This window comes from Oreochromis aureus, linkage group 2 (genome assembly GCF_013358895.1).
Source record: "Oreochromis aureus strain Israel breed Guangdong linkage group 2, ZZ_aureus, whole genome shotgun sequence".
Lineage (NCBI taxonomy): Eukaryota > Metazoa > Chordata > Actinopteri > Cichliformes > Cichlidae > Oreochromis > Oreochromis aureus.
Window position 1 is genome coordinate 7,220,048 of NC_052943.1, and position 144,179 is coordinate 7,364,226.

Here is a 144,179-nt window from a genome sequence, read left to right on the forward strand (position 1 = left end):
AGTCACTGGTGTTTACTGACGATGTGACTGCTGATAGAAGCAGGATGAACTGTTAGGTGTACAGAGTTATACTCTCTGCTCAGAATCAGCCAAATGGTGCAAAGCTAAATGAACAGCACTTTACAGTACAAATGAATAATGACTCAAAAGTCAGTGACGAATTTCTCAAGTCAAAGAAATGAAATATTCTTTGATATCCAAGTCAGTCACCTTATCTCAGCCCAATAAAGATTCATTTCAGAGACTGAAGGTAAAACTAATTACAGTGGCCCACAAACAAGGAGCAAGTGAAAGTAGCTGCAGTAAAGGCCTAACAGAGCATCTCGGTGGAGGACATTCTGTGACATCCACAGGTTCTGGCGATCAGGTAGTCATTGACTGCAAACAATTTTTCATCCAAACATTCCTTATACTTAAAATGATGCTAGTTTTTCCATTTAATTTTTAGGCTCTGAAAATGGGGGACTATGGATAAAAATGCTACAGTTCCTAAGCACTTAATAAGAAACTACTTTCAGCTGCTCCGTTATTCACATGGAGTCACCACAGTGGGATTTGGCAGATTTTTACACCGGATGCCCTTCATGACGCAACCTCCAAGTGATTTGTGTCTCCTCCCAGGATCAAAGCAGGGATCTTTTGTTTGTTAGATAAACGTGTAAACCAATACACCATACTATTGTTAAACCCTTTAATTTAAAGCTAAATCTGCACTTCAACCACATAATGACTGTTTGATTCAAACTGCTCTGAAATAATTCAGAAAAACAGGAGAAATGCAGAGATGCGAAATGAAGAGGAAATACAGTCACAACCTAACCTTCTCTCCCTGAGATAGGTACGTGTTTTTGCAGAACATTATGATGTTGCAGTAAAGCTGAATATTGACCTTTTGGATCGAAAATGTCATCAATTCATCATCTATTTCTATTACCGCTGCACATAATTTGTGAAATTATAAATTCCAGAGTTAGTGCCAAAAGCATGTTTTGTGAGGTCCCAGTGATCTTTGACCACCAGAATCTACTCAGTTCATCCTTGAGTCCAAGTTGGTATCTTTCCCAGATATAACGAAATTCCCCCAAGGTATTCCTGAGATATTCCCTTCACAAGGATAGGACAAGGGGGATATATGTATAGATAGGAAGCCTGAAAACAATATGCCCCTGGCTATGGCCTTCAGTGGCATATCAACTGACTGCTTTTAAATCCAGGGTCTGCAGCATCGACCATAAACAAGCGTGAAGGCATTCTAATGAGACTGGATCATGTCGTAAAGTATGACTTCATCCTGAGCTTATTTCAGGAGGATGGAGTCAATCTCCAAGAAAAACAGGATTGGACTGTCTGTCTGATTCCCTGACAAGTTCACTCAACCCCAAGACAAATTTAACAGCTCTCCCTCTCTCTGGTTTCATATCATTCAGAACGGAAGAAAGACAGCGCAATCAAGGCAAGAACGCAGACACTCCTGAGGCACTTTTCCAAAGCAGAGTCTAATTTCTGCATTGTTCTGCGCCCCACTTCCCCGGATATACATACAGACAATCGCTCTGATTCGCTCACCCTGCAAAGGGTCACTGCTACCGAAGGGGTAGAATTTTCAAATCCAAGTGTAATGTCGGGGGCGGTTTTCTTGGGCAAGACAAATACTGCCTTTCTGATAAATACAGCTTCTCGAGTGTGCATGATGACTGAAATCAGGCGTGGAGAAGAGCACCAGGTTGCGCTCTGAGGCTGAACTGAGTTCATGGCGCCGTCACCACAGAGAAATTATTTAACATCACTTTTAATTAAGTCAGCTAACACAGCAGCTCATTACAATGGAAGGTTGACTAACTCAGTGTATTTGGAGCTCAGTTCAGTTCAGTGGCGCTGATGCCTGTGCCTCCATCCGTTCAAGCTCACCCACACACGCAGCGGTGTCACTGCGGGCCTACCAACAGTACAACAGACATGACAGCAGTAATATGGGAACTGACAGCAGAATAAGAATAGCACTGGTCTTTGCAATGCATTAGTCTAAATGACCCCTTAAGAGATAGCAAGTTAAAGGCTGTATAGGCAGCTTGCTCATGCAGTACTTTTCTGAAGGTTAAACTTTCCCTTCATTGAATTAATTCATTCTTCATGCACCAGCTTGGTGAGCAGTTTAGCTAAATGTTTTTGAGGGCATATCATAGAGGTGGGACTCCTCATCCTGGCAACCCAGTAAAATAGAAAAAGGAGGCGTGTAAGAATGTGGAATGTAGGGTCTATTGTAAGATAAATGTTTTTTCCCCTAAATCTAACCCAAGAATGACTGAAAACAAAAGTAAAAAAGCTACTAAAACTAACGGTGCATCTAAAATAATCTGAAAAAACACTAATGATCCCACACAGCATATGAATAGAAAACCAAGCAATGAGCGAGCAAGTGTGTGAGTAACAATGGTGTCACACAGGATCAAACTCCTACAGCTGTTCTCTTTTTACCTTCTTTTTTTATTTGTTTTTTGTAAATTACTCATAATTTGTAGAGAAGAGATAAGACCAATCTAGCCATTAAAGACTTTGACTAGAAAGCCATGGGGGGGGCATCATTAGGAGTTGCTATTCTCCCTTGTTGGGCGACCAGCAGGAACAAACAGTCGGAGCGGACGGTAGATGTCACGGACGGCAGCAGTGGTCTCAACATGGGTTCATATCTAACGTACAACACAAGGACATTGGCAGTGCTAGCTTACGGCAAGAGGATTCCTGTGACCGAGGTTGGAGGCCAGAGATCGAACAGGCCTGTTTGGGAATTTGTAACCCCCAACTGACCTAACGCTCTCCAGGAGTTCGGAAGCAACGCACAGAGACAAGCTGGTGCCGCTCGCCCACAACAAACAGAGAAAATGACTAAGTGTGTTTCTGCCGCTCAGCTATACAGAGTGTTTTATGCATTTTAAGAGGCTATAATGGCTTTGCTTTTTTGTTTGTTTGCTTTATCTTTCATTTGACTGCCATTTTTTAGCTATTTAGCCACCCAGTTTTTATAATCACTGGCAATTTCATTAGTTACAACTTGCTGGTACTAGGTTGCCTTGAGAACCACTTTAATTCTTCGTCACAGATTTTGGTCCATATTGACATGATGGCATCCCATTTGTGGCTGATTCGATGGCTGCACATCATTGATGTGAATTTGCCGTTCCAACACTTCCCAAAGGTGCTCTATTGGATTGAAATCTGGTAACTGACAAATCTAACTAAGTGCGGTGAACTCATTGTCATGTTCAGGAAAATAATTTGAGAAGATTTTCCCTTTGTGTCACAGCACACTATCTTCTTCTGATGGCATGAAGGCTCTGGTGTTTAAATGATTCTCAGTTGACAATAAAGGTCCTGGAGTGTGTCAAGGGAATTCCCCCGACACCACCACCAGCCTGAACCCTTGATATATGACAGGATGGCTCGATCCTTTCATGTTGTTTACACCAAACTCTACGTAACCTACCATCCAAATGTTGCAGACTCATCAGACCAGATGACATTTGCCCAATTTTTGTGAGTCCGAGCAAATTGTAGCCTTGATTTCCTGTTCTTAGATAATAGGAGTGGCACCCAGTGTGGTCTTCTGCTGTTGTAGCAGCCTGGTGATTCTCCTCTGACCTCTGGCATCACCAAGACATCTTTTGCCCAGAGAACTGCCTCTCACAGGATTTTTTTCTGTTTGTTAGACCTTTCTCGTTTCTAGGAAAATAATCAGAATACATTCAAAGTCATTTACATCACCTTTCTTTCAGCAAGTCATCTTGACCATGTTTTTTTACATGCCTAAATGCCTTGAGCTGCGATTGGCTGATCAGATATTTGCATTAACAAACAGCTGAACACATCTTACTAATCAAGTATGTATATTTGCACAGTTATAAACCTTGTGCAATTATTACATTTGACTTCACTGGAGTTTTTAATCAGTTTTAATGTGTATCCATATATTCTATGCTAATCCAATTCAGGGTCCCAGGGGGCTGCAGTATATCTAAGTTATTATGGGGTAAGAGGCTAAGCAGAGGACACCAGTCTGTCACAGGGCTAACAGTTTTAATGTTTTACTTTTAATCAGTGCTGCCTGATACAAATACATTTTTTAAATTCCATCCATCCATCCATCCATTCGCTTCCGCTTATCCTTTCCAGGGTTGCGGGGGGCGCTGGAGCCTATCCCAGCTGTCATAGGGCGAAAGGCGGGGTACACCCTGGACAGGTCGCCAGTCTGTCGCAGGGCCAACACACAGGGACAGACAACCATCACGCTCACATTCACTCACACATTCACACCTAGTGACAATTTCGATTATCCAATTAACCTATCCCCTCAAACTGCATGTCTTTGGATGGTGGGAGGAAGCCGGAGTACCCGGAGGGAACCCACGCAAACAGGGGAGAACATGCAAACTCCACACAGAAAGACCCCGGCCTGATGGTGGAATTGAACTCAGGACCTTCTTGCTGTGCGGCAACAGTGCTAACCACCGTGCCACCGTGCTTTTTAAATTCCTTTTTCAAATTTTACATGATTTTACATTTATTTATTTATTTATTTTGCACACATGGACACTTGAACAGGTGAATCTTAGATAAACCTCAAGTGGCCATTTGAGAAACAGCAGCTTTTGGCTCTTCCTCTGTGGCGCCTTTTTCAGCATCAACAGTTGCCACTTGGCTTCAAACTGGACAAAAAGAGTGGCTAGCCAACTTAATTTATAAAGCACTTAAAAAGCAGCAACCACTATCCAAAGTGCTGAACACAGGAATAAAATTACACTAGAGTAAAACAAAATAAACAAAATGAACAAAATCAACGCATCAGTGCAATACAAGACAATTTAATATGAGTTTTAAAAAAAAAAGTGAGTGAAACAAGGATAGTCAGAGAGACTAATCTGTGTTTGTAGGGATTTATCTTTATCTTTCACAACCTGTATCATGCTCAAGGCTGATATTTTCCTTCATTACAGTCAGGCTGTTGCAAATTTGTAACCAAAGACAAAAAGTCTGAACATCTTTAGGTCTTAATTTTGCTGTTTTGTTAATGTTGCGCTCTGTGAATCTGCAAGTTTCGTTAATGTAACAGTTTTAGTCTTGTCATTTTTACAGATTTGACTGATTATTGAATATCATCAACCTTAAAATAAAATGATGAACAATGTTAAAAATAGATTTAGTTGTATGCAAGCCTAACGGCACAGCGCTCATCCAATTTCTGCCATTGCTGCAATACCGGCCTCATCATCACATAATGCCTGTCCAGAGTTTGTGCCCGTTTCGCAGAGTTTTATGACACCCCTTTTTGGAAGCATTGGCATTTAGTTCATTAAATATTGAAATAAACATAATGTATTACCTCTCCACCTGAGGGCTGCATTAGCCACTTGCATTTGGATGCAGATGATTTTGGCCAACACAGCAAAATAGCTGCTTATATAGCTGGCAGAGAAAGCCCTGTTAGTGGTAAAGTACAGAATAAACAATTCCTCCAGTGTAAAGCGACATGTTTTTCACGGCAGACAAAGCTGGGAATTGATGGGGATTAATAAGGGAAAATAAGCTGCGTGCTTTGTTGCTAGTTGTTGTCGTTGCAGGTCTCACTTATGACAATTAACATGCGACACCAGCAACACGGAGTATCGCAGGGGAAGGAAACAGACCAATTAGTGATTTGTAATCTTGATACATACCGCTCTATCACTCGTGATTCTAGCTCCATTGAACTAATACCAGACTACTAAATTGGACTTCATGTATATCCCAGACTGAATGTCACAACTTTCACAGGTAACCATGGTGACAGAGGCAACCGCCTGATTGGTAACCCATCTCTTTTCCATTTTTTTTTTTTTTTTTTTTTTTTTAGAGAAAAGACATCACAATGCCACTCTCTCCATTATGTATAGTAATAACGACACTGCACGCTGGTCTTTTCATCTGCACTGGTATCATATTAGGAAGCCCTCGCCCCGGTCTACAAAGAAGACGTGGTTGTGCTGCGTAACCGTGGCCTTTGTTTCACCACCAGCCAACTCGCTGGACCCGAGCAAACATACATTTATGTGGTTGAACTAACTCTCGACCTAATTAGCCACAAATCACTGAGTGCATTTGAAAATCATCACCAACCTCACCTATAAAGAACACCAATAAAAATGAGCAGGTCTTCGATTAAAGCATTTAAAGCCCATATGTAGAGTGGAGAAGTGGAGTACATTAAGTGATTGTAGTGGATTTCTATTGACATAATGCTATGAGGAGAGAGAGAGAGAGGAAGGCCCGAACACCCACACGATGCTACAACATTGAACTATGTCCATGCTTTATTGTGTCGTGCTATACTCTTAAAAAAAAAAAACCTGTAAATTTGTTTGTTTTTCCATCCATTTAAACATTTCATAGGCCAAAAAAAACAAAAACATCATACCATCATTCCAAACTCTGCTTTTCTCTGCAAAATAACATTTCAAAGACCTATAAGATGGGTCTTTGAACAATTTCAGGACACCTTCTCACCACTGTCACATTGAAAAATACAAACCAAGATAAACACTATTAGTAAAATCAATAGGTCATGAGCATGCCTCCCAGCAAGATATGCCTAAATAGCCTTCTTCACACCTTCCTTTCAGAGCTCTCCAAAATCCTCTTAAATCTGTGTACAGTTTGTGTGAGACACTTACCAAACAAATAACGGTGCTGCTTCGCAGCCCGTTAGCATCAAGGCAGACATGTAAGGACACATTCCCTCAATCTCCAAATGCAGAGAATATGTCTGGCGATTTGATTAATGCTGCAGCTGGGAGCGAGATCTAATTGTAAAAGCAGGATAAACACTTACTCAGAGAAAGGAAACGGTGCAAATCAGACCACTCCCCAGAGTACTGAGGAAGGAAATTGGTTTAAGGATGAGACACAGGCTTGCGTACCAATGCAATTGCGTACCAAGCCTGTCACCCTCCTCTTACTCTCTCAATCTAACCCTCTCCAGTTCTACTGCAGCACCTCTGATTCAGATTTTCACTAAAAACTGGGGAAGTGGCACAGCACCCCCCCCCCTTATATTTGCAATGCTTGTCCAGCAAGCACAAAGTCAGATTCTTGGATCTGATTGTAACTGATGACTTGAGAAGATATAAATCACACTTGAATTGCAGCCCTGAGATGTCAGCCATTAAAATACAGTGCCGGCTAAAGTGGGTACCCAGAATATATATGAGATGATTGGTAGTCAGCAATGCTGTGTGACACCACTGGATTACCTTATGCAAAGGTGTTCAGTTGAATGTTTAATATGTGGCTGTGTTTAAAAAGCTGTCAGGATGTATTTCAAGTATCACTGAGGAAATCTTAACACCCAGAGTAAGGAATATATATATATATATATATATATCTATATATTAAAATTAGCCGTTCTACGAGTTTATAGAAATCGAGAGCTGAAGAGCTGATCGAACAAGTCCGGCACCAGACACTGGATTTAGGTATTTGCAAATAATCCACTGGCCTTGACTGGAGACAGCATCGCGCCATGAGGGAAAACCTGAGTGCCACAAATCACTGGAGCCCAAAGTCAATTAAAGAGCCAGCTAAAAAGCATTTTACATCTAATTACATCGCACAAATCGTCCCAGACAGCACACACATGTTCACCACCAGTCATTTATTTGCAATACACTGATGGCAGCACTGGCTGTACGGCTTACAGTATTAAGCTTTTTTTCCCCCCTCCTAAAACGTTCGTCGTGAAAGGAGTTTTTAACATAATTACCTATGTCTGTGCCACTGCTGATTCCATTACTTTTTACTGCCTTTTTTTTCTCGTGATTCCTTGAGAGCTGATTATAGAAATGACTTTAAATGAAAAGATAGTGCTTTTTTTTATGCTGGCACTATTTCACTGAATTGCATAGCACCATACTCTACAATAACTTTAGACACAGATTCACATCACAGGAGTAAATACCCTGGAATTGCACTCACATTAAAAAAAGATCTCAGATCTCAGAAGCTATGACATGAAAAGATGTGTTTATACTTCAAATTAGGATGATTATTTTAAAAGGGTAACAGGAATGGGTTTTGTAGGCTTTGTGAAGTCCTGTTTTTGAACTCTGATGTTATCGCTATGATCATGAGCATCTTTAAAGCCAAGAGCTTGTTCTTCTGCTGCCATATTAAGAGCGTCTTTGCTTTCTTTCCATCCAGCTTTGTCCACTCATTAGTAGGATTTCCCAGTATCAGCCACTTCTTCTATCTGCCGGTGGTACATGCCGTGCAGGGGCCCGTCCTTCCATGATGGTTCCTCCTCTTGCTTCTCTTCTTTCTCTGGTTCTGCTGCCTGAGACATTCACTGAGCACGCGGTCGATTGTGGCCATCTTCCTGATGTACTCGTGGATCTTTGATGTCTCATCCTGGACTGTGGTACTGACACTCCTTAGTCCTCGCCCTCTTTCCTTCTGCTTAGCATACAGTCTCAGGGTGCTGGACTTGGGGTGAAACCCTCCATGCATGGTGAGGATCTTCCTTGTCTTGATGTCACAGTTTTCCATCTTCTCCTTTGGCCAGCTTATTATCCCAGCTGTGTATGTGATCACAGGAAGGGCGTAGGTGTTAATTGCCCTGATCTAGTAATTCCCATTCAGCTGACTCCTCAGACTTGCCTGACTCTCTGCAGGTATTTGGCGGTTGCAGCTTTCCTTATGGCCTCTTTGTGACTCCCATTTGCCTGAGGGATTCCCAGGTACTTGTAGCTGTCCTTAATGTCTGCAATGTTTCCTTCTGGATTTAGAACCTAGTGCTTTGGATCAGTGAGTCGATCTCTCCTTCACTCCTGGAATACAGCTTGATTGCATCCATTTAGAGGAGGTGACTGAGGTTTGCTTCATTCTGTAGACTGTATGTGTAGCCAGTCTTGTTAATGATCTAGCTGAGGGGGTTCGGGCCATTGCAGAAGAGCAGCATCTCCTTGGTAAATCCCACAGTTGATGGTAACTTGTGCAGCTGGCTTGAGGTTGGCCTCTAGTGTTGTTCTCTACATCCTGAGTTCCTGATTGAGGCTGTTAAGGTCCTGTTGATCTTGTACAGTTTTAGGCATTCCTGGCTGTAAACATGTTTATCTTTTCATTTAAACATTTGACTTCTAAAGGGCTTGAAAAGATGTAGGATCTGTATCATCCGAACTCTGATCATCATGTCTTTTGAAGAACTGAGGCACAGATTTAATCATTTTTTTAATTATCTGCTGTTGAAATCTATTTCAGGCTAGACATTCTATACTCCTCAAAACACTTGCTGAAGAATTGTTGACAAACGACACATTTTCAGAATCATTACAGAGCATAATGCATGGAAAGAAAGTTGGGGATTTTTCTTGAGGTGGTGTTTTTATGCAGTGAGTGTAACTCCTGCGGATTTCAATCATTACATGAAAATATACCAAGCAGAGGTCCTTAATGCACAGAGTGAAGGAACGCTGCTTCTCTGTGTTTGGCAGAAAGACTGAAAAATTTTTGCGAATAGGTTTGAGTGACTTGTGAAGCAAATTTATTCAGTAGAAATTCCACTGGACCCAGTGCTATTTCCACTTGGTTTGTATCCAACACAACAGAGTTATAATAAAAATGAACCTTTTTAACAGCCAAAAAAGTAATAGCATTGGTTTGTGTGACGTAACCCCACCCCCTCACTATTACTACCAATATTCCAAAGAGGAAAAACAAACAAATGAAAAAAGAAACCAAAATATATTAATTTTCTCTTTTACTCAAATTTTGTGCAGTCGATTCATTTCAGTGCCGTGTGCGAGCCTCTAGTGCATTCTGCAAGCATTTGTGCCTGTGCTAGTTTCTTTCCACTGCTGTCACTGTGAGTGTGTGTGTGTGTGTGTGTGTGTGTGTGTGTGTGTGTGTGTGTGTGTGTGTGTGTGTGTGTGTGTGTGTGTGTGTGTGGGGCAAAGCACAGCACAAAGCAAATTAGAAGACAGACAGAAGAGAGAATAGCTCGTTAGTCTAGAGTAAGTGCATCAAAAACTTTCCAACAAATGCTAATCCATCTAAAACCAAAGATGGACAGATACCAGCCAACCACAGACATCTGTAAGTCTGATAATAGAGATGCACTGACACACACACCTTCATACATCAAGTTACTTTTTGCACAACTCACTGTCATTGTTGCACTTTTCTATTGCATGGTCTTGTGGCTGTTTTTTTGTAATTTTTGCACACTTGCACTTTATGCAGTCCTATGTTGATCGTCTGTTATATGTAGCACCATGGTCGCCTTGCTTCACTGTACCATTGCACATAGTTAAAATGACAGTAAAGCCACTTGATTTGACTTGACAAGTCCTGGTTATAGTTCCCCATTGTGGACCTTGTACCTACGGCTTAATTTACGAGCTCTGGATACAATACCGGCTGTATTTACTTAAAATTTAAGATTTAAGAATTACAAGGTAGAGTAAATAATCTATCATATCAATCCAGTGGTTTGCTCCTCAGCTCCTTCTGTCTGCATCTCAAAGCCTTGGGCAGGAGACTGAACCCCGAGCTGCCCCAATGCATCCACTGGAGTGTGAATGTTAGACAGGGTGCTTAGGTACGGAAAAAAAAAAGCACTTGTATCAATGCGTGTGTGATTGGGAGAATGAGGCTGGCAGTAAAAAGGGCTTTGAGTGCTTAGTTAGAGTAGAAAAGCGCTATGTAAGTACCAGTCCATTTAATAAATCACTACGAATATCAGTGCTTAAAGGCACTTCCCAAAGCCTGCAGTATTTCACATTGTAGTCCAGTCTTTATCATTTTAAGCAATCCTGATGGGCTGAGATGTAGTGATGCCTGCCATGGTGATGGTGAACCCCTTCTTGTCTTTGGCTAAAACGGCTGCAGACTGTAAAAAAAAAAAAAGACTCAGCAATCACAATAAAACCTCTGACCGGCCAGCAGATGAATGCTGAGGAGACTGAAAGCCCCATGCGCCATCACTAATTACACTTCCACGAGGAAAAGAAAAATGAAATCCCCCATAGGACAATACTTATATTAAACATGACAAGTGGGTTACTGTGCTACTATAAACCTGACACGGCAGGCCAAAATACAATGCGGTAACTTACAATAGCTACAGTTTCTCCTGCTGGCCCTTGGGTGATTAATATTCTTTCAGATTCCCCTCTTTCCCAGCCTGTATGTGTGGTTTACGTGAACTTGCGGTGCCCTTTTTTTATGTCATCTTATTAATGCGAGAGCGTCAGTATTAATGACGCCCTTAGAAGGTTGAACTCGTGAGGTCAGGATCACTGATGGAAGACCTTGAAACTAGATTAAACACATCCCGTTTATTTCCAGAGTTTTGACTTTGCTCGGTTACCCCCACAGCTAAACAGAGAGACGTGTCACTGCTCTAACTGTTGAGAGGCGTGTTTGAATAAACAGACTGTGATCCCTCGTGGTTTTAGAGTGTACAACTGAAACCTTCACCTGTCAAATTATCCCACTACAAAGTAGCCTGGCACCAAATAAAAGAGCCTCTCTGTGTGTTTGCTGGCATTGGAGAGCATTCACAAGTTCAAAATGAATGACCGTCTCCCCGGGTGTCCCTGCTGGACTCAGTGGGCGACTGAATTCTGTGTAAGGCTATTGACATTTAGCCGGGTTAGCCGGGACTACCTTATTTGACGTGATTGCACTCTGGCATCTGGATGGTGGGGTTCACTGGCCCTTTCAGCCAGTCATATATTTAACATTTATACTCCAGATAACAGAGCCAAATCTGAGACATCCACTGACAGATTGACAGCCCAGCAGCCTGTGTTTATTGCCAGTTCTCTCCCACTTGGTTCAGGGCTAATATTTCAGAAGTCCCTCTGTTCCTCTGTTTATGTACTGCATCGCTCGACAGCAATAAGTTCAACCCACCCATTCCCCAACAATCTGCTCCCCCCCTCTTCCTTCACTCTGCCTCTCCACTCCCCCACAGCGCCTTTCCTCTGGTTTTAAAATAATGCGAATCTCTCGGAAAATGTACCCTATTGATTAAACTGTCATACCTGACCGCCGTGATTGATAAAAGTTCATTCAAACATATCATGCAATGACAGCAGCCTGAGTGATACAGCAAATGGGGGGGAAACTAGCGGCGGGAGGTTTTGACATGACGAGCTGCTCAGCGTTGTCACCTTTGCATCATATCTGCATTTAAATGCCTCATAAAAAAGAAACACCCTGTATTGTTTCACTTTACAAGGCCTCGGCAGATTTAGGTCTCCTCCCTCACGTCAGAGGAGAATCCGTCCTCCTATTAACTGTCAACGCTCAGTCTCTGGAAAGGGGGCGGCCATATTTAAAGAAATATATTTGCCTGGGATCCGCTGTGGTGGGTTAACAGCATGAAACCCTAGACAAGGCTTAGATGGATGACTGGCTGAGCTTAACCTCAAACCGAAAAGCTTAAGATTCTGCCTAAATTACTTTAAAGCTAATCATACTTTGTTCTGAATTTCCAGGGGGGTTAGGGGGGTTATGACCCCACCCCCCAATAATCAGACCCAGCCAATATAACCCCCCAAGAAAATTATGAATTATCTTGCATAAATAGGCTGTTGATTTTCTTTACTCATTTCAGTTATTACCAGCAAAATAGTTGCATGTTTGATCATCTGATTTATTTATTTATTTATTTATTTAGACAGAGTTCTTGACCCCACCCCACCCCCCACCCCAATGTTAAGCACAAAGTTGCACCCATGGTTCTGACCGATCATATTTAGTAGAATTTAGTAGAACATGTTAAGGAGACTGCTTCAGCTCACTAATCAAATCCAACACAAAGCAATATATTCCCTTGATACTTGAACTTTCCCCATATTACCAGTTTAAATCAGTTTTTATATAAATAAATACATTTACATAAATATGTAGCTGCACATACTTGTCATACAGAGCACGAGTTGCACACCTTTAATATCGGCACATCCTCTACAAAGAAAATAACTGTCAGTTACATAACATATAATATATGATGAGAGAGGCACCTAAACATCAACTTTATTTCATTTTTTAATCTTCTGTAATATTTTGCAATATATTGTATTATTTAATATTCTCATTAACTGCGACTACATTATTTCCTCTGAAATTAATAAATTATTCTGATTCTGACTCTGATTCATTTCAAACTGAGTTTCTGTTATTACTGCGGCCCGCTTGCAGTAACTTAGTGGCCCATCAAGAGGCTCCGGCACACACTTTGAAAATCACTGATCTAAGGTTTGAAACCATGTGTGAGAATAATTTTATAAGGTATTAAAGCTGAGTCTAGATGGAGACAGCCTCGACCTCCTAGTGCATGGAGTTTTTCATCTTTCCACCGGTTTGTTTCGCTGTTCTCTGTGACCTCCACACCTGTATCAGTGTCACACTGGCTCTTGGTCAGCTTACCCGCTGTACAGCTGATGATCCACTATCTTTTATTTAGATTGAGTAAGGATGAACACTGTGTATCTCTTGGTCTTGTTCAGTACACAAAAACACAGAAGACTGCTGATGTCACAGTTATCCAGAAGTTCCCTGCTGAAAAAGCTGGGTTTTCACACACACTGCTGTATTCAAAGCATGTTAATAGAAAGTTGACGGTAGGGAAGCAAAAGGGATGATGTTAGGGTTAGGAGAGGATTGCCGAGAAAGCCAGTTCGAGGAGTGGACTGAGGCTGGTGTGCATCAAGAGTCAGCACACACGGGTGTCTTCAGGAAGGGCGCTACGACTGTCGCATTCCTAATATCAAGCCACTCATCAACATCAGAAGCATCCTAGGTAGGCTACGGAGAAAAGGAAGGGGACTTTGTGCTTGGTTTGCTCAGCAGGTGTTGGTGGTGTTTGGTCCACTGTGTTTTATCAAGTCAAGAGTCACAGCAGCATCTACCAGGAGATTTTAGAGCACGTCATGCTTCCATCTGCTGACTGGCTTTATGGAGATGCTGATTTTCTTTCCTGGACTCAGAACCTGCTCACAAGGCCAAAAATACAATTAAATGGCTTGATAACCATATTATTATTGAACTTGATTGGCCAGCAAACTCGCTTGAATGGAACATCGTAGACAAGCTCAGAGAAACGCTTAACCCAAAACTGCAGACAAGCTGAAGGCCACTATAGGCCACAAAGCACCACTGTATTTTATGGTAAAGCACTTATATGTGTGTGTATGGAAAAATGCATACAGAAAGTCATGTTTAACCTCCTGAAGAAGAGGAATTTTCCTCCACTTAATGTATTTAATTACTTTGAACATTCAGGTTTTCAGTGAAGACATAAGAACAACTGTATCAGTTTCAGGTCCTGCATCCTGCTTTGCTTTGTGGAGAAACACAGGTTGAAATACCACCCTAACGCAGTGCGATGCTCTGCCGGCCCATAAGGCTACATCAGCACAGGACTGATGTGAGGTTTATTATTACCAATAACTGATGTTTACGGTTTCAAACTTTACTGCTTCTTCCTACAGCCTGGCTAATTCAGGCTGCCCTGGATCTGTTAACATTAAGGGAGCAGATTTATTCCTCATAGTTCTTCATAATAGTGCGGGCTTATTTTAATATAAAGAGGAAGATTTATACTTTAAGTACTTCTTACAATGAATTTAGGGTGCGGGCCCAAACACCAATGAGAAATGTAACGCTCTGTGAAAACCAAGGCTGCCAAGACAGTTTTCCTCCTACTCATTATTATGTGCAAGGCACGGCATACTTTATGACATGGAAGTTCCCCTGAAGATGCCAGTGAGTCGGATAGATACAGATTTATTCATTTATTTTCAGATACTTTAGTAAAAGTAGCAACACAACAGTGTGATAAAGTTCTGCACTGAAAGTCTTGCAAATCAAAATTCTACCCAAAGGTACCCTTTGACTACCAAAAAGGATTCAAGCCTTACAAAAAAAACAAAAATAATAAAATAATAATAATACCCAGCACTCATTCAGGTGGCATGGCTCATGTCTTCATGACTCATGTCGTCATGGCTCCCATTGTGGCCCACTTGAATGGACAGAAAGGTTCAACCTTGATGGTTTCAAGGCCAAAACTACAAAAACATAACCGTATAAAGAAAGGCAGAAAGTAGCACGTGCACAGTGAGCAGGATAATCCACACGGAACAGAACAGAAGCAGAATAAAACCGCGGGGTAAGAATAAATAAGTTTCACTCACCATTAGATAAAGTTGAAAGTGTTGAACCGTCTCTGGATAATATCCCTCCAGTCATTAGTGCACTTGGCAGGTAATGCTTCTCTCAAAGGTCAGATGGACTCCCAGCGAGGCTTCTAACTGGTCTTTCAGTGTGTAAAGCATGACTTGCTGCTAACACTCGAGTGCCATTTACCATTGTGAATCTCACTAGGTGTTGCCACACATTGGTTTGATAGTCCTCCCTCCCTGACTGCCACAGAGCAGCAGAAATGAGCAGGAGAAGAGAGAAGATGGTGGCTAACAAGCTGTACCCCACCAGTCAGCTGGCAAAGTCAGCTGGTGTTAGCGGGTTCATCGTTTGGGTTCTTGTATGAAAAGCAATCACTAACACGAAATTGGATTAAGTCTGTGGCTGCAGTAAAAGCCAGGCAAACTATCTCAAGGGAGGAAATTTAGCAGTTGGTGACACCCATGATTCCCAGGCTGGAGGCAAAGCATTTACATCCAAGTATTAAAATTAATTCTTGTATTTATAATTGTGAAACTTAGTCCAATTATATTTGGGCTACATTAAATGCAGATTTATCGTTATAGCTTCATAAGGGGGCTGCACTGGCCAGTGCATTCAAAACTATGCTTAACGCAGTTATCTACGGTGGCCCTGAGAGGCCAAACGGACTGCAACTTAAGAAAACACCAGCAATAAGAGAAACGCTACAAAAGCACACAAAACACAACAGAAATAGGAAAAAAAAAAACAAGACAGGAATAGGGAAAACGACAACGGAAATAGGAAAAAGGAAAACAGAAATAGGAAAAAACAGATTTCCGAAAGCACAAGGGAAGTGTTTCTGGGGAGACAAAAACCCGACGGACCAGTTGCAGGAACCAAAACATGGTAGGTGTGTTTTATCATGATTCATATAATACTGATGATGGATTTTTAGGCTAATAGTTAGGCTAACACACTTACCTCTCATCTTTTCTTTCCTCACAAAACCGATAGATCCTCCACTTCTTTTAAGTGTCTCCCAGCGCAATTCTTAGCATATTTTGGTTCCTGCTACTGGTCCGTGGATTATTATCTCCCCAGAAACACTTCCCTTGTGCTTTTGGAAATCTGTTTTTTTCCTATCCCTGTTTTCATTTTTCCTATTTCTGTTTTCTTTTTTCCTATTTCCGTTGTGTTTTGTATGCTCTTTTCTTTTTTCTTATTGCTGGTGTTTTCTTAAGTTGCAGTGCGTTTGGCCTCTCAGGGCCACCGTAGGTTATCCGATGGCAGCCATACACCTGGTCTGGGTTCACTATATAAGGTTGGCCACTGTCTTTGTTCACAATGACTCTGCTGAAACAACAACAGCATGGATACATTAGGCTGTGAGCATGCTGGTAATGCTGGGAATGAATCGGCGGTCTTCAGTTCCTGCCCTTTGAAGGAGACTGTGTAAAAGTCGTGCAGTTGCGAAAAGGTTAATGCAATATTTTCTTGTTAAACCACTGCTGACTTTCACAAGTTAGAGCATCCTGTCACTGTTCAACTTATGGAGGCGACTGTATTTCACTTTGACGCAGCTGCCCGCGGTGGGGTATTCGCAGCCATTATTGTGACACTTTGTAGATGTCTTCTTTTCACCAAGTGGGAGATATCACAGCTACCAAAAATGAACGATGGCTATCTTCAGTTGGAATAGCTTTGCTGGGACGCTTAATGGAACGGGGCTGTCATTACTCTCATTAATTCCACCTATGCTTCTCCCCGCTCTGAAGCCAATATGTCTGCTGTGACCAAAGCTCATTATATCCTTATTCCATATCTGCTGTTCTTTGTTGTACCTTTCAGAAAGTTCCAGGTACAAATGTGTGAAGCACTGACCCAGTTTGCTGGGTCCTCCTGCATCCTTCCAATTCACTGCCCTCTTGTGCTTTTTGTCCTGCAGCTGTATGTATAAAATGTTGTCTGCAGTGAGATGAAATACCGTAATTGTAAATTTAACACATCACAGGGTCACGAGGGATTGTATGACCTATAATCTTGCCCAGGGGGTCTTTTTTCCCAAAAGACCTTTAATCCCAACTCACGCGGAAAAATGTGTGTCAGTAGCAGTGTTGGGTAAGTTACTTTAAATTAGTAACTTAGTTACATTACTAGTTACTTCTCTAAAAAAGTAACTCAGTTACTTCAAGTTACTCGTTACTTTCAGAGTAACTACTTACTAGGGAAAGTAACTTTGGTTTTACTCAGAATTCTCTTGTTAATGTGTTGCTTCCGTAACTGGATACCCAGCCAGACTGCCAGTCTTCTAGCTTGCTTACTTGCCACAAGTGCACTGTGCCACCTACCAACAGAAAGAAAAAAAATAATGTGCATATTTCCACGAGAGAAATCACGCCTGGACCGTCGTTGACCGCCACCATGATTCTAGCCTGCTTTTTACATCCAACACAAAAACTGCAGTCGTGGTGCTTTTGATTGTACTCAGAACTTGGAAATTCTGCCTTCTGAATAGGAAGATGTAGGTAACACCAGACTGCAGATGAGCTGCATCCAGGGCTGGACTGGGACAAAAAAATCGTCGCGGGCATTTTGACTAGAGACCGGCCCACCATTATAGGAAAAATCATAAAGCCTTTGAATGAAAATAAACACTGTTGTGACAGTGATGTACACTGTTCTGATGGTATATATGTATCAATCTATCAATCGTTTGTTGTAAGACTCAGATAATTATTTTTTAAAAAGCCAGACATTTTAAATGAGAATAAGAATGAAAAGTATTTCTTTGTGCCCCCTTTCCTGTTAATGCCCTACCTGGCCCCCTGACAACACTTTGCTAGATCCGCCCCTGCACAGTTACCAGCTGTCAGCTACGTAGAAAAGGATCCTGGTGTTATTGTCTCTCAGAAACAGTTCATAACTTCCTTCAACTCATTCATGTCACCTAAAAGGTAAACCTGTTTCTCCATCACCTGTTCAGCTCTGATGATTCAGTAAGGACATCTCCTGGTTTCATCTTCATGTTTCCCTCTCACCAGATAACCAAACCGACATCATGACCAGCAGCTTTACAGCTGTGGCTCCAGCAAACATCAGCTGATACTAGAAATTAATATTAAATAAATTCTAACAACAGCTGATCAAGCTTAAACGTGCTGCTGTTGTTTAACGCGACATCCGCTGGTTTCCTCTTTCTGGCGCAAAGTGGGCGATAAACAAACAAGAGAAAAAGCCGATCAGCTGATCATTGATCAGTTTCGTGATTGAAGTAGAAACAGGAGAGAATGAGAGAAGAAGAGGCAGCTGTGCAGCTTCAGCTTTGTGTCTTTTTCATTGTAGCTGAAGTCCGGGACAAACTGTGTTCCTTTTAACCTCAGTACGAAACGCGTAATATTTTCTCTGAATACCAGGCGATTCTGTTTTTTAGGGGCGCTTGGCAACTCTAATAATTAACCGTATGAACAAAATAAAGTTCAACATCAGTAACATAGCACCCACCCAGCTGTATAGAAACTCCGTCATGCTAGCTAGCACGCAGTACGAAAATGTCAGCATACCGAAAATAAACTCCACCTAAACTTGGTTTATATCTGACTCCGATAGACTGCAGGTCATAACTTCTTACCTGAAGTTCAGTTCACCTGACACGCGGACCGGCGGCCGCTTGGGTCTCTCTCTTGCCTCCCTTTTCCTTCATCCACCTGCTGGCTTCCACCACTTGCTAATGTTATTGAATCTGTGGAAGCTCGCGATATCCACCACCGCAGTAACGAGTAACGAGCCTATCTAAATCCCAGTAACGAGTAACGCGTTCCTGGTTTTGGCATAATAACTAGTTACCGTGCTCGTTACCACAATAATAACGTAGTTACTGTAACGCGTTACTTAATAACGCGTTAGTCCCAACACTGGTCAGTAGACACACAGCAGCGGCCCCATTTTAACGCTGACTCTGGCATTATGCTGACTTAGACACTTTTTATGTAGTTACATTTATAACTTTTTTAACTTAGATGTACACTCACTGCCCACTTCATTAGTTATACCTTGCTAGTTCCAGATTGGACCCCCGTTTGGTCTCAGAACTGCCTTAATTATTTATGGCATAGATTCAACAAGGTGCTGGAAACATTCCTCAGAGACTTTGGTCCATATTGACATGATAGCATTACACCGCTGCTGTAGATGTGATGTGAATCTCTGGTTCCACCATATCTAAAAGATCTCTATTGGTTTGAGATCTGTTATGTCCAAGAAACCAGTTTGAGATTATCTGAGTTTTGTTTTGTGACATTACCCCATATCACGCCACAAGTTGTTTAAATCACCTTTCTTCCCCATTCTGATGCTCAGTTTGAACTTCAGCAGGTCTTCTTGACCATATCTACACGCCTAAATGCACTGAGTTGCTGTCACTTGATTGGTTGATCAGACTGGGTTAACAAGCAGTTGAACAGGTGCGCCCAATCAATTGTGCAGTTTTATTTATTTTCCAGCTATGAGCATGCATCAACCTTGAAGTCTTTATTTTTAATGTTCCATGTTTGCCAGTGTTTTTTTTTTTTTTTTTAAAGTAAATATATTCAAATTCAAATCTTATACAACGAGCTGGAAAATATATATTCTTTCCTAATGCAGCTTTCAAAAACAGTATGATTACAGCCATCGGTGATATGGAAATCTTTTACTGCATCCATTTTTGTGTGGTTTTTTTCTAAGTGATTCTGGGAAACTTTATATTTTATTAAGTCGATTTAAATGAGGTACAGTAAGGAAAGAAAAAAAAAACCTGACCGACTCTCACAATCTTGCAAATCACCATACTTAAACTGACTTTCATATTTAAAAATACAAAAAAGGTGGTTTTGTCTTCTGAGTGTCCTTACATGACCCAGATATACTCTGATGTGTGATTACTGCAGCATTATATAAATTCTTGGCTGCTTCACATATTGCAGTCCAACTTCATTGGCTATTGTTTAATAAGCACCAGGCTAAAGAAAGTGTTTGATGTTAAAAGCTGCACTTTTAATAAACCACAGCAGCAGGACCCAATGTATGTTGCAAAATAATGAAGTCTATATGGGAGGTGTACAACATAATTATGCAGAGCAGCACATTAGGCGGCATGCTAAAACTTGTTTTGAGAGCAAACATTACTCTTCAGGGCTTTTTTCCCCCACATACTATAATGTGTTACTACAAAACAAATTGAAAGTGGTACAACAGGGAAAAAGCATGTAAGAAAAGCATGGTTCAAGTGAGGGGAGAAATAAAAATAAAATAAAGGAACGTGTTAATCAGAGTGTAGAATGAAGTCAGTTAAATTTCTGGGATATTGATCTGGTCAGGTAAGTATTAGAGGGGGCAATCAGTTTCAGCTGCTTTGGTGTTAATGAAATTAACAACAGGTCACAACCCCCAAAACAGGAATGGTTTCACAGGTGGAGACCCCTCACATTTTTCCCTCCTTCTTTTCTTTTTTTTCCCCACTAGTTTTGGTTAGGGTCAGTATCATTATTGGTGGCATGAGGCGAAACCTGGACCTTCGCCCCTAAAGAGGTTGCACAGGTAGTCCAGGATGGGACATCAATGTGTACCAGAAGGTTCACTGGGTCTCCCAGCAAAGTCTCAGACATGGAAGAGATTCTAGCAGACAGATTGTTAATCAAGGAGAGCTGGACAGGAATATAGAAGGTCCATAACTCACCAGCAGGACTGGTATCTGGTCTTTTGTGCACGGAGGAACAAGACGAGCACTTTGAGCTACAAAATGACCTCCAGCAAGACACTGGTGTGAAAGTTTCTGACCAAATAATCAGAGACTGGCTTCATGAGGGACAGTAATGGTCTGATGAGGCTAATACCATTTGAAGGATGCCCAGGCCAGGCAACAACACCCTGGTTTCCATTAGTTATCGAGGATGAAATCCTTGGACTCATTGTCAGACCCTGTGCTGGCGCAGTGGTTCCTGGGTTCCTCCTAGTGCACAACAAAGCCAAGCCTCACATGTTGAGTCAGCGGGCACGTCCTGGAGGATAAAGGACCCCATCCTCACCTGACTCAAATTCAGTAGAACACCTCTGGGATATGTTTCGGTCCACCAATGCTACCAAGTTAAAGTATCCAGGGGCTCTGGTCCAGATGTGGGAGACCAGGACACAGTTTGATACAGAGCGTGCATACCAGCATGTGGGGATCCTGCAAATTACTCTGCCATTTATAATTCTGCAATAGAAATTTCAGCAAAATGGACTGGCTTCATATTCTTTCACTTTGATTTTTGGGGTGTCTTTGAGTTCAGCCCCTCTGCAGGCTGGTAATCTTAATTTCCATCAAATGATGTAACATTTTGTTCCCAGAGCTTACCCAGTTGTACAGCTATTCAGCATGAATATTTCCCACTGAGATCTGATTTGTTTTCAAAGTGTTTATTTAATTTTTTGAGCAGTGTACATTACTTTAGTCAGCAGTGGTACAAAGACAAATTACAAAATAACAGATTGGATTCACTTTAAAGTTTATTAAGATATAAAGCAGACTCATTAAATTTACCAAGTGTCCACTAATAAGTCAGCTCTCAATAACAAAACAATCCACAGCAATGTAGTTTGATATCAACTCAAGACTCAAATACACCAAAAGGTTAACAGTAGGGAGAGGAAAAAAAAACAAACAAAAAAAAACTAAAAAACACTCAGAATCCTCGGTTCCCTAAAAAACATGCATGCCCATCTTGCTATGGTTTACAGATATCAAATGAGCAAAACAAATTCAGTTCCAAGATCAAAACAGCAAGATTTAAAAGCCTTGCTGCAAACCAATGCACCACCATACATGTCTGCAAACCACGCTGCTAACAACTTCTGCTTTCATTTTAACTCTGTAAAGTTTAACAAGCGGTTTGTGTGTTTTCTTAAAGACTGTGCATTATATATAAAATCTTAATTAGTTTAAAGGACAAGCAACACAATAAGAGTTAAGAGGCAGATAATCATTTCCATACCTTGCCAACCTCCAAGTTGTGAAGAGAAAAAACATATTGATCCCTCAATTTGGACACGTTGAGAATGTAGTGGTGTTTGGTCTCATTGATAGCTAATGAAAGCTTGTGGGCTTTGGACAGTACCAACAACCGTGTATTCATTCTTTAGCCCACTGGCTTCTCTTAGACACAGAGGAGTTACTGCTAATTAACAAAGTTTGACTCAACTGCTGGAGACCTGTGCCTTAAAGTGTAGGTTCACACAAGTACATCGGTTATGTAGCAAAACAGAAGGGTAAGAATAAACCATCACCTTTGGTTTCTGAAGACAATACAATAACAACAATAAAACTCATTCAAATACAATTTGAGATGGTTAAATTAAAAGGAAATATCATTTCACAATCAAGGGGTACAAATGGATCAAATCATACGGCGCTGACAAAGTTTAAAGTTGGTCTGATTTTTTTTTTTTTATAGTGTCATAACAAAATACATAATGGTATTTAAAAGAAAATGCAGGCACACATGGAAATATCTCAACTGAACCAAAACATGTTTAAATCCTACCAGTTAGACTTCCACATCCAAATTAACTACAGTTATGACTAAAGGTAAAATAAGGCAGTTGAAATTTTGCATAGCTGATATCTGCAGTACAGAACACATTTTGCCATAATCAAGCCTTACACCCTGGAGACCCCACAGTTTTGCTCTGAAACTGGTTAGGATACAAAATAACCACAAGCCCATATCTATTAAATTCACCTACTGAATAGCTTTGTCCAGTTGATTTCCCTTTCCGAAGAATAGACACTTGATTTAGACAAGAGTACATTTGAGTTGGTGGAATAGAAATGAGGCGGTGGAGGAATATATTGGGTCAAACAGACAAGCGGTCTATGGAAAGATAGAAGAAATATGCTAAAAGCTTCTCTCTTTGATAGAGTGACATGCTCAATCTATAGAAAAACTCATTGGTCAAAATCCTTTGTTCTTTTTAAACAATAAATGTGTGGGGTTGGAGGTGAGGGGTCTAGATGCTATCCATAGCTTTGAATTCACTCAAAGCCTGCACAGGGTTCACGTGCTTCCTCTGAGAAGATCTCTTGACTCTGTTGGTCTGGCCATCATCCTGCTTCTCTCTTTTCACCAGAGGCTTCTTCTCGGGAGCTTTCATCTTCCAGGAGACAGCGGGCATATTGAGTGCCTCCATGCCCTTGTTCTTCTGGTACTTGGTAGACGCGACGTAAGACGCCTTGACAGTGGACACCACGGCATTCATCAGGTTCTTTGCTGCTTGAATGAGTGACATGGCGCTGTCCAACTGATACGGTGGAGGAGATGTTGGGTGGAGAGGGGGCAGGAAAAGGACAAAAAAAAAAAAAGAAAAAAGAGAGAACAGGGTCAGCTTTGTAAAATTATAAAAGCAAAGACTGATTAAATCGTTTTTAAGCTCATGTCAAGTTAAAAGTGAACTAAATCCATCCCTATAGTTTTGTGGGGAAGTGTTCACACTGAAGAATTAACAACCAGTCCCTTGTCTGAAATACAAACATGTGTGACAAAATTTGGAATATGTAAAAAGGTCACACCAATTTAATCCCTACACTTAACAGCCCCGGAGACACCACTGACACTTGACACAAAGTAGTAGAAGGATATTCTCTTTTCTGCCCAATAGAAAGGAGGAAGTAATTCATTATTCCCTGCACAGATATTTAAATGAATTTAACTGGCAAGTAAGTGGTTAATTAGTGCTTAAAGGACCTGTAATTTCTTTTTTTTTTTTTTTATTACAAAGTGTTATCTGAGGCAGTAAAAAGGTTAGGAAACATCAGGGCAACATTAGTCCTTTCCAGCACAGAGAAAGCCACTAAATGCTGTTATGTGTTTATTCAATTTAAAATTTAAGCTGCAAATTATAGTTCAGAGAATAAATCATTAAGTAATCACAACCAGCAGCCAGTGTCATTAAGCCTCTATTTTTAATTTATTTGGGCAACAATAGATAATAAAACTTTGAAAAGTAGCTGTGGGATTCTATTGATTTAAGAACTGTTGTAGAAATTAAAGGCATTCCTCTGAGATTTCACTACACACAAGTGCAGTTCTGTTTACATTGATTATCCCATGAAGCTGACAACAAAGCAGCTCAAGTTTCCAGGAACCTGCACAGTTTGCACCACTATTCAGTCTCTTCATTCTTCTCAATTACTGCCACTTTGGCCACGTTTGAAGCTGCATCACTGTCACCAAGTCTTACCAGCCTGCAATCTCTCCCCCCCCAAAAAAAAATCCGATCTCAAACTTGAACTCAATTCAACAGTCGTTTCAGCCTGATCCGATGTGAGGTTGAAAGATAATGAAAACTGGAATATACAGCTAAAAGTGGTCGAGGATAAAATGAAAAGACTAAACTTACCCCAGAGACAACCAGCTCTCCTCCCAGGTTCTGAACCTCGGCCTTGACTTTACTGCAGATGTTAAGCTGGTGGCAATACAAAGCAATACGCTGCAGGTAGGCAAGCAGGTCCTGCTTACAGCTGGAGTCAGGACACTATGAGAGAGAGAGACACACACAGGTTACATGCAAGCATCCTTGTTATGCACAGCTTTCTATCTATAATATTACCTGTTTGCATGTAGCTGCTAATCCGTTTAGTTACTTGCTGGCACAGTTAAATTTACTATGGATGCAATTATGTTCAGCTTTATCAGGATAAGATAGTAGCAGTGTGACAGGTAAGGTAGACACCCACAAAATGAAAGCGCTCTGAGCAAAAATGAAAAACACGCCCACAACCTGGTAGATAACTCATCTTCACAAGGTTAAATATGATCAAGTCACACAGATTGCAAATTCTAGTAGGAGCCAAACACTGCTGTCAATCAATTAGTGTTGATATGAATGTTGTGTGAAGTCTTTTTGGGAAAGAAACATTTTTTATTTATTTTTTTACTGAAAAGTGTAAACCCAAGCACAGTTCATTGATTGTTTTCAAATCTGCCTTCAGTAATCTGAGTTCTTAGAGGAAAAGAGTTTGAAAACACCTTCATGCCAACAACTTAAGCAATGACCTTAGGCGTGAAAGTGCAAATAAACTTCTCAGGGTTGGAAAAGCACTCAAACAGGCTTCGGTAAATACAGTCTAATCAGAGAGTGAGCACGTAATGGTGCAGAGAAACCTTAAAATGCGCAGTTAAGCAATTTGGAGACCATAGGTTCATTTAAGTTTTAAAAAAGTCTCTTACTTTTGTTCCCAAGGCCTATCAAAAGCCAGCTAGAGGCACACAAAAAAGAATACACTGAAGCATTAAACTTATAAAAGCTATTTCAAAGTTTAGAGCCTCAAAAAATGTATTTTGTTTAGCACTGGCAACCTTTTGAATTATAGCATCGTAATTAGACTTGGGCTCTACCTGGTTTACTAAACAAGCCCCCTGCTACCAGAGTAATTAGGCCACAGTACTCTAAGCTGCTCATCAGGTGAAGGATCTAAGCAGTCTAATGGGGCTCCGATGCTTTACAACAGATCATTACAGTGACTTGAGTCACAGCTAGCATGTCAGCGACAATCAGACTGGCTATTCTATATGATCAAAGGCTAGCAATTGTCAACATCACCTACCAAACACAAAATATCTATGAAAATGTAAAATATTTGGGATGACCATGTCTGTGAAAAATGTCAGAGGGAGGAGTCTTTGGCAGCTGTTAATTTTTGAGCGCACAGAAAAGGTGAAATGGAGATAATTACAGCCAATCTTTTAATTGATAAAAACTCTCTGGGACAGAGCTTGTGAGATCAGTGCTAAAGAACACGAGTGTAAACAAGTGCTTGCATGTCTTGGGATAAACAAGAAACACTGTCTATAAGCATGCAAATGACACAGCGGGGCATAGGGGTATCTCCTACTTGGCTATAATGGCTTTTACTCCTCCTTAAGTGCGTCGACCCAACCAAAGGCGACAAAACCCCTGTTTTCATTTCTGTATTAAAGGAGGGAGGAAGAGGAAACATAAGTAGGATCCTGATTTTTGGACACTTCAAACAGACTAGGACTTATGATGCGTCTAATCCTGCTGAGCGCATCAGTATCCCTAGTGGGAGAACAGAGTGCACGGCTGAGTATAGTGCACTCACTCCCAGCCATACAGCCGTGCATGCATGAATTTAAACACCATCCAAGCCAGCACAACTGTACTCATTCATACGTGATGGGTCACCACAGCAGAATAGAGCGTACAACCAACGCATCCTTTAACTACTCAAGTAGACCTTATCTACATATAGAAGGACACAAACATCCTAAAGCATCTACAATTACAATTTATTGACAGTTCTTTAGATATTCCATGTACATTTTAACAAAAACATTCACGTTTTCTGTATTATCACTATCTACTATTGACTAATAGGACAGGCTAAGCAGAGAGGACTGAAATGTAAGTGTTGACATTCTATTAAAAAGGTATGGAAGAAGAGATGATGATCATTGTACAGGAGAGAACTAATACAAGGCTGAGACCACAGAAAATGGTAGAAAGAGGAAGGTTTTAAAAAAAGCAGCAGCAAAGGGGAAAAAAGAAAAATAAGTAGGAGAAAAGACAGGGATGAAGAGTGAGCCAGAGGGGGAACAGAGTGGAGTAAATAAGAAGTAGAAATCCAACTGGGGAAAAGGAAGGTAGACGAAAGGATTCAACTGTAGTTGGGAGGGGCATTTAAGTCAGAGAGAGAGAGAGAGAGAGAGAGAGAGAGAGAGAGAGAGAGAGAGAGAGAGAGAGAGAGAGAGAGATGCAAACGCAAAGACCTGGGATGAGGTTGAATGCAGCAGCCATGCTAATGAAGGCTTGGGGAAGTATTCAGATGGCTGGAAGCAGGGCACTGTGAAAGCATCACTTGTGCTCATACTCAGCTCAGCTGCTGGCTTCACTTAGCACTCAGGAAACTCTGCAACGCTGCTCTGACTGTGACATGTGAATACATAAGTTGCAAAAAGAAGAGACAAGAGCACCTTGAATTGTTTGGGTACTGCAAATGGAAATAGAAGTGATTAATGCAGGTGGTAAAACTAAGGTACCTCAATAAATACCTGCACTGTTAACGCTTCCCTAAAACCAGGTGGATCAAAGGGCAACATATCTCTGCTTTTAGACTTTATGCTTTAAATAATTAATACTTCAGGTGTAGTTTTACAACCTAAATGTTATTGCATCTGCAGGCTGTGCAAGCACTTTCCCTCGGTAGTCAAGTTAAAAATCTAGCCTGTTATTTAAACGGTTCACTCAACAAAATCTGCTCTTGCGTGAGTTTTTAACTATTAGAACACACCACTGCCTATTTTTGTCTCGTCTGTGTGCTGCTCTAAAATTGCATACAAGCCTTTTTATGTAACCTTTATGGCAAGGATCTTGCAAAACTTTATAAATATAAAAAAACTTAATGATTTTTATGTACCACTCTCTGGATGTAATGGATTAATGTTATTCTTAGGAGATTCAGTGATTTAGGTTAGTAAGACAATCTGATTTTGGGAATGAGTGTATATTATCTGGTGTTTGGGAGCAAACTTATAAGCTGTGGGTAGCCATTTGTCAAATTGAGCTGCGCAAAAGCCATCTTGTACATGATCATTTTGGAATTTGTATTTTAATTGATTAGTGAATAAACTGAAATTAAAAACAGTTGTTTAATAGGACAGTCAACTTTGCCTGGCCAGCTACTGTGGAGAGATGGCAAATCAAGAATAGGTGCACTAGAGACAATTCTGGTTATCTTTTCAGGACAAACCAGAAAGACAAATCTTTTCAAAAGCAGCCAGCAGTACAGCCAGAAATGTCAAAGATTCTAGTGTAGTTTTGCCTCCCCTTCACTTCTTTAAGTACCTTTTAAAGAAAGAAAGGTGAAACAATGGATGACATGGGGACAATGGGTACCAGATCAGTATTCTAATTTGCTAATTGAATCTCTTCAGTAACAATGCCTTACAAGACTTTTAGTGTACTACACATTTATGTGGGTCTGAAAAGAGTGGGTAGCTCTTTCTTTACTTTGCATCAAAGCTGTAGCTCTAGAGAAGCTCACATCACAATCCAAACAAAAGCAAAAAATGTATTTTTTTCCAATCCACTGCACACAAAAAACAGGAAATGTGGCAATAAGAATGACAGTGCAGGATGCTGAACAAAGCTCTCTCTGTGTGCTTTGTGTTGAGTAACAATCTATGATTTAAATAATGATCGGATGGTGAGGTCCCATCATCGGCGAGTGCTATTCAGTTCTATTATACAGAGCAGAGGCAGAGCCACTGAGCTGCCACCGCCCAGCGCTGACCTTTCCGGACGCATCACCCAGAGGAAATGCCAATTTCCAATATTTACTGACAGTGCGGCATTCTAATGTGTCTGCCAGGAACCTGTTGGGGTGAGCCATGCGACATGAGACCCAAGAAGCGTTTTCTGTTATGTTTGCTTTTCAGTCATGAGAAAATTTAGTCTCCACTGTCCTGAGGCAATTGAATGTTTTCTCTTACTGTATTTATTGGAGGGACCTGTTGCTCTAGCCTCTAAATTTGGACCGCTCCCTGAAGTCTTCCTTCCAGTTATCTTGTCTACTCAAAAAGACCCATTTATACATCCATTTAGATAAAATGACTTAGTTAGAAGTGCAGTGAGAAAGTTAAATTAGAAAAAAACTGTACCGATAAAGCATCTTTCAACCCTATAAAATCACACCTCACCATAAAACACCAATAGCCAATTTGTTCTCCAACAGTTGAAAGGCAGGCTTAAACACAAAAAACATTTATTCAGGTGAGTTTGACAGTCTACTGTTGTGGATGCATTTTAATAGCTTCAATGGGAAAAAAATAAATAAAACAATACAGAACCTTGCCTGCCGGTATGCTTCTCTATACAGAATTACTGCTCAGATATACTGGAGACAAAAGTTCAGTCTGCCCAGGCCAAATTCAGTTAGCTTCGTATGTGAAACAAGCTTTGCTGCAAACATGTCTATGCACTACCAGTGTTTACTTTAAATTAATTTCATATACAATTAGCAAACTTTTGCATACAAGTGTAAAACAAGTACTCTGGGTGGAGGAGAAAAAAAAAAAAAAAAAAAAAAAAAAGTACCAAGTCTCTGTCTGGTAGAAGTTTTTGGATAATTAACTATGCCTAACATAAAGGACCTTCAGGACAACCCGCCGCTGGGCACCTTTATCTGCGATTACACCTCAAAACTGCCACAGGGGTTGCAAGAAGAGATGAAAGAGAGAATGTGCTTTGGGGAATAAGAGATTCATGGCAAACTCCTGGAGATACAGGAAACAAAGCGCTGAAAAGACCATTCTGTTTTCTTTAGGCAAGAACTGAAGTACGAGATATGGCTAAGCACTGACAGGAAGTGATCGATTTCCAGCTATAGTCTGTGTAGACATTTCAAGATAACGCAACAACATAAACAACGCTTAGTATATGATATGGGGTTTAAAACTTACCAAAACAGCAGCAAAAAGTACAATAGTGAAAAATGGGATGGCTTCAAAAGCATATGAACTGAAAAACCTCAGCAGTAAGAAATTCAAAGCAGCTTTACTTGTGGATAAAAACTAGATGGATTAAAACTTCCCAGGACTCTAAAGTGCAACCATTTAGGTCTCACAACCATAAACTTGCCATGTGAGACAAAGATGAGATATGCATTTTCCCATTGGTATGCCTGACTTGTTGTGACACACTACACTACAGGTTTCACCAACCTTCTAAACAACACATTTGCATAATATTGCACCAATGACAAACAATGGGCTGTGAGGTCAGTTTCATGATCATTAATATCCAAACTGTCATGACCATTGATCAACAACCACTGATCAAAGTCCATTTGTCAGTGGTGCTAGTTTCAGTCATTATGTTTATAAGGTTGGGAAACGTGCCGTCAGCTGAGACTGAAGAAGTCACTTGGATGAGTGATGAAACGTTTCTCCCACTGAAAATGCTACATCCAGATGAACAGAATCAACTTTTTGGGATTTCCTTACCTGGATGATTGAGCACGCATCAAGATAAATGAACAATAAAAAAACAAATTAAAATAGTGGACTCCACCAGTATACTGGTAGTGTATTATCCTGCAGCCCTGCATCTTCTTTGTAAGACCTCTGATCAAGTGGATATTCCTTTGCTTTCTGTTCACAGAAATCTTTCCAGTAAAGGTTAATTGTAAAGCCCATTCTTTTTTACTTTACCAAGCTAGTGCTGATTCTATTACTATTGATGGCCAAGAATAAATCTGCCATGGGCAACCAATATCAATCACAGTTCATTTTAAACTATGTGATGATAGCGACATTTCTTAACTGCAGCTGCTAAAAAGAAGCTCCGTATTTGGTTTGGGCCGATTCAATCACACTGGCACTTGGGAATGTTAATGTGACATTGAAGCAGACAGGAGAACATCAAGCTGGGAGCACGCCAGGAAAAAACAAAAAACAAAAAAACTGTCGAGGTAACCACAGGGACCAATTAAAAGGTCCTCATCAATTTTTAATGTTCACGCTTCACCTGTCAGTCAGGCATTTTACTGTCGGACTTGTAAGCAAAACTGATGACTCTCTCTAGCCGTGCTAAGTTATGTTAAAACACTTACATTTAACTTTGACGCTCTAAAGCAAATAGTTTCTGGCTCTGAATTCACCATAGGTGTGAATTCAAGTGTGAACGGTTGACCGTTTTTTCCTGTGTCAGCAATGCAACCTGTCCTCGGTGTACCCCACCTCTTGCCCTATGGTAGCTGGGGAGCAACCCCAGGAACTCTGAATTGGACAAGTGCAACATATGGATGGATGAAAATAATAAAATGCAACTGAATGAGAGCTGATGGTCCTTGGTTAGAAAAAAAGAAATCCAAAAAAGAAATCTTCATTTGGTGGTTGAGTTGAGAATTTGTGGGCTCTCTGGCTGACTTTCCTTCTCCTCTGCAGTAGGTAATTTACAACCCTGCATATGTACAGTGTCTAGGACCGGAGCCTGGATCAGACTGACCAGCGACAGAGCCAGTGGATCACCATAAATCTTTACTGATTGAATGCAAATTGGAAAAGTACACTATGTATGTCAGTATACATCAGGAGAATAAAGCTTGCGCAACAAATGCATACAGCATGTGCATGCCCATTCTCCAAATATGTAAGCCTTATTTTATGTGCTCGTGTTTGCATGTGTACATGCAAGTGTTGGTAAGAAGGCAAGCAGCTGCAATTTATAGGCTACATAGTGGCTAACACATTTGCATTATAAATCTCAATTACATAGCATTATTTGCTTACTGGCCCCTCAGATGGAATTCTCATAAGGTGCCCTGCAGAGGAGGGTCATAAATTCTTAATAAACTGCAGTGCAGACCTTTGTACAGCAATGACCTAAATCCTGTAGCTCATCTCTGCACTACACTCATTTCTTTAAATTTTAATAAGGCTCCATTACACATATTTAACAGTTTTTCAAAAACCCCAAACTAGACCATGTCCACCTGCACATTTCTTTTGAACACAGCACTCATGTACCAAGCACATCATGACACAGTCTTACAAAGAAGAAATGTGGGGTGAGATGCTGTGCTATCAGTCTGGGACCATCTGCCAATGTGTTTTATATGAGGAGCAAACCCTCACAGGCCCTGCAGGCCAGAGGCACAGAGCACAAGTGATTAATATGCCTAGGTTAATGAGCAGTCCCAGCTTTGCCTTTGCTTCTCAGACTCTGTCAGTCTATGTGCATCCTGGTAGTGATTCACTTAACCACTGCTGATGGAGTATGCAGACCATCCTATAGCGCATTGCCTTTGCTGCAAGTGGGCCTGTGGCATCTCCTGCTTTGTTAAAGATATGGCCCTAAAAATAAACAGCCTGCGTAAATACATTTTTAAAAACTGCCACCTGGCAATTATGCTGCTAATTAAAAGGCGAAGCACTCTTAATAGATTCATCTCTCAGGAGAGACATACCTCTCTCAACGCAAATGCAATGCCCCCTTTTTCTACCTCTCTCATCTCCATCATTCCCCTCGTCTCTACCCCATGTCCATCCCTGGGAGCCTTGGCTGATGTGTTATGGGAGAGTGTCGCCTGATCTGCTAGTGTTTTGGTCTCTGCTGAGAGAGAAAGGCTAAGAGGGACAGCTGGATGGGTTCAGAGGCTGAAGGGGTCCTCACTCTTGGCAAAGACTTCTGTTTCAACAGCCAAAGCTCTTCATTTATTCATACTTTGAGTGCCTCCAACCCCCAAATCCTCTCATAGTGCGTACACATAACCAAAACACACATACACAGAAAAGATAAAGAAACAAGTACCTACAACGAGTTTAGTACATAAAGGCAAAATAGGTACCTGAATCTAACACATCCACACACAAACTGCCAAATGGAGAAACATGTCAGTCAACAGACATGCTTGTATGTAGGCATGCACACACAGATATGCACACTCACACCTGCACAGTTACCCATCTGTTTTCTTTGGGGGATAGCGCTGTTTTCATTAAAGTGAATAAGCATCTTCAAAAGCAGCACTGAGGCATATAAAAGTCACTTTCCAGAGCTTATTCCCTATTCAGATGATTCAAATGCAATCAGGTCAGTACAGGTAGCACTGTTACTTTTTGATAGACGTGGGGTTGTAATATTAAGGATCTGCGGCCACCTTAAATAAAATATCAGATGTGCAGGGTATTAGGAGGCCAGCAGCTCATTATGTCAGACTATGGGGGGGTGGAATCTGCTTAAAGCTTAATGCAGATGTTTCTGCTACAAGAAGAATAACCACGACCTCTCCCTGTGCAGGAAATATGGAAAGGGTACTTGAAAAACCTCTTCCCATTTGAATCAGAGGGGAAATAAAGGTTACAGGCATTGGCAGTTTGCCAGTAAAAGTACATGTATAGTAAGTAATTAGAAAAGGATAAATCCCAAATCAGCTTGTAAACTTATTGCCCTGGAGTATTTAATTTAAACTCTAAAAGAAACAAACAGGCTTCCAGCTTTTGCAGCATTTCACCTATATTATCAGCTGTAGAAGAACTGTTAAAGTTTTGATAAAACTTGTTGGCTTCGACATCTAAAATGAGTGTGTGCCTTTCTGAGTGACTGTGTTCTTGAATACAAGTTGACAAAACCCACAGCTGGTATACTCAAACCACAAAAAGCAAGTGATGTATTTAACGGAGAAAACCTCAAACTGACAACTGTGTCTTGTTAAAAACATCATAACTAAACTCTTCCATGATTTAACGCCAAAATGTATACATGTTGGAGAAAAAAAAAGTAAGCCCCAGCCTTAGAGACGGCACATGAATAAGTTGGGGGATAAATCATGTAACATGTCTCCCTGTGGAGCGCTACAGTGCAAGTATTTAAGTGAAATATGAGGCCATGGATAATTGAATGTGTTTCCTGATGTCAAGGACCATAGTCACTGGGGCAGGGAATAGATGTGAAGAAGTGATGGAAGTTGGAGGAGGGAGATGGAAGAATGAGGGTTTAACACTGAAAGAAATGGTAAATACTGGTAAGGATTGCATCACAGACACTAGTCACACAACACTAGTCTTTGCTGTTAATGTCTGGAAGGACCTCACAGCGCAAGCCTGTTTCTTTGATTTGCTTCTAAATAGACAAAAGAACAAATAAAAGAAAGAAGTATGGGGAAAAAAGTAATTCATGTAGTGGATATTTTCTGTTTTTGTCTGTTAAAAGTTTTGTCAAAGGAGAAAAAAGAAAAGCTTTGCAAATTCAGGTAATGAAAACCTTGACAGAACACCACCATGTAACTTGTGAAACATGAATTGTTATGTACTACTGTTATTTTTTTTTTTTTTTTTTTTAGACCTGATCACAGGGTGCCAAAGGAACTCATAGGGGAGGGGTTTGCATTGCCAAATGTTGTAATGCACGGAAAGATGTGGCGATATGAATGAATAGGACTTTAGAGAAGATAAACAAGAGTATTCCAATGCCAGCAGGCTGACTTTTACCATTTTCAATTAAGATTATGTGTGTGTGTGTTTGTTTGTCTTTAAATGACAAACAAAAATTGTAAACTTTTTCTGGTTCCTGAAATATTTCATGCCAGAAAAACTTGAAGACCCTCTAACAGAGATGAAAACAATGAGCTGGATAACTGAACCAAAGCAATAAATAATAGAAAAACTGATTGGAAATGTCTGAAGAACTCTCATTCCCTTCAAGGTTCCAGGGGCTAAAGGTCATAAGTGAAGCTGTAGCTACAGTGAGGACATGAGTTAGTAGATATTAATTAACTTTGAGGTAATCTGGTGACCATTATATTATTACTGATGCACTGACTTGTGATAGCATGTACCATTTTCACTTCTATCTCCAGCAATTAGTGTTAGATTTACAGTGAGGAAATAAAAGTTAAAGTAAATTAATCTAATTTGTAGCATTAGATAAACTAATCATAAAATGTTAATATTTTTCCATGTAGTCTGAAACATGTGCCACTGATCTGAGATTGGTCCCATTTTACATTATGTATGTGTTAAAATGTTCTGAAACAGAACAAAATCTTTTATGTTACTACCTTACGAAGCTAAATACATATTCAGATGTTAAGAATAAAGCTGTAGTCTACAGATTAATATTAACTTACATAGTCAGCGATGGTGCGGCCCAGCTTGTCCATTCTTGATCCTGCCTCAGCAATTTTCTTGGCAGCGCTAATGACATCAGACGTATTCTTCAGCGGCCCTTTTCCCCTGAGGAGAAGACGTGGAAAGATCAGTGACTGTTTTTGATCTATTGCAAGCTCATTCAATATGCAGGAGCAGCTGTTTGTTTTAGAGGCCTCTTTTTCGGTCAGAAGCAAGAATGTATCGTGAACCACAGGAACACCTCAGGGAAACGGCACCAAATTCAAAGTGCACGCTGGTGCACACATGTCCATACACATAAAACACACTCTGGCATCATGCTGTTCCGTCAGGGATGAGAATGTGTTATAGTCCTTTAAAGTCACAGAGGATTGAGAATAAACTTAAAAAGTCTATTCTCAAAGAACTGGACCATCACACTGCACCATCAAACTCTTGTAGCACCTACGTGTCTTCTTACAAGATTAAATGTTCACTCATTTTTCCTTTGTGTTCAGTCTAATAAAATGCATATTAGGTTGAAAAAAATATGCGTAAAATTTACTGAAAAACTGACAACACTTCGTTCTCCACAAACTGCTTGGAAATAAACTGTCTAGAAGCCATTATATAGCACCAGTACCACGTGCTTTCTACCACAACAGAAAATATAAGAAAAATCTACTTGGAAACTTTTAAGCAACTTTGAAGTGTTTATCACAGGGCTAAGACACAGGACAAAGGTTGATAGGACAGGGGCAAGAGACTTTTTGGATTAAGATTGTGCAATAGTGCAATAAGTTAAATATTTAGTTAGTAGTTAGTAGTAGGTAGTTCTGTGCTTCTGGTCACTGGGCTCCATACTTGGTACGGTAAGCTGCCACTGTTTGTCTCTAGTTGCTGGAAGACTTGCTCATCTTCACTTCTAGAGAATTGTAACAATTTTTATAAACAAATAATTGTGTTATGTTGTTAAATTAACAATCTCCATTTATGTTACACATGGACGCAACTGATTACATTTGCTGCAACACTCCCACATTATTGTTGTTTTATTACTTGCCATTGCAAGCCTTAACTTAATGATAACTTAGAGACAGCTAATGTGGCTATCGGACAAAGTACTTTAGACTACTCCCTTATTTCCCAAGGGATTGCCACACTGGATGGATCAGCATACTTGATTTGGCAGACTTCACGCCGGATGCCATTCCTGATGCAACCCTCCCATTTATCCAAGCCTGGCACCAGCACTAGAAGGACACTAGCCTGTGAGCCCCTGAGGTTGGGTTTGTTTATATCAGGTAATTCTTAACAGTTTAATGTTAACGTTAACATGACCACTGGCCAGGTTGATAACTTTTTAATATTTTAATATTGCTCAAATAGAAACTTTACTGACTTCTTCCAGGGTTTGTCTGCCCGTCTGCATGCAGCACTGCCGTGTAAAGTTGTCAACATACTACTGAATGAGTCCTAAATCCATTTTTTTTTTTAAACTATTAATTAGTATCCAAGTTTTTCTTTCGCACACCAACTTCTCTCTTTTTTTTCCCCATCCGGGTTGGAGACAAAGAAGACAGGAAGAGAAGGCAAGAGAATTGAAAGCAGCAAATTGGAATCCAATTCAATTTAAGGGCTTTGGTCATTGCCACAATATTACACATCCATCCCTGACCATTCCTGAGCCAAACAAAGCCCATCCCAGCACAGGTCAGTCCAGCCCTGACCTGACCCACTGTAAAGCTTATCAGCCATTTGCCACTTTTCCTGCCCCCCCAAGGGACTCTGGGACACAGTTGGCAAGAGGCACAAATTGGATTCAAAGCTGCTCTCTCCAGGCTAAAAAATGAGCCATCCAACCCAGAACAGATGGAATTTTGTGTTCTGTTCTCTTGCTTCCTTTTCCCTCCCCTCTCATCTCCAACCCTTCCCTTCTCATACTCTCCCTCTGCTGCTCTGATGTAAAGCAAGCCAGAGTCCTAGTGGAAAAGGCCACGCGTCAGTGCACATACTGGAAGCTCCCTGGGGACAAGTCAACCCCTGGAGATGGAGCTAACGGCGCTGTGACAGCGTTTGGAAAAAAAAAATTTGTAGGTTGGTAATATGATACAGAAGTTTGCCCCCCAAAAAACACATTAGAATACATAAGCACAGTAATAATTTTTGTACTGCAAATATATAACCATGACGTCCTCCTTAAAAAAAATTGTTTCAAGTAAAAGAATTAAAGGATCATTTTCCAAATCTGCCCACACAGCTGTCCACGTGTCAATGTGAAGCATCCCACATCAAAAGACTGTGACAGGTGGCTTTCAAATATGTTGCATGTTCTCAAGCTATACACATATGCCTTATTCATGAGAGCTGCCATACAGCCATAAGCGATGCAGAGTCAACAAGGATTTCAGTCACTCTCTGTCAGGAGGGAGGTCTGGATCAATTACCTCATACAGCATTAACCTTGGCAGTGCTTTGTGCCAGCTCAAGGTCGTGGGGGCAATAATTTGGACGCAGGCTGAATTAGCCAACTACTGACCTTCCATGTGCTACCACTGCATGTGAGAGTGAAGGCATAATGTGAAGATATTTATTCTGCCCGACAAATGTCCATGCGTGTTCCTTTAGTCGACCAGCTCTCTCACACACACACACACACACACACACACACACACACACACACACACACACACACACACACACACACACACACACACACACACACACACACACACACACACACACACACACACACACACACACACACACACACACACACACACACACACACACACACACACACACACACACACACAAATAAGAAAAGCCACAATGCTAAGTTATGGAATTAAATGAACAACTTCCACACAGTTACTGTGTGGACTGTTAAAACTATTTGCAAAGCATCATTTTCAATTTATTTTAAATGGCAGTAACATAGCAGAGAAGACATAATGTGCTAACTGGAAGAAGTATGACTTATGTGTATAAATTCAATTCAAATATTCAAAGGATAAATAAAGAAATTGCATATAAAGTCAGCAGCTCATCACATTCGTGAAGGTGCCTCATTTTCTATCTAATAGAGCACAGTATTTCTCTTCTTTTATTAGTCACATAAAAATAGTCCATGAGTTACCATTCACTGAAATTTAACTGGGTTAATAAATTTGCTTTGTGATTTCATTTTGCAAACTGTAAGAGAGGTGAAAGGCTACAAACATAGCAACTCATCAAATGTTCATTCACATTCATACTACCATTTCAGTATTAAAGTACTGACTGAAATTCTCAAATATTTATTAGTCATGCTTATTTTTATTATAGCTTTGTCAATTTTTGGCTGAAAACATAACTAAAATATTTTCGAATGATAAAATACATTTGTTAGATAAATAATGAAAGCTGAAGTAGGCATGTGGTTGTCCGAGTTCACTAAAAAGCACTGATTTTAGTCCAAGATGAGCAGTATCATCTGCATGTCATGTAAAAATTTTCTCTTAATCCTCTGCATGAATAAGAAGTACTGCAAGCAAACACGGCTGGTTCCTATTTAACCCTGGTCAGATTGCTGGCTGTGTCAGTAATTCAAATCCTCTACAGCTTTCCAGCAATTCACTTTTTTGGCCAAGGAGACGGGATCTTTGACCCATTCAGAAGATGAAGATAGAGAGGCGGCATTTCGTCATCATCACGGATGTGACTCAGAGTTAGACACACAACGTCCTCTGAGTAATTCACTTGAAAATTTAAAAAGGCACAGTCATACAAATATAGTCAGACGCAAATACAGGCAGCCAGTCAAAATGTCCACTTGTGCATGCCAACATCCAAATGCACTCACACTGTGTAAGCTAGAAGGTAATGTAGAGATGGTGATGTTGGTGAACCATAATCAGTAAGCTCTTTGGACAAGCCCCCAGTGTATTTGGCAAGGGTCACGATTCACACTTTTCTATCAACAGCAGGTGAGAGAAAAGGCCAGTATCACATCCTTTGTGAATTTTCAAGGTCCTGAACTTACTTGTATATCCAACAATGAAAGAACAATAAAGAAAGCAGTCACATGCAGCACTGAGAACTTCATCACTGAATTTGTTGTTTATGGTTTGATGCGTTTTGATGTGAAGTGGAAGCCAACAAATCTGTTAGCAAGTGGCAGAGACCTGGATGAACTGAAAAAGAGCCAAATTTCTAATGAGGCCTTTGGAGGGTACTGGCTGCTACGTCTGTACAAAGGTGTGTGTGTGTTGCTGCAGAGTCAGAGCCAAGAGTGGTGAGATCTCTTATGTCAACAGGTTCACTAAAACAGACTTGACAAAAATTTCAGGATAAGGCCATGTTTAACTACATTTGCTACTATCTGTCCACAAGACTATCTGGGCACTACACACTAAGGTCAATCTTTTCTGATTTTGCTGCTGATACAGAGTTTGCATCATAGAAGTTTAGCAAATTTAGGCACTATTTACCCTCTATGGCATAAAAACACATGGCCCAAATGTGCACAAAAAAGACCGTGTACAGGTAAAAGAGAAACACTAGGAATCTACTACTTACTTCCAGTTCACTTCCACTTCCAAGTAGTTTGCATGTTGACATAATGCTGATTTAGACAGTAATTACAAGTGGCTGAACAGCTTATAACATTATTAAGTCATGACATTTACCAGGTCTTTATTTTATTTTTCTTAGACCCATAGTTCAAATGTAGTCTCTTTTTTGGTGTAAAATGTCTCACCTGTCCCTGCTGAGCTCTTCACCTCTTGAACCATTTACCAAGAGTGAATACAGCCACTTTACAGCAGCTCTGTGGATGGAGAATTCCCACTTCCACAGAGCTCTGTGGATGGAGAGATCTGACACACTGCTTACTGTGCACAGATTAAAGCTTAATCATTCCTACCAACAGTGCTGCTCACACTGAGCATGAGAAGCTGGTGCACAGTAGGGCTGCATGCTCAAATCTCGCAGGAAAAAATGACAACAACGGAGAAAAAAAAAAAACGACACGTCAGGGCATGATCCGGGACGAAAGTAAAACAGGACCCTTCCTGCTCAAAAATTTGTGCGGAGCCATACCACCAAAGCATCAATAACACGTCAGGGATGACGAGAAAGTAACAGGAGAAAATTTGTGCCGGTCAACCACCCAAACATCAATAACGGGAACCTTATACAGCGCTTCCCTGTACACGTCGAACTCCCGCAGGCTCAAAGAAATTACGGAAGTTATTACTTATCACCTGACCAAAGATATATCAACACTGTGCAAAACGAGGGATTTAGGAAAATGATCAACACCCTAGACCAGGGGTCTGCAACCTTTTACACCCAAAGAGCCACTTGGACCCGGTTTCCACGCAAAAGAAAACTCTGGGAGCCGCAAATACTTTTTGACATCTAAAATGAAGATAACACTGTATATATTGTTTTTTACCTTTGTGCTTTGTGTGAACAACTGAGGTGTGCTGCTTATGAAATCCATGAAGTGCTACAGAGAAAATTACATTTTATTTATGTAATTAACACATTTTGAACTCTTAAAGAAATATAACAAAAGCAAAGACACCCAGCTGAACTAAAATGATCCAGCAAACAAAAACTGTTGTCAGCCGCCACCCTTATATCGCCTTTGGGCTGTTGGAGCCTTGACCTGACTCTTAAAAATAATTGGAAAAAAGCTCTATGCTGCTGAAAATGAAAAATAGATACTTGCAAAATTCTGCCTAAATATGTATTTTACCTGGTTAATGCGCGGCGGGCGTGGTTTGCAGCGCCGCTGCAGGGGAGGCGGACGCACCTGAGCGACACCCACAATCACGCCTTGCTGCCTTTACGTCTGCGCTATCTGTGCTGTTGTATTGTTGGTGGTGTATGTCGGGCTGTGAGCTGAAAAGCTACAGCCGGCTGTATGCGTACAGCAACTGTGTGTGAAAAGTGCTCAATAAAGAGATGCTCAAAAGCGTGTTCATGGAAACATCGTCGGGTCTGCCGTGATTTGTTTACAATGAGACTTCTGCTCCTGAACCTCTGTGCACAGAGTCCGCAAATCGAGGCTGTACGAAGTCAGTTTACGCAGGACTGTAAGCTGTCATCTGTCAGGCGTGAGCGGTGTTTGTCTTTAACATAGTTCACGGTGGAGAACAGCTGCTGACATAATGTGGATCCGAAGATCCATAGTTGGCCTACCTGGGGTTGAAAGTCTCGATAAATGCATGGTGTTTCATGGGTACACCGGCTTCCGCGAGTGTGACGCTTATTTTGAGCCATGAAAAAAATAATAGAATATAATTTTATTTTTATATTTCAATATCACAATAATCTTCCAATTTAGAACTACGAGTTAAAAAGAACTAACATAAATAAAATACACTTCAGCTAAATACTTCTAATTTATTTTCCCAAACTAGGCGGAGCATGCAGTATAAGGACTAAAGAGCTGCATGCGGCTCCGGGCCGCATGGGTTGCCGACCCTGCCCTAGACAAACGCTACACAGTGCCGTCCCGCAACTATTTTTCTATTGTTGCACTACCTGCTCTATACACGCAGTGTCGAGCAACGGTGGAGACAGAATTTCAAGCAGTACAACATTTTGCGGCAACCACAAAATGTGAGGCATTTATTGTTTTTATTTTTATTTATTGTTTTTTATGTTCAGTTTCAACTGTTACGAAGTTGATGTGCAGTTAATAAGTGCAATAAATATTTATATTGGAAAAGAAAATCGTGAGAGAATCGTGATCTCAATTCTAGGCAAAAAAATCGTGATTCTCATTTTATGCAAAATCGTGCAGCCCTAGTGCACAGCATTGTGCAGATATGGGCAAATGTTGGGAAAACAAATGTAGACTTACTGGTTGATTGTATTTGACACAGGCTTAAGTTAAATATGCAATCTGACTTGGAAGGCATTTTGCCTGAAGTGCACAACAACTGGAATATTAATGCGAGCAAGGGGGAAGTTGACATGCAGCACGTATTTTGGCCCTGTGCAAGTACATGACAGGAATTACCAATCAAAGGTATTCTTTAAAGCAATCCACCAACACTCACCTGGTGAAGTCTGTCATCTCCATCATGATCATGCACATCTGCTTGGCCAACACAATGATGTCATTGCCACTGTCGTCCCACTTGGATACCTCTGCATCCAGCTTGCTCTTCTCTTCCTGGAAGCTGGCCACCTGTTCAGCAATCTTTGCCTTGTCCTCTTGGGGCAACTGAGCCATGATAGCCTGAAGGAGGATTTATGAAAAGCATGGATGGTTAGCAAACTAGACCTCAACATACTGTTGCTGATACCATGAACATAAGTTTAGCGGCCAAAATCAATGAGTGAGGGTTGTTTGAAACCATGCCTGAGAATACCAAGGCAACAGGATGTCCTACACAACTGTGTGACCCTTTATTTAGAATTTAAACACATGCATAATTGATCCCTATTTGGTGTGTAACTTGCTTTTCAGCAATGTGTCTGAATAATGGTTGCATGAAGTATCCTCTGTATAAATAAGAAAATAATATTGTTCTCTCTTCCCCAAAATTCAAAGCTGGGTTCAAAATTATGCTCAGAGCGACTGAGTCATATGTAACATATCTTGGAAAAATAAGAACTCACCACCTCTGGCCACTGAAGACCAGTATAAGGGGAGTTATTTACAACTACTTTATTCATGTTAAGATGTATTTATCACCATATTTATCCATCCTTTTGGACTGGAGAGTTAAAGGGCAGCTTCCAAAAAAGGCAATCAGACATCAGCCATTCAGTGAATGAGCCTGTCAGGCCAAAGTAGGCAGACACTTAAGAGCAGGAAATCCAATATCATCGCACAAGTGTTCATTCTATTGCTGATAAATGGGACCCTCTCTCTAGAGGCACATAAGCTTCAAAAGAGCTGTTTATGCAGTGCATAGATGGAAAGACTGTACCTAAGAAAATAGATAATCTTTGGCGATTTAAAAACAACAAAAAAGAAAAACACTTGAAATGTACTGATGGATCACTGTGCCATGAGGGATTTTAGAGATTAAGACATGTACAATCTCTCTATATTCTTAAAATATAAAGTTACAAGCAAGTTTAACCTTAAAATTAATAGATTTGGTGTGTAGTACAAATACTGTAGACCTGTAGTTCTGTCCTATCCAAGTGAATGTTGTATTGAAGTAATCTCATGACAAAAGAACACACAAAGCTGGTGTCCAGGGGCACAAAAGATTGGATTCGCAGTGTGTTACACCATGCAGGGAAAGAAACAAAATAACTAGCTGCTCAGTCTTTTTAGGTAGCTCACAGAGCGCAGACTGCTCAGTCAACAAAAATTCACTGGTTCCGTCTGTGACATGGTATTTAAGAGCCAGATGGCATGGATGACTGTAGGAAAGCAAACTGGAGGACGTAATTCACACGATGTCAGTAGTTTAAAGTTGACTTATTATCCTCATTTCTACTTCCATATTTTTGGGTTTTTACATTGTACTGTAGCCAAGTAAGCAGACTTAAAAATGGAAAATTTCTCCAATTCATCTGCATACATGTGTTGCTGTTGAGCTTTACATTTGTCTGCTTTTATCATATTTCCAATCTATGCTTAAAGGTGAGTGCAGAATATCTCTGTTGCCATGAATACTGTTAAAAAGGTCATTTGCAGTGAAAATCCTCTATTTTTAAAACAGTAAAAATGAGTGAGCAAAAGATTATTCTGGAGTCACCAAGTGTCTTCGGGTAATCTAATATAGCTTATAAACAGCTTTACGTGTGCACAAGAGCTTGCATGACTCAGAATAAAAAAACCTGCTTGCCTACTTTGCAAATATGATGCTTTTCTTCAATAACATTTTAATGACAAATTAATGGGGCCAAATATTAAGAAAAATATTTTAAAGATGCCAGTTTCCTTAAAACTTGTGTAAAGTTTTGATCCTCCAGCATTGCTCTGTATCGATAGAACAGCTCATCTTTTAGCATTAGCCAAAAAGTGTCATACTCATCTATATCTATCCATCCTTGGAAAAACAGAGAAAGTAAGTAAAAGCATAACAGGTCCATTTTAAGTTGAATATAAGAGCTCTATATGGCTAAACTTTTTTTTCCCCATAACTTGAGCTATTGAGAAGACAAGCCATTTATGCATAACCCATCATCACCAAGTATGTGGGTGAAGAGTTTGAAAAATAAACAATGGCTGGGACAGCATTAATATTAGAACACTGTTACAAAAGACTAAATATTTCTCCAAATATAGAAAGACTAATGTATTGGTTCTACTTCTCTTATCTTCAAATTTCATTAGAGATATGAAATTGCTCTTCAAATAAACTATTCCAATTGATGTTATTGTACCAGTCAAGTGATATTTGTCTCTAGTGTATTATTAAACCTACCATATAAAAAAAAATTGTCAAAGAGTTGGATGACAATATTCAACTGCGTTACTGAAACATGCACAATCTAAAGCTAATATTTAACCATGTAAAAATACAGTTAAGCTGCACACTGAAGCAACCCATTTTCTCATGGGAAAATACATTTTTGAGATGTGTTTCTCTCTGGGATATTTCAATTTGATGACCCTTCGTTGTAGAGGAAGGGGAGTAAATACAGAATCAGAACCTGTGAACAACATACCCGTGCAGTTTGGCCACCAATAAGCTGGTCATCCTCTGTCTGCACGCTGGTCTTGCTGCGAACATCAAAGTCGTCAGTCTCAAAGTCAGAGTCATCCAATTCATCTGGAGTCTGTAACAGGACAACAAAGCATGAGAAGATGTCAAAAGAAAGAAACAGCCAAAAAAAAAAAAAAAAAAAAAAAAGTCCAGGAGGAAGGGAAAAAAGAAAAATGGGAGATGAATTGGAATAAGGTAAGAAAAAGCTGTTTGTACATAAGTGGGGAACATAAAATAATATTGGCATACTACAGCATTGTGAACACTATTAAATAACAAACCTGCTTACTATCTATGAGGAATGCCTTAGTGCTGCCAGACAGGGCAGCATGAGATAAATGTCTACCCTCTCCACAGCATGGTAGAGAAACTGTAAACTCCAAATGAATTTGTAAATCAAGTGTAATGTGCTGCCTGTGCATCTTGAGAGGGAAAATGAAGGTATGAGCTGGTACGAAACATATTGGGAGCAAAACACTTTAGAGGCCCATCTGTCGCTATCTGTAGAAAGGCGAGTGAGGCATGAATTGTGTTTTTCCAGAATTTTGCCACTTCATCTCAGATCCTTTACCTCTTGCCCTGAATGCAAAACAAGCCATGGGGAACAATTTGCCATATATTAATATATAAAATGAACTTTATCTTTGCCGGTTATGCTTCAGGCAAGATACAATATTAAGTGATAGGCAAAAGTTAGTTGATATGTAGGAACAGGGGAGATGATGTGGACAGATAAAGGGACATTAGGATGCAGACGCCCTGGCTTGTGCTTATCCGGCTGTCTCACTACCTTCTTTCTGTAATGAAAAAATAGTTGAAAGTCTCTGAACAACCTTACTCTGCTTTAGGGAATGTAGAGATGCTCTTGTTCTTAAGGGAATATGGGTATGGTTTCAGATACAAAAGCTGTAGTGACTCATCGGCATCGCTTTCAACCCAGACAATGCTGTTCAGTGGGGCAGAGATATCACCTGCTGCGGCCTGTGCAACAGATAACCTGTGAACGTGGGAGGCTCAGAAATCATAGCTCATGGTGGGCACCCAGTGGGAAACTACTGTGAGAAGTGACAACAATAGCCTGCAGTCTAAAAAAAGACAACATATTGAAAACCTGCTGTCAAGGTAAATGAAGTTAAAACCCACTTTTTCCCCATTGTGGGAAAATATGTTAATCAGGTTTTTAGGTGATAATTCTCTGTATTTCTACTGTGTCTGAAAGCTGCAATTATCCATGTCACCTGTAATGCCTTCATGACGCATGCATGTGCAGATGATATCCGAAATGCAATAATTACAAGTGAACAGGGCAAGAGGTGAAATTATAGCATTATGACAGAGCTGGAAAACAGACATAGCCTTATCTAGAATTTTTTTTTCTCCTGTCGTAAATATGAATAAGACAGTTCAACACCGAAATCCCCCCAGTGTTATTCTTTTTGTGACATTCTGCTCATAGCCTCTGTGGGTCGAGACAATTTTTTCTTCTTTTAGGACAGAGGCAGCAAAAATCACCTTGGGCTGTGATGCACCGCACAAATCATACGGTAACAGCTGCCCTCTGTATCTAACTGTCAGTGGCTCGCTGACTTCGAGACCGTTTCATGTCTAGGAGGCATATTCTCTGATGTCATTGGAGGTTGGGAGAGGGGTCTGTCCGCCTGTCAAATATTCAAGGGACATCTAACAGACTGTCTGTGCACTACTTATAGAGGTTAAAGATGAGTCTATCTTAAGCAGCCCCAACCACACGCTTGTCTGTTTTGATTTAAGACTAGGGCCTTGCATGTTGGGATTTTTAGAAAGAAAGCAAGAGGGTGGGTTTGTACATGTGAGTGGACATGCCCTCAAGAGAAGCTGTCTCGTGGACATTTCAGCGCAGCTGTTAGGAGGATATCATATTTCTTTGGACTCAGAATTGAACATGCCCAGTTTCACATACAAAAACCCTTGAATGACAGTTTAGCCTGCAATTGAATCAGTCTAGATCAATGCTTTTGATATGCCTTTAATCTCATTATAACAAACAGTAATTAAGACTAAGATTAAAGAGTCTGCTGTGTAGATGCTGCTGGAAATAACATAAATGCAGAGCTAACACTAATCCATTTTTTTCTTTGCCTTCTCTAGAAAGTGGTGGGTGAAGGTTCAATCTCATCAGTCTCTCCAGCTGGCACTTAAAGGCAGAATGAAGCTAACAGATACATTATGAGCAAAGCTGCTTAATAAGTCCTGTTAACAGTCACACGTGCCAAATTACACCTGCCCACAAATCTACCAGGTAGTGTTCAGCCCAAACCATAAGCCCAATTTTCACAGCTGGATCTGAAACAAAAAGGGTAAGAAGAGCGGAGCTAGGGCAGATGGAAATTGATGAAAATATAGTTCTTCGGCTTGCAATTCAATTAAAGAAAGCCAATTAAACCCTCCATCTTAAATCATTCACTTATTATAATGCAAATGCAGCATAATTTTCCTCTTTTCATTTGTTGTTTTTTCGGGGTTGAGCAGGATTATTAATAAGAGTTAAGGACCACTGTCAAAACAAAATGTGCTGTCAAGGCTAGTGTTTTTGATTTAACAAAAAAAAAAGTGTTGAAAATAATAGAAGACAGCAAACAGCACTTTGTATCTTAGTGTGGTAAATACATAATTTGGTACTGTTAAACATGACAAGTGGTTTAAAGAGATTTGCTTCTTACTGAGAAATCAAATTTGGCAGTTTCAGGTATTTTAGCTACAGGGGGTAATATGCTGAAAGACAAAAAATTCCCCCAGAATCTGATTTCCTACAGTCTGTGTGGATTTCCTCCCCCCCCTTCACTTTTCTTTATTTTAAAGGAAATATGGATTGAGTCCATTTGTGATTGAATGCCGAAACTGTTCTGAGTGATCCTATGATAAAATGTTTTACGCTGATGGAAATGTTTTCTTCATCCACGGGACACAATGACTTACTACTGTCCAAATTGTGGCTTGACTCAAGTAAAAGGCATTATGCCACAAACAACTAAGCCCATTGTTACACTAAATTGCAAGTCTGGTCAATTAGGTTGGCCACTGCCTGAGACAAGTTAATCATAGGTTCCCAAGACTGCATGTGTACAGGTTCTCACAATTATAGATAAAAAGCTAATCTGGATATTACTACTCATATGGCAACAATAGAGCAACTCTAACAATATGACTTCTGTTCAAAAGCTGTTAAAAACCACATCAAAAATCATCCATCAGAATTCCCACTGTAGCAATTTGAAAGAGAAAAATAGATGACAATATGAAGCCTTACTTTGCATTAGAAATAATAAATTAGATTTTTTTTAAAAAGAAAAAAAAAGAAAAAAAAAGAAGAAGAAACAGGCAAACAAAAACAAAACTGTGCAACTTACTCTGATCATGAGGACAGCCTTACGGATGTCACGAATGCCATCATACACCAGGCGGGACGCATCAATGAATTCGTTCTCATCCACAGGCTGTGAGGGGTTTGCACTCAAGGCTTCCACTGCAGACTCCACTTGTTCTGTAAACCGTGGCATGACTACAGGAAGCAGAGATGAAGTTGATCAGTTCCTTTATCAATGCTGATGTGGCTTTTGCTGACAGCTGTATGTTGTAATATAAAGCCTATTTATAAGTTTAAACTGCCTTTCCCAAATAGAATTAGATGCCAAGGCTTTAAAAGGACGACAGCACAACTCATCCCAAGCTTCAGCATCTATAGCATTCCTGGCCCTTGATTTTGTTAGCTTATCCATTCTAAGATCAGACAGTGATACATTTTAGTTGGGTAGTTTTTACCATGAGTGATTCTATAGGGAAAAGACCAAACCCTCCATTAAAATCCTTCAATTTGACAGCTGTATGTTGTAATAATTGTGTTGGCAGTGTAAACTGTACACAACTCACTAACATGTAAGCCTCATTTCTACCATTTCAGTACTGTCAGAATCAAATAATAAAGCAGCTGTATTGATGCTGAAAACCTCTGTAGGTCTTTTTTCCTACAGTGAAAACTGATCAGATAGAGTTCCATAAGCAGAACTGACAATGTTGTTAGATACATTTCTGTAAATATTTATCCTTATATCCGAGTAATTTACCTTGGACCTATTTTTCATTTTACATCCATCACATTTCTCTCAGTGTAACTTGGTTTATAAAGCTACTTGACACATACTGTTAGTCTAGTAAGGAAATCACATTAATCGACTTATCAGTATCAATCGCCCCACTGATAATATTGAACAATAGTTCTGATCTGCTGTTAAAGTAAAATTAAATGCAAACAAAGATAGTGGTGTCAGAATTCATAATTACAAAGTGTTATATTAAACCTAATGAAATTTGCACTGGTGGTCTACTCACTGCCTTAAATGAATGCACATGGACGCTAAGACAGTTTTTTGAAAGCATCAATTGGAGTTTTTTCTTCCATGTATTTTGCCCTCCTGACAACTTGATAAATGGTCTGGAGGACTCACCAGGACATATGCATAGATATCATTTAAAGCTCTGCATTAAGAGAGTTGCATTTAGCTGCAACTTCATGAGAACAGCATGGGTGTCAAGATGCAAATGTTGAGGGAGGGTTGAGGCAGGATTAAAAAGCGGATTTGGTTTTGTGCTTACAACCTCCAGGCTTTTTCAGTCACAGTGATTACTCTCCTTAAACTATCACAATTGATTCTTTCAAATAAGTTCCCATTTAAAAAAAAAAAAAAAAGGTGGGGGCGGGGGTGTTAATAAATAAATGTATTGTTAGTGAATCCATAGATAATGAACTTTAAACATTTTTACTAACTGGAAGAAAACATTGTATAAATGCATCTCAATATTCAGACAAATTGAAAATAGAGGCTAATTAAGATTTTTTACCCTGGTGAATATTGTTTTTTCCCCCCTTTCTATTGCATTGCAAAATATTTTTTGGAATTTGTCCTTTGCAGGTAAAAAAAAAAAAAAAAAAAAAACTTCACACATATTAAACTGTAATATAACAGCACAGGTGGAAGGAACCCTAATATGACTCAGTCTTTGAACCTACGACAGATTGATTAAGTCATAATTTGGATTAAAACTGAATACTACTGAAGGGTTAACAGTGACCGTCATTACTGACTAGTAATGCAAGTTGTGTGAGAGACCATATCGCACTATGCACCATACCGAATTGTGGAAGAGCTCAAAATGTCTCAGGTTTCATTCAACAGAAAATTGCATTTCACAAGCCAATTCGAGATTTATACAAGTTGCTTTTTAAAATGCCACCAGCACTCAAACACTCAAAAACATCCAAAGCGAAGACAAATCAAATAAAGGACAGACTTCTGAGAAACAACTTAGTAGGCAGATACTAGTGTGGTTTTAGAACCAGGCAATGTACCAAAGATAAAGTGGATGGAGCAGGGTCTCTCCGCCTTTTGATAAAATAAATTAAAATAAATTCTTTATACATGTGTATGACTACTAATTTGTACACAAATACTCCAACAGTGCAGTGCCCCATATTACAGACAACCTGTCTAAACATGCATACCTCTGGTTCTAATTGTTTGTAAAAAGTGCTGCGTTTGTACTGTACTAGTACTACCACCACCACCACTTATAATAAATATATAAGCATAACCAAAATAAGCTCATTCTGGAAAGCAACTAAAGCTATTCTCAAAATAAAAATAAAATCTTAGGAAAAAACAAATAAAGTTGTGATCCACAGATTCTACTAGTCTGCAAGAGCTAAACTGGTGGACCTTTGTATTATTTTAAAGCCCTTTTGTAGTTAATCTTTTTATACTCTTGTCAACTGTTTTTACACAACAACAAGGCGGACATCAAAGAAAGACTATCGCGCTCATGCCATTATGGCCCCTAGTGTGTCAGTCCATGTAAGCAGATCATAAATATATAAGGGGTAACCACAGAATGTATATAAAATATGGACACAGCCACCATGACGCCATCCATTATCAATTCCCTGATGGACCCACTGCCTTCTCGTTTTACTTGGAGTAACCTACATCAGCAAGTGTTACCGTGTCTACCCTTTCAGTCTTTTTGTATAAATTTATTTGGTAGGAAACTTGTTTCTGTGGTACCTGTATTAGTAAGGAGCTTGGTGGCCTCCAAAACCTTCTCTGTGTAGACTCCAGGTTCATAATTGTCCATCTCTGAAGTAACCACATGGACAACTCTGGCAGCACGGCCTCGAATAGCCCCAGCGGTACGATCCAAACCATCAACATCTTTCTCTTGCAGAGCGATGACACACTTATTCACATCCTCCAGGATGTGGTTCTCTGGGGACATAAAGCAATGTGAAATTATTAGTGTACACATTTTTATTAGTTCAATATGATGCTAAAAGGATACAGCCAGCCTGCCCGGATGAATGTTAAACCTCAAACACTATATATACACTTTAAAAAAAAAAAAAAAAAAAAAAAAAAAAAAGACTACAGTACAATATGACACATAATGTGACATAAGTCTAAAAAAATAATTAGAAAGTCCTCATTCCTGTGTTAGTCCTGAAATTAAAAGCCACTGGGAAACTCAAGCACATAATATGCATTTGTGGGCGTTTGTTGGAGGGTATGGTTTGAAAACCAATTCTTAGAATACCTATTAACGAGTCGCCTATAAAATGCAAATGTCCACTGTGAAAATTACAGTCTGTCCTTGGCTGGAGGTCAGAGAAGCCACTCTGCTTAATGCTTAATGAGGACTCTAAACCATTTGTGTGCTTCAACATACATGACAGGATGTCAAATAGAGATGTAGTTCTGCTCATGCTTCTGGGTTTTTCTCTATAGCGCATAATGATACCTTGGAGAGTGAACCAATGCTTGTTGTTGGACACTTTGCAAAGGGAGAATTAAGATGGCTTATGCATCTTACATACATATGTTATATTTTAAATAAAATATCTTAACAGTAGTTAGCACCGCACTACAATCTCAATCACCCCGTTTTGTGGATAGTGGTGACAAATATGGTCTTTTACATTTAAACATTTTGCCAAGGCCACATCAGATATATATATATATCTGAGAAGTGTACAGCATGACTGCGACTCACAAGGAAACACTACTACCACAGACCTTATAAAAAGGTTTTCCCTCCGTTATGCACTGCATTTAGTCTATAAGCATCACGAATAATAAAATCCAGACCATTACAACCATTTGGAAAAACTTCTTTTGTTCCCTCATGGCTATGACATGCACATGAACAAGACTTACCAGACACAGAAAGGAAGTCATCAATGGAGGTTATGTCATCGACAGCATCAGTGAGGACGCGAACCTGCTTCTCCCACTGCTCCTTGAACAAATCCATATTGTCCTGGGCCACCTTACTGTTGGGCTTGGCAGCGAGGGCTAACGCTGCATTAATCACCTGTAATCACCCAATTACAACCATTAAAGCTCAATTACAACATAGCCTTGAGCCACCACATTAGCATAGGTTGATTGCACGAAGACCCCATTCCCCTACCTCAATGTTAGGATTGAATTAGGAAGAAAATTAATTTCTAGAGGTGCTTACAGGGAGTGTTTTTAGATACTGACTAGGGCAAAAATAAGGGATTGTTTGTTTTGGACTAAGAAACATCTGTGGATATCATAGCTCAGGATGAATGGGACTCATTAGATTAGCTTAGAAAGAGCGTTAGCAGCGGTGTGTGGAAAAAATGGACTCAATGGTCAAAAGATTGACAAGCAAAACAAACTTGTTATTTGCACACACACACAAAAAAAAGGGATGTTAGAGACGTAAACATAGTGGAAAGAAAGCCGGGATTTCAACTGTTGTCCGCTGAAGACCGTATGTGCTTGCAATTAAATTTATTGACTTTTGGATGTGCTCCAAGACCAATCACTGAGCTGGGTGACAGCTGGGGGCAAACATACCTGGGGGCAAAGACTTTCCAGTTGAGATGCAGCCATACGGACCAGCTTTACCCCTTCCTCATTGTTGGAAATGGAGCATGCCAGATTTGCCACCTACAATGAACAAAAAACAAAATAATTGTTAACCAAAGGCAAGAAATCTCACAAAACAAACAAACAAAAAAAACAAAAAAAACCAAAAAAACATGTGTGATTACCCTGCTTCAATAAAAAAAAAAAAAAAAAAAAAAAAAAAGAAAGAAAAAAACCTGCCACTGTTGTGTCCATTGATTCTTGATAATTATTTAAGGTGTGTGAGGTCACTAAAACTACTCATATGCAAACTAGTATAAATGCTCGTTTGTTTTCGGTACAAAGCTTTGTATCACACTTGGCTGAGGTGCTGGAGCTATAAATTATTCAAATAAAAAGGAAAGGAAGAAAACCACAGTCAAAACCAAATTGTTCATATTCAGGGGTGGTCTTTTTTTGTTTAGTTTAGTTTTGTTTGTAACCCTCAATCAATATGACATTTGTTAAGACAATTTCAGTTTCTTTTAATATACTTTCAGCACATTTTCACAGCAAGTAACAAAACCGATAGCTGTGATAAATATTGATATTTGTGATAAGCTATAATCATAATATGAAAATTTTAAACACATTGTTAGTGTCTGTCTTTGCATTGCTTGAAATGGTTCATCTAACTCACAGGAACCAATAGGTGCAGTGTTGGCTCAAACAGAGTGGGTGTTAGCAACCCAAATCATTTATCCATTTTGTTACCATTCCTCTCACCGCAAATCTCAGATGCTGCAAGCCTGTTCTGAATAAAGGCAGCACTTTGAAGGGGGAACTGCACTAATTTTGAGAAAAAACAGAAACAAACGCCATACATACTGTAGATACATAATTAAACTTGGATAAGTTCATTATGGTAGCCTGGTTTAGGGATTCTTCCGTCAGAAATGGAGCAGCTCTGCAATACAACTAATCCCTGTGGAATACAAACCCACTGCTGTGGATTAATTTATAAAGCTGCTAAAAATGATACAATATGATGACACAGAGGGAGAAACCAGAAAAGTAGGAAGAAAAACAAAAGCCCAGCTGTTGGGAAAGTTCTGTATTCAATTCCCAGAATAAAAGTAAATTTCGCCAAATGGAAATCTAAATTGTAGCTGGTTAACTCAAGGATATCGTTATTCTCAGTGACTGAATCACAAGACTGCCAGATTGTCATTACGCTCCTGGAGAGGCAAATATTAATGACACTTTCAAAAAGTGAGCAGCAGAGTGAGAATGGGAGTGCTAAACTAAGCAAATCTTGTCTGCAGCTGCCAACATCAGTAATTTTTTCCTGTGTTGACTAAAATAAAGCTCTCCTACAATTATCTTTAAATAGTCTTGCATACTCAAGTTTTACATTAGACATCTACTCATAGCGACATAAATTTAGGTCAAAGGCTTTGAAGATTCCCATTTTGGTTGCCATATACTGGCAGCAATGCTGTAACAGAATGCCTGGGATGTGCGGAACTGTGCCAAAATGGGATTATCCAACAGACAGAAAATGTGCTGAAACAATCAATTACAAAGGACTAAACCAACTCATGACAGCAAAAGAGCAAGGACAAGGAGTCCAACAGCTCTGCTCTTATTTTTGTATTCCCACTCATCAATCTGTTAGAGTTCGGTCACTAATTTACTACCTTACTGACATCTGAGTCACAAAGCACAACAAAACTGTCAGCCAAGATGACACACTGGACTTTAAAACGTACATTAATAAGAGGTCTGATTGGATCTAAAGCAAGAGGTTGGAAAAGGAATGAAAAAAAGCTCAGCTTAGGCATTAGGCATACCTTTAATCAACTTCTATTCAAAAACAGGTTTGTGTGATGATATTCTTCTTCCTCTGGTACCATTAACAGATAGGAAAATAATACTTATTAGAAAAAACAAACAAAAACAAAAAACATCTTATTTGATGGGCTGGTGGTGGTGCATCACTGGCTGCCAAAGTGGTGCATTGAGGAGTAGAGCAGGGCGATATGACCAAAAATATTTATCACGATATATATTTGAAAATTTGCGATAACGATATAACTGACGATATAATTGACACTAGACAAAATACTTTACAACTCCACAACTTTATTAGTGCAAAAAAACCTATCAATGTATTTTCACTTAAACAAGCAGCTATTTTTTATTTGCATTAAAGTTATATAAAAATGTAACAGTGCAAATTCCTTGCTGACAGTTTAACCAAAAGGCATTTCCAGTGGAAATTGGCAGACATATCCTCAGCATAACCATGTATAATATCCACAAAACTTAAAAAGAGGTTATACACACACAATAAGGTAATATTATGTTGAAGCACAGTACGTATCACTCCGCGAGGCTCCCGCCTACGATAGCCGTAATACTCCGACAATCCATCAAGCGGTGCGGGTTCGTAGCTTAGCAAAGTCGTACTAAAACATTTGACAGATTTTCGAGCGCCGTGTACCACATAAAATCGTTTCGAGGTCAGTAAACAACCAGAATTCATACATAAGGCACACGGGATTATAAGGGACACTGTCGATTTTCAGAAAAATCAAAGGATTGATTTTAAGTGTGCCGTATTTTCCAAACAACACGGTAATAACGACGGCCCGCTAGCATGCGCTACCAAAAGTAGTGCTGTGTTGTGTATCTGACGGACGAAAGCTAAACCAGTTCCACACCACTGAAGTTGCAGCATTTTTACAAACCAATTCTGGTTCACCCGTTTCATTTAACGATCCACTTTCGCTCTTCTCATTCTGCGTCGCCGCCATGTGCGTATGTAAACATAGGCACGGCACTGCACATGCGCGTTTTACCCATATTCTATCGCGATATTTCATTTTCCTATCACTGCCCAAAATTACACCAGTATTACCGTGAACGGTATGATATGGCCCAGCCCTATTGAGGAGGCCCTTCCCAACCTTAAAATTTCTGAGCAATTTTGCTGATGAGAAGCACTTTTTTTCACTGCGTAGCTAAAGCACTGAAACATTGATATTAACATATCCTACATCGCTATTCAAACATACTGGAACCAGAGGGAGAACATTTAGTAATCCATGAGGACGAGTGAAGAGTGGTTACATGAAGAAAAACTGGAAAGACCTGTGTTTTTACTTGCACGATCTTTCACATAAGCTTTTAATGACGCCCCCTGTGAACCACTGGGAAAGGAGATGTGTCTGCATAGAGAGATGCCATTCCACTTGCAACACTGTACCATACCATTTAAAGTATCAGGGGAGCCCAGCTTTACAGTATATGCAAACAATTACCAAAGGGCACCTGTTTTCTTACCTTCCTGTCCCACAAAGCTATTCCTTAACAACACAACCCCTTGTTAAAGAAGTACTCTGTCATCAACAATATGTACAAACCCAACTCAAAGAAAGCTGAGACAATGTGCAAAATGTTAAAAAAAAGAAAAAAAAAAAAAAATTGCAATGATTTGCAAATCTCAAACCCATATTTTTCACAGTGAACATACCAAACATATGTTAAAGCTGAAACACTGGGGTTGCATTTATTTGTGAAGAATGACAATGCCAAATTATTTGAAATAACTATGGCCCTGTAACAGTTATCCCAATGAAGCAGTTGCACTAGGGACAGATAATCCAACAAACTATAACCTTATGCTAATATCATGGATAATATATTTACCATAAAATATCTTAATCACTGCAGTGGTTTAGTATCAATGCTATTGAGCCAAGTATACAACTACAGTGTGACCATCCATACATCAAGCTTAAAAAAAAACAAAGAAAAATTAAGTTATCCATTAGACCTGAACATCAATAAGGTATTCATACACCAAATCTTTTTAAAATGAAAGAGTGTACAACTGGTCATTCACATGTCGATGACATAATACCACTGACAGGTAAGGTTAAATACACTGAGTAACTCCATGCACTCATGGAAAAGCTGATTACAAGAGTTGTTTTACTGACATAAGGGAACACAATATTTAGCGATTGGTTTTAAAGTTATGGATAATGGGTGCAAGTTGTTTTTTTTTTTTTTTAAAAAAGAACAAAAAAAGCAAGCTTTAGGGCAATGCTTAGAAATCCTTAGGTGGGTTATACCAGTAAATTCACTTTCCACTGCTGATTATACCATCAGTAATGCACATCTCTGCATCTCAACCTGCTATGTAGCACATCTTTATGACTTATAGTGGCTTCAAACTCCAAAGCTTATATTTCAGAACAGAGTGCGCACTCAAAAACAAACAACTTATCTTAATGAGGTAAATAAGTAACCCTCTGCATAATGTGACAACCATCCCCTTGCCTGGATGAGAGCCTTACACAGCTTGGTGCATGCCAAATTGAATGCAGTTTTTTTTGTATTCCCCTCATTCTCTAAATATGGGTCAGTCATAATGTAGCTTTCATACAAATGTGTGTAATGTAATAGCCCATTTGCCTTACGGCAGACTACAATTGCGCAACCTGCGATGTCATACAAAACACAGCCAGAGACTGGTTGCTCTTTGCTATTCCTGCTACTGAGCAGAGGACATCCTGTAAATAAAGCATTTTTGTTCCATATGTTATAAAGAAACAAACACGTTTTAGCTTCTCTCGCTAGTCTTTCCAGCTCTATTGATTTGCATATATATTGTTTGGCAAAGGCTCTAATCTAGAGCAGCCCACAGCACAGTTCAATACCTACTTCCTACCATGCATTTGAAGGTAAATGTCAACCATTTTTATTTAAAGGTGAAAGCCAAGAGTTCCACTGTGAACCGCTTACTGTTCAGCCGATTGTATTGATGTTGGCTTACAGGAATAATTTTCCTGAGAAGTGAGATAATACTTGACTGTGTGCTTTTGCCAATCATATTAACCAGGGATGGGATACATAAAAAAATAATAATTAAAAAGGTTAATGTAAAAATGACAAAACACAGGGACAGACAATGTTGGCAGCTTCTAAAAGTACCCGGAGGGAACCCAAAAGAACTTGCAGCCAAATGGTGGAATGAAGAGTAAGGCATGCCACTTCTGTCGAGGCTGTTGCAAAAAATGATTTATAATTCCCAGGTCCTAGTTAGAGCTGGGCTGTTTATCAAATGAATGTCACCCACAGAGTTTATATCGATAAAGACTGATGTTGAATTATACTTCACACTCACCACGCAACCCCAAATTCACAGTAAACTCACAAATCCTCCTAGAAAATTGTGATAGAGAGAGCACACCAGAGCATCAATAAATTATCTCTCTAGGTTTGAAGGTATACATCAACTTAGGTTGTGAACGCTTGTGTTGCAGCAATTGATGTTTGTCGTTTTTTGGAAGGAACACACTAAAGGAAGTATGTGGAGGATAAACTGCTAGATTACATTGAGCATCTCCTAATGTAGATTTTGACATTTTAAAATGGGAATTCATGGCGACTGGCTGCATTTTAGAAAATGCTCAATCAGCAAGAAAGTAACTTCGCCCAGTGCTTAAAACTCTACCATAATGATGCCCATCAACCCAGTGCCAAGATGCTGTTCAGTGGCTTTACTACGTAACTAGCATTCCTAATTTATGTAAGACTAAAACATATTTTGCTGATAAATATTTCAGTACAATTAGACTGATGTAGGAGCTCAGTTCCACTGCAGATATGGAGACTTCATAAGTAAAATATTCTAGTTAAAGTCATGATAGCAACAATTACCACAACGAGCCCTAGCTTTAAATAGACAGTATTTGGAGTTTACATTCTTTAAACATCATTTGTACATTTTTTTATTTTGTGCTGCTGATAAGCAGTTTTTACAGATGCACCTTCTATTCTTAGATGGATATCATACAACGTGTATATTCAAATGAAAATGAAAACTGGAAGCAAAAATTACTAAAAGAAATTTCTCCATAAAGTTCATAACAAATTTAAACCAGAGCTACTTTAAAAAAATTTTAAATTTAAACCAAACTACACTTTTTTCCCCCTTGTGTTTCTAAGTGTTACAAGCACAAATAGTAACCATGCATTAGCAAGGTCTACCAATGTCATGCTCTAATGCCACATCTGACACTCAGGCCTTCAGGTGCTACTTAGGGGGCTGCTCCCCAGTGTTGTTGCCCACCCCCCCTTTCCTTCTGACGCTTCAATGGTTTCCCTGGTGAATATGCATGTTGCTTGTCCTGGCTAGTCTAACATGTCCAGCTACACTCATGGCAATATGCCCATAGAGAGAAGTCACTTTCAAATGTCAGCATATGATGCTCTGACACAGGCATTAGAGGAACGGAAGGAAAGACCACTAATGAGCATGACTGAATGTTCTGTTAGTTTCTTGCCTATCAAGTCCATTACTTTGCTTTTCTCCTTGCATCTTGAACTATTTTTTTACCACGTATTGCATTCTCGTCTGTTAGTGGAAGGTTATGGACTCAAAACTAGCTCTTAAAGATTACTAACATGATTACTATGACAGCCCGAAACAGTTTCATAATGATCTAAAAACAGTTTTTGCTTCTCATAATAAAGAAAGAGCAATTTTGATGTCTTTGCCCACATAGCAATTTTGTATTATTTTTCATTTTAGGGAGAAAAGGGGAAAGGATCCAGGATCTGCAATAGAGCTCCTTAAATATTATGTTTAATAATTATTATTTCTTTATTTAATGTTTGTGTGCGAAAGTGTGACCAACAGACTGAATTGACCAAGGACCTTTAAAGAAGCCTTTTAAAGGCAAAATAATGCTAGTCTTATCACAAGTTTTATCTCAGAGAACAGAAACTACAATAAAAATTAAATATGCAATACTAATGGGATAGAGTTGAAACATTTGAGTGTTACGATCTGGGGGTGGGCAGGGTTCTGACTGCAAATGCACTGGAGAGAGAGAAGAAGGGAAAAGAAAAAAAAACAAACCATACAATACCTCAATCAGCTTGTTGGCATGTTCACGGAACACCTGAGCATATTCCTTGACTTCTTTCTCATTGCCATTCTTAGCAGCTTCAATGAGGACCAGGAGGGGAACATTAGTCTCCAGGAAAGAGTCAGAGACATGGTCCATCACAGCTTTGCGCAGCTGTGAAATAAGATGATTTTTGAAAAAAGTGTTAGAATGCCCTTGGTGCATATCCTTTACATACAGACTGATGTCTACCACAGCTTTTTTTGAACTACAGATTACATCCTGACATTATATATGAGAGACAAGAGTCTCCTGAGGTTTGCTGGTAAACTTCAAAAGGCTGAAGTAAAGAAAAAATATTTGATTTGTTTTTTCCAATAAAAGTTCACTGAGCACAAACACTACAGTTTAAAGTTGAAGACCTAGTGGAAAGAGGGAAAAAGAAGTTCACAAAAGAAAAAATGTACCTGTCTGCGAAGGTCTCTAGTCTTCTTTGTCATTCTATCAATGGCAGTGTTCAGAGCATCACTTCTGTCCTTTCTTCCTGCCTGAAACATGGACAAAAGTAGTAATTAGTGAGTAGAATGACAGTGACCACAAAGTTTCCAGCTCATGTGTCAAAAATCCTGAAAAGTCTTGGGATCAGATCAAATTAAATCAATATCAAACCTAAAATATTAAACAGTCTATGGACTTGAGTAAATAAAAGGCAAAATGACCAAAATATTCATATCTGTAAATCCTCCTTTGCATCTTCTGTGACGTCTTTTCATTTTTAAACCAACAGGGTAGTTATACGGTATGTACTTTAACGTCACCCAACCTCTTCTGGAGCTGACTTGGGTCACCCTGTAGGTGTTACTCTGAAATGAAATGTAATTTTCAACAAGCTTGAGCTATTCTGCTTTGTGGAGCTAACTCACAGCAAGTAATGGACAGAGAACAGAATACCAGCTAACAATTTCAATTAATAATATATACACACTGAAAGTAAGCAGGGCAACAGCCACCATATTGGCTTTTATTTTTATTTATTTTTTTAAAACTTCTTTACATTATATCAGTGTCATATTTAATGTGCAATGCAACCTCTGAAGTGCTTCTGTTGGTTGCAAACTGCTTTTAAATCCAAAATTTTATTTATGCATGGATTGAAGAGGGAAAAAAAAAAAAAAAAAAAAGCTACCCAAATCCTTTCAAAGCCTCTCTACCACCACTCTCTTCATGGATATGCTATAAAGACCTGTGTGTGTACACCATTAAAAGTAGTCTGGTAACAGCCAACGTTTCTAAATCCAATGGGCTGTCAAACTTGAAACAGTTTTAAATGATTTTATGTTTGTCACATTTGTGACTCTAATTTGATTCAGGGCTTATAATATTAAAAGTACTCATTTTGTTTCATTATTCCCCCTCACTAATTTTTATTACAATGCTGCCCAAGTCCTTTGGTCATTTTGTATTAGAATAAGCCATTTGTCTTCAAGCTTTAAAGGCCAACATTAGCTCCCAACTGTGGAAACTATTGAGAACAAAGTAAGGACTGGATTGGCTATCATAAGGTGATTTAAGTAGAGGTGACTTAAAGACTGTTGCTACGCAAAAGCACTATGACTTTCCCAAAGTTGGTCAAAGGCCCACAAATATATCAGTCTTTTACATTTAAACCTATGCATCCGTTTCTGGTTTAAATAAGTTCTTAGTTGTATCCACACAAGCAACACAAATGCTGAGGGGCTACTTTGCAGTGAACACACTCATAACTACGGAGTAGTTGTAGTAGAGAGATATTCAATCGCATTCTGCAAAGTACAAAAGAAAAACATTGAAAACTTTTAGAAACGCTTAAGATGAAGTGAGAAAGAGTGAAAAAATTCCCAGATAGTGGAGAGCCATAAAATTAGAGCAAAATTAGATGGACAGGAAAGGTCAGAGTAAAGGCAAAGGACCAGTTGGACTCTGGGCTCTTCTTCCCCTTTATAATGCTTAAATCAACTGCAACATAACACCATGGATGGTGGTAGCATTGACCTACCCCATCCCCCACTGCCCTATGCCCGTTGGGGGCTTGTGCACACAGTTAGGGGCCGTGGAGCTCCACAGCACTAATCCCCTGTGATTTTGTGCTGGCTGGATACAGTGCTGTGGTAGGGCTTTAGCCTCCTTTGCCCCAACACTTTCAATCCTATTTCATTCATGCCTAGCCTATATTTCATTTCCACGCCAAAGGGTTCTAAAGCACTTCTTCAGGTGCTCATTATGGAAGCAGTTTCTCTGCAGAATCTTTTATGATAGTCAGGTGAGTATATCTATCTCCTTTAGGACAGATTTAGGAACATCCCGTTCAACAAAAACCCACTAGTGTGCGGGATTATCTTAAAAAATTCAATGGAAACAAGTCTGCCCTATGAGTCAAATAATATGCAGTCAATATTATTGCTTTTCAACAATTCAACATTATTGCTTTTCAAAGTTCATCTTAGTTAGATTTATAAGTTATAAATTTATTGAATTTTAAGTATATCCTAAGCACAATTTAATGTTTCCCCCCCCTTTTAAAATTTCCTTTACAACATGCCGAATTGCAACTAAGGCGGCACACAGACAGATGGAACATTCCTCTAAGGTTTTAGTATTTTTACATGTTTTCTCCCATTTTGGGGATACAGGCTAAAATAGATGTGGAAAAACACAGCAACATGCAGGACAAATGACCTGCAAATTCACAGCCAGATAATGATGGGGCTTACTTTTTCTGTATTCCAACTTGAATTGTGAAAAAACAGAAAATATGTAATTCACCATCACCACCATCTACAATCAGTGTGCATTGTTACGTTGCTTTCATTACAGAAAGTTGGCTGAAATAAGCATAACAATGTTTAAAATCCATATCAGATAAATTTAAGGAGACTGGGGCCGAAGAACCAACTTTGAGGAGGATACCATCTGTTCTTCATACCATTTCTGTTAAGTAGTCTGCCTGATTACAATTTAATTTGATGCATATACCCAAAAACCCATCTCAACCACACATTAAATAATGAAGAACTATAGGGACAAGGGAATAAGGAATTTTTCATCACCACAGTTCATTTCACACCTCGACTTTTCAGCTACCTCAGTTTTTCTTCCAAAATGGACGAACAGCAAAATAACAACAAACAAATAAGAAGAATAAAAAAAAAAAAAAAAAGGGGGAATTCAAGAGGAAAAAAAAAAAAAAAAAAAAAAAAAAGATCACCAAAAAAAGAAAAAAAAACCATTGGGATGCTTTTCCAGTTCTCTTGTCGTTGGCATACTTTAACTGGTATCACGGTACAAGGAAGATAAAGCAATTGAGCCCAAGACTTTGGGCTCAATTGCTTAGTCTCAGTTGAGTACTTCTGCTTCTGATAGACGCTAAAGAGTTCTCTTTTTTCTATTTCCAGAACTCTGAAATGCAAACATCTTTTGACAGAAAAAATAAATAAATAACTAAAATCACAAAATAGCTTAAGGTCAAGTAGATGCATGTTAGCATTAGTAAATTTCAAATCCTTTTAATGCGTCATATGAATAACCAAGTACTTTTCCTTGACCTTTACATTTTAAAAGCTAGCCTAACTTAACTTCAAAGGAGCTGGCAATTGATCACATGCCTGTCCTCAAAAGTTAAAGAACTGCAACCAGGATATGTAAATTTGACACCCTATGTTAGAACTGCTGTAGTAAAACCTGCTTTGCTGTGTTCTCTCTCTCTCTTTTTTTTTTTTTTTTTTTTTTTTTTTAAGGTTTATGTCCTATGTATACATTTATACATACAGTCTGCAGAACAGCAGTAAGGCGAGGCTGAGATTTACAGCTGTGGTTAATTTCAACAGCAAGCTGCCGCAACACGTTCAAGATATCAATATTCTGAAGGTGACGAGCCAGTGGGAGGGAAGGGGGATGCAAGAGGGAGGTGGAGGAAGACTAAGGTGCACAAGCACTGTGTATGAGGCAAAGAGCAAGTGACTGAGCAGGAGAGTGAGAGGGTGTTTGTGTGTGTGGGAGAGAAAAAGAGAGAGAGAGAAACAGTAGTGATGATCGACGCCAGGCTGCCACCACTCTGTAGCAGTGAGTGGCTGCAACAAAAAAGCACAGAATAACATCCCTGACTCCCTGCTCTGCTTTTTTCTCTCTCTCCCTGCGTCTCAGCTAGCAGACGAGGGCTCCGCTCACAGCTCTGCAGAGGCTATGCTGAGACTGAGCCGGCGTCAGAAGCAGGATCTCTGGCTGCCATCAACAAGTTAGGGTTGGAGGACCACGGCAATGAAAGAGAAGCGCTTGATCTTCAATTAACGGTCTGAGCTGACACCATTGCGGAGGAAAGGAAACAAAAGGGTAAAAAAAAGAAAAAGAAGAAAAAGGGAGAGGGGGGGTCTGATCACTGGAGTCGCTCTGGATGCAACTGATCAACTTAAAAAAAAAAAAATTTTCAAGGATTCGTGGGCTGGAAGAAAAAGATTCAACCTCTTCTATGAGCCTGGATTTTAAAGGACTAACAAAATAAAAGGAATAAACATCTAGTCGGGACATGGAATTTCATATTTTGTTTGAATTGGGTGGGTTCAGAATTGCTTTATTTCCCAAGAGGCTGATTCCTTTTGTGCTTAATCAAAAGGGCTTTTTCCCTTTGGATTTTTCTTCCATCTGGTTGCTCCAAGAGTCTGCGGAAAAGGACAGTTGAATGCAGCCTCCGATGTGCACAAAAGAATGGGTAAGTTAGCCCCTTTATATGACAGGTCTGGACATGAATAGGGAATACAAGTAAGAGTGAGGGAGGCTGAGGACTAAAAGCTCTTCTGCCTAGTCTATTTACTGCAATGGTCCTTCATTTTTCCTCCTTCAGACAGAAGAGTTGGAAAGACATACATTTTAAACATTTGTATCTTCTAGAAGATCTCATAAGTGATAAAAAAAGACCTAATAATAATTTTTAGAAAATCTTTTATTTTTTCCCTGAACAGATAACAGATCATAGGGGAGAAAGAAAAAAAAAAGCATAGAGCACTTAATGAAAAATGAATGACAATATTAAAAAAGAAAATTATGTTCGAATGAATAGCACAAAATGCGGACCAAAACAGGCTTAATATAAACTGTAAGGGAGTGGAGAGGTGAAAAAAAAAAAGTCTGCCTTATGTATGCAGCTGATCATTAGAAGCCTTGCTGAGAAAATGACATCTCCATTAAACCGAATCTCAAGGGTATTATGTTTACATACACTGTTAAAGTTGCCAATGTAAAATACCTTAGCAGCTATATGTAAGGACAAGACAGAGCATACACAAAAAAAAAGCATAACTGCCAGCATGAATTAGTAATAAGTACTCTGCAGAGATTAGCTTTCCCGCCCACAGTTCATTTTCTTGTCTTTGAACCCACCCAGGTTTCCATTCAAGGTGGCCATTGGTGGGACCTGCACCAGCGGCTCTGTCTGTGATCAGCATGCTCCTAGCGTGCCTGTTGTCTCCTGCGTTGTGTACAACCTGCCCTCAAAAATGCCGCTGTGAGGACCTACAGTTTTACTGCGACACCCAGGGGCTTAAGGCACCCCCAGATGGTGTGGACAAGGGAGCCCTGGGGCTGTCATTACGACACAATAGTATCACTGAGCTCAGCCCTGATCAATTCTATGGTTTCAGCCAGCTCACTTGGCTACATCTAGACCACAACCAGATAACCACCGTACAAGAGGATGCCTTTCAAGGGCTCTATAAACTGAAGGACCTCAATTTGAGCTCCAATCGTATCACCAAGTTGCCCAACACAACCTTCATCCACCTCATCAATCTTCAGATACTGGACCTGTCCTTCAATCAGATGACTGCTTTGGAGCCAGAACTGTTTCACGGACTGAGGAAGCTCCAGATACTCCACCTCCGCTCTAATTTACTTCGCACCACACCTGTTCGGGCATTTTGGGACTGCCGTAGCCTGGAATATCTGGGCCTAAGCAGCAACCGTCTCCGAAGCCTGGCACGAAATGGATTTGCTGGGCTCATCAAGCTTAAAGAGCTCCACTTGGAGCACAATCAACTGACCAAGATAAACTTGGCCCATTTCCCTCGCCTTGTTGCCCTTCAATTTCTATACCTGCAATGGAATAAGATCAGCAACGTAACATGTGGCATGGAATGGACCTGGACCACGCTGGAGAAGCTGGACCTCACAGGAAATGAAATTCGTGTCCTGACCCCTGATGTGTTTCAAACGCTGCCAAATTTAAAAGTTTTGCTGCTGGATAACAACAAACTGAGCAGCCTGGATCCCCAAGTCTTGGATATGTGGCAGTCTTTGGGTATGATTGGGCTGTCCAGCAACCTTTGGGAATGTACCAAGAGGATTTGCTCTCTTGCCACTTGGCTAAGCACCTTTAAGGGAAGGTGGGAGCATTCCATCCTCTGTCACAGTCCTGAATATGCCCAAGGTGAGGAGATACTTGATGCCGTTTATGGATTCCAACTTTGTCAGAATTTTTCAGTACCAGTTGTTCAGACCATTAGTACAACAACAGACGCTACTACAGCTGCAGAGATCACAAGCTCCTTGTTTGGAATTATGCAGCCGACCCCCACACCGGACTATGCAGAGGATTTTGGGAGCTTTACCACAGTCACTACCACAACAATCACAACACAAACACCACGCACTGCTCAAGCTACTACTGCTCCATTGGAAGAGGCAGCTGTAACGGATGACTTCGCAACTGCAGACAACACTGTTATGACTCAAAGGGTTATCATGGGAACTATGGCCCTTCTTTTTTCATTCTTTTTCATCATTTTTGTTGTCTATATCTCACGGAAGTGCTGCCCTCCTACCCTGCGCCGGATACGCCACTGTTCGGCTATTCAGAACCGCAGACAGATGAGGACCCAGCAACGACAGCCTATGGCAGACCTAGCTACGCAGGTACCCTATAATGAGTATGAGCCCAGCCATGAAGAAGGGGCACTCGTGATCATCAACGGCTACGGGCAGTGCAAGTGTCAGCAGCTGCCTTACAAAGAGTGTGAAGTATGAACTCTTATTTATTCCTAGAGCATATGGTTTGTCATTTGACCATTTCAGATGATACAGGGTTTGCTTTTTTGATTTTTTTTTTCCAGTTTATGTAAAAAGCATAATTTCTACAAGTGAGATTTGAGAATATGTGAGAATGCTACAATGGCAGAGGTTGGCCAGTTACGGGACGTTGTAGAGATAGTCACAAATTTATTTTTCTATGAATGCAAGGTTGTTCATATCAGGCAGGGGCAATCATTTTAAAGAAGAAAATTGTAAACTGTGAGATCTGTCTCCACCACTGTCTATATTCTGCAGCACAGAGAAACTACTTTGCCAAGTGGCCCTCTGCTAACAGAATACATTAAAGGAAGATGTGATTTATGTATTTTCTTTTAAAAAGTAAATATTTGAAATGCTGTTTCTAACTACACCATAGGCAGTCCAAGCCAAACATTCAATCACAGGGGCAAATGAACAGAATCAATTATCAAAACATTTTGTTTTGTAGCTTTGTTTTGAGAGAACTATAATGCATTAAAGGGCACTAAGACCAAACTCAAATTATGAATTATAACTGTAAAGTAAATGTCATTATTGTTATGTTATAAATAAAGAAATCTGTTATGGATAGAAGAATCCTGAAATTCTATTGAGTAATCACTAATGACATTACGTTTATCAAATCTGACATGGTTCCACAGTTTCCCACCAAGAATACATTTGGGTTGCCCAACTCAAATAACAGAAAACAAAAAGAAGAAGAGAGGCTGTATTGAGTAAGAATGAGATTTTGTTTTATTTCTAAAAATTTGGATTTCCTCCTAAATTTCTTCTGTGTGGAAATGCAACTGAAAGTGTGGACTGAGAATGGAGAATTTATGTTCAATTATATAAATTGAAAAAATTACCTCTTTAATCAGACGTTACCCCCGTGAATGCAAAGCTGTTTCGCAGCCGACTCGAGTTAATGGACGTTTGAGCTCCCACCCACGAGGGCTCAGCACCACAAATAAATTCTCAATCTGTGGGACAGACTGAGCAAGTGTGATTAACTTCCAACACACTACACTGCTTAGAAAAAACTCATGGATGTCAGCCTCACCTTAGACATGGAAAATTATCTACAATGATCTGTACATGGATTCTCCATTTTCAACTGCCATACAAACTGTGACCACAGTATTTCCAACAGCTTTAGGTAGTTGATTACAATTAACTGATGAGCTATATTATACCAGGATCAATATACAGACAAGCTAGTGTGAGGGTAGCAAGTGACAAACGGTAAAAAACAGCCCAAATGCCAGACAGGAGCGCGTTTTATTCTGAATACAAAACCCCAGTAGCCTGTGCTCTTTACTGCTTACACCCTAATCAGTCCTGACAGGCTCAAGATTGAACCAATTAAAGCAAGGCAAAACGAACTTAATATTCTGTCACCCACGCCAGTGATCTAGAAACATTTAGCCATGCTACCACTGAAAAATAATACAGTATAGTAATCCTTGTGACCAAAAATCATCCGTGAATATTTATTTATTTTTTAAGGTATTGCTCTCGTTAGCGAAAAATGCATTTCAGGTCCTGGGTTAGCACTCGAAAGTGTCAAGTTAAACTGCGGTCAATACCCTGAGAGCAAATGGAGATCCAGTGATAAGCAAACAGCAAGCCTGGGTCAGGACACATTTGTATGCAGCAGGGAGAGGATGTGCATTAGCATCAGACTAAAGCTGCTGCAGTAGCTTCGCACTTCTTTGTGTTCAATTTGGTAGTGGGGGCAGGGTGAAAGAGTGGGACTGAGAGGAATAGATAGGACGATGAAGACCGAGTTTAACAATGGGTTAATGTCTTTTTCTTAAAATTATCGAGCATCCTTATGGGCAAGTAAAAGTAGTAGAGAATGGAATGACAGAATGACAGCACTTTAGGCGTGAAATGTACCCTGACCAGAGTAGCAGCAACTTCACAGCTAATCAAGTGTTGAGCAGTCCAATGTTTGAACACTATAAAATTCAAGTACTCAGTAAGCGATTTTATGATATTTATTATCAATTCCTAAGACTAGTATTTTAACTCGTGTTTACCAAAGTCTGCAATTAGTGATGACAAGATGCAGCACTTTTAAGTGAGATGTCTGGTTTTGAACAATTAGGGTGCAGTTCATTGGCTGATGCCCCCTATAGGTAGGGAGGAGGTACCATTTGTGGCTTTGTCTTTATATTGAGCTTGTCAAAATTTGGCTTCACATTCAAATGAATGCTTGCGTGTCAACGTGTCTCAGCACATGCTCATAGGATGCCTACAACAACTTAAGAAAGTGCTTTTGTAAACCAAAAATTGTTATACTTCATGTCTGAATTGAATGAAAGCATTGCATACACTGATCATATTTTTAAAAGTCAACCACCTCCATTTTCTAATTTAATTTTCTTCCAGCTTAGCACTGCTTTAACTATTGCCCTTCTAATCTGTCTTGCATGTTCAAGAGTCAAAATTCAGTTGAATATTTCCTAATCTCATTCAGCAAACTTTATGGGGAGACTTCGTTTTTGATAACACCAAGTATGGGGATGTATATGGAATTCCTATAAAGTTCTGTCAATCATTAGACATTTCACTGTTTAAGACTACAGTTGTACCAAGTGACTGAAAATCCACAAATTTGTAGAAATATGCATCCCTTTGCACTCTGGCTCTTTGTAATCTGTTTTTGTTTCCTCTTGTCATCCTCTAGCCCTTGTTCCCACCCTGCCTAAAAATTAAAAAAAGGAAAAGAGAAAAAAAAAGAAAAGAAAAAAAAAAAGAACCAATCCCCTCTCTAACCCAACCTCTTTGTGCAAAATGAATGCTTTTCTCTTCCCATTTTCCTTTTGTATTGTAATATGTACAATTTCATATCTGTATAGTGGATAAGATGTGCCAAACTGAAAAAAAAAAAAAAAAAAAAAAAAAAAAAACAACATTGTCCCCTCAAAACATATATTTTTTAAATAAAATGATTATAATTTACAAGGTGTTTACCAACTGATGGATGCTCACAACTTGGTTTGATCTGTAATTGCACTTTAGTACAGTGTATAAATCGTGATACTGCAAAAATCTGAACATCAACAAAGTGAAATTCAACCCTTGTTGACATTCAAGAAGGATATTGTTTAAATATTTATAGTTTAAAAAATTAAATTTTTTTGCTATGCGGATTCATGTTTATGGGTATCAAAAGTCTACTTTTTCTTTTAATTAACCAATTAACTGATCTTTTAGTTTACCACAAGCTATAGGAAGCCAAGGCCATCTGTACAAAGAGCTGTTTTTTTGTTGTTTTTTAATAAAAGAGTCAATAGTGAAAAACCTACAAACTAACACTACAATTAATAACCAGTAATTATGCTATTAAAGCATTTCCAATCTTATGTAAGACTGAACTGTTGAGAATATTAACTGCACCAAATTTATCATTTTACATTGACACTGGTCCTATTTGATTAAATGCCCAAAATTAAATGACCTATATATAAGCATTGCATTTACAGATAATGATCATCAGCTAACACCAGCAATATTTATTGCTGTCCATTTTTCTTGGATGTCAGAGCAAAAATCTAGAGATTAAACTTTGGAATTGGAAACTATGTCACAATGTGATATTTACTTACATGAAGAAAATCAAAACCACAAACTAAGAGACTTCACACTTTGTGTGGGCTAATAGATTGTAGGCAACATTAATGGCATGGGAGTTTCATTTTTCTTAGTTTTTACAAGTGACATTTAAAAACAGTACTACTGTCTTTGAGTCTAGTTTCAGATGAAAAAAAACAACAACAAAAAAAAACAAAAACAGAGTAGTAGATATAATTCATCTATAATTCATCGACGCAAAAAAAGTCTTAAACTTCTATGTGCAAAATATAAAAGAAAAATACTATGAAAGTGAAACATGACATTCACACAAGACAAAGTAAAGCAATTTACATAAAAACAACTGAAACAACAGAAAAGCCTTTGTTTTATTATTTCAGTGTCCATATTTTTTTCTACAGTTGTATAACACTCCAGTAAATACAGTTATTGGCTATCTAAACTCTGGATTTTCGAGCCACTCTCTAATCTCTGCTTAGTGCAAGTATTACTACCACTGCAAACAACAATTCCAATATTGTTTTGATTTTAGACACAGACTCAGTACTTGAATCCAGACAACTTCCTGATTTTTTGGATGATTAAACAGAGTAAAAACTGAACCCTACCCATGTTTGTTCTCACTCACTGACTGCTTTAAAACAGCTAACTGAAAACAAAATAATATCAAAATAAACACTGACAGATTTTTGTTCAAGGAGCTTTCTATAATTTACGTATTTCTAATCATATTTTTAGTGCGCACTTGTGTTATATTATGTAGAAATTATAAAAGCACAGAAAGTGGTTAAGCCATTTTCTTCATATAACTATTTAAACTGAGGATTGAAACAACCATCAAGAAAACTCTAACCTATGGTCTTACATTTGTCAGAAGGTTCAGATAATAAACCTAATATTCTTAAAAAGAATATCTTATTAAAAGACTCCAGAGAGTTTCTAGTACAAATTCAAACAGAAGACAGCTCCATATGTGCATGTGCAGTTTTCAAAGATGCTGTTGTAGGGAATATAACCTTACGTGGCATTCCAACTACAAGAGTCACTTCAATTTTACCTGATCTTTTCTGATGGGGTTTACAAAAAGCAAGCTTCCATAATTAACCTGAAGGGTGTAGCCAAGTGAGGAAGGCACAAAACTGAGGAGTCTGACAGCATAGCTTCGGCAGTGTGGTTCAAGGACTCAGAACCCATGTATGTTTCAGGTACTCATTATGAGGCCTCCAATAAATCTAGAAAATGCTTACTAGGAGGGACACATTGATCAGGACTCTCATCAGCATATAACCCCTAATGTACTTATTGCTTAAATTTAAAGCCATTCTCCAAGGATATCACTGGCGAGTCCTAGCACAAACAATAGAGAATTACAAACCAATAGATATGCTTGAATATTTAGCCTAATAAGTTAAAATCCAATTCAAAATTAGAACAGCACTTTTAAATCACAAAAACCTATGGCTGCCATGTTACCATATTACAAAATATCCCAGACCCAGCAAGTCTGCCACTGCTGTCTCATAACCAGAGAGAAATGGTCTAATATTAGGCCTGCTTTAAGTAAACAGCAAAAATTCCAACTCCAGCCTAATCAAACCATGTTTTCTACACAAAACAAACACCAACGTTGCTTACACCACTTAAACCATCTGGTACTTAACTGAAGGATAAGCTTTGTTTTCTGAAAGGTACCTAAGCCCTTAGTTTTAAAGCTTTAACTTTTTCTATATGTAATATACATGTTCTTCGCAGTCTGTTTAGGTTTTAGATTCAACTATAGTTCCAAGATACAGGCACTCAAAGACAATGGCCTTGCCTGGCTAATAACTGGATTCCATATTCTCAGTTACATCCATTTTAAGATGTGCCACTTTGGCTCTGAGGCAGCCACCTCTCTACGTAGACAGACACCAATCCTTCTCAATCTCAACAGTAAAGGAATATTAGTGTTGTATTTGAAAGTGTTTGAAACTTAGAACAAGATAAGAAATAAGTGACAAGATCAAACTAAGAAGCCTTTAACAGTGTACTCACAGCTAGAGCTAGCTACTCTGTGTCAAAAAAATGCAATATTGAAAGAAAACATTTAAACTGATGTACATTCATTGAAAATATTATGGTGCTAAATATGAGTCTACCTTAAGGACAACTACCATCAGAAGGACCATCTGCATGCTTAAGCTCTTGCTTCAGTATTTTTCAGTATATTACACTTAAATTGTTTCCCCAGCTCTCAAGTGACCAAGAAAGGGACATGGCAAAAGGTCAAAAGTTAACTCAGAAATTTGTAATCTGAATTAATACAAATATATTAATATAAAGACAAAGCTTGCCACAGCTGCCAGCAAATTATTTGAAACAAGCTGTCTAATGCAGTTCATAATACACCCTGTTAAAGAAAGGGTGTATCTCATTTACCTGACAGCAAAGCTAATCAAAAAGCCTGGAATTCACCAGCAAAAGATCAGCCCATCAATGAAATGTAGCCTGAAGGGCTTTTACTGACAGACCAGTGTTTTATGAAGGCTGTAAATACAGAAAAGCCTTTGGGCTTCTAAATCTTTCCCCTGTTACATTGTGTGGAGTGCAATTTGTTTTAATTATCCATTGAGATGAGATTACAAATAGATAAATTGAAATGCTTTCACGCAAGTGTTTCAAAGACAGAAAAAACCAAAAACAAACAAAAAAACCTGTCACTCCGCCACCCCACCCAAATCTTTTTGGTAAGAACAGTTTATAATAATCTCAACCTCTGGGTACAATATCAAACACAATTTGTGTTTGTTTCTTTGTTATTTGTTGTTGTTGTTTTTTTTTTTAAATACGTCCTCATGTAAAATCAATATCCACATTAGTGTTGTGGACTTGTTAGTAACATATAGCCTGTAAGGGTACCAGGTAATGAAGGTACATGGCATGAGATACAAACCTAAAAAGTACTTAAAATGAGAGGCACGCACAGTGTAGGAATAAAACAAAATTCATTTTAGATGCCCAAGGCAAAAAGACAGCGAGAGTTAAGGAACGAGTGATGCACTAAGAAAAGGGGGCACAAACAAGAAGACTGAAACTGCAAAAGAAAGAAGTGAAACAGAACTCAGCAAGGAGAAAGCAGAGTGTGGGAAGAGAGCTACACCAAAAACCACAAGCAAGGAGGACAAGCTGGGTTCCACTACATTGGCCAGGTATGTCTTTTTTGCCTAAGGTGAAAATGATAATATATCCTATCAAGTTGAAGAAATTTAAATGTCAGTAGCTGTGTATGTCAAAACAAACGTCACTCTCCAATGTGAAATGAAACCCTGACATGCCGTGAACAAGGGATGCATTATTAATAAAAAGTGGCAGAAACAGTTACACTCGACACGTGCCATGCCAAACTGTCATGACAATATGGAATAATTGAGGTCACACTATGTGGCAGTGCTGGGGCGACATTACCCCCACCCACCTTTCCACTTCACTGGCTGAGTAGACAAGCTCTAGTCTTGTTAAATGATCATCATTAGCATTGCCCTTACAATTTCTACTCTGGGAACACGAAAAAAGAAAGACACTTGGACATATCCAAGTGATTCATCCGCATAATGTGCTCGATACATTTAGACATCTGTAGCTAGTGCATCCCAACTTTTCTATTCACTTAGTTCCATAGAATATATAGCTCAAATTTATAAAAGACAATACAACATAATAGAATAGAATACAACTTGTATAAAGTGCCTGCTGTATACAAGATAAACAAATGCATTAAATGGTGTTCAAATCAGCTCATAATTTCAACTGCTCCTCCAACAATTCTCATGGTTGAACAAACAAATGAAACAAGCAATAAATCACCTGCTGCGAATGTGTATAAAAGGCACAGTTTGAAAAGCTCAAAAACAGACCTAAACAGAACATTAAAAAAAGCTTATCAAAACAACTTTAATATAAACCAAGCTGACTTTGAAACAAAATGTAACAAAAAAACAAAACAAAAAACTGTGCTTTCTACACAACATACTAATTTTCATCATCTATCCAGCCCTTTTACATATAAAAATTATCAAGATAGATGAGGGTATTCAAATTACTTTTTTTTTAAAATTATTATTATTATCGCTTTAATATATTGTTGCAGCATGCCTCAGACAGATCATTTGTATATTACTACTGGGGTTGTACAACTTGTAATATGCCTAATTAAACAAACCTATACAAAACTTAATGAAAAAGATTAACAAAAGCATTTTTGTTTCATGGCCTAAGGGATGAGGAACACACTAGCACATAAATGCAAGCTCCAGAGTTTGATTCTTGGCCGCTGCCATTAGCACAGTTTAAGCTCAAAGCAACCCAAGTCGTACAACATAAAGTGTAGTATAACAACCCTACACTGAACAATTAATATATTAGTTAAATCCTTTGAACAAAACCTAAGATTCAAACCTTGAATTTTACTATAAGATGCTAGGAAATCGTTGAGTCAAAAGGAGTGCAGGAAAAATGGAGAAGGGGGGTAAACAAGTTGTAGCTAGAGGGTATGAAGAAACATAAGGGATGGGAGAGAGAATGAATGAGTTAGTAGTCTTTCCAACACCATGAGCTGTGAGTGTAAACCCATATGCTGTAATGGCTACATACTGTTTAATGACTTTCACTGCTTTATCTGCATTCAAAATTATCTAAAATTAAAAGCACACTGTGGACAATGACACATTATGCTTCTCATCTGTTGTTTTAATTTAGCCAAATGAGTGGTCATACACCCATCATGTCCACTTATTATCACCATGCTGATGAGTGGTGTTTCTCTGTAAATCTAACTTCTCAAGTCATACAGGGTAACATGACTGGCATGGATGAATCCAGTGAAGTAGAAAAGCCGTTTTGAAGCAAATCAGAGATGCTGCATGAGTGTCTTGAACCTTAAAATAAACTGAACATGTTGTGGATGGACAACAAGTGCAAACCATGACTGCAATTCTTGAGGATTGACAAGATAGAATAAGAGAAAATGACATTCAAACTTAGTTGACCTGCGATTGCTTATTTTGTCTGTCAATGTCCAATGAAAACAAATTTTGAGGCAAACTTGATCTGCAATCAAATAATTTTAAAAGCATTCACTGGTATGGTGCTTTTATGCTCTGAGCGCCCCGTGCCGAGTTGGATATCACATCATCTGGGGGCACGCGATAATTTGTGACACCCTAGCCGGTCATGCACAGTTTTGTAACCTGATGCTTGCGCCGTGGCCACCACAGCTGGGTCGAAGAGTGTACCCTCTTGTCGGTTTTTACTGCTACTTTAATGATATTCCAGTGCAGCAGCTCAGATATATATAGACATACACTGCGAGATGTTGCAGTAGTTTGAAAACATGAAACTTTGCAAAGTCTTAGCTCCCGGTTTTGACTTATTCCCCTCTTACATGACAGCATTTATGTGGCAGTATTGTCTGAGTGGTGACACCTATCATTCAGGAGAATATGGCAATGGATTTTGGCGGGCATAAATAAAGGTGACTGTGTAATGATGTTGCGGCGGTGAGCGAAGCGACCAATGTGGACAGTATACTAGCAGTTTTTTACGATTACATGGTTGCCCAACATCCAGCTTCAGAGTTGGTTGCTGTGATCTGTGCACAAGTTTTTTTTGTTTTGTTTTTGGGACAAAACAAAAACCAACAAATGGAAGCAGATTCGCATCTACATACAAAATATGTCACATTAATCCATTGATAAGACAGGAGCACTTGTGGAAACATTTTTCTTTTGAATGACAAAATCAACAGTTTTTGCCATTAAGGTATCTTTTTTTAATATTAGATACTTCCCCAAAGGCAAGTGAACTCTGAAAAAGGTTGTGCTCTTGGTCTTTATCTGTCCACTGAATCCCTAAAATTCTAAACAGATTTCACAGGCATGGCATGCAGGGCCAAGGCCAGGAATAAATATTACTTTTGGTTACAGACAGAATAGTAATTTTAGCATTTAATAAATCAGCAGGCTCAGTTCTCTGACATCCAGCAATGGGTGGGTGAAATAACTGCTGGTAATGGCTGAAAAAAATCAACTTCTCAACTTTGAGGCAAGCAACTAAAGCAGCTACCAATGAGAGCACAGGATACAGTTGATTGACATGACAAGGTAGTAAATATATTAGGGATCACCTAGGCAACCGGAGATTAGAATGTCCACTAATGACCAACCATCAGTGACCAAGCAAATAGTTTCCTGTGTGGATCGGGCTTAATTGTCTCTAGCTTGGTCATTATGCTCTGCAATAGCTAGTATTGTCATTTTTTCCTCATCCTTTCAATATGTGTATACACTTTCCTGGTTCTTAAGTCTTCTCTCCCGGCTGAATTTCAGAAACAAAATAACTATTCACACTAGAATCTGTTATTAGCCCAAGCTGAATCTGATCAGGTCGATACACCTGTCAATGTTCTCCTGTACCAACCCATTCTACTTGTTCTGTATTTTTATTTTTTCCCCTCCATCACATTTAATCTGTCTTAAGTGACTGATGGGAATGAAAGCCATGTAACTAGTACTTCAGTTTAAACAGTTGTTCACCACAACAAGAAATATTGAGTAAGACCAGGTTTCCCCAATTTTGTTTATATATTGAGTACTATACTTTATGACAGTAAGCAAGGTCAAGGATTAGCTATGTAATCACTTACATAAACCTAATTAATTGTCATTGACAGTTATGTGTTGGTATTGATGTGCCTGCAAGTGGAATCAATTACGTAAAGACAGTACATTACACTCACAAAGTCAAATATTAAGAGTTTACCTCAATCCATGCTAGAATGAATTGTGTTTGTAGTCCTAACCTTTGACCTTAGAAAATTGTTCTGCCTACAGTAAAGAAGATGGGAGGAGATAACATGACAAGAAAACAAAACTGAAAAGAGACTTACATTGCCCATATACTCAGACAGAAGGTCCTGGAGAGCCTGGCGCACAGAATTGCATTCGGCCACAATGCGCTCCCTGCGGTCATCACGTGTGCATGAAGAGTCAGCCATGAGGGCAGCACCACTGATGATGCTCTCAAGGCGCTCCTCCAGGGAAGGGCGGAAGCGCTCCTCACTGAACGCCAGGGGGTCCACAATGATTTGTTTCTGTAAAGAAAGGGTCAGAGGGAAAATTACACAGGGAGCAAAAAATGCACATAGTCATCATGGTACACTGATCTCTCCTTCACAAAGCCCAGAGTAACAAGAAAGGAAATGACTGAACTGACTGACTGAGAGGTCAGCTGGAAAACCAGAAGGGAGGAAAGTGCCATGTTGTCTTTTTTTTTGTCTCTCTACACCCCGAACAACAACTTCCTTTTTTTAAGCGCCTTTCAACAGCAGTGTTACAAAGTGCTTTCCACATGGCAAAGAATAAAACAGAAGTCTCCAACCAGTAAAGGTAAAGTTCATGGAATGTGTGTACTGATTAAATTCCTATATCTACACAAATTTACCACAACGCCAAATTCTATCCCGACTTTATGGCTTGAATAACAGCCACAAAAGTGTTTTTGCAGAACATTATGAGCTAGTAATATTTTTATGTAATGCTCTTATATCTGGCTGAAGACAGTGATTTTTGATTTACACCTGACACAAGTCCACTTCAATGGTTCCTGTTAAGGTTTTTACAGTTTAAAGTACTAAACCTTGGGGTAAAGAAAGACGCAGTCTCCAATTGAACAAATACAAACCAGCGAGTATATGCAAAGCTGCATATACTCGCTGAGCCAAGTTCAAATCTCTTTATCATGATCCAGTCTATAAGATGCTGAAATAAATTAATGCAAAATGAAAACAGAGCAGTTTCCAGCAGTAATACAATAAGAGGCCTGGTGTGACTGAGGCTTTTTATAGAGCTTGTCTGGAACTGTTGTTATCTGAGGGTATCCAGAAATTGTAATGAGACTGGCATTTCTAAGATTTTGGCAACAGGCGGTTATTTGTAAAATGGTCTGTAGTTCATGAAAATAGGGCTAAGTTTTGATTTTTCTTCTTCACTGACAGTCCACCCCCCTGCATTGTCTCTCAAACTCAAAGATGGTTTATTTTTGTTGTGGTGGAAGGGCAGCAGTATCAAAGGTAACGTTAAAGCCACAAAAGACAAAGCCCTGCATTAAACTTCAGAAACTGTAAAACATAAACACACCAAAGTAAAAGTACAATGGGAAACCGAAATCTTCAGGGTTAATTGATGATCAGGGACATAAAGTGAAAGTAACTTTTGCTGTCAATTTAAATACACTGCCTCAAGTTCAGCAAGTAGTAATGATGAAGTCTAATGTACATTCTCTCTCTCCAAAGCAACATGTCCTGGTTTAAAATGGGCCTACCACAAATGGAGAAGAAAATAAATACTCAGGAAAGTTAATTAGAACTTCTTCCAAGTTTACACTTTTTAAAAGGCAACACTTCACATAGTTAACACACTCTGCTAAAAAGCCATTAGGCTCCCACACAGAAAAGTAAAATGGCTTATATAAAAAACCTAATTTAGGGATAAAGAATTTCAGAAAATAAGTTGGCACTGCCAAGGAAAATTGTTTAAATGGTGTAATTTAAGGCATTTAAACCAGGCTGAGCCTGCACCTCCACTGATACAGTTCAACCCTGGGGTGGATATAGCTTTTGCAGGTACTTCATGGGGAAACCAAGTTACAAAATATAACCTAAATGTTGTTTCTAGCGTAATAAAAACAGTAACATTAGAGTTTGTGATTGAAAACCCGATTAATTTATCAGCTAAAGAATTGAACGCAGTAGCATCAAAATAGCAAGATTCACTTTACATAGCAGATGAACCTGAACATATGGTGACAACTTAAAACAACAGTTTTCTTAGTAAGGTTAAGAACAGCTGCAAGCTGCCTTGTTTTGAGTACTGTCTCTCCTTTCAAGTTCAAACCATGCAGCAACCATTTGTGCGTTACTGAAGGGAGCATAGTCATCCTGGAAGAAATCGCTTTCATCATAGTTGAAATGCTTTGTCTTTGGACAAAGATGACCACTCACAATTATTTTTTGCAGTGACTTTTTTCCACCATTTCATATACCTCATCTTAGAAATTGTATTAAATAAACACCTATTTGATGTTTTTTAACCTGAGATAAATTAAAGTAAAAGAAGACAGGGCTCCTCCAGTTAATTTTGTTTGGGCACTGCTCATTTTTCTTAATTTAAGCTTGATTATGTCCAAGTAAGGTTTTTTAATCCAACAGCAGTTGAAAAACAGTTTCCAACTGTTTTTAGGCATGTGCCATGTTTGCCTAAAAATATCTCAGAAAAGGGTGTGCCAAAGAAAGTTCCTTGACAAAGAAGAAAAGGAGCAGACTTAAAAAAAAAAAAAACCAAAAAAAAAAAAAACCTGCTGTGATATGTGCCTATAGACCCGTTTCCACAGGCTGTATTTTTTGCCTTCTCAGCATATATTTTCTATACAAGTCCAATGAACGTCAGCGCTGACAAAGTTCTTGGCGCAAAAGGGCCGTCAGCATAGTGATTTCTTTTTCCCCTCCTCACTGTGCTCACAGCAATCTTTGTTATAAATAGTTCAACTTTTGAAACACTGCTGCGCTCATCAATGTCACTTGCCTCTCAACCAAAGTCAAGCAGGTTTACAACATTAACACTGTAAATATTGATAAAGGACTAAACTGAAGAAGTAACCTAAAACTGGACATCATGGATACTTCCAGCGCAAAAAAGAAAGATATTCTTCAGGGGTGTCCAAACTTTTCCATGCAACTGTATACATTTTTCTCTTCTTTCAAGTGTTAGTTGGGTAGCATTTCTCTCTCATTTCAGTCTAAGAGGCGCTCCGGCAACCCACACTTTTTTTCCATATATCTGTAGGACAAGGGAGCCAACTTAAACGTCTCACTTCACATGGGTAAATCTGCTGAGAAAGGCTGCTGGTGATGACTGCGGAGGGTTAAGGTATCAATACGACATTTGTGGCAGTCTAAGACAGCCAACTTCCTCTGGGAGAAATGAACTCTACAATACTGCTGCAGATGCCCTATTGCTGAAAAATATTCAACAATTCAGCTGTTACAATCGTGGTTTATTAGGCAGCCCGCCCTCTATCACTGCCACCTCCAGCCCCCCTCCGTTCTGTCTCATCTGACCTCCTCTGCTTGCGTGTCATATCACCATGGCAACAGGCACACGAGAGAGACATGGAGGAGGAAAAAAGAGAGAGAGGGAGAGAGATGGCGGGGGTTGACTCATTTGCTAATTTTGCCTTGCACTTGAAAGTGGGCACCACAACTAGGTATTCTGGAAAAGGCCAGCATTTTAGTTTATTTAGAGTGTGTGTAATTACCTGTAAAATAATCACTGATGCAACAAATCCAAGGGCCTGTTTTGTCGCCTGATCAGTATTGATTAATCACTCAGAAATGATGCTGTTAGGCAGAAAAGCTTTCATACTAATAATTTCATTTTTTTTTATTCTAGAGTGAAAAAGAAATCTTTTAAACACAAAAAAGGGCTTGACGCAAGCCAACTATGATATCATCAAACTTTCTTTTCTTTCAGCCATCAGCCTACCCTTGCCCTAAAAATACACATTTGTTCAATGCACAAACAGCATTGTTTTATACTCCCAAGTGGGACTACTTTGGGAAGTAATGCTTAGCTGATGAAGGACGCTCAAAGAAGACGGTCTTACGTAACACATGTACTACCTTAAGTATACTTTTAGTCAAGTGTTTTGTTTTTTCCCCTATTCTAGCGGGTACCGAATCAAACTGAGAGCGCCTTGCCTTTTGGCTTAGTGTGTCCACCACCTCCACAAAAGAAAAGCAACAAATCCTTTGGAAATTGGAATTCGCTGGCTCCCTAACCATGAGGAAATTTTGAAAGCCTTTGATGGTTTTGTGCAGGGGTCATCTAATACATCAAGACACTAGCAGAAATATAGCAATCAGGGAATAGGATGCCACTGAAATTCAGTGGCCTATAGTCATGGCAGGCAAAATAAGCATTAACAACCAAGCAAGTCGATCCTGAGTTACTTCTCTCAACTTTCAGGTGAGCATTTCAAACAACTACCCTTCAACAGGAGTTAAGGTTAGTGCTGACATAAGAGGGTGAAGTAAATACATTAGAGGGTTACCTAGCAGTGTTAGCAACTGCGTGTAACCAATTTGCTAGTTATAGGACCCAAAACAAAATAAATAAACTGCAAAAAGACAAAAAAAGACAAAAAAAAAAAAAAACTGTAACAAAACCACTTAAGGGCCTTCTGAAACCAATTCTTCACTAATAAAAAAAAAAAAACAGTATCACATCACACATAAGATTGCGCACGAACAAAAAAACAAATAAATAAAAACCTGATTATTAGCCTGCTGAGTGTGGTTGACATTGGCAGCGCAAACAGCAGGAGCCTTCTTTTCCCGCATGTTAGTGTGGGTTCACATTTCTCCACTGACAACCACACCAGACTACACCCTACATACAGCCATTCATTTTCTATATCAAAGTACTGCAGAAACATGCTGGTTCACATGGCTGTCTTTCAGCTTCCTCGTTTAAATCTGCCCCGACAGAAAGTGCACAAGGGGGGGCACTGCAGCCTGGCGCATGGCATAAAATCTCAGAAACAACAATTAACTGGTGTTGCACATTTAAAAAAATAAATAAAAAAAGTTGTTTAATCAAAGATGTACATCTTTGTTGGTACGAATGCTTAACTGTCAAATTGCCGAGTAATTTCAGAGAGATACAAATCAGTATCTCCCACCTCTAGATGAATAAATAGGTGCTTTGGCCATTACCAAATCAATTTTAGAAAGCGAATTTTGTTTAGCAAATGCAGTTAACTCGAGTTTCATTTACTGAGGAAGAAGCACTGCTTTCTTTTACTAATGGCAACACAGACTCATTACCTTTGCATGCAGATCTTGCTTATGCGCAGTCACCCCTCCCACAGGTCACATTCTAGGCCGGGAATAACTGTGCAAGCAACTCCCAAATCTCCCATGTCAACCAGCAGAAATACCATCGTCTGCAATAACTATGAGTAATTAAACAATGCATCATACAGCCACTGGCAAATAAAACATGAGCATGCGAATTGCATCAATCACACGAATACACAGTGTCTCAGTATGAGCAACACATCAAGACACTGCTACTTGCGAAATGACTTAATAACCAATACAAGATGAATAATTCATTGAGCAAAAGAGAGGACAACAGAAACCTGTACTTCTGTGGAGCATAATTTGTCTCCGTGGATTTGTTGAATGTCTCTGGACTTTATCTTAAGATGAAAAATCTCTTGTAAACAATAAGTTACTTTGCAAGTGTGAAAGAATAAGTGACAATGGAAAAGAAATCAGGTTAATCATCTCTGCATTTATCACCCCAGGCAGCATTAAGTTGATTAGCTTTCTGTGTTTTCCAGCTGTTATCCTGATGTTGTTTCATATAAATATTATGAGTATATTATCACACGTTTCATATACCTTTCAAGTTCATTTTTCTTAAGCAATACATTTTTAAAAGCCTGACCCAACACACATCCTCACAGGTACAAAATAGTTTTCCATTTAAAATTTTATTTTATGTGACAATAATGTGAAGCTCTAAAGACTAACCGGGCTGCTTTCGTGGTTAAATTTGACTGATGCAGTGTCACTACCTCTGCACTGTAATGTTGCTGTTGGCAACTTGTTTCAATAAATACACACTTCAGATTAGGCAGTGTGTCATCAGTGACAGTAGCTCATTGGAAAAGGACAGAAGATGACCTTCATTTTGTTAGCACTACATGTTGCTGCCTGCAAACTGCAATAACTGATTTATTTTATTTATTTATGTCCTATATCGTTAGAAATATAGCAAATTTCCATTGAATTTTGTGATACAGCTTTGAGGCTATATCCCCACCCCCTCTCCCTCCCCCTCCTTATGTGTTCATAAAGACGGACTAATCTATGTCCTTCAAAGAATGGAGTAGTAGTGAGTCAAGCATGTGCCTAAAAGCCATGTCTCAAGTTTGTCTATGTACCTCACTAACTTCAGGGGGTTTTGGTCATTTCATGATTCAGTTTGGTTAGTTCTATATACTAGGCATTCTGACCCAAGTCCAATGTTTCATACTAGTCAGGCCTTTGTTGTTAGACTTAGGAAAAATGTCATTTTAAATGTCATGTTTTTCTAGATTAAGCAGATACCTGGAAGTGTGACAAGACAGGTTGTGACTTGTAAGCCACTTATTTGACTTACATCAAAATTGTTGAGGGCATCGGCAAGCTCTCCACCCCCTCCTGACTGACTGAGTGCAGAATCTCCAGTGGGAGTGGCCTGGGCAGCATTGGAGATGCCGGACACTGCAGACTGCAGCTGCTTGTAGATCAGGTCACGGTTGGCCTTGTACGCTGCCACGTCAGGATGCTGCAGGCAGGCACGGGATGCTGTGTACAGCAATGGGATGTTCCTCTGTAGCACCCCACGGGCAGCAGCCATTTGGTCCTTGTGCTGAACGTCCTTTAGTTCCTAGAATTAAGAAGAATTAAATAAGAAAGAGACCAGAAAGATCAAAAATAATAAAAATGTTAAACTTTGAGGAGGACCAGCTACGGGAGGTAGTGTGGTAACATACTTTATATTCAAAATGGACTTGTCATGCCCTTACAAAGACACTAAGTGTAGCAGTTTATTCTAGATGACCCAGATTTTTTTCCGTCCCTTGCGGAAATACAGTCATAATCAGGTCAATATAATGTGCCTTTGCGATTTAATACATCACTATTCAGACCATAGCATTGTATTGCAATTACAGATTCACAGGAGGAGGAGGAGGAGATAGTGATCACTACCCCAGTTAAAAAAAAAAAGTAATTTTCTCTCAAAACTATTAGCAGTTAGATGACTCGATGGCCAAGAGGGGGCACATACTACTGGGCAACAATTCCCAACACAGTGAGTCCACTATTCAAATTCCAGCATACTGGGACATCGGCAAAAGGTCACAACCCACTTCCTCTCCTCCATCAGCGAAGTCACATAAATGTCCAAAAACAAATTTCAACACATTACACCATTAAAAAAAAAATGTTATAGTATGATGTACCAACTAGCTTTAGATAATAAATGTCCTGGAGTTGGAGGGCAATTGACATTTTGGTCTGTTTGACCTTCATTTTCAATTGCAAACAACGTTTCACTTTTATATTATATTCACAGCCCTATGACAGCTGGAATAGACTCCAGTGACCCTGAACTGAATAAGGGGAATAAAATTGACGGATGGATGATTTGGGTGTGTACAATATGGAGAAATAACAACACTCACTCATTGATGCTAAAATCTAAATTTTGAAGTTTGGAGACAAGCTAGTAACTGATTTTTTATTTTTTATTTTTTTTTTTTTTAAAAGCCTTCTCTAATCATATATATAGATATTAGGGGTGCAACGATACTCGTATAGATATTGAACCGTTCGATACAGTGCTTTCGGTTCGGTACGCATGTGTATCGAACAATACAACATTTTTAATTTATTTTATCAACTTTTCTTCTGACGATGCTGTCTGTGTTGAGAGCTCAGTGGATCTGCGTTCGACTACTCCACCTAGGCTGCACTGTCGAGCGCAGATCCACTGAGCGCAGCGCAAGCTAGCAAGACAGAAGCTAAGCTCACTGCAACATGGCAAATTGAGCCTCCCCCGCCCGCATTCAGGTCTGGCCTTTGGAACTATTTAGGTCTTCATGTGAAGTATGACCATGAAGGTAAGCGCGTCATGGACAAAAGTAAAACAGTATGTCGGATGTGCCACGCAATGCTCAATTACATGGGTGGGAACTACTGCGTTAGCGCAGTTTGCCCGTCCAGCCCCACGCACGGGTCGATCCGCGGTAGCTCGTTAACGGAGATTTGCCGTGTTGTGGTGTTAACGTCATTTCAGATTAACGCTGACAGCACTAGTGGGAACACAATGAATATGACTGCACATTTACGCCGACATCATCCTAGTGCAAAGACAAGTGGAAGCAGACAAAAACAACAAGCACGCATGCTACAAACTTTACCCGAGTCATTTAGACAGCCGTTAGCACATGATTCTCCTCATGGGGACCTGATAGGTTTAATATGCTGCTGAGAATATACCCCAGAAGAAGCGTATAGTATAGCTTTTATTTTGGAAAGAGCCATTTCTCTGTAATAAACTCTCTTTTCCAAAGATGAGGGATTTCTCCATCAGATAGATTTATTTTTTTATTACTTTGTTGTTTCAGCAACATTAAATTTAAAAACTGTACTTTTGAGTTAAAATATATATTTATAATTTTAATAAATGACAAATTAAAGAAGCATGAACATTTTTTTGTATTGAAAAAACAGAACCGTGACACCAAAGTATCGAACCGAACCGTGAATTTTGTGTATCGTTGCACTCCTAATAGATATATAGCCCTGCTATAATCATTTTAAAAACACAAATCACTCCGATACTTGCACACTAATTAGAAAGCTGAATTTGATCTCCTGGATTTGCACAAAAATATTATGAAGTGGCATAGCCTAGAAAAGCTCCTTACTATTGTCTACCACCTACACCAAAGTTAATTAAAAACAGGTCAAGATAAGATGCTCTGTCGCATTTATGATTTTTTTTCCCCTTCAGCCTGCTTCACTGCAACCTTTAATAAAAAGATTGTTCACAATTGGTGAATCTAATTCCCAAGCTAAATTTTGACTTTTATAGTCACTTGTCACTGTGATGTTTGGAGCATGTTTTTGGTTACAAGTTACAAGCCAAAACCTACTGAAGTCACTCAAAAATTTCCAACCCTGTTCAAGCTATAATACAGATTCTGTAACTCTGCTCTTGTCTATCACTTTTTTCAATTACCTGCTGTCTCTTGGCAGCCATGGCATTCAGCTTGTCCACTTCTGGTTTCAAGGCCTTGTATTGGATTCCCAAATCCTGTTCTGTACCTGCGTTGCGCACTTTGGCCAGACTGTCCTCCACCTGAGCCACACAGATAGAAAGAGTTGCTGCAATACTGAAGACAGTAATTGAAACACAAGCAGTACTTGACTGAATTAGCAGTTTGCACAACATTAAGTGTTAACTTAGATTAGTAATGTCTATGCTTGCTTTTAAAATCCAAGTATGAGTTAGGATTGATCAATTAAGACATCAAGCTCTCCCCAAAAGTTTGAGAGAACGCAAGATTTCAATTTGCACTTGAATGAAGAGGTTGAGGCAATTACTGACAAATAGAAATATTAATTCAAACTGATTCTACCAACTCTGCATTCACTTCATTGTTAGTTACACTTTAATTAGAATTATCAATGTATATTATGCATGAGAATTCAACATCTCACCAGTTTAAGTTGCACGAGAAGTTTGTAGACATCAGACATGTCTGCCAGCACCAACAAGTGTGTAACTGCTGACAGGAGGGCCCTGGCTGCACGAACCATATTGCCTCTCTTCATAGATGAACAGGGGTCTTCTGCAAATTCTCCAGAGGCCTGACGCATTGACTCACCTTCAGGTAGAGAAACAAAGCAAAAAAAAGAAAAAAGAAAATCAGCTCCAAATCCAAGATTTAAACGGAAGCCTTACATGAAAACCTGTTCAAAACATTTTTTACAAGCATTTGTCCAAAAGCAACCATTTTAAACCATTATGACCTTTTCTTTCTGAACCCCCAGGCATCTGTGACTGGGAAAGAGTTTTCCCATCTTTCACAGTAACAAAAAGAGAAAAATAAATAAATAAATAAAAGAAAACATGCTACTGAGCTGTTAACATGGATATCACATTTATTATGGGAAAAATAATGAGTATTATTTGGGACAATATTGTATTTTATTTTTTTATTTGTGCTTAAAATGTAGTCACTTTTACAATTCTTAATAGAATTATAAAGTTATAAGAAAAAAATATTTTTTAAAAACTGAAATGGACAACGGCAGCTCATCCAGTGAAGAGTTAGGCCCTGACTAGCGATTATAAAGTCTGTCTTGCATGGGCAACTGCCAAGTCTCTACCGGCCTGTATTCACTGCAGGATGTCTGCAGGTGCAGAAGGGTGCAAAGGGAGCCACAGACAGCAGCGGACTAGTGAGCCCCATGAGACTTGCACAACAACCATACGGTGAATGACAGAGAGAAGAAGCCAACAGCCAACTGTCATCTGCTACTGCAAGCAGACCAGGTGAGAGACCCTGAGCAATCCAGAGAAAAGACAGCTGTAGACAACTGATAATCCTTCTAAGGATTCAACTACATAAATGTCCCGAGTTCTGCTTCCTCTAAATGGATACTGTTGACCGAAGGTTCTCCTTTAGTCAGCAGATGAGCTCAAACTTTTAGGAAGGGGGAAAAGTGCACCACTGTGTTTAAAACAAGAAAAGCATAGCAAAAATGAAAGCAGAAGAGTAACCACTGTATACCAATTATTTTGTTTTCATAAAATGCCGGAAGCCCATATGACAACCGAGATGAAAATCTGATTACTTGCCCAGCCCTACCTGGCACATGCCTCACGAAGGCAGTGATTTAGAGATATGAGACACACATTCGTACACAGCAAGCCATGTATCACAAAATCTGCATAAAATGCTTTTCAGTGCAATGAATCACTTTTTTGTTGTTCATTAAAAGACAAATAAATAAGAAAAAAAATACAATCAGTAATAGTAGTAATTGCCTACAGGGAGTGACCAATGACTGAACACATTTTGTTTTGGAAATCTTCATCCAAGACATAGGCATGTGTCAGCGTTTCTGGTTATACATGGATAAAAACACACACACACACACACACACACACACACACAGGTCAAAACCACAACAAAAGGCTCGGTGTCTGCTCTGTCCAGCACCATGCTTTGTTCTACATTGGATGGGCCTGCACAGTTGACTGGGCACATAAATAGATTCTGTAGTCATGAACAAAGCAGGAAATCAGTAGTTTACTTCAGTGGAGACACGTTTAACCTCAAACTCTGAGAAAGACCGTAAAACCACTATGGTTGCCCCAGAAATGCACAGCCACAAAAAACAAAAACAAAAACAAACAAAAAAAACCTGTTGTGTCTACTTTTCTAGTATGTGGTACAGCTTTATAGAAACTGGAGAGGAGATATGACAAGCAGAATGAATAAATTTCTTTGGCCAGTGTGGTGTGAAATAAAGATGAATGAAAATTAATTTAGCTGTTAATGTTTGCCTTCAGTTATTAGCATCTTGCAAAATACTTCACATATCTCAACCCGATAGCAGCTCTATTTTTGGGGGGGGACAGTGAAATAAAGAAGTGCTAATACAGAAGCTATTTTCCTAGCTTGCCTGATGCATGCTGCAACTGACTGACTAGTTCTGGACAGTATCTATACTGTGGTGTACATTATTGCATGGAAGCTATAAAATTATTTATACAAAATGTAAATAAAGGCCATTAATACACTGTCACACATTTTACTATAAAATGAAACATAAAGGCAGTTAAAATGACTAATTTCACTCACCATCTTCTATCATTTCACTGTTCAAAGAAATTAACACAAACAAATAAGCAGAAATGGACGGATTTGACACTTTGGGATCCAACGTGTCCCTTCTAGCTTGTGAAGGAAGATGGAGCGTTGGAAGCAAAGCAGCTTGGCTGCTGTGTTCACACTAGATCTATGCTGCCAAAATACTGCTTTGTGGTTTGTTCAGAAAACCAGTTTTAAAGTTTATATAAGCACTACAACGTCAAACAGACAAGCAAATAGACTTCATCCCAGAAATGATACATTTTTTACTGTATGTGGCAAGTGTAGAACGCTTCAGTCATTCAAAGGCGCATGCATCTCAACGGACAACACTGCTGTAACCATCTGTGAGCCAGAGGTGGCTGTGGCTTTAGCAGCACCACATCAGCAGCAACTGTCATATCATAAACTACTGTACTGGCTTCAAAACAAAACTACAGTTACAATAACTCAGTCTCCAACAGACCACCAATAGTTCAACAGATTCATTAAATAATAACTGCAGATCTAAAATAAAGCAATATTACAAATACCTAAGAAAAGTGAGTTATAAAGAAATTGAAATCTCAGATTAACACAAAGATGTAAATGTTGCCTGGGACATTTACTGAGACACTACTTGCTACCAATAATAAAAAACTTTTTTAAAATTAAATTTAACAAAAACAACCATTTCTCTTGTAACTTTACAGTAAAGAGAGCATTTTCAAAATGCACATTTGGACTTTTTCTTCCTACTTCAGTGAAGCATTGTTTACTTAACTAAAAGTTGCACCACAAAAGGTAAAAACACAACACTCACGCAGATTCTGCCCATTTTAGTCTGACAGAGCAAAAGCAGTTTGTGCAAATGATCGACAACACAAACCTCAAACACAGTCCGCTACCCTTAGGCTCTTACTCCCCCCTGTGAACAAAATCAATAAGGCCATTTTCAGGGGGCAGATAGTGATCAGTGCTCCTTTAATAAACTTCCATTTGTCTAATGCTCACCTGCGGCCCACCAAGTGCATGATGAAATGATTAAAATGTATATCACACAGTAAGGTTCCAAAACAGCAGGACAACAAAGACACTGAGAGGGAAGGGCAACAGAGAAGGAACAAGGACAAGAGCAGACAGAAAGGACTGAGTAAACAAAAAGTCTTTAAAAGGGAGAGGAGGGCATACTGCAAAGGTTCCACAAAACATTACGTCGAGGACACTGATTTAATAGACACTGAGAGGATCACAAAAGGCAACAGAGGATTTAAAAGGAACAAGGACAAAGATGGCAGAGTGCATGAAAAGGATGCCACTGAGTAAACAAAAGAAGTCTTTAAAAGGAGAGCAGTTGTCAACAATGGCGGCATAGTTAGTTTTAATATTACTCTTATTATTTTTCTGGGTCACAAAATAAACGTTTAACATATTTTCAACAACCAATTGAATCATTCAATATAATCGGTGACAGAGTTTTAGCTGCAACAACCACTATTTTTTATTATTATTATGTCAATGATTTCTTTGTTTTTCCTTTTAAACAGCTGGTAATCCACAGCTGGGTAGAAAATGCTTTCTGAATCCAGGGTGGTTTTACCCTACTCAATGGCTATATTATCAGTCTAGGCACGCTCCACTGAGCAGCATGGCATAGCTGACAGCCAGGCCTAGGCACCAGCTAACAACAGTCACTGAATTCCAGCCCAGTGACAGCTTACCACAACTACAGTAACATTCCTGGGCACTGAGCACAGCACAGGCTATCTAGCAACATGTCTTCTACCTCCCAACTACTCAGAGCTGAGCTTGAGCAGGGGACATCCAACTCAGTGGGCATCTGGGGGGGGGGGAGACAGCGCTACAAAGATGTCACTTCAGAAGGTGATAACAGCCACCCTCCAGTCATAGCTCCCTGGTCTCAATGGTCTCCTAGCGTGTCAAAAGACGGATATGATATACGGAAAAAGAGAGAGTCAATGAGACTTGCTGTGTGGTTGTTAAGATGATGGAACCTGCTATCGCAAGACAAATTGTAATTGCATTGGCTGGTGATTTTTATGGTGGATTCCTGTCTTGAGACTTGTGGAAGTCATGAAATTGAATTTGAAATGGACTGTGCGTGGGAGGCCTCCCACCAGGCAGGTGGATATAGCCATTTAAATAAATTTGACATCACTGGTGACATCTGCAAACTTTTTTCCTTCTCTGGTCTCCGTGGCAACAACTAAAAAGGGAAGCATTCTGATTAAAAAGCGGGAACAACAGTGCACAGCTCATGTGTCACTTCTGCCACATGAGTTTGTATACCACTAATCACCCCAGTAAGATGACTAATTCCACAGAATAACAGACATCTCTCCACCAACACAAGCCTCCTCGTATCACTTTTGACGTTATCTGCAATATCAGGGTTTATTCTAAAAAAACACTCCCAGAAACTTTTTGGCCTTAGATAAAAGGAAAATGATCAGGGCTGTGATTTTGAAGTTTTTCCAAGCTAAAATGCATTTTGTTTATCAAACAGTCACAAACCACAGGAAGTGTATCGACCTCTGTTAAGGCTGCTAACACAGACTCTTTGGCTATGTGAATCAATCAGACTTGTATACAGAGTCAAATCCAAAGACCTATTCTGAGCCAGGAAAAATCTTGAATACCGCCAACTTTGGGTACAAATAAACCTTACAGACTTGTAAGCAGATCCAGGTGTAGGTGCAAACTTGTGCCCTGTGTTGGTTTTAATAGTGGGCTGTTAAAGGGTACAGAAACCTTCCTCAACCCACCATGCTAATCACAAAACCACAGTTCCCCAGAGATGAGCGCAATAATGTAGGCCCCAGATAATGTGTGTGATATCACTTCAATGTTAGAAGAAATATTATAAAACTTTAGATCGACATCAATCTTTTTGATGTTAAGCATAACATAAATTCTCTAAATTTTCTATCATACAAAACAAAACCTTTTTTTTTTTACCACTGTTGATATTTGGCAATCAGTACAGAACGTGCAATTACATGTTACACCCTAATTTCTATACATTTTATGATTTCTGGCCAACACAAGATTTAAACTGGAATTTAGTTCTTCATGTGAGTACTACATAGTTTATAGTAGACTCCTCAGTAAGGATTTTTAAAAGCCAAGAATACCCCACACACTACCCAAAATTAAGTTCTGAACATTAAGAAACACAAGTAAAATAATACTGATTTGATGTTATGCAAACCTCTATAATATAACCACATCTTTGTATCCTTCTATAACAAAAACAAAGGACAAGAAACGGGAGGTAGCACAGAAAATACAACACTGAATATGGTGAGGTTGATTCTCAAGTTCAGATAACTGGGGAGTATCCTAACACTGCGCTAAGAGAACACAAAGGCTTCTCTGGAAAAGTGGTTACATTTGATCCCCACAGAAGGTAAGGCAATGACACCATCTAGCATGAAATGAATCTGAACCATGTGCATGCTTAAACTGAAAGTCTATTAATGGCCTCATTGAAAAACCCATTTCTAAAAGAAATCTATCAGACTCAAACCACATTCTTATTTCAAGGATTTCTGCTGGAGCAGATGATGTATACATAGCTTATGGTTTATTTTTCATCCGTCCTTTCTTAAGAGGCACTCTGTACAAGCATGAAACCACACTGCTGCAATACGTATTTTCAATATACCTTGCTTGCGGACATCTTCCACAGCAGCAGTCAGCTCATCCTTGAGGAACTGACTTTCCTTTGCAATCTTTTCGCCTTTCTCAAGGAAGTTCTCGGTAGCAGTCTCCACTGATGCAGCCAAAACATGGGCCTTCTTGGAGCGCCCCTTCCTCTTGTTAGATGGTCCTTTATTGCTGGTGTTTACCAAAGTGGTGACCTATGGCAAAGATTCATTAGGATATTATATACCTACCTACAGTTAATAAATAGTGATAAGTCTAAAAAACAGACAACATATGACACTGCCAGGCAAAATACCACAGTATTAAAATGGTGAAATGCAAGAATGAACCACAGAAATAAATCATATTTTTTTACTTTGCTGTTTTGTGAAATAAGATGTGTAAGGTGCCTCCTTTTAATAATATTAATACTTGTTGTATTACCTGTGTGACCAGAGGCTCCAGCAGCCTTTCCACTGCCAGAGTACGGATCTCCAGGCTCTTCGGGTCCCATTTAAAGTTGATGTTTGGTGCGGTGTTGCTAGTCATGATGTCTAGTTTACTGTTATTTTTTGTTTTCTTTTTTTTTTTAAAAAAGGTCAAAGAGAAAAAAATGAAACAAATGACAAATTAATTCTTCTGAAGCAGAAAATGTAGACTACAGAAAAAATGGACATCTCTGTCCTTTGATTAACTGAATATTTGCTTCCCTGAATGACTTAAAAGTTATAATTTTTCTTCATAAATCAAGATTTCTTTCAGATTATCAGACTAGTGTCTAGAACTCGGTGCATTAAAGAAATTATTAAAGTCCTTGTTAGAGCCGGCAGTGCTCCATTGCTTTCAGAATGAATGCCAACGGCAGAGCACAGCAACACAGTGGCCCAATTTCAATTTCTCTTTTCAGGCAGTGGCTGCGACTCCATTGATTAGCTATCAAACATGGAGGGGCAGGGATAATCAGGATGGCCCGAGGGCTGAGGGGCTTCAACTGAAAAGTTGGTCAGCTGTATTATGTGAGGAATTACAACACTAGCTATTAGCCTACATTACCAACAAAAATACAAAAATATTAAGAGAGGAACATGGTAACCATGGCTGTCTAATTTTATACTGAATCGTTATATATTAGGCGAGCCATTTTCAGTTCTCCTGTATTATTAACCACTTTTCTTCTTTCCAATATACACAGAGTTTCTACCCATGAGTTAACACGCAGTGAAACTGATAATGTTGGGCAGTGTTTTGAAAAAAAATTCTGTAAAGGTTGTTTGACGAAACGTCTGTTTGTCCACACAACATGACGCATTTCCACTGAAAGCAACGTGAAATGCTAGTCATGACACGAAGGGCCAGCGTGGGAGAAACTGCGTTCACCTCCTCTGCATGGGCGTGGTACATGTCGCAAAGTGATATCTACAAATCTCTGCAAATGAAATCGAAACAGTCTAGCAGGCTTGAGACCACTGATTGTTTATGTACGTGACTTGGGCAAAAACAATATTAATGGTTTAAAACCCTCAAACTAAGCCATATGTAGGTACTAATAAGTGTATATACTGTATCCAAACAGGAAAAATCCCGTAACAAAAAAGAAACATGTTAACACTTGCTGAGAAGCACTAGGGTGGGTCAAACACCTGGTGTGCTAACATTAGCTCAACTTCCACCTGTTGCTAAAACTACCTAAACAAACGTTGGTTTTACCCCGTCAAAAAGCGTCAAACGAGAATATACAAAGCAGAAAATACTCATGTACACATTTAACACCCAATAACGGTACATCTCGGTCATTTTCGATACTTTATTAACCGCGGGCTACAGGTAACATTAAAACCAGCTTAGCTTAGCGTAATGCAGGTTACCTGCTGTAACACGGAGCTCTCCAAACACAGCGATGAGCTAAAGCTAATGCTAAGCGACAAACAACTGTTAGCCTGCTTTCTGCGGCAAACTTTACCGCCTCAACAGACGGTACAAATAACTAGTCCACTCATTTTTTTTAAGTATTCACTGTACATAAAGTAAGAAAGACTCGTTATATACTCACCGACAACAGTCCGTTAGACAAAGTGAAGTTTAAAAGTTCAAAATGGAGGAATGGGAATTGCGGAATTCCTTGCGTCAAAAGTTTTCCTCCCGTTTCCTCGCTTAGTTTAACTGCGCCGCTCACTCACGATAAACACCTAAGTTTTCCTCCCTCCGCCCGACGGCTATACAGAAAAGTATCACAAGCGCCCCAGCAAGTCAGCTGAAAAGTTTCGGTTAGGAGAATTTCAATGGAGTAACGTATTACCCAACAATAGATACGGTAAAAGGAGGAGGAGGGGGGCGCTGGGCGGTGACCAAGTTCCTGAACTTCCAGGCAGTGGGGAAGGGAGGCCACGGGCCACAACAAGTCCGTAAAACCAAGAGGTGTTTTGGGCGTGGTGCTCGCTGTGTATGTCCATATATGGATTAATTACTGCTTCCATAAAGGCAGGAGTAGGGAAGCGCTATTTAAACTGTTGGGCTACAGAACAGGCTTCTGACCGAGGAAGGAAAATAAACTGAAAGTAGTCATTATGAAGGAATCTGATTTTCAAATATGACATTTGATTAGAGGGGATTTTCAGACGTGACATTTTATTGTAATAGTTTTTGTTTTGTTTTTTCTGCCAGAATTTCTTCGAGATGCAATCATAACGGCTAAACTAGAAAGCCAGGAAAAGATTTACTCTTCTTAAGTCTGTCACAACAGAAAAAAATAATCATTAAAAAAAACCGTGAAATTCTCTTTGAGCAAATCAGTTCATAATCTCGTATTATTGTTAACTCATGTATTGGACCTTTGTCTCCTGTCTTTACTTTCCTCTCTGCACTGCACCACTCAATGACAGCAATGAGTTGATGTCGATAACAAACTCCAAGGTTTAAGGTTATTACCACAGGCAGTGGCTCTTTTGTCTGATGCTTATTTTCTTACTCTGTCTCTCTGTGTGCGTCGCTAGCAGAATGTAAAACAGAGCCTTTTCAAACTGAAACCATCTTTTTGTGAAGTATCACAGGCCGTGCAAAACTCATCAGAATTGTGCAAACTCTACTTTTTCCTTATTTACTGTATTTCTATTTATCTTAGCACATATTTCATAAAACATAAATATGCAGAACTAGAGGGGTGAATCAAAACTTTTGCACATCACAGTACCTTCTGCTAACTTGCTGATTATCTTCCATTCAGCTCCTTTCATTTTTAATGTTAACTAAATTTAGAGCGGCTAGATTTGTTTTAAACTAAAATTATGTTTATCTTTTGTTTATGCTCATGGGTTTTACATGTTAGCAACTCTGTATAACAGAATCCCCTAGGGAAAGCCAGCTGATGTGGCATCAGGTGCACAGACACAATGGGCACGTTGAAGCGCCACTTACTCATTTATTATTAATAAATAAACATCATACGAAAACACTGCAGGCATTCTAGACAAGTAAATTAACCAGCATATCTAGAAATGCTTTGTGGATATGCAAACATGTATGAATTCAACTCTTACAAGGTCAAGAGCAAATATATCTCACATATGTTGTGGACTGCACTTTTGTGGTTTGTTCCAGCAGTGACTGAGAACACTGAGACATTTGATAAACATATTCAAGTGCTGGGTATTTTGGTTCAGGCTTGATGAAGTGTGAAAGACATAAATAGATTATCTAAAGAGGCCAGGTGCCACCCCTCTAGCCTCACTTTTCTAATTCACACATACACGCACACACGTATAGCAGTGGTAGCTTCAGTTCTTGGTTCTTGGTTGTATAGAACTAACTGCAGAGCTGGCAATTAATAGTTTATTAATTAAGTTCAATCTGTATCCTTCTAATGTTATGTGTGTTTATGGCACAAGACACCTCTTAAAGAAATACAGTACTGTGAAAAAGTCTTGAGTTACCCCTCATTTTGTAACATTTTGCTTCCAAGGAGCCAGACTTTCTTGCAATATTGCAAAGTGTTTGTAAGTAAAAGTCCTCCAGGCTTTTCTTTTGCCATTGTTTGCTTTTTAGTCATTTTCAGTCCAGTCCTTGTACCTGACCACTTTCGGAGGAATGTGTTTTTGTGTTTGTTAAGCTACTTAACATGGACCTGTGAAAATCATGTGCTTGAGAAAGGGGGGAAAAATCCAGCAAAGACTTGACCTGAGAGGTACAACTGGCCTACTGTTCAGGAGAGCCACTAAAGGCAAACAGAGGAATAAAAAGACTGAAGTATGCCATATTAGATAAGAGCTGGACTAAAAAAATCTGTTATCTCTGTGCTGGTGTTGTTAATGTTGGTCAGCATTGCTACTGACCAGTCATATTGTTGTGATGTCATAGCTTTGGAATATTGAGAAAAAAAGAAAACAAATTACTTTGTTTATATTAAACTCTTATGGAACAAATGGTAAGTGTTTAATTTTTAAAAATAATTTTATGCAATATAACAAACATATGATCAAGTTAGCGTTTCTTTTAGCCAAATTTAGGTTACTTGTGTTGGTTTGCTCCGACAGCGTGACTGGTCAGTTGCAATGTTGAGCCAACATTGTTATGATGATGTTGTACACACAAAACCAACACTGGGGTGTCAGTTCAGGCCTAAAAAGGAATCGCAGCAGGTCTTGTGGAGCGATTAATCCAAGTTTGACATTGTGGGTTTTAATTTTTATGAGAATGTATGGAGTTGCTCAGGAGAGAGGAACAGCAGTGAGTGTCCACAGCCATGTGGAAAATACGGTGGAGGCTCTGTTGTGGTTTGGGGCTGAATTTAATCCAGTGGTGTTGGATAGCTTGTCTAAACTGACTTATGAATGCAGAAAAGTACCATGAGATTTTGATCCATCATGCAATACCAAGTGGAAAGCGTCTGATTGGCAACAGCTTCATATTCAAGCATAACAATGATCCCAAACACACTGCCACTGCAGTGAAAGCATAACTGAATAGAAAAACACACAATGGAACACTATCAGTCGTTGACTGGCATCCACAGAGCCTGGACCTCAACATTATTGAAGCAGTGTGGGATAGTCATACCAAATACTGACCTTCAAAACTGTTAGAATCGCACAAACTATACGTGTTTGCATGTTTCAATAGATCTGTATTGTCCAAGCAAAATATGAAGAACTGATGGGTGAGATAAGACTTATCTACAGTGCTTCATGTCATGGTTCCAAAAAAAGAGGACAGTCATCAGTAATTCAAAGCAGTGGACACACAGAACATTACAATCAACAATGCTGTCTTGTCCTGCAGCCAAGCACAACTAACACACTTCTATTTGTTGGCTTGAGTAGGTGTTAATTAAGAAGCTCCACCAGTGCAGCATGAATTACAGTCTTGGAGAGAATGAGCTTACAAATGTACTTATCAAGCTCTTAATGAAGGCCTCGGAATATAATTATCTTTCAGAAAGACACTCCTTAATGTTTTTTTTGTGTGTGTGTGTGTGTGTGTGTGTGTGTGTGTGTGTGTGTGTGTGTGTGTGTGTGTGTGTGTGTGTGTGTGTGTGTGTGTAATAATAATTTGTGAAGTAATTGTTTTCGCCATAGAGTTTTGACCATGCTATAACTTAAGGAGTCATGGATTAAATTTCCATATTAAATTCTTTGGGAGGGAAATACAGCAGTGAACTATCTTGTGTGCATTATTAATTTCAGTGTAGAGCAGAGAAAACTGGCATGTACATAGTGTAACAGAGATCTGTTTATCCAATTAATACTCCATAGAGAAGACGGTTTAGATGTGGTGTAATTGTGTTCTTGAATGATGAATGTTTGTCTAAGTAACAGCTTGCTGGGAGGACAAGTTTGGGTGTCCTTGAACTTCATCTTTTTGTACCTGTTGGGCCCGACAAATGATAAGAGCGCAGCATGCTATAAATAATTCCTTCTCATTATGTGGAAGTGCACATGTTTGTCACATACTGAATGTATAATTGAGTGCATGCAAATCTTCAGCGTGTGGCACTAGAAGAAAATGCGGCAATATTATTTTGCGCTATGTCAGGTGAACATTACAAAAATCAAAACCCAAACTGGTATTTATGCTATCTTTCCTCTTAGCTATCATTGATTCTATAGATTAGCTCTACATTTCTATTCAGGGGACACAGCATCTTATTGAATCACAGTCCTTGGCACTGCTCCACGCCGATAAAAGAAATGCTCACGGTGACTACTAAATGTAAGCATCTTTCACAATTGTGTTATTATCTATTGTTTTTTTCAGTCATGGATGCAACTGTATGTTATAGCTTCCTGTCAAAGTAGTTATTCATGCTTTGACGGTGACTGAACTGGAAGCTGCCTCGCTGCTGGAGGAATTTTGTTCCCTGACATAAGGAAGACAGCGACTTTCAGTCTGCCTACGATCACCTGACTCATCCTGACAGCTGTCCATGGAGCTGCATGATGTCATCTGCAGGCTTTCCCCTTCCTAAGCAAGACCCTGTACCTTGATTAGAAATGAGTGTGTGGTGATGCATGGCATCAGAGAGAAGTCAGCCGACTAGTGACGCTAATGATAATCAGTCATTCATCGAGACAGTCCTGCAAAGCGGAACAGAAACTTACATTATTCCAGTGGACAAACAATAAGCCCTTACGACATATCAGACATGCCTACAGGTAGGTGTTAGGAAGGTGATGTCATAATATCAGAGGTCTGCCTTGCTTGTCTGATTGGACATATCGGAAGGTCACAGCGACCATGACTCAAACACTGCTAAACTATTCTTTGCAGTCTGCTGAGCTCCACCTGCTGGTTTAGGCTTTTTCATCAGACTGTTCCCTGCTATCCCAGTGGAGCTGCTTTGACAGAACCTCTCCTTGACTTAAAAAAAGGGCAAGGAACTAACGGAATAACCCTTTTTCTGTTTCTGGGTCAAGTATAACAAGTATAGCTATGAACTGATCTAAACGTGCCTCCTTTTCACTCTTTGTTTCTTACTGTTTATTCAGTAGTCTGGCATTTGGCTAGGGTCAGTGTCACTACTGGTAACATGAGCAAGGGTTGCACAGGTAGTCCAACTCCTCCAGGATGTCACATCAATACTTGCCATTGCCAGAAGGCTGGCTGTGTCTCCCAGCACAGTCTAAAGAGCATGAAGGAGATTACAAGGAGCTGAGAGCAGGCTCGCTGAGAGCAGGCTCACTCTGAGCACATGCGACAGACTGAAAAGGTCTGGAGAAACTGTGGAGAACATTTTTGCTGTAACATCATTCAGTATGTCTGTGAAGATTCTCAGTCATCCAGGTCATCGTAGTCAAAGGAGTTTGCAAAGAAAAAAGCGTCTGGACTTCTTTAAGTTGCTTGAAGACGTTTCACCTCTCATCCGAGAAGCTTCTTCAGTTCTAAGGTCAAATGGCCGAGAGTCCCAGATTTAAACCCAGTGGGAGTATCCCCCCAAAGAGGGACAAAGGACCCCTGGTGATCCTCTAATCACATGCGCCAAGGTGTGAAAGCGGGTGTGGGACCTAATCAGCCAGGGTTTCGGGTGAGCCCATTGTGAAACCTGGCCCCACCTTGTCATGTGAATTCCTGAGGTCAGATGGCCCAGGATGTGAGTGGGCGTTAAGGCGTCTGGGGAGGGAACTCAAAACTGGATTATAGATGGCAGACAGTTGGTGTCGTAAACCACCGCCTCTGTTCAAAGATGGTCGCTCACAGTGGACATAGATGGCCTCTTTCACTCCTCTTTCAAACCATCTGTCCTCTCTGTCCAATATGTGAACATTGGCATCCTCGAAAGAGTGACCTTTATCCTTAAGATGCAGATGGACTGCTGAGTCTTGTCCTGTGGAGGTGGCTCTTCTATGTTGTGCCATGCGCTTGTGAAGTGGCTGTTTGGTCTCTCCAATGTAGAGGTCTGGGCATTCCTCGCTGCACTGAACAGCATACACCACGTTGTTCAGTCTGTGTTTAGGAGTTTTGTCTTTCGGGTGAACCAGTTTCTGTCTGAGTGTGTTGCTGGGTCTGAAGTACACTGGGATGTCGTGCTTGGAGAAAACTCTCCTGAGTTTCTCTGATACACCGGCTCGGATGAGAGGTGAAACGTCTTCAAGCAACTTAAAGAAGTCCAGATGCTTTTTTCTTTGCAAAATCCTTTGATCATTCAGTATGAGCAGTTTAGTGGTATGTCAGTGATGGTCTGGGGAGACATATCCATGGAGGGACACACAGACCTCTACAGGCTAGGAAGGCAAGCCTGCTATTAGGTATCAAGATGAAATCCTTGGCTCCACTGTCAGACACTGATGCAGCAGGTCCTGGGTTCCTCCTGATGGACAACAATGCCCAGCCTCATATGACGAGAATATGCAGGCAGTTCCTGGAGGATAAAGGAACCACTGACTGGCTCCCAGTGCTCACCTGAGCTATAACCAACAGGAGACCTCTAGGACATTATGTTTCAGCCCATGCAACGCAGTCAGGTTGCACCTCAGACTGTTCCAGAGTGTAGCAATACCTTAGTCCAGGGTTAGGGGTTAGGAAGGAGACCCCCCCAGGACACCATCCATTATCACACTAGGAGCATAAGCCAATATTGTCAGGCATGTATACAAGCATGTGGGGGGCATAAATACTACTGAGTAACACTCACAGTAAGCACTTTCAGCATTTTCAGAGTTTCTTTGCATTCAGTCTTCTGGAGGTTGATCATTTTCATTTTCAACAAATGATTTGGCATCCTTTCATGTCTAACATATTTCCCAGTCCAAATGAGTGTAGATATCCAGCATGATTCACCTCCCCCATTGAGATCTGATGTGTTTTCAAAGTGTTCCTCTAATTTTTTCAAGCAGTGCATTTCAAACAAGTGTTTTTTGCAGAGGTTCTACTTACGAAGGTGGTGTTAATATTAGGTGATGTTGATGATAGTTGATGTTAATAGGAAAACAGTGCTGCAGACTATACTATACAAGCATCTCTATTTTTTTCTCTCTCCCTCTTGCTTGTATTCATCATGTTACCTCTATTGCCAGATGGGTTTCACTGATTAGAAGACAATCGTGTGTTTATAATCACTTTCACATAAACAGTGATTACTGACTGGTATGCAATTACCACCAGGCCACCAACCACGAAATCACTTGTCATTCACAGTACAAAGAACTATTCCAGAAACCTTGTTTTATTCCAAAAGTCTCTTGAGACCCGCTGCCCTAATTTCTCATTTTCCAAGTGGGATTCAGGCTAAAAGGAAGGTGAAGTGTGCGATGGAAGCCACAAAATGAAACATAATGAATTTCAAAGCGATAATGAGTCACAGGTTTAAGCAGCCGCCAAAGTGTTTGAACTAAACACATTCGCGAGCTTCAAAAATACAGTAGGGTGCATGCTTTGTTTTGCATTGAAGCACTAAACGCGTACACACATACACACTCATAGCATTACCAGCAGTGAAATGACTGAAGACAGCTTATATAATGTCAGACTCTACCTTACAGAAGAGATGTGGGTTTTTTTTGTTTTTTTAATAAGGGACGCTCGGGAAATGTCTGCGCCACAGGCTGTTTATATTATGATCTGTGACTTCTGATAGAACATTTTATACACAAAGCATGTATATATTTATACATATGTGGCTATAGGTAGAAATGTAATTCAAGTCACATGTGTCACATAACCAGGCGTAATTTGAGGTGGAACTTGAAGAGAAATGGGTAAAAAGAGAATCCACAAAAGGATTTGGGCTGATGGAAAATAAGACTTCTTTGAAGTTCAGAAACTAATCATAAAAGTACCACAGTAACCTAAGGGCCTTATTAAAACAGCCAAAAGAAAAAAAAAGAATATGTTTTTGCTTGCGACTTCTAATGCGCTGAAAGAGCTGAAGCAGTCTATGCCACCTCTGTAGGAAATAAAACAATAAAACAAGCAATAAATAGGTGTTTATGAATAAAATAAAAATGGATACTTAGTCATATTATTAAAGCCTGAAATCCAATGTGGATTTGGTGTGTGTACAGTTATGAGTATGACTACTCACTAAATATTCATTTCATAGAAAATAATAAAATGCCACTCCGACTCAATGGCTCTATAAGCAGAATAGAGGAAATAGAATTTTACAACACTGCGAGGTGGCGTTCTCTCAGATATACAGTAAGAAAGACCTCGAGAGTTGTGTGGCAAATTGGAAATTGAATCCAGGCTGTGATAGAGACAACTTCCAAGCTGGGGAAATGACCTTTCAATATTAATGATGCAGAGAGCTATGACATCATCAGGACCTGATTGGGTCCATGTGATGCGTAGACAGGCCTGTAGAGAATATCAGCTCTCCCCGGCTCCACTCATGCCATATTTATTATAATAAAAATTTATCAAACCAACTGCTCGAAGCGTCACTCAGTGCAGCAGCAGAAATGTGGCAATTCAGCCGGCACTACCTACCATTTTCCACACAGCTGATAATAAGTCAGATGATGTCTTTTTTTTTTTTCTGTCTGTAGCTCGGGCAGAACTGAAGCTCAAACATTTGTTTGCTCATGGCCTGTTTAAAAGGTGCCTCAAACAGTGTATTGTAAAATCAAATTACTTCCACATATAACGAAATGTAATCACCGTCACAGATTTACAGAAGTCTTCCCAAGGCAGTGAAACAATGGAAAAGAGGGGAAGTAATGCTCTTTCTGTGTAGTCGGCCATGACTTGTTTTTGCTGTGCTGCAAAGCACGGGTCATTGAAAGCATAAAATTCTCGCACATCGCAGAAAGAGCAGCGAAGGAAAGCGAATCGCCGACGTTCTGACGCTGATTCTTTCCGATGTGAGGACTTCTGGTGGAGGAGGTTGTCACCAGAATCGTCGTTTATGTGTGCTTTCCATCTTGAACTGTAGTCAGTCACTTTCACCTGACATGGCACTGTGCTGTTTGAATGGATGATGGATAGAGAAAAGTTTTCAGAAGCACCTGACAGCAATAAATGGCATCCCCCTCCTTAAGGGCTTTAAAATTCAAGAAGCATTTTTTGCACAAAAAAAGCTGTTTTGTTTGTTTGTTTTTTGAATAATGAATAGAAGAAGAAGAAGAGCTGATCTACTGATATGCAAAAACCTTTTACGAAGAGAAAAAGCACACAAACTACAAATGCAACGGAAATGGTTATGCATTTAGTGTTGACATTCCTGCCGTTTTTGCCAAAACTAACATGGCAAACAGCAGTTTTCATTCCTCCAAGAGTACTTGCAAACCTGAAGGGAATTCAGCGGACGTGTTGAATGTCAGAACACGCATGGATAATTACCCATAAATTATCCAAAATGACAGTTTTTTACCCTGCCTGTAAAAGCAATACCTGCGGGTGAAAACATCAGTGTGAAGAGGTGATAGCACAGGTAAACACGGCAGGGATGTGCTGTGGTTTGGAAACAAACTGGTACTTGGAAGCGTGTGGTTGCTGTGTAGCTGCTTGCTGATAGCTCTAAATAGTGAGATACAATGTTGAAATACTGCAGGACCAGACAGCAATAAACACCCAGTCGTATCCAGGGTCCACCACAGTAAACAATCACCGGGTATCTGTCAGCTGGATGTCTAATCAATCACCAGGATGTGTCCAATTTAATGCGCTGTCAAGAGAGGTTTATGGATTTCTATTTTGACGCGTCAGTGTTGCCAAGCGGGAATCCCGCACGTCCATTATCAAAATTCTGTAATATATGAGGAAATAAATTCTGGAGTAGCAGAAATCAGAGTGCAAATTTCTTAGAAGGAACGTATTAATTGACTGATTTGGAATGTGAACTGTGCATCACATAAGCGAATGAAACGTTTGTTACTTTTTATTCCTTATAGACGGTGCATACTATAGCAGTTTGTGTCAGATGCTGGAGTCAGGAGAAGTTCAGAAATCATACTGATCCATGAAAGAAAAAAACGACTAGTGAAAAGCAACTGCTTGATAACCTCAAAACAAGCACAAAGAAGAGTTGCAGATCTAAATTATTAACATTCGCTTGATAAAGATGAAAAGTAGTATAAATAAAATATTTAAGAAATATGCAGAAGCCCTGGTGTGCCCAATTAAGAACACTACAAACAGCAACTGAGGTAGTCAGACATATGGTGAGGCATTCCTGTATTTTATGTGATCTTAAAATTGTTGAGGATCTGTTTTATTTTGTGCTTATTTGCCCTTTGTACAAAGCAGCTGTGTTTTTTTTAAAAGCAGTCAAAGAATAAAAATTTATATTGGTTATCTATGGACACGATATTTAGAGATCTCTCTTCTTTTTTTTTTTTAAATCAGGGGAGCCAAGACAGAACACATCCATCTATACATCCATTTCCACAACTTCTTAGCAAACTTAATGTCATAGGAGGGTGGCTGGACTCTGTCCCAGCTCTCATATAGCGAGAGGTGCGGTACGTCCTGGTCCAACGTCTCGGGCATGCACTGTATACATTATAATGTCTGCACTGAAAATAAAAAAGGCTGATATGTTATACCCTCTTAGGATTAATCAACATGCTATCTTAGATTAGATTACTTTTCAGAGCTGTGTGCTTAAATCAGATACTTTCAGTTTGGCTCTGTGCTATTTCAGTAGCTAATAAGAGACGGTTTATGCAGACAGGGGGTTGAACCCCTAATTGGCTGTCTGAAAAGTGACATCATTATCACAGGGCCATCAGTAATTGCTGTCTCGCTTGTCCACACCCACAATTAACTTTATGGCCCAGCACTCACCTCAGCACCTCATTAGTTTGCTGGTGCTACAGTTCACCTCAGCATCTCATTATCTTTGCTATCTGCTATCTATCTATCTATCTATCTATCTATCTATCTATCTATCTATCTATCTATCTATCTATCTATCTATCTATCTATCTATCTATCTATCGGGACTCAAGAGGTAAAGCAAGTCATCCACCAATCAGAAGGTTGGTGGCTCGATCCCTGACTCCCCCAGAATGTTAAAAAGCACTTAGTCACAGATAAAAGCGCTGTGTTATTGGATTGGATGAATGTGTTCAAGTGATCTGATTGATTTTGTGTTACAAAAGTGCACATTGCAGTATAATGTGATCAAATATTTCTTTAATGCAGTGACATAACAGTCCCATCCATATTTTAGTCACTCAAAACTAAGGGAAATAAACACTTTGATTATTATTCTGATAAAAGAAAAAACATATATTACACAAAACACACTTCCTTCAAGAGTGCACTGCGAAAATGTCTTGTGGACAGGATGAGCTGCCTTCATCTAATTATTTAATAATTATTTCAAGCAGCTCAGTGTGTGATTGTGTCAGTTTGAAATTAACATATTTACTCTGGGTTGTTTCTTTAATTTTTTGGGTCAGTTTGTCCACTTCTTGGCGATATTAGCAGATATTTGGCAGAACTTGGTGGATCTGGAATGCCATGGCACACAGTGTCACTACCCCACCCCCAAAGCCTTGGGAACTAATGTGTGTGCCTTTAGCTTATGTTTAAATATCTGTTTACTTGGCTGTGAAAACAAGTTTCAAATTTTTTGTTGTCCAATGTCTCATAAAGCCACAAAGAAAAAATAAGAACAAATTGTGCTTTGCTTGCAGTGGCTTTACTTCTCCTTTGCTATGGGACCCATAGATCACATTGCTATGAAAATAGCACAAATACATCCAAAAGCATTATTGCTATGTCCTTGCTTCTGACTGGATTGAAAACAATCAGATTGAACAGTTTAATTCATTTGCTAGCATCTGTGGTATTTCTAATCTGTGCTACGTCTTCAACTGTAAACACCATTCCGAACACAGTTATTATTTTTCTTGATGTTTCAGTAATGGAGCTTTCATCGAAAATTCTTGTAATTACACTTTAATATGTACATGTAAGAACCTAAGAGAAAGAGAACGACTTATGTCCAGAAAAGGATCCCACCCTGTCAGTTTGAGTGACACAGCTGAAATGCACTCTGTAGCGGCACATCAACAGCGGGACAAAGCCCATGGCGGAGAAAACTAATCCGAGGTTTAAACCACTGTTGACTATTGCACTGACGCGTCTTTGAAGAAAGACAAAGACAAGACAAAGCGATAATGAAAGACGCGTCACATTGCAGTTTCATCTGGGGAAGAACTGTAGCTGCTCCATTTAACATACCAAGGTTATCTAGTGACAGCAGCCAAGCTTGGAAAAAAAATACAACAAGCCTGTGACAAATATAATGCAGCCTATCCAAAAAATGTGTCATCTCTTAAGTATAATGAAACCATTAGGCATGAAGCATGAAGAGATGAGAATAACAAGTGCAACGGGAAGAATGACCCAGCTGTGTTTTATAAAGAATCCGAGAGTGGGGAATGGGTTTGGAGGAGCAGAATAAAAGGGAAACAGAAAGGGGGGGAATGGACCTAGTTAAGAAGAAGCAATGATCAAAGCACAGGAATATGGAAGAAGTCCTCGGCCAGTCTCGGTGTTGCAGCATCAGGAAAGCACGTTGCACGTATGTCAGGGAGCTTTGCCCTGCTACAGTTGGCACCTTCAACCAATTTCTCGGTGATTTCTCGACTTATTTTCACAGATTGTGGTAAATGTTTCACACATTATTGGAGGGAATACGGCCACAAGTAGGACTTCCTTATAAAAAATTTATCCCGACAGATGTGCGCTTCTGGCTTTCCCCTGCTATGTAATTCAACAGCCAACAGAATTGATTGTAAAGCTATCTGTGCTCAAGTGCATCAAAAGCTGCCTTGCACCTGGTCGTATTGGAACAATACGCTGACTCTGACAAAAAACAAAATCACGGCTGGCAATGAGCCATTAACATCAATATAATTGAGTCCTTTTATTATGTCGCAGTGTGTATGCAAAACATTCACTGGAGTGGAATTATGCATACATGCAATTTTAAATAGGGTTTGGAATGAAGAAAATGTCCTGCTTGTGAGGAAAATTGAGCAGTGGGCAGTTAGAAACAGATATTTTTCTCAGGGCTTGATGGAGCTCAAAAACAGAACTAAACTAAGAGGAATATTTGTCGCACCAAATTAAGACCTCTATTTAACCGTGCCTCCTCGGCTTTTACCTTCTTGCGTGTCTGTTTTTCTCGGTTGATTTGGTTCAATTGTCGGATGATGACAGTTGACTTTTTCAAAGCTGTTTGTAATGGTGCGCATCAGAAAAAGCATTTCTCATTGCTCATTATTTAAAAAAAAATAACCTTCACCAAGGAGGTTGTGTTTTTTTAAAAAGATCTTTTTTTTGTAGCATTTTTGCCTTTCACTGTTTAGCAGTGAAAATAGGAAACTAGACACACAGCAAGGGGCTGCAGGTCAGACTCAAACCCAGCTCACTGCCCTCCATCCATCTAACATGTGATCGCCTGCTCACCCACTGAGCTAAAGTGGCACCTAGAAGGTTATGGTTTTTGCATGCATGTCATTCTGTCTGTAAACACAATAGCTCAAAAAGCCTTGAATGTGTTTTGATTAAATTTTGTAGGCGTGTAGAGTGGGGTCATATTAACAGGCTCTTAAAATTTGGCTAACATGCACCAAGGTCTTCATAGTCAGCTTAGTGCTTTATTGGTCAGCAATGGACAAAAAGCCTTATAACTTTAAAACTATGACTCCTACAAGTGTGGTTGGTGTGTATTGTTGACATATAGAAAGTACCACATAAAGATTTTAAATATGACGTCACACCTGACCTCTGACCTCTCCTTCAAGGTCAATAGAATGATCTCAAGGTTAAAGTGATAATAATGTTATATAGATCTCTTTAAAACTATGTTTAGACCTCTGACCTCTTTTTTTAAAATCAAATAAAGTCAAACTTTCATTAAATGCAATTTATTTTTGAGAGAAGTGATGCTTTAAATTCCACTGCCTTTACTGATATATGGGAATATATGGGGATTCTAAATATCACATTATAGTTTGCCTATAGTTTTTCTTCTAAGTTGATCTCAGAGTGTGTTATTTTTACTGCACTACAAACTTTTTAATGTTTAAAACAAACAAAGAAAACAAAATGAATCTATGCAAAAAATACAAGACTGTTCTCTTTAAAGTAAAGTAAAAGTAAATCTCTGAGCGCTTTGTGTTATACATGTTTTAGGAAATGGAGCCAAATAGGATTGAGTACAATTATCTAAAGTCCATCCATCCATCTTCTTCTGCTCATCTACTTCAGGGCCATAGCTTGGCTGGAGCCTATCTAGCTGTGATAGGGCAGAGGCGGGGTACAGTCCAGACAGATCACCAAAATATCACATAGCTAACACAGAAAGGTCCCATCCAGCTGATGGATTAGACCCCAGAGCCTGCTTGCTGTGTGGCAATGGCACTAACCTCTACACGACCAGTTATCTACAAATTAAACAAATATTGGTTGTGTATGTATTTAAGTCAGCTGAATAGTTTTAGTCCTGCTTAAATCATTTCACTGTGTCGTGAGTCAAAACATGCAGAATAGTTCATCTAAACAAGGATCGACCTCAGCATGAGTGTTTTCCCCTCTGCCAGTTTGGTGATTTGAACTTGATTTGAGCAGTGATAGGTGGATGTGACTGACTCATTGGTGAACAATTTGTGACGAGTCATTAGCCAATGATCTTGGTAATCCTCCTTCTGACTCTTAAAATGAGCATAAATTGCAAAATGGACGTAATGTTCTGTTTCAATGAGAGACTGAACCCATTACGCCATCACACAACAAAAGAGCCTAGGGCGTTTTTCCCACATAAACCTCTATACAACCAGAAGTCATTTTGGAGGAGTAGGAGGAGTCGCCCGCCATCCTCATAATGATTTAAAGACCTTAGCTCTACAGCTGTTCTGCACCACTTCACTTTTCAAACCTACGTCACGAGTGTGTGTGCTGTAAAATGTCTGTAAAGAACTTGAGCGAAAGGAAGTTGCAACTATTTGTGAACATGGAGAAAATAAACAGCATGTCATCAGAAGACAAGCAGGGATGGGTTGCGGTGTGGCGATCAAAAGACAAAACACACAGAATGATGCGGAAGATGGAAAAGGACGCTCGCAGGGTTCGGTTCTTCCCTTGTTATGTTGCAAGTTGCCGCATCAGATGTGAGCATTAGGTGGTCAAGGACGTCCAGTGATTTCTAGCATTTTGCTACCGCAGTGTACGCTTCCAATAAGAGTGATTATTTATTTCCACAGTGCATTTTGTTGGTACTCGCACTTTACATGGCTCAGTTTGTGCAGTGCTGTGTAACTATTCTTCTTTCATAGTTACTGTAATAGTGGATTACATTGCACAACCACTCCTCTGCTCTTTTTCGACACACAGTAGAATGTAAAACAACCTGGAAAACTAAAAGAGCTGGACCATCATGGTTTACACACTGTTAAAGGATGGTAGTAATTTAGCTAATTACTACCATTTAGCTATTCATTGACACAAAAACTTCACTTTTAATCAACTTAAATGAACTAGAAAAGAAACAGCATTTTGCAGGTTTGTTACGGTGGCCCTGAGAGGCCAAACAGACTGCGACTTAAGAAAACACCAGCAATAAGAAAAACGCTGCAAAAGCACACAAAGCACAACGGAAATAGGAAAAACGACAACGGAAATAGGAAAAAACAGATTTCCAAAAGCACAAGGGAAGTGTTTCTGGGGAGACAATAACCCAACAGACCAGTTGCAGGCACCAAAATATGCTAAGAATTGCGCTGGGAAACACTTAAAAGAAGTGGAGGATCTATCAGTTTTGTGAGGAAAGAAAAGATGAGAGGTAAGTGTGTTAGCCTAAATATTAGCCTAAAAATCCATCATCAGTATTATATGAATCATGATCAAACATGCCTACCATGTCTTGGGTTCCTGCAACTGGTCCATCGGGTTATTGTCTCCCCAAACACAATTCCCTTGTGTTTTTTCCAATTTCTGTTTTCGTTTTTCCCATTTCTGTTTTGTTTTTTCCTATTTCCATTGTCATTTTTCCTATTTGCGTTGTCGTTTTTCCTATTTCCGTTGTGTTTTGTGTGCTTTTGCAGCGTTTTTCTTATTGCTGGTGTTTTCTTAAGTTGCAGTCCGTTTGGCCTCTCAGGGCCACTGTAGGTTATCTGTGTTTTGCTGCTGTTTTGGGGAAATGCAAGTTAAGACATGAGAACTTAAAGTGGACATGAAACACTGCATTTATTAAGGCTAATTTACACCTTGAATTACTAATCCAAGGTGTCCTGTTTGTACTGTCTACAAAGCTACACACATGCTTAAATCCAGCTTCATAGAAAGTGTTAAATCTATGATGGCTCCATGATGTAAATTAGCCTTAATACATGTAGTGTTTTGCGTCCACTTTGAACGACTGAGAAACTGAGAAAAACAGCATCTTGTTTTTATGCTTCTGCTGCCTGCCCGAAAATCATCATGTATGCTTGTTAAATTGATTGATGGCTTTGATGTGCTTTCAGCTTAATTTGTGTTTTGCATTCCATTAACATTCATTCATATTTGTAAAGCACACTGCCATTGTATCAATTACCTTTAACGGCTCTGGTGGCAGCACCTTTAATATATGTTTGTGCAAGTTAGCATGGAGTGCTGTGAAGGCTGATAGTCTGACTCATTGCATTTTCAATAATAAATGTCCTTCGCTCGTCAGCAGATGTCGTTCTGTATAGATAAATGAGCCATTTCTTAATCCCTTAATGACTACAGTTTCTTAAGTAATTTAATTATTTCAGCAAATTTGTCCTTTCATGCTGTATAAACTTTCAAACTTAACAAAATATTGGGATAGTTTCGAAAACTCAAAGTATGACATCAGTTTTATCTTCTCAGGGAGAGACATTATCAGTGGGTGGTGATTCAAGATCGGCCTCAGCTGCTGCAAATCCAAGTTTTATGACCAGCACGTATAGCATCATTAGTATTGTTTCCACCCTGTGAGTCTGTCAGTGTGCGTCATCGTGGCAAAACACACTCCTGGAGAAACATACTGTAGGACATGAGCATTGCAATCACGCAGGATGCAGACATGAAATGTTACAGCAATGCAGTTCAGACCAAAATGAAGATGGTGGGGTGTAATCTATAAGTATGGAGTAAAGGGCAGTCGAAGTGGGAGGGTCAAGGGGCCATTGAACACAAGAGACATAATAATCTACTTGCAGTATCACAGAGTTGAACAGTTAGAGGAACGATGGGCAGGCGCGCACTGGAGTTTTTGAGCATATGCATGACCTTAAAGCACAATTAACCTCTCTGCCTGATGCTTTGAGAAACCGAATGCGCTAACTGACTCTTTTACACTTATGACACTCGGTGGCCTCTTTGCAGCTCCTGATTTTGATGCTTGATGTTCATAAATGTTCCGCTCCCCAGCTTTGAGAATAAAGTTGTCAGACAGGTTTCCAGGCTTAATTCTTTCTGTGCAGTTTGTATCATCGTTTAAGTGTTGGAGCGGTTTGTCACAATATAATTTGATTTCCTCTCACAGCGCACAGACCTGTCATGTTTAATTCATGCTGGGGAGTGATTCCAAGGTGCAGATGTGACATGTTACTTTAACATCATCTCATAATTAGAGCCCGCTGTGCTCTATTCTGATACGGGAAGGCGATTGCTATCAATCAGTGCCCCCGGGATCTTACCAGATCCTACCGTCATGATGTTCATTCTCTTTCCGTTGAGATCGACTTTACACCCAGGCTGGAAATGCTGTTTACTTTCACTGTAGTGTGGTCAGAGTGGGGACTACGCAGTTAGCACAAGTGTCTCAGGGCCTCATAGTTAACATTAGGTCAGGCTCTTGCTGATTGGAATTGATTTTCCCTTTTCTGGTTGTGTTTCTGTGGACTTCAATTTAATCATGTCTGTGCAAATGAAGCTAAATGCACCTTCTCTATGTGTGGTTGCCCACAAACCATTCATGTATTAATTATAGTGCAGGGCTATTAACCATGGATAGCGGTATTGTAAACAATTCTGACTTAATAATAAATGAGTAACCATTGAGTAAACTGAGGTTTTAGGCTTTTAATAAACCTTCAAGCCTTATGTATGTACTTTCACAGTGCAAAACCCCTTCCATCTAAAAACATTATATTTTTATTTTTTAAATACAATCTATTTTACATTCTGTCATTTCAGATTATATTTTTAGATGCTCAACACTAATTGTGAAAACAAAACTGGGCCAAATCTTTGACACAGGTTTGCTCATTGATAGGCTTACACAGTGTTCTTCCTCTGACCTTCCTCTCTGCACTGCACTAAGATGCAAATTTGTTAAAGGCAGAGTGGACAGGAATGTTGAGCAGCAGAAGACCAAGAGTTCAAATACAGATATGATAGCCAGAGGTATGAGTGGGAGAAGGCAATATCATTGTCAGCACTTGTGCTAACAGTGTTGAAACAACGTGTTAATCTGCCAGTGGATTCAGCTAATCAGTTACATTCACAAGTGTGGGACAAAAGAGTGTGATTAAAGTATTAGGTGATTGGTAAGAGAGGTGTGGATTTTCTATTGTCGACAAAGAAAAGATATGGACTTTTTTTTTTTTTTTTACAGTGAAAACCACACGGCTTACGTAAAGGCGAAAATATATCAGTGGATTTTCAATCAACACAACATGGTGTGTTGTGAAATCTGTCAGGAGCCCGGCATGAATGTGCTATATGAAAGCAATGAATGTGAAAAGAAACTGCTACTTTTTCCCTTTACTCTCTGCTCCTGTGTGTGTTGCTGTATGTGTGGAGAGTAACAGAAGAAGCTTTCCTGTCTCATACATAGTTGGACACCAAATAATACCATGTCTGCTACTGTGACTTCTAATTCTGAGAGTAGTTTAAAGTTATATTAAAACTTTTCTCAGCTAAAAATTTCCAATCATTGTCAATCAAGCTCTCTTCTACTGCAAATCACAGTGTGTGGGTTAGCAGTTTCTTAATGAAATATCCGCGGCTTTCCCCGAGAAAGACACTGTTTGGATGGGAGCAAATGTTACTCTAAAGCATATACACATACAGTACACTATATTTGTCTTGGGGCACCTTAAGGATAAAGATCACTCTTTCGAGGATGCCAATGTTCACATTTTGGACAGAGAGGACAGATGGTTTGAAAGAGGCCATCTATGTCCACTGTGAGCGACCATCTTTGAACAGAGGCGGTGGTTTACGACACCAACTGTCTGCCATCTATAATCCAGTTTTGAGTTCCCTCCCCAAACGCCTTAACGCCCACTCACATCCTGGGCCATCTGACCTCAGGAATTCACATGACAAGGTGGGGCCAGGTTTCACAATGGGCTCACCCGAAACCCTGGCTGATTAGGTCCCACACCCGCTTTCACACCTTGGTGCATGTGATTAGAGGATCACCAGGGGGTCCTTTGTCCCTCCTTGGGGGGATACTCCCACTGGGTTTAAATCTGGGACTCTCGGCCATTTGACCTTAGAACTGAAGAAGCTTCTCGGATGAGAGGTGAAACGTCTTCAAGCAACTCAAAGAAGTCCAGACGCTTTTCTTTGCAAACTCCTTTGAATACGATGACCTGGATGACTGAGAACCTTCACAGACATAGTAGGCGGACCCAGGTACGTACGTTCTTTTAGAGCAGAGCTACAGATTCAAAATGCCCAAAGCAAAGCGGTCAAAGTCTGGCTGTACTTCACAGCAAAAGATGCAAACTCAGCAGCCTGCAACAAGTGCTTTAAGGTGATACTGTGCAAAGGAGGTAACTCCTCGAATCTGATGAAACACCTGGCGACCCATAAAGCCGAGAAATGCGCCGTATTTGATAGCTTGCTGCAAGACCTCACACCGTGCACATCTACTGCGGGTGGGTTGCCTGTTATCGGACCTGGAGTTAGCAACATCCCCCAAAAACCCGAAGAGTAGAGTCCTGGCCCCTAGCCCTGTCAGCGTAGCAGAAATGATGAGGATGATGATGGCAGCAGCAGCCATTCTTCTCTGCGTGAGTAGCTTAATGTTGTTCATGTGTAATTTACGTTGAGTAGGCTAACCACGTTATTACATTAATGCATGTAAGGTGAACTAGCAAACACCGTCGTAGTTACATGCGGCTGTCTTCTTGTTTGATGGCAGATACTCCCTTCACCCTGGACAAAAAGGCTAAAATGACCAAGTGGAAAACAGCTAAACATGAGACGTTTTAGGACAAAGTTTGTGTTTTTTCCATTGTTTAAGCACTGCTTCCAGCCAAGAGTGATGCCATAAATCCCCTCTAGCTGCAGAAAAGGCTAACATTGTTATCTTTTTACAAAAAAACAGCTGAACATGAGAGGTTTTTGGACAAAGTGTGTGTTCTCCATTCTTTAAGCACCGGTTTGAGCACCGTTTAAGCACAGGCACCGTTTCAAAAGTACCGGTTTGGTACTGGTTACAGGTGTGTAAAATCCAGGGCCTAGGCATGCGGACTGTTGTTACAAACATTTGTGAAAGAATGGGTGGCGGTCAGGAGCTCAATGAATTCCAGCATAGTGATGGACGAGTCTGGGGGCGGTGGTTGCCAGGAGAGCAGCACTTGCCTGAGTAGGTGTGCCAAGTGTAAAGTTTGGTAGATGTGGGATTATGGTGTGGGGTTGTTAATCAGAAGCTGAGCTCAGCACTTTAGTTCCAGTAAACTCTTAATTAAGGAACTCCTAATGCTTTAGCATACCAAGACATTTTGAACAATTTTATACTCCCAACTTTGTGGGAACAATTTGGGGATGACCCCTTCCTGTTGCAATAAGACTGTGGATCAGTGCAAAAAGCAAGGTCCATAAAGACGATGAGTGAGTTTGGTATGGAAGAACTTGACTGGCCTGCACAGAGTCCTGACTACAACCTGACAGAACACCTTTGGGATGAATCAGAGACTGTGAGCCAGGCCTTCTCATCCAACATCAGTGTCTGATCTCACAAATTTCTTTCTTGAAGAATGGTCAAAAACACTCCTAAGCTTTGTGGAAAGCCTTCCCAGAAGAGTTGAAGTTGTTATAGAAGGAGTGGGATGACATCAAATTAAACCCTATGGATTAAAAATTAAAAATTAATTATTATTAATTATTAATTATTCAAAAATTAAAAATTAAATTCATATCTGTGTGAATGAAACTTGTGTGAGAGATGAGCTTTATAACTTGCTGATAACAAGGCAGCATTCAGTGATATATATTTATATCTTCGTGTATCTGCATCAATTTTATGCAGATTGGTGCACCTTTGCTCATCTTTACTTCTGAGAAACTCTCTGTGCCTCTCTAAGTTGCTCTTTTTATACCCAATTATGGCAAATAACACAACCAGTTGCACAATGTTCCTTTAGCTTTTTCTTTTTAGTACCACTTACTTTCCCAGCCTTTTGATGCCCACGTTGCTGCCATTATATTTGACATGATATTATTTTTCTATCAAATTGATTTTCTGACTTTAAACATTTGAGATGGTTTTGATGTTCTATTGTGAAGATTTTGTGGTTTATGAGATTTTCACATCATTGCATCCTGATCTTATTTACATTGTAAACAGCATCCCAATGCTGCATTGTCAGCAGAAGTAAATGTAGTTCCTTGAAGAATATTTCAACCACCTAATTTTATGCAACGCTAACTGAACCTTGGGCTATATAATTTGTAATAATAAAATAATATTAGTTAATAGGACTATAAACTTTTTTTTTTTTTTTTTTTTTTTTTTTTTTAACCTGTCCCGTTTGGTTCTTTTGCCATCAGAATTATTGTCTAAAGGCGAAGAAAGATGCCCAACGGATTTACTTTACCAAATGGACCATCCCAGCCTTGCCGTAATGGTCCATTTGATTCACCTTTATTGTTTATTTTATTTTCACTTGCTGAATACGGGACAGACTTGACTGGTGGAAAGAAAAGGGAGAAAAAGAAAGAGGAAAGAAAACAGCTGAGAAGAGGGACGGGGAGAAGGGCAAAACCAAAACCAACAGAATAAGCAGACAAAAAAATACATATATCGATCACCTGGATCACCTGTTAAGAGAAAAAGAAAGCAAGCAGAAGAAAACGAGAGTAATAAACAAGATCACAATGATATATGGGAATATGACAGTAAATACTAAATATTAAACATTATTGTGCAGCACGTGAGATCGACAGCGCACAGTGTGCTTTGAGGTAGGAGCCAAAAAGGGTGTAGTTTGTGTGTGTGATCACCCGTTGTGCACCTGTGAGCATGAACGCTTGTTTTAAAAGGTTCCTTCATGTAATGATCTGCTAGAGGGTGTGGCGGGCCACTGCCCCGACCTCCAGGGCATGAAGCAGGTATGGAGGAGATCAAAACTCCAGACATCCAGAGGCCCCAGAACACAAGAGACCAAGGAAGACCAACAGAGGGGCAGCCGCGCCACTATCCCAGAAAGAGCTGAGGAGAGTCCCAGATGAGGGGTCACTCAGCAGCCGCGAGCAGAAGCCGGGGTTGCAGTGACGTGCCCGTGAGCTCCGCCGGCAGCCAGCTGTGCCTGAGTGACCGAGCCCGGGCCGAGGCCGAGGGCACCCCATCCCAGGTGGCCCGAGCGAGCCCCAGGCTCCAGGCCCCGATAAGCAGCCGCCAAGGAGTGAGCCGGTGGGTACCCGGCGCCCACCCCGGACACAAAGAACCACCAACGCACCGATGTCTGAGGGCGTCTGCCACCGGCAGGGGAAGTGGTGGGGGGAGATGGGCCTCCAAACCTTGGAGGGCCTGAGATGTAGGACTATAAACTTAATTTCAGTCTAATTTTTAATTCTAATAAAGGAATCACAACTCACAATAATGTCTATTGAAAGCATCAGTAGACTTTTTTTAATTCAACGAAGTGTAAGCAGATGTTTTTATGAGTTGTCCTGGCTGATTTCCATCCTCTACACTGACAGTTCAATGCTTATCCTGTCTTTATATTATACACTACACAATCATCATCAGCTTAGCTTTAAATTCATCTCTACTACCCTTCAGTATAAGTACAGATATTTGTTTAAAAATGTAGGGAATAAAAGTAAAAAGTTGACAAAAAAATACTCAAGTAAAGTACAGATACCTGAAAATTCTAGTATTTGTACTTACTTAAATATTTCCTACCTCTGACTGTCAACGATAGATGGACGTTTTGTCAGCTAATGCACAACAGGTCATGGTGCAGTACTGTTGCATAATTTTTTTATTTGCCTCCAAACACTGCATCATAAAAACTGCTAGAGCAAACATCTCACCAAAAATCATCTTGATGGCGAATCATCCATCATGATTTGACGCAAGGTTATTGTACAAGGCCACTGAATTTGTTTATGATGGTGCACTGAGAGCAAGTTAATGTCAACTGTACTTCATGCCTCCTACTTGGAGGTTGTAAATGCATATGCAATGGGCTGTGATCATCCTGCAAGTACTTGAGGACATGATAGCAGCTTCAGTCGTGCCATTCACACTAATGTGCTGGGTTATAGGAAGTGAACGACTGGCCATAGATACATGAACCCATTTGAACTTAAGAAGACACAACACAGGTGAGGAACTGCTAAAGCAATCGCGCAAACAAGTAAAACATTAGGAGGCTTTTCTTCCGTTTTCATTTCTTGGTGCCTCACAAACAACTCGAGCATTTTATTGTAATGTTCTGGCCTAACAAAGCTGAGATTGGGATTTATTTTCTTTCCCATTATCTGCCTCTTGATAACAACAAGGTAAATTATTTGGTGATTATGGCGGACGGGGATGCACTGAGTCAATCAGTTTCCAAATGGAAACTGGATGGAACAAACACAAATTTAATATGGGGAATCTGTCTCCAGGGACTCAGGCGATAGATAGACGCGTGGCCAGATTCTCAGCGCGTGAGATGATTTTAATTCACACAGCCCGCCCAGTGGACAGCACCAGCCAATTCAGCGGATAGTAAAAACAGCAGAGGTTAAAGCTATACTGAGGACCAATATAGCTGGGGAGAATTTTCATTAAAAAGGCAACGGAAAACGAACGAGTTTGCATGGAGCCTGGCTATAATCATGGCTGAAATTCCCTCACAAAGCCTTCATCACAACGCTCTGCTGATTTTGATGAATTTCAATCCACATAACTTGAACCCCCTGATGCACCAACAGCCCCCTGTGCACAAACACACACGAGTATTGTATGCACAATCGTGTGTGCACAAAAGAGAAAAAGAAAAACAGACTTAAACTTGATGCCTTGAGAATGAATCCAAGCATCTATACTTGCAGTTTCATCACCACTTCTTGTGCGGCATTTCACCGTCACCTGCAGGGACCCTGTTCTCCAGGACACAATACCGTCTGTCTCATATCATAGCTTTTTAATAACAGATAGGGATCTGGGATCTCTGCACGGTTACGTGATAAGTTTTCACTATTAGCATGTTCTTGGGTGAAACCTTCTCTTTCACCCGTTCTTCTAAACCCTTCTGAGGAGCTGGCACGCCATAACTCATCCAGGCACCCATGCTTTGCAGCCAAGCCCCGGAGCTTTCTCGGAGGAGATTAAAGAAGAAAATTCTGAACGCATGGGGAAACATTTGCCATGCTGAACACTTGTCTTCGCTGTCACAAAAACACACACACACACACACACACACACACACACACACACACACACACACACACACACACACACACACACACACACACACACACACACACACACACACACACACACACACACACACACACACACACACACACACACACACACACACACAGATGTGAAGGTAGAGGAAAGTGATCATAGGTACACAAATGCAAACAATGCAAAGCTCTATAGTAATCACTCTGGTTGTCACTGTTGTTATTGTTGTTGTTTTTTTCATGAAAGTCACACAGAACTCAGTTTTCTAAACCTGGTTCTACTCCTACTTTTTCTCATCGACTGCCGATGTAGAGACTGCTAAATTAAATCTAGCCTGTTGAGAACAGGGCTATTTTTACCAGCATCATGAGACTGAGAGTCAATCCAAGCTGGAGCTGCCTATAAAGAGGAGAGGCAATCTTGGTTTTGAATGAGTCTGAACGCTCAATCAGCAATACAGTGCACTCCAAAGGAAATAAGGCATCTACTTCAATTCTGACATTGATTTCTTTCTCTTCCCTCTCAAACATTGTCTTCATGATCACAGCCAGTCGCATAACTCCGCATTACGCTCACAAAGGAGAGCGTCTGTGATGTTTTGCTGAGATCAAACATCGGCGCCACCCTTGCACGCACATTTATCTCATGAAATGCAGATTCTGACGCACGGCCCCGGCTCAGACGCAGCCTCGGTGCGATTATCAATAAGAAAAAAAAAAAGCTCTAATGACTGGGCACAGCTTAAAGCAGTAACTGCACAAACCAATGTAATAATGCATCAAACCACAAGAGGGGGAGGCACCACCTGTTTTTATTCCCAATAGCCGAACAGTCAGAGCAGGTCTGGATGACAAGCTTAATTTAAAATGCACTGCAATAATGGCTCACGCACTGTGTCATCCTGTTTGAGAGAAAATTTGCCGCTTGGATATCAACAAAAAAGGGGGTGTGGGGGTGTTCTGGACAAATTACATGCAGGAACACCTGAGAACAGAGACACAAATCAACTCAGGCCTGAACCAGCCCATTTTTACAACCTCTATAAACCCCTGAGGCAGCCTGTGATATGCTCCACTGGCTGCAATCTATTACATAAATATGCTCAAATTTTACATGCATGTCTACTATCTGCCCGAATCTCTATTTTGCAGCAGTAATTTAGATTTGTATCACAGACTGACAAATAAGAAGAAGAAAAAATGGGGGTGGCGGGGAGATCATGATGTGCAGTGTTATCCCTTGACCAGTAGGTGGAAATGCATGCATATTAAGTGACTGAGTGAGTGCCAAGAGGTTTTGCTGCAGTGCCATCTTCCTCTGGTGGATAATGCTCATCCACGGGACCCTGTGTGTACATGTTTAAGCTGCTAAAATGGGTGTCAGAGAAGAGGAAATCTGTCCTGAGTCGTATTTTATGGCGGCTGAACACTGACTGAACCCGGTGCCAACTAGGATGGGATCCAGCTCCACTGCGATCATAGTTGGATAAGGGGACAAGAAAATGGATCATTGGTTGAAGGCATGAATGGATGGACCTTTTGTGATCCCATCCTTCAGCAGTAATGCCCATCCTGGAAAATATTCCGTATTCATAAACTCTGAATGGGAGTTACAAATACACACAAAATCTTTCACTGAGCACTCATGGCCCACCCATGACCCCATCCATCTTTGAACTTGGCCTTCACTTCGATCTTTACACACCTGTAAACTTTAGTGTCTGTATCTTGAAATTATTACATCATCTAGAGCTGTCCACAGGCAGGAATATAAACAACTGCCAAGGAGCTTCAAGAAAACAAATAGCCTTTTTGGTGGAAGGTCCTGCCTTACGGAGTCACAGAGTGAAAATGATGCCAGCTTTGCTATCATGGGCTGGCGAGAAAGACAGTTACGCGTCGGGTATAAACCCGGTCTCTCTGGTGTTAAAAAAAAAAAATCTTTTATTGATTCCTCCTTCTTTGCAGGCTTAGTGCTTGTCCGTATCTCCACGGTGAAATCACTGAACTCCACAGAGGATTATGTATAAAGCGGTGACTGCAAGTCCCGTGTGCACTAAGGCAGTCTCTACTTCTATAAAGACAGGTAGGGAAGAGATGTTATCTGGAATGACACTGTGTTTGATATGTTCATCTTTGATCCACGGGCTGACACGCAGGAGCGGGAATGTTCGGATCAATGCTTTTCTAGAGGACGTTCGCAGGATTCGAGGGCTAGCGTGTAACTTTAGAGCGGTATATGTAAAATCTAATGAAATAAACTTGACCATGCTCTCTATCTGCGTCAGCACCTATTCAAATTATTCATTAAGTTTTACAGCTAGAAGGGAAAAAAATTCTGCGCAGCCCCCAGTTGATTGGAACGACTGCATTGGTGCCTGTGTATTACTCATAAATATAGCAATAAAGTATAGATCAACAAAGGGGCGGGGTGGGTAGGTGGGGGGCATGCCACAGAGTTATTTGCAGACCTGCAGGCGATGTGTGCCGCATACTGATAATGCTGGAACCCCACAGACACCGTGTGAATGCTAAGATGCTACAGAGAGGTGAGACAACTCTTTGCGGAGATGGCGAGCTCTAATTCAAAAATCCCTCGAGGGTGATGAAGGATCAATACGGTGTTCGTCTTTTTTTATTGTTTTCGTTCTCTCCCGCCACCCCCCTTTTGACTTTTGTTTGTTTGTGTAAAGCCGAGTGACGTGCCTCTTCTCTTTTCAAACAGTCATCAAATGAGCAACTGCGCACAGGCATTTTACACCCTCGAATAAAACCACTTTCATGACTGTCGAGAAAAAGAAAGAAAACACAACATAAATGCCCTCCTTAAGCCTGGAGAAAAGACTAATTATGCCATTAGAAACTTAAAATCACATCAAAAAGGAAGTTCTTAACTTCAGCGGTGCAGTTTGGCGCTCAGCATGGGGAAGCGGGAACGGGGATGGCAGGAAGACAAACTGCAGTTTCATACTTTGATTGCAGTTTGCAAGAAAAATGTGTAACCAAGTGTTGTGCACGCTACTGCAGCATAACCGATTATCCACATCCAACAAATTTTGGCAGACATTTTTAGTAGAAATCTGTTTTTTTTATTTATATCACTCACTCACTGTGCTATCACTGGGTGTTCAGGAACCAGGAAGGGAACAGAGGAACCGGTCATTGAGGAAAAAGCAATCACAAGTTCTCCACCAGTGGCCTTGTTGACACGGCTGTCATGAAAAAAGTTGCTTTGAGACGTTGTTTGATACAATAATTTTTCTTTAGCAAACATTTTCGTTCTGGCTTTGGTCCTAAAAAATGTCAAATCTCTAATTCGAACCTTACTTAATTCGTCCCTTTTACTGGAATGACTCCATTTCCAGAGGGAGCTCTGACACAGACTGGCATACTGCTGTCCCTCACAAAACAACGCATCTTTGTGGCTCAGTTTTCATCCTCTTATTTAAAATCCAATTATGAGAGGCAATGTTTGCTGTGGCTGTGACAGGTCATAAATGGGCAAAAACTATTCCAGAGATTTGATGATTGCGCATGAAGCAAAAATAATAAAAAATAAAAATGATGTTTTCACAGTGAGCTATTGTTTTCCTGTTTGTGTCTGGGTTTTTTCCTTTTTTCCTCTCTCTGTGCACTGAAGTAGGAGGAGAAGACCTGAAATGACTGCAGTGTCATTGTTAGTCTAGTGGCATCTGGCAAGTATAGTTTGCAAGATTCACTATGTTTTTATTGTGCTGCTGCACTTTGAGGTGAGAATAGTGGTGAAATTATTTTTCTAATGCTTACAAAGAGCTCTGATACTACATGCTAAACTCTTATTTGCATTTCAAATCTGCTCAAATGCAACGTCAATATCCCAAAATAACATCTTGCCCTCTTGTGGTCTTAATAACAGTGCAAAAGAAAATCTAAGAGGACACTATTGCAGCACACGATCCCTGCTTTCTCCCAAAATATTAAAGCTTCATCTGTTTTATGCAACAGCAGTGCTATAGTTTAGATTTGTCAAGTTTCAGGCACAGAAATACCTCAGTTCACTTTGAAATTGCAGCTAGGGTACCTTTATTGTCTTGGTTTAAAGAAAGCGAGGGACGAATTGTGCTCATGACTGAATAAAGCCTTCATTGGGTGTCACTGCTCTCCTATGCTACCGCAATGTGTTCAGGCATCCATCCTCCCCATACTGCCATGTGACAATGGAGGGTTTGCTTCTCCTTTGCAGTCCCTATTTTTGAGTGACTCACGATATCAAAGCTGTGATTATGCAAGCAAGATCCAGTGTGGATCCTTGATTCAATCTTGAGCACCCACCATAAGACCACACAAAATATTATGCTTGTCTGCACATGAAATTGGTCGGGTATGACTCACTATTTGCCATGGTTTTCTGTGAGTCTGTGAGGCAAGTAATCAAATAAATCAATACACAATTTTGGGTAAATCAAATACTGCCATTATGGAAATGTGCCACTTCATATGTGCATGTGAATGCTTTCTTTTTTTCCCCACTGTCCAGTCGCATCCCACAGCCCTTCTTGAATTGCACAGAGGTGTTTCCAGGCTATGTGGGAGGTGTAATCCCTCCGTGTTTGCTCGAAGACTGCCGTAGGTCTCCGTCAACTTAGAAATGTCTAACATGTGTTTGCTGACGGGTGTTGGTGACGTATTTCGATCACATTTGACCCTTTTTAAACCAATAAATAACAGCTTTTCCAGTGAAGACAATCTAAACTGGATTAAAGCTCAAGCTTTGATAGAGAAGACATGCAAAAGAATGGGAAAGTACCGAGCTCCCTTTTTTAAATATCTAGTTAAAAATAATTTAATTAAACATTTTGCCTGCAGGGGGCAGCACAAGGGGAGGGGTTATGGTTTGTGTTGACCAGAGTGTACCCTGCCTTGTAACTGGTGTCTGCTGGTGCAGGCTCCCCTGTGACCTTAAACCGGATAAGCAGTAAACACAATGAACAGAGGAGCAAATTCATTCATTTTATCTGATTTAAATGGGACAGACACTTAACAATGCAAGGTAAAGACCCCACAATAATAGAGCGACCTCCTATGAGCAAGGGTTAGAGTCACTGAGCCTACTCTCAGTATGGACCGAGAATCGGCTCTTGCGGTTCGCTGTATAATGAGCACACAAATAACAAAAAAACAATCATTTGTGCAAATGCAGAATATTCAGAGACAAAACGAGACATAAAACAAACCCACTCCAGTTACAGCTCGAGCCATCCAGTAATGCAATTAGTGACAACAAGGGAGAGCTGCCCCTGTGGAGTGCAATCTGGGGAAAAACAAATTACAATCTGCAATATTTCATAATAGTTAACAGTTGCATGCACGCTAGTTTCTTTAAAACGCTGGCTGGGAACGGGAGTTTGGAGGTAACACACAGTGCTAAGTGAGGATCTGAAGAATGACCTCTGTGCTCTCTTCCCAGAGTATGTGGTTTGGTAAAATGTCTTCAAGGAAACGGTCTATTGTGAAAAGATCATGCTGGCTTCTGGTGCTTCACTCAGAGCTGTTTTAGGGTTAAAAAAAAAAAAAAAAAAAGCAGGAAAAATTGTTGTTTCCCTCGAGGCCACTCGAGGCGAGTCAGTCCCCATAGACTCCTGTTTTAAAATGCCCAAATTCAACCATGAAAATAACATGTTTACAGCCTGGTTGTTTGTTTTTAATCATTTTTTTTGTTTTTAACCTTTATAACTCACCCATCAGGGTTTTGTTATGGCTTAAAGTTACCACTTTAAATGAAAGGCATGCCTACAGCTGCCGGCGTCCTCAGCCTCCGTCACTGAAACTAAAACCACTTATGCGGTGTTTTATTTATTTATCATTTTAGAAACGTTTTTAATCAAACATGTTCGGCATTTTGTAGTCTGTTTTTTGGCACTGCATTTGTGATTCGGGATTAATGAGCACTATTAGTAATTAAACATTCTCAGGATTGCTTGAAGCATTATGAACAAAGAGCTATTACCTCTCCTTCGTCTTCTTTTATCTTAGAATATGAAATCAAATAAAGCATCAGGGTGGCATCAGGGAGCTGTGATGAGCTACATTTCACATCAAGGTTCATGAAAAACACTTCCATTAAATACTGGCATTCAACATCAGATGTGATTATATAAACAGTTCCTTAAGCTGATGCTAAATGTTATCAAGCTGGGTTTTTTTTCCTTTATTTTCCTTTGTAATTTCTTCATACTACACCCCGCTGCCATAAGAAGACACCAGGAATATGAAAATATTTGTATTTCCAAACAAACAAACAAAGAAAAGGAAAGATTAGAAACTGCCATCCTGAGAACTGCCAGGAGGAAGAAAGGAAGGAAGGAAGGAAAGGAAGGAGCTTTTTTTTTTTCAGAAATCATAACTTGGCAAGTGTGGCTGATTCTTGTTTTACATCAAATCTATAATCAGATAAGCTGCAGAAAGAGAACTCTGTGCTTTCTAAACCACTGTTTTGAAAGGCATTACGAATCAAACAGGAACCGCATCAGACTGCTGTCAAAACCCCGCAGTTTGAGGGTAAACAGAGGCGCACGACATAACTGCAGATGGGTGACAAATTAAAGGAAAATGGCAAATTAAATGAAGGGAGAAACGCTTCGAACGCAAACGGTACCACACAGCTGCACTGCGTGGTACAATTAAGCTGTTAACATCCAGCTGTGCTCTGTGGTGTATGAAAGCGCTGAGGAGGCCCAGCGGAGTCTGATTCAGTATCGTGATTGGGTGTGGGGGAAGGTCATTGTTGTCGTGGACAGAGATGGGCAGTAACGCGTTACTTGTAACGCATTACTGTAATCTGATTACTTTTTTCAAGTAACGAGTAATGTAAGGGATTACTATTGCAAAAACGGTAATTAGATTACCGTTACTTTCACGTAGGAATTAGTAACTGATTACTTTTTTCAAGTAACTTGACCAACACTGGTCGTGGATGGAGCATCGGTCGCCAAGATGAGTGGAGTGACTAAAACGTTATAAATAAATAAGTAAATAAGGTAGGAAGCTGTGGATGACACTGGTGGCAGAGCAGAGCATAGATCCCAGATGAATACACATTTGAGAGAAACCATAGCACTGGTCTGCAGAGATGGGAGAAAGTGATAAAATCAGATAAGTCCTCCTCCAACATGTGTCAAAAACTCTTGACCCCAACATCTAGTGGCTCTGTTATGCTGCAAGAGGAAATTTGCAGACATGGTTTGGCTTCAGTCAGAGCCCTCGAATGGTGAATGTGGGGTCATCGTGTGATTCAGATAGTTCCTGGAAGAGCTTAGCAGGCAGCTGGAATATTCAATTTATGAGATTCAATTATATTTATAGAGCCTCAAATCACAACAGCAGTTGACTCAAGCTTTATATTATAAGGTAGAGACCCTACAGTAAGACAGAGAAACCCTCAACAATCAAGTGAGCAAGCACTTGGCAACAGCGGGAAAGAAAACTCCCATTTAACAGGAAGAAGCAGGCACAGGCAGGAGGGAGACAGGATAAAAGACACTGTGGAAGAGCGTAATAGTAACGGCAATTAATAGTCAATAAATTAATCAATCTATAATAATTGTTACCTCACAGTGAAGCGCATGTTGCAGCATGCTGCTGCTGGTAATGTTTATTGTTAATATATTGCTAATCAATAACAATTAACTGTGATATAACTAATTGTTATATTTTTATGCAATAAAATTAATATTTCACAATGAATTATTGTCTACCTACCATTTTTTCTTCATTGTGTTTTCAGTAATCTCCATGATTCACATCTCAGAGTGAAAGTAATCTCCAAGACAAATTAATTTTAAGACTTGCAGGTCGGGTAGAAAGAGACTGACGGGTGGTTGTCGGTGATGTCAGCTGATGGCATCATGATTCTGTGCAATAATGTGAGCGTAAGTGTTTGCTTGGGAAATACACTGCCGCCTTATTAGTTTAAGTCTGAAATATTCTGGAGAAATCTTCTACTAAACTAGAACACATTAACAGATTTCAGGTTGCAGTAAAACATCATCTATTACTGAGCATCATGTGTTAGCAGGCATTGTTCGACACTTTGGCAGCATTAATGTACATTAGTTAGTTAGTTAGTTACAAAGATGAATTCCTCATGCAAGTTTCTAATAAATTAGGAAAACTGATTAGCATGTCACTTAGTTTTTGTGTGTTTTTTCCCTGCTGTGTTCCTTGTATATGGTCTACGCTGCTGTGCGCTGTGCTGCATGGAGATCCTCCACTCAGGAAAAAAAGAGTACAATAGTCTCACCATCACCAAGAGGAGAGAAAAGGTTGGCTCAATTTAGAAAAAACAATCTTAGCTATGGATTAAAGTAACAGCAAACACATAAACACATTACCTGGACAGGTAAATGTATCAGGAGGTGTGATTGAACTTTGTGTTGAGTGTCATCACTTACTATGAATTTGTGTAATTCAATACATATTCAATAAATACTAATACTGTAATACAGGATTAGTGTTGTAGAGTTACATAAGTTTTACTTATTTAGTCTAATTCACCATTTAGCCTTATATGAGTATTTGTTTCAGACCTGGTAGCATATTATAAACTTACCTTGTGTTTTCGGTCTCATTGGCTCTCCTTCAGCAGTCAGCTCAGCTGTAATACAGACAGTAACAGTAAGCAGGACGACAAAGCTTGAAAACATTATTTCCAAATTAAGTTTTCAAATATGCTCCCATTCTATTTATAGCTCTATATAACAAACAATTTTTGCTGTTTCCCTTATTCAATTATCATTTTATGACACTAGTTCATATTCACAGAGGATAAACAGAGCAGACAGCCACAGGAAATAATGTTTTATTAATGCTATATTTAGCTAATATTTCAATCTGGAAACCCAGCAAAAACTCACATTTGAAGTCTTTTTTAAACATTTCATAACGTCAATGAATGAAATAACATTAAGAAAAAATATTAGGCTAATTGATAAATGAATTTGTTGTTCCTCATTGAGTTTACGAGTTTGCTAGCCTAATATGTCCACAGTGTAGTAATTTGTTGCTAGGGTAAGCCACAGTTTTGTGTTTTAATACACAGAGTAATTTGATTTATGTGCTGATAACATGCAGGCTTGCTCATTCAACAAATAAAAAAAACATCTTACCTTTTAAAAATGATCTCAAACATCTGTGCTGCTTTCTATAGTACTCAGCAAGCTTATGTCGCTAACTCCCGGGAACTACAGGGAGTGCAGAATTATTAGGCAAATGAGTATTTTGTCCACATCATCCTCTTCATGCATGTTGTCTTACTCCAAGCTGTATAGGCTCGAAAGCCTACTACCAATTAAGCATATTAGGTGATGTGCATCTCTGTAATGAGAAGGGGTGTGGTCTAATGACATCAACACCCTATATCAGGTGTGCATAATTATTAGGCAACTTCCTTTCCTTTGGCAAAATGGGTCAAAAGAAGGACTTGACAGGCTCAGAAAAGTCAAAAATAGTGAGATATCTTGCAGAGGGATGCAGCAGTCTTAAAATTGCAAAGCTTCTGAAGCGTGATCATCGAACAATCAAGCGTTTTCATTCAAAATAGTCAACAGGGTCGCAAGAAGCGTGTGGAAAAACCAAGGCGCAAAATAACTGCCCATGAACTGAGAAAAGTCAAGCGTGCAGCTGCCAAGATGCCACTTGCCACCAGTTTGGCCATATTTCAGAGCTGCAACATCACTGGAGTGCCCAAATGCACAAGGTGTGCAATACTCAGAGACATGGCCAAGGTAAGAAAGGCTGAAAGACGACCACCACTGAACAAGACACACAAGCTGAAACGTCAAGACTGGGCCAAGAAATATCTCAAGACTGATTTTTCAGTGATTTTGTGTGAATGTGTGCGTGAATGGGTGGATGACTGGATGTGTAAAGCGCTTTGGGGTCCTTCGGGACTAGTAAAGCGCTATACAAATACAGGCCATTTACCATTTTTCTAAGGTTTTATGGACTGATGAAATGAGAGTGAGTCTTGATGGGCCAGATGGATGGGCCCGTGGCTGGATTGGTAAAGGGCAGAGAGCTCCAGTCCGACTCAGACGCCAGCAAGGTGGAGGTGGAGTACTGGTTTGGGCTGGTATCATCAAAGATGAGCTTGTGGGGCCTTTTCGGGTTGAGGATGAAGTCAAGCTCAACTCCCAGTCCTACTGCCAGTTTCTGGAAGACACCTTCTTCAAGCAGTGGTACAGGAAGAAGTCTGCATCCTTCAAGAAAAACATGATTTTCATGCAGGACAATGCTCCATCACACGCGTCCAAGTACTCCACAGCGTGGCTGGCAAGAAAGGGTATAAAAGAAGAAAACTAATGACATGGCCTCCTTGTTCACCTGATCTGAACCCCATTGAGAACCTGTGGTCCATCATCAAATGTGAGATTTACAAGGAGGAAAACAATACACCTCTCTGAACAGTGTCTGGGAGGCTGTGGTTGCTGCTGCACGCAATGTTGATGGTGAACAGATCAAAACACTGACAGAATCCATGGATGGCAGGCTTTTGAGTGTCCTTGCAAAGAAAGGTGGCTATATTGGTCGCTGATTTGTTTTTGTTTTGTTTTTGAATGTCAGAAATGTATATTTGTGAATGTGGAGATGTTATATTGGTTTCACTGGTAAAAATAAATAATTGAAATGGGTATATATTTGTTTTTGTTAAGTTGCCTAATAATTATGCACAGTAATAGTCACCTGCACACACAGATATCCCCTAAAATAGCTAAAACTACAAACAAACTAAAACTACTTCCAAAAACATTCAGCTTTGATATTAATGAGTTTTTTGGGTTCATTGAGAACATGGTTGTTGTTCAATAATAAAATTATTCCTCAAAAATACAACTTGCCTAATAATTCTGCACTCCCTGTATTTCGAGGCTAGATTTGTTTGTTTGCTTTCACCGCCGCACTGCTGGCTTTTCGGTATGCCTGACCTGCAGCTGGACTTTTTGCCAGAATAAAACTGAAACTATTAAAGCTATTAGGCTACTAAATGTATTATTTATTATCAAAGCAGTGCTTTTATTTTTGATTCATTTGCATAAATGCAGGTAGAATAATGAAACGCACACTTTGTTCAGCTGGTTTGGTTTAAATGCTCATTTAAAAGCTAATTTAAAGTGGACTGCATAGCTTTGCAGCTACTTTTTACAGCTCCCTCCACTTCACAACATTAAAATTAAATCATTTTCTTATTGTATAGTTTAATAAATGTAGTAAAAACATGGTATTATTGTAGTGTTCCTTATTGTCAATTACACTGCAGAACACAGTGGTTAACTCAGCAATGAAATTCTTACTTTGCAAGTTCACTGTACAAAAATAAATAAGACAAATAACTAAGAAAAACTAAAATGAAAGAATAATAAGCAGAGAAGAAATTAATAAAATAAAGCAACTACTGTGGACAGAAGTGTAGAGCATGCAATTAGTATGCATATTGTTGTGATGGTAAGACTTTCAGAATGTATGAGTGTTACTGTAAAAACCTGTATTATATTAATGTTGATTTATTCTTAACAGACTGTAATTCTAAGGCTCAGATATGTTCAGAATGCTGACATGCTAGAAAGTGCTTAACTTATTATTTATTTTATTTACTTTTTATTGTGTTCCAACACTCCAGTAGACTTGAGCACACTTGCACAATAAATGCCAATGTGCATTAGAACTGCTCTTGGCAAGTGGTGACATTTTCCTCGAGCTCAGCACCTGTCTGCACGTTTTCACTTCACTTGCCGTATCTTAAGAAAATAAAAGTTTCATGCCACTTTTCTTCTGGCTCTAAAGATAAGTTGTTATTTCCCGAATTACCAGGATATTTAACTTAAATGGCAGCCTATTTAAAATGTCCACAAATCCAAACTTTGTCCCAAGTTGGTAGGAAAATACAATGTTTTGATTGTTAATTCTTGGAAAATGAGATGCTAGTAAAGTGAGTTATTTGTAACACCAGAATAGATGTGTGGGTATTTTATAAGTGGATGCTTTCCCTGCATACAGTATGTGAATTCATCTTGCTCATTCCCCTGAAGGAGATCATATGATGGTCCAAAGAACCTTCACAAGATCTGTGTCATCCAACAACCAGAGAAGAACAAAACAAGCATGGAAGGACAAGTCGTACAATCAGAGTTGCTTAAAAGACATGCCTGTCATTCATTCTGTGATCCAAACACAGACTGAGATATCTCGGGCTGAGTCCGAGTCTGGTACAGTCTGGTATGTTTGTGCTGACATGCACTGACCTATCGCTCGTTCTTCTTGACAGAACCGCTGCCTGGAGTGAGTCATAGCCTAAACGGCTATTTAATCTGAATGAATCGCACATTAACATGACAACTCGCGTGGGACGAAGCATACAGGGAGCGTCGTTGCTATATGTAATGAGAAAAAACCCTAAAGCCACAGCATTGTTCTGGATGCATGCTTTGTAATAGTCGCCGAATAACATGTAATTTATATTCAGATCTTTTCTTTGTTCTGGGTGAAATTTCCATGAATATTTCATCAGGCTTAGTCGGAAGAAGCCGAACAAAAAGCTTCCTTGTGGCCAGCAGCGTTACACAGCTGAAAACAGCACATAAGAAAGAAACACAAATTCATACTGAATAGCCAGAGGAGACATGTATATGAGGTGGTGCACCACTGGGAATCCCCCAAAATAATAAGAAATAAAAACATGTGGGAATGCATGATATGAATCCTACCGAGTTCAGCTTGACCTCTCGCTTTTATGTATCATTTCTTAATTTATTTGTGCTAAAATAAAAATAAAAAACACTGAAAAAAAGTTTTGTGCACTCTCGTTATACAATCACACAGTATTTCTCCATTTAGACAGAACAGCTTTTGATAAACATAGCTTTCATACCCAACACATTAGAAATGTGTTCACGGTTCCTCAGTCAACCTCAACCCTTGCATACTGTTCATATTTCATGCCCTCACATTAGACGGCCAAGAACTCCCTCATAATAAGTCTCTGTGCCAAGTTTCGAACTACAGATGTATTTAGAGTGTATAAATAGCCAACCTGACATTAATACATGGATGATTAAGCCTTAATTTATGTTTCAGAGAGCAAGGAAAGTGTACTTTTACATTTCTACAACACTTCCTGCACATCCTGCTTTCCCCGAAGCATGAAAACAGCCATGATGATTTAAATATATTTAACGGAAAGTCAAAGTAGCAAGAAAATTCTCAAGCTGCTGAGATTTATCATATATAGATAACCATTGCAGACGTTAAACACTGTCCTCACTGAAAAAAGAATTATCTACATGTACCATAAAAAGATTTTACTTTTTTAAGACCAGTTTTATGACCGACTGGTGCTTGTCTCTGTAGAAACCTGTGCAAACTCTGCCATCACTGTCCCATAAAAAACATACAGACGTGGATGAGCATGTAATAAGGTTTAACACCCCCCCGATGTGAGCCACGTCGGTGGATCTAAAGTCAAGCTGAATAGATATTGACCCAGCAGCTTCAATACACAAACTTTTGTAGCACCTGTAGAGTGGCATTAAATTTCTAAATATTTTAGGAATGCAGGTCAAATCTGTCACATGCAGTATGTAAGGCTACAATGAATAGGTTCAGATGCAAGATGGTCTTGGTGTTTTAATAAAATTATAAGTTTTTTTAATCTTACTATCCTCTACTGTTAATTGTACTAAAAGAATTCTCCAATTTTGTTTTGCAAAAGTGGCGTTTTTAATATTACTAATTACTAATTGGCAGATGTGAGCCAGAGGCTGCAAGCATCAGCTGATACCTCAGCACTTCACTCTCTCATCCAAATCCAACATATTCTGCCTGCCATGCAGCGCACTTTCACCCAGTGTTGATGTCAAGACCCTGAAACACTTCCATATGAAAGATTGAATCATTAATCACCTCAATTTAAATCTGGTTTCCTACAAAGACAACAAAATGTGTACCAATGCAGAAATCTATAACCCAGAAATGTAGCTTTTATAGGTATTAAATGTTAACTGATTGTTATCAGTCACAAAATGGTATCAAAATTCGATGAGTGTAATTGAGAATGAGTCTCTGGTAATCCATGGCAGGCTAGCTACATCGCAAACTACAATTTCATTGATTAAATATAAAACAAAGAAGGCACATTTCCTTGAATCATGTGATTTGTGGCTGAGAGGAAATCACACACGGGTCTAAAATGAGGTTAGTTTTTACACACCACAGTCAAGACTCTACAGACTAACTGCCTCCAAATTCAAGCTTAATGAGATAAATACTTCTCTTATCAAGCTTAATGAGTCTGAATGTGGCCAGGCGGGTCAAGTGTTTCCCATGTGTTTGTTCCAGCTCCCCGTGAACCACAACAAAAACTCTTAGGGACTGTTCAAACTGTGACCTGAAACTACCTTCGGCTGGTAGTCCTCTTGCATCTATTTACACACTAATGCCATAATCAAATGCAGACCGAGTCCTCTTTGCATCACTATGTGAAATATTGCTGTCATCCTGATCAGACTGTGATGCATGGTCGCAGTGCTGCACTAGACGACTAATCTCTTAAAAATCCTCCTCCCTACATCGCTCCTTACACTCTTTCCCTTTATCAGCTCTTTTTTTTTTTTTTTTTGTCTGTTACTCGCTAGTTTGTTTGTTTGTTTGTTTGTTTTTTTAAACCTGTCCCGTTTGGTTCTTTTGCCATCAGAATTATTGTCTAAAGGCGAAGAAAGATGCCCAACGGATTTACTTTACCAAATTGACCATCCCAGCCTTGGCGTAATGGTCCATTTGATTCACCTTTTATTGTTTATTTTATTTTCACTTCCTGAATACGGGACAGACTTAACTGGGGGAAAGAAAGGGGAGAAAGAAAGAGGGAAAGAAAAACAGCGGGGAAGAGGGACGGGGAAAAAGGGCAAAAAACCAAAAACCAACAGAATAAGCAGACAAAAAAATACATATATCGATCATCTGGATCACCTGTTGAGAAAGAAAGAGAAAGCAAGCAGAAGAAAACGAGAGTAATAAACAACATCACAATGATCTATGGGAATATGACAGTAAATACTAAATGTTAGACATTATTGTGCAGCACGTAAGATCGACAGCGCACAGTGTGCTTTGAGGTAAGAGCCAAAAAGGGTGTAGTTTGTGTGTGATCACCTGTGTGTACACCTGTGAGCATGGACGCGCTTGTTTTTTTTGTTTGTTTGTTTGTTTGTTTGTTTGTTTGTTTGTTTTTAAAGGTTCCTTCATGTAATGATCTGCTAGAGGGTGTGGGGGGCCACTGCCCCGTCCTCCAGGGCATGACGCAGGTATGGAGGAGATCAAAACTCTAGACATCCAGAGGCCCCCAGAACACAAGAGACCAAGGAAGACCAACCCTTTATCAGCTCTTAATGGCAAAGATGGTTTGTGAATAGCACTTATCTGTTCCAGCATCTAGTCTCAACTGTGAGGGCAAATTGTTACTAAAGGTCCCATTCTAGGAATTTTCATAGCATTTGATCAATAGGAGAGGCAGCTCTATAAATAAGGTCAGGGGGCTGTGGTGGATGCCTTTTAACCCAGTGACCACAGTAACAAGGGGCTCATTCTCATCTGAGGGATGCTTGAATGTTACTTTATCTTGTGTGTTTTGTATATATCTAATCTGGAATAACGACCGGCTTCAATGCCCACTGAAAGCAGATTATTTAACAAAACGTAATAATATTATAACTTTGAACAAATCTACAAGGATTGCAGCACAGTGTTACTTTTTATCAACTGAGCTCTGGAGGAGATGCAGAAGTCAGTGCTCCATGAGCAGGTCTAAAGTGTGAATACTGTAGCTGACGGAAGCTTTGATCATCCAGGAAGTCGAAAACAGACTGGGCAGCTTTGAGAAACTGTCGCAAAAGTCACAACCTTTGCGAAGCTGAGTAGTCTTCCATAATGAGGGGATTTTGCCTTTAGTTAGATATAGCATCCATCTGTGAGAACTCTGAGTAAACATCCACTATTAAGAAAGGACTATCAGAGGGAAATTGTTCCAGCTCCCCGTGAAGCTGAGCTGAAGTTTTGCCGTCGAAAGCTGGCAAAGATCTGTTATCAGAAATGTCACAAGGGGCAATAAAATCATTATAAGCTTCAGTCATACCCTAATGCCACATTTAATTATGGTGGTAGCAATGTGGAGTACTTATCTCTTAGCTCTGCCTGTCAGCGTTTTTTTTTTTTTTTCACAGCTCACAAGCTTCTTTTTATTACTTGCGGCCAATGAAAATTCAGTAGAACCAGTAGTTGGATGTATTTCTATTCTATATGTTTTGGAAGTAGAATGAAAGCCAGCCATGGCTGTAGAAAGTGAGGGTTTGAACTTTAGAGGGGACTAAATTTAGTTTTCAGGGATTTTTACTACATTTGAAAGTACAGTATCTGACATTTGATTGCATCCAACACAGCAGTCTTGCGTACAGCTCTGCTGCGGCGTGGCAACCCCACTTGGAAAAAAAACACTGTAGGACTGATTGTTATATATTTGCTAATGATCATTTTATACTACAAAGCACCATTTTTGGGGGTTTTGCCTGCAGGAAAACCACATAAGCACAGGGAAAACATGCAAACTCCATTAGTTTGTAACAAATAAACAGATAACTCCACTGTAATACGTTAAAGTAAAAGATTGCATCATGGCTTTGCGGTAAACTAGCTGTAATTCAAAAATACAGGATAAGCCTAAAAATTACATTAAAAAACTGTTAAATAAATCACAGTGCGATCGTTTTTACCTCACAATGTAAGCTGCTTCGGCTACCAACAAATCTGTGCCTGTATTTTTTAAACCATTTGATGTATTTTTTTTCCTAAACACCCTTTTGACTGCTTCTCTACATTTACACACTAATAAATATACCAACCACACCCACTCCAGCTTCAACTTTGTTGGCAACTTTAAATAATCAATGCACATTTTGCCCTTTTGCCTTAACCTTGCCAAGTCAATGTTCTGTCTTGTCTTTATTCTTAAGTAATTACTTTTACTTTTACTTATGCTACTACCACTACTACTACTACTGACAATAATATTGATGATGATGATGATAGTATATATATATATATGTGTTTTATATTTATACATTTATGTTCATCTTTTCATTACAGAATATCATGGGAACCTCTTAGGCACGTGATACTGTTAACTGCACAGTGGACAGGCTGGAGTTTCATTTTCTTTGGTTCATGTTTTGTAATTGAATTGGAAACAGACACTTCTACCCTGGTTTAGTTTAGCATGGAGCACAATGTACGTACAGCCCATACGTTACTGTATCTGCTCAGTAAATTGCAGCCTGCTCAGAATGTGCAGGAAATGAAACATATGATCCTTCGAAATTAATTTAATTTGAAGTCTCCTTCTATACCATACATTCAGCTTGACGTATAGATACAGTGGCAGTTTCTCTGTGGGGTTTCACATTTTCATAATTTAATTATCGGCCTAAGGCATAGCACTATATTGAATAAAAGATGTTCCTTGAAAAGTTACTCAGACACTACATTATGTTTTGCTACACTTGCCACTCACTGCTTTCAGTTCCATGTCCACAGAGTGTACCACGGGCACGGAGCACAGGATGTACTCAGGTTTGTGTCCTTTGATGTGATGGAGCATGGTTTGCTGGAAAGGTATTGATTGGTTTTAGTGTCTGTTTTTGGATTGTGTTAAATAATCCAAGTGAAAGGAGGAATGGGATGTCAAAACAGGTTTACAGTGCATGCTTGTCGAAATGTTTCTCAGCATAAATCTCTGTAGATGTACTCTACTAATACAGATTTATGCTCAATCTGTGTATTTTCTAGGCTATGCTGCAGTGCAGTTGCGGCCACACTTCTGACACACTTATGCTGTCAGGCGATAATCTAGTGCCTATCTGCATGGATATAAATCAACCTGCATGTGTTTTACATGCGCATTTGATACTGACTGCGATACCATGAAAACACAGGTAAAAACCTGCTGTGCGCAGCTCAGTGCCAGCTCCCTGATGCTCTTTTGAAATGATTCAATGTCACAGCAATTATACACTTCACCATAATGAGCGCTCATCTGTGCTGATGTGAGAAAATTCTGGAGGGCATGAAATGTCAAAAAAATAGGACAGGGTAGCATCTAATATGTAATGTCTTTAAACTGTCTGGAGAAGACTTGAAACCACTTCTGTGTTTGCATAGAGGAACTTTCTAAGAAGCATGGGTATTTTCACTGAATGCTGTAAATGCTGTTTGTCACATGGATGGCATTTGGATTACTTTATTTTACTAATTCATTCAAGAGCAAAAAGGGAAATTGCGACTGACAGGCACATGGTAATTTGCTTTTATCAGGTTAAAAAATAATGTCCGTGTGTTGATCAATATCAAAATGTTCTGTTTGTGAATGTGTTGCTTCTGTTTGTCCCGACAGAAGTCGTGTACAAAGAACTTCTTTGTGAAGGAATGAAACCCAGCATAAAAATAATTAAAGCTGTCCGCTGCAGCCGCTTCTCATCTCCGACTCTTTGTTCTTGATTCTTTGTTTGTTTTCCCTCCTGTTGTCACTAGACTCTGCTGTGGTTGTTCTATTTCCACTTCAAGGCAGCCTACCTGACCTATGGCATCTAGGCAGTGTCTGCAAAGTGTGCAAAGTGTCACTGGCTAGAGGAGACCTGCTGTTTGCGTGCTCAAAGACTCCACCCGAGTGAACTTCCAAACCATTCACATTGGCTCAATTCCCATAATCCAGGTTACAGAAGTAGACAACAACATGAGACCATAATGAAGCCTTTGGGGGCACTGGTGGCATAGGCCACATGATCATTACCTAATATACTACAGACTGAGTCACACTAAAGACAATATTTTTGTTTTGCTCACTTCTTGTTTTTTACAGTTAATTTTGTTTTTGCTCACTGTTTGGTTACATTTAACCACCACTTGGGTTAAAAGCTCCAAAACAGTCAGTGGGGCAGACATGACACATGTGAGTGAGTTTCAAAGTCATGCTGTCACAAAAAAAAAAAAAAAAATTCAACAGTTTGTGTCAGTTCATCCTAAATTGCCGCAAGACTGTAGGCTTGCATGGATTGGGATCCAGGAAGTTTGGATACATTGGTGGGATTCTTGATCTAAGACAATGTTCATGTTGGTGGTCTGCTTGAATGCCATGATGCAAAGTTTCCCAAGAGGGTAATGCATAGTACTGCATTATCTGCCAGTGGTTTTAATACATCTAACCCTTCTGGTTTAATCTGTACCCAGAAACTTGTCGGCACACTCAAAACTTTAACAAGCTGTCAGCTAATCCTAACTTGATCCAGGATTGGTCTGTCACGCTCTTTTTTTCTGCAGTGTACTTTTTACAGTAACACACTTTCACATTCCGTGGGCTAGACCGGGGCGAGCGCCGCCCTCCACGCTCGACCACTTGAGCAGGTGTGAGGTAAGACCCTACTAACCCTGTCGCGCATCAGCGCTCACAGTGGCAGCTGCCGAAAGAGAGAAACAAACACTGCGCGCCTTTGGAGATTTGTATCGGCCACAAGCCCAACTCTTACAGCTTTGGGTATCTTCAGCCCACAGTAGTCTATCATTTATAGCACAAGAAGCGTGCTGCTGCAAACAATGAGATCTGTGTCTTTTTTGTACTATTTTTCTACTAGCCTTCTAAGAAACAGATAGTCACATGAGAAACACTGTAATTCTCTAAACAAGCTATTTAAAAAAAAACCACACACACACACCCACACACGCACAATGTTGTGCAAATGTATTCGGTTGTTATCAATGATGCAGAGCCATCAGGATGTTGCCTGACTGGTCCCAAATTCAGTCTGCAGCTGAACTATCCTCTGTAACAAGAGGAACAAGGAGTCCTAAAACAGATGGCACTGCGCCCGTGGACCTTTGATTTCAACATCTTGCAGTCAGTCTGGGATTACACAAGAAGACAAAAGACAGCGAGACTGCCCAAATCCACAGAAGAACCGTGGCAAGCTTGGAACAAACTACCTGCCAAGTGGGCCCGCTAACATTAGCAAATCTGCACTAAACACAATGTGCAGGGGACAAATGGAAATTTTGAAAAGAATGGAAACGGACTGGCTTTTCTAGTTATACTGACTGCCTAAAGCCACCTTTCACAACAAGCCAAATTGATCCATTCACACATACATTGATTCTCTGTGCTTCGAGAGCTTGATTCATCTCACACCCACACCTATGGCCGGTATGCCAGTTTAGAAAATTAAACCAACAAACTCTGCCTTTGGACTGTGGACGAAACCCAGAGCAAACCCACGCAGGAAAAGACACAAAAGAAGCTGTCCAATCATGACTCATGATGTCACTGATGCTGATATCTGTAAACTATCAGAGGACAATAACAGTCCTTAGAATTCATTCTAGGGGGAACTTGTGTAGGGCAGCATCCACCAAGTGAGATATACAACAAAAAAATATATAGAAAAGAAATCAGGATCTTCTGAGGGACTCGGACTTCTATATTCCACAGGAGCCCATGTGGAGAGTATGAAGTTATGCAACACTAAATGAAATAAATGCAAACAATGGATTAGTCCTTGATCTCAAGGATTTGCTCAAAAACATTTAAGCAAAGCAAATGACTTCTGATACTGCAGGGGGACATTATTATGCAAATCCTCCATTTGAAACGTAGTCACATCTCCTGTCCTTGAATCGCTGATATCAAAGTGGAGGGCCCTAGTCAAACGCAGCGACCGGCCTTGCTGTTTAGTCACTCTGCATGTTTTTGACTTGTAGATAGAACCTGCACAGGTACTCTAGATCACAGCAATTACCCGTCCATCTCTGCATGATGGAGGGCTGGTGTGGAGGATCAAGATAATTAAATGCAAATGCAAAACTCATTTCAGAGCTGAGTTTAAAGAGCTCGCTGAGGCAGGTGCGCTGTGTGTTTTGGACAAGAGAGAACTGGCAAAAGTATAATGTATATTTTATGTGAGGACCTGTGTGAAAAATAATTATATTATATGCGTCTTTGAATGGTTGGTGGAACAGAAAGAAAGCACTACAGGGAATGAACAAACAGCCCCTGAAACCTCCAATATATATTCCTGCCGGCTGACCTGTGATGAGATCCCAGCAGAGCCCTCTCTCTGTTGAGCTGCTTCAGATTCTGGATCAGCTCCTGTCCTTTATAGCTGCTCCCAGCGATGTCAGAACAAAGCTCCAAAGAAAATCACATCTTTGATAGCAGGGTTAGACAGGAGCATTTAGGGCTTATTCACCACCGGAAAACTTAATTGACAGCGATAGTCTTAATTTGCTGAAGTTGAAGCTAATCATAATTTAGAGAAAGCAAAAGAGAGGAATGTTTAAAGATCGTCTGGAAATCTAGGTGAAACCCCCAAAGGGAGACAGATCTTTTGTTTTATGTAAAAATTTAAGTGAAACAAGAGGAGGGTTGAAGGGGGGCACGCTACAGCTGTCTGCAGTGTGAACCTCAGATTTGTTTCCAACTTTTTTAGCGCCTTAAACGATTTGAAAGAACTTGAAGAGATTCTCTCAGTTTGCCATCTTAACGTTTAAGCAGAAAGTTCTCTTTGATCCACGAAGCTTGAATCATAACCTACATGCACAAAGAAGTAGAAGCATAAAGGCGCAGAAACTGTGGGTGTGCCGCCTTGTTTAAAGGGGAAAAAATCCTGGAAACGCCCCTATGATCAAAAATGCCTCACTAAATGTTTTTTTTACTCTTCCCCCCTAATCTGCATTTCTTGTCATGAGTTTAAAGTGCCGATTTGTGATTTGCTCCTCTCATTACACAACGCGGAGCGTGATCCTCTGCAGGGAGGGAACACTGGTGTCCGTTGAAGCTCGCGGCAGAAGCGCACAGTAAACATTTGGATCCTAATTTGCTCCCACACATAAACATCTTCGGAACGATATCTTTGCTAGTGTAGTCAGCCTTGATTGGACACTGCTTTTTTTTCCTCCTCTTGTGCTAAATCATATAATCCTTGTAAGTGAAAGCCAGGACAGAGAAGCGGATACGCGCTTTTGGAGAGAGAGCCAAAGTTTGCCGCCCTAAGTTTGAAGCTCGGGCTTGTGGGGATCCCGGAGCGCACGGTGCGCCCCTTAATTAACGACCACGCCGAAGTGACTGTGAGGACGAGCTGAAGATGAATGACACTGGCATATTGTGCAAAAACAACCAAACAGACAGCTTCGCCGATCAGTCATGTCAGAACTCAACTCCCTCGCCTTACAGTCAGATCGACATCACCACTTTCATGCACATATTCCCTTCCATCTATGGCATCCTGTGCTCAGTTGGAGTTGTTGCCAACGGGCTGGTTATCTACGCGGTGGCAGCGTGCAAGAAGAAAATGGTATCAGACATCTACGTGCTTAACCTGGCAATAGCAGACATGCTCTTCTTGCTTGTGATGCCCTTCAACATTCACCAGCTGGTCAGAGACAGGCAGTGGGTTTTCGGAAACTTCATGTGCAAAGCGGTCGTTGTGGTGGATGTCAGCAACCAGTTCACCACAGTGGGGATTGTCACTGTGTTGTGCATTGATCGGTAAGCGCTGAAATCCACACATCTCACAGAGTTGTTGCCAATCCATGAAGATATTTTAATATTTTTTCTTTTAGGAAAAAACAAAGCAAAGATATCCTTCAAAGCATGCTAACAAATAAATGTATTTATCTGTGCAAAAATTAAGATAATAACATCCCAATATTGGCTGAAAACAAGTAAAAGTAGTTGTCTGGTATCCACTTTGTACTCACTGCCTTTATTTTATTCCACAGTACGTGTTTTTAAATCTCATTTCCAGAGTTTTCTGTTTGAAAATAGAAATCCATGCTCATGCTCATTTGTTCAGCCTCATACATAGCCAGCCTCAGTGGATGTAAGTGAAGCTTTCATTTCTTTTGAAAGGCAGTCCTTCTAAAAATGTACCACTGAGTGGGTTTTTCATGCGAGTAACAACCCATAAAAACACAATCTTCCCTATATAAATGTGTCGGGCCTGTGAGCTGAACACATTCAGGACATTAAATGAGCCCTCACGCCAAAGAGCTGAAGTGATAAACATCTCCATTTAGACATAATCTGGATCAGGTGGCTTTGACAGAGGTATGATTGCACACATCTTCAGAATAATACACATAATACATTTCTGCGAGGGGGGTCACTGGACCGGATAAATGTGCTCCGATTTAGCGGCACCACCTCCACAGAAAGAATTCCTCACAGGTTTCTTATTTGCTTTGCCATTTAGGTTGTGAATCATCTGAGCTTTATATCACATCAATTCAGCTTCATCATTTTAAATCACTTCTTTAACGGGGAAAACAAAGACAAAGGTTTAACTGCAGTAAACACTGAGGAAAAGATCAAACAACCCTTTTTAAAGAAATCAAAACTTCTTCCCTTTCAAGGCAAATAATTTCAATCTGTAGTCTTGAGTCAATGGCGATGAAACTCATGGAAACCTAAAACAAAAAGCAGCTGATTTCCCTGAGTTTCCAAATCACATTTTTGATATCTGCTTGTCCGAGTTTATTTGAGTTGCCCCTTATTTCTGATATCAATGTTACCTTTCAAAGACAACATACATTATCTGCTCAAAATCTGCTCATACTGTAATTGCATAAAAAAATTTTTTCCTTAATCTCTTATTAGGTAAAGTCCAAACTGCCATTACGGTGCTTTTCTTTGAATTCCCTGCTGTTTATCCCAACAAAGGCCACTTTATCTCGGGCTGCTGTGTAATTTCATTTCATGGGAGGTTTGTGGATACCAACATGATCATGTTCCCAATTAACAGCAGACCTAAATAATTGTAAAAACATTTACGGATGAGTGACTCATGTTTTAATGCCTGCATGCTGTTGGATTTATAGGTTTTAGATACGTACAAGTGTTTGTTTATTTGAAACACATCACCCAAAGGGCTGTTGGTTCTTTGCATAGAGGTAAACTGTAGTATTCTTCCTCTATGCAAACCTAAAAATCATGTAGGGACAAATTTTTAGCACATAATATAGTGCAGGGCTATCTAGTGTTTTGACAGTCTGAAGTGGGGGTATTTGGGCATATAGCAAACATATTCAACCTGAATGGTCAGAATACTAAATTAATGATAAGAGAGTAATGGCAATTTAGCAGCATGTCATGGAGGAAATTACAGGAGTGTTTTTGTGTCCACGCCTGCTAAATCGCAACAGAAAGGTCAGGCGCAAACATGCAGACAGTCACTGGCTCTACTTAAATGGCAATGATTGCATGTAATGGCAAAATGATTTTTCTGGCTCTTCAAACTGAAGCACAATCCATATGGAAATGTGTTTACATCCTCTTGCTAAATCACTCTTATTAAATTATGCTGATTTATCAGTGCAATCATCACTTTAATGATTGTGTATCTCTGACATAGTACCTTGTATCTCATTGGGTAGCCTCATCCAGGATGAAAATTATCGTCCAAGCAAAATCCTGCACTTGCATGCACCCTGGCAAAGCTGCTTTTACCATTTGTGTTCAAGAGAGTGGTCAAACTCTTTAAACAGTGCATTCTCCCTCACAGGTACATAGCTATTGTCCATCCCACCTCAGAAAAGAGGACTGTGCAGTGGACCATCATCATCAATATGCTGGTGTGGCTGGGCAGCTTCCTCCTCACCGTTCCCGTCATGATGTACGCCAAGGTTGTGAGCAGGCAGCATTTGGAGGTGTGTATGATGTACCTGGACGGGCCTGAAGATATGTACTGGTACACTCTCTATCAGTCTATCCTGGGCTTCATCATCCCCCTCATCATCATCAGCACCTTCTACTCGCTCACCCTCTACCACGTGTTCAGCTCCATACGTCGGGTCAAGCGTAAGCAGTCTGTTTGGGCTAAAAGAGCCACTAAGATGGTCCTCATGGTCATCGCCCTGTTCCTGATCTGCTGGTCGCCCTACCACGTCATCCAGGTGATCAACCTGAGCAACAACAAGCCAACCGTCGCTTTCGTCTATGCCTACAACATCAGCATCTGCCTCAGCTACTCTCACAGCTGCATCAATCCACTCATGTTGCTCATCTTCGCCCAGAATTACCGTGAGCGTCTGTGCCGAAAGAACGCGCTGCACAGCTCCCAGCACTCCTCCAAGGTGACGGTGGTCAAAACAGATGGCTCCAGCACGACAAACGACCCCAACTACCGCTGCACAGTCATCTAACTTTTTTTTTATATATACACATATATGTACATGTAAATATATTGCTGCTTAACACAGAAGAAAGGCGCTCGGATGAATGGAATCACCTTAAACTCATACCACCTAACGTGATGGTTCTGAAGCATTAGCAGCAAAAGCAACCGCAGCTGAAAAAAAACACAGGAAAGT

General features: G+C 39.8%; 3 protein-coding genes across 4 annotated transcripts in view; 2 read left to right on the plus strand and 1 right to left on the minus strand.

The window, feature by feature from the left end:
• Positions 1-21,620: 21,620 nt before the first annotated feature.
• On the minus strand, positions 21,621-94,591 carry ctnna1 (catenin (cadherin-associated protein), alpha 1). Of its 2 annotated transcripts, none has more exons than XM_031745255.2 (18): positions 94,261-94,589; positions 92,655-92,789; positions 92,230-92,425; positions 86,401-86,567; positions 85,919-86,038; positions 83,288-83,557; positions 76,948-77,151; positions 59,816-59,896; positions 59,370-59,522; positions 52,432-52,524; positions 51,760-51,916; positions 50,614-50,814; positions 47,905-48,056; positions 44,481-44,591; positions 41,903-42,084; positions 34,865-34,970; positions 24,616-24,750; positions 21,621-23,517 (listed from the first exon to the last, which is right to left on the minus strand). In XM_031745255.2, exons 2-18 carry the CDS (start codon positions 92,757-92,759, stop codon positions 23,227-23,229), a joined length of 2,724 nt encoding a protein of 907 aa, XP_031601115.1. In that variant the 5' UTR covers positions 92,760-92,789; positions 94,261-94,589; the 3' UTR covers positions 21,621-23,226. The 2 variants fall into 2 exon arrangements, with proteins under 2 accessions (XP_031601115.1, XP_031601116.1); XM_031745256.2 differs by having other exon boundaries at positions 23,227-23,517; positions 92,655-92,772; positions 94,261-94,591.
• On the plus strand, positions 63,377-66,917 carry lrrtm2 (leucine rich repeat transmembrane neuronal 2). Its single transcript, XM_031745257.2, has 2 exons — positions 63,377-64,089; positions 64,762-66,917. The coding sequence occupies exons 1-2, from the start codon at positions 64,086-64,088 to the stop codon at positions 66,396-66,398; spliced, it is 1,641 nt and encodes a 546-aa protein (XP_031601117.1). The 5' UTR covers positions 63,377-64,085; the 3' UTR covers positions 66,399-66,917.
• Positions 94,592-140,613: 46,022 nt separating the features above from the next.
• The window catches only part of LOC116324522 (melanin-concentrating hormone receptor 2), a 5,564-nt gene continuing 1,998 nt past the window's right edge, over positions 140,614-144,179 (plus strand). The window contains exons 1-2 of the mRNA XM_031745130.2: positions 140,614-141,357; positions 143,372-144,179. The exon at positions 143,372-144,179 is cut by the window's right edge and continues 1,998 nt beyond it. Coding sequence (XP_031600990.1) covers positions 140,954-141,357; positions 143,372-144,011 — 1,044 coding nt within the window. The 5' untranslated portion in view covers positions 140,614-140,953 and the 3' untranslated portion in view covers positions 144,012-144,179. The remainder of the gene's footprint in view (positions 141,358-143,371) is intronic.

Bases quoted from the DNA above. Each gene is read 5' to 3' on its own strand.
- ctnna1 (XM_031745255.2), bottom strand. From the start codon at position 92,759: ATGACTAGCAACACCGCACCAAACATCAACTTTAAATGGGACCCGAAG. The intron at 42,085-44,480 runs GTATGTTGTTCA...ATCCTCCTTCAG, and splicing joins TTGGTGGCCAAACTGCACGG to GCTATCATGGCTCAGTTGCC. The intron at 23,518-24,615 runs GTAAGTTTAGTC...CCACCGTATCAG, and splicing joins GAGAGCTGGTTGTCTCTGGG to TTGGACAGCGCCATGTCACT.